The sequence below is a fragment of the Dipodomys merriami genome, unplaced genomic scaffold, assembly GCF_024711535.1.
Source record: "Dipodomys merriami isolate MVZ:Mamm:240054 unplaced genomic scaffold, mDipMer1.0.p SCAF_22, whole genome shotgun sequence".
Taxonomy (NCBI): Eukaryota; Metazoa; Chordata; class Mammalia; order Rodentia; family Heteromyidae; genus Dipodomys; species Dipodomys merriami.
The window spans coordinates 17,727,513-17,831,389 of NW_027203604.1; the positions used below are offsets into that span (position 1 = coordinate 17,727,513).

A 103,877-nucleotide genomic window follows, 5' to 3' on the forward strand; every position below is an offset into this window, starting at 1 on the left:
CTTTCCTGCCCAGGCTGGCTTTGAACCAAGATCCTCAGATCTCAGCCTCCTGAGTAGCTAGGATTATAGGCGAGAGCCACCGGCACCTGGCTTGTAACAGCAGATTTTAAAACCTGTCACAGAGAATTAGCCTATTGAAGGGCCATGAAATCATTTGGCCCTTGGCAGAAGAAAAAAGGTTCTCTCGTGGAATGCTGAAGTATGTTGTGTGTGTGTGTGTGTGTGTGTGTGTGTGTTTGTAGTCCTAGGTATAAATTCAAGACTTGTACTTAGGGCTGGGAAGGTAGCTCAGTGGTAGAGCGCTTGCCTTGCATGCCTGAGGCCCTGGGTTCGATTCCTCAGCACCACATAAGCAAAATGAAAAAAAAAAGCCGGAAGTGGCGCTATGGCTCAAGTGGTAGAACGCTAGCCTTGAGCTGAAGAGCTGAGGGACAGCTCCCAGGCCCAGAGTTCAGGCCCCACGACCGGACCCAAAAAAAAAAAAAAAAAAAAAGACTTGTACTTACTAGCAGGTATTCTACAACTTGAGCCCTCACCTTGGCCTTCGATACTTTATTTTTTTAAGTCTGAGACTGAGACTAGAATTCATTACCTGATGCTTTCACTCATTAGCTAGCGCACTACCAACTGAGCCATGCCCAACCTCTTATTTTTTAACTCAATTTTTTTCAATATTTTCTTCTTTGCTTTGCTTTTCAGATAGGGCCTCCTATTTTTGCCTAGACCAGCCTCATATTGTGATCCTTCTACCTAGGGCCTCCCATGTAGCTAGTACAGATTTGCACCATCACATTAGATTGTTATTTTGTTGTTGGTGGTAGAGGTCGTAGGGCTTGAACTCAGGGCCTGGGCACTGCCCCTGAGCTTTTTCACTCTACTACTTTGAGACATAGCACTACTTCAGGCTTTCTGGTGGTTAATTAGACATAAGAATGTCAAGGATGGGCTGGAAGGTGGCTCAGTGGTAGAGCCCTTGCCTTGCATGCTTGAGGCCCTGGGTTCGATTCCTCAGCACCACATAAGCAGAAGAAAAAAAAGCCGGAAGTGGAGCTGTGGCTTAAGTGGTAGAGCGCTACCCTTGGGCTGAAGAGCTGAGGGACAGCGCCTAGGCCCAGAGCTCAGACCCCACTACCGGCAAAAAAAAAAAAAAAAAAAAAAAAAAAAAAATCTCAAGGAGTTTCTTACCTAAACCAGCTTTGAACTGAGATCCTCAGATATCAGCATCCTGAGTAGCTAGGATTACAGGTAGGAGTCACCAGTGTCTTGAAATGGGGTCTTGTGCCTGGGCTGGCCTCTACAACTCTTCTGATCTCTACCTCCTGAATAGCTAAGATGACAGATATAAGCCACCATATTTCTGACCACAATTTTTATTTTAATTTGTACACCACCCTATTCCCCAAAAAATATATCTTTGGAGTTAGATTTGTAGGAAGTTGTTATTCTCTGGAACATAAATCATGATACTTTCTTTCTTTCTTTTTTTTTTTTTTTTGATCTGTTGTGGGGCCTGAACTCTGGGCCTGGGCGCTGTCCCTCAGCTCTTTAGCTCAAGGCTAGCGCTCTACTACTTGAGCCACAGCGCCACTTCCGGCTTTTTTCTTTTTGCTTATGTGGTGCTGAGGAATCGAACCCAGGGCCTCAGGCATGCAAGGCAAGTGCTCTACCACGGAGCCACCTTCCCAGCCCTCATGATCCTTTCTTTACTTCTTTCTTTTAGGGGGAGGAGTAGGATGATGGTACTAGGACTTGAACTCAGGGCATGGGCACCACCCCTTAGCTTTTTGTTGTTGTTGTACAAGGCTGAGGCTCTTCTACTTGAGCCACAGCTCCACTTCCTATTTCTTTTGAATCAAGATTTCACTTAATTGCTCAGACTGGTCTCCAAATCCTGGGCTCAAATTGTGCTTCTACCTTAACCTTCCAAGTAGCTGGGATTACAAGTGTGAACCTGGCTTCTTTAAGTGATTATTAGTTGAATGTCTGCTTTCTAAATGAGGAAACAGTGTTCTCTGAGATGAAGTTCCATGTACACAGTCACACTTGCCAGACCTCGCCTGTCAAGCCCCCGTTGTGGTTTCATTCCCAGCCAAGAGGGTGTGTTAAAGTTAATCCAGACTTGACAGGCTGGATTCTCCAGCATCTATAGCCAAACCCTATGAACACAGCAGAAGTCCCATAAATACTTTGTCTAGTTGAGATATAATCAGAACATATCAGAGAACAAACAGTTCACAGGCTTAAGACCAACTGCAGCTCACGGATGGCAGGATTGTTAGAGGAGCTCCAGGGAGGTAGGGCTCTCACTATGAAAAGGCAACGAGAGCTTTGTGATCATGTCTATAATCCTAACTACTCAGAAGCAGATATCTGAGGATTGTGGTTCAAAGCCAGCCAGGGCAGAAAAGTCTGTGAGACTCTTATGTCCAATTAAAACACCAAAAAGGGGGATGAGAAGGTGGCTCAATTGTAGAGTGCTTGCCTTGCATGCATGAGGCACCACATAAACAGAAAAAGCCAGAAGTGGTTCTGTGGCTCAAGTGGTAGAGCACTAGCCTTGAGCTGAAGAGCTGAGGGACAGCATCCAGGCCCAGAGTTCAAGGCCAACAACTGACAAAAAACAAAACCAAACAAACAAAAAGCCCAGCACCGGTGGCTCACGCCTGTAATCCTAGCTACTCAGGAGGCTGAGACCTGAGGATCAAGGTTCAAAGCCAGTCCAGGCAGTAAAGTCCATGAGACTTTCTCCAATAAACTACCAGAGAACTGGAAGTGGCGCTGTGGCTCAAGTGGTAGAGCGCTAGTCTTGAGCTGAAGAGCTGAGGGACAGTGCCCAGGCCCAGAGTTCAAGGCCCTTCCCCCCACCGACAGAAAAAAACCTGGAAGTAGAACTGTGGCTCAAATGGTAGAACACTGGCCTTGAGTGGATAAAGCCAAACAAGGAAGTGGAGCTGTGGCTTAAGAGGTTTAACACCTGCCCTGAATAAAAGAGGCCAGTCTTGAGTTCAAGTCCCAGTACCAGCTCAAAAGACAGACAGAGAGGGGCTGGGAAGGTGGCTCAGTGGTAGAGCGCTTGCCTTGCATGCATGAGGCCCTGGGTTTGATTCCTCAGCACCACATAAACAAAAAGAAAAAAGCTGGAAGTGGCGCTGTGGCTCAAGTGGTAGAGCACTAGCCTTGAGCTGAAGAGCTGAGGGACAGCGCCCAGGCCCAGAGTTCAGGCCCTACAACCGGACCCCCCCACAAAAAAAAAGACGGAGAAGGAAGGGAGGGAGGGAGAAAGGGAGGGAGGAAGGAAGGAAGAGCCAACGAAAAGTGTGGGGGCCCTGATATCAAGTCTCAGTACTGGCACATGTGCACACACACACACACACACACACACACACACACACACACACACACACACACACACACACACACAAGGCAGTAAGGTTGCTGCTTGTCATGAACACACTGAACTTGAGTGCAAAAGAAGTTATAAGTTGGGAGGAAGCCCCTGGGTATGCAGTTGAGCCCAAAATATGTCATCAGATGCAAAGTGCCTTCCATATACACGATTTCTATAAAGTCTGATGAAATACCCTCACCCTTACCAACCAACGTTCCTCTCCTCTTCTCTGGCTTCCCTCTTCTCCATCCCAACTCTGCTATCATACTGTGTAACTTCTTTCCAACTCCCAGCCTCTCAGTCCTTCTACCTACTAGTGGGTGGCTGTGTGCGCGCGCACACACTTGAACTCATGGCCTCACACTCTTGCTGGGCTTTTTCACTCAAGGCTGGCACTCTACCACTTGAGCCACACCTCCACTTCCAGCTTTTTGCTAATTAGTTGCAGATGAGAGTCTTGGATTTGTTTGCCTGTCTGGCTTTGAACTCAGATCTCAGCCTCTCAATTAGGATTACAGGCATAAGCCACCAGTACTCTATCTACTCAATCCATATGTTTAATAAGATTTTTCATCCATCACATGTTTAGTAACCTATAGTATGTTTTATTATGGGAAAAGCAGTAGGCCAGGTAGGCAACTTGCTTCCCCTCTTGAAGCTTACATTCAAAGGAATATTGTTAGGAACTGAAGCTGAGCTGTAAGACTAAGTCTCACCCACAACTCCTCATCTGACCCTTGTTTTCCATATCAACCAGGTGAAGTATATTGTTTTGCTTTTGGTCTTTGTCAGTTGTGGAGCTTGAACTTGGGGCTTAGGTGCTGTCCTTGAGCTCTTGCTCAAGTCTAGCGCTCTTACCACTTTGAGACACAGCTCCACTTCCAGTTTTTGAGTGGTTAATTGGAGATAAGAATCTCATAGGGACTTGTCCACCAGGTTTGTCTTTGAACTGCGATCCTCAGATCTGTTTCCTGAGTAGCTAAGATTATAGGCATGAGCCACTATGTCTGGCAAGTGTGTGTGTGTGTGTGTGTGTGTGTGTGTGTGTGTGTGTGTGTGTAACCATGTATATTATATATAATATATCATCATCATCATCATCATCATCATGAATTTGAGGCAGCTACCTCCTCTAGCCTGTCCCACCTGTAATAAGTCAGGAGCTACATGTGTGGGCAAGCTAATCTGTAAAAACAAAAATAGGTCCAAGAAACCACATGTTTACTCTTGAGATTTGCAGAACTGAAAAAGTCCTCCTGGGTAGCTTAGGCCCACTCACAGTGCAAAGACGAACACTGGAAACACCCAGAGCCACCTACACAAACCACTCCTAGATCAGCTTCCCTAAAAGATAGGACTTTGTGACCAGAGTTTTCCAGCTTCTCAAACAGCCCACTTATCTCAGGACTTAGCTGGCCTATCACATGGTTAGTAGCTGAACTTTGGTCCAGCAATAGTGTCGAGAAGTGGTTCTGTATAATAAAGGAAACCAAAGTAGGGTAAGGAGGAAAAACCAAAGCCTGTGCTGTTTTAGATAAAGTGATCATAAAAGGCCTCTCTGAGGCAGTGACATTAGCACTGGCTTGAATGAAGAGGTTAGGAATCTCCTTTGTGTAGGAGAGTTGGGTATGGCTGCACACACTTGCAATCCCAGCAATCAGGAGGCTGAGGTAGGAGGATCATGAGTTTGAGAACAGTCTGGACTATGCAGTAAGACCCTGTCTAAACAACTCCTCCCCCCCCCACACTTCTGAGTAATATTCCTGACAGAGAAAGAAGGAAATGTAAAAACTCTGAGAATTAGCCTGGCGCCGGTGGCTCATGCCTGCAATCCTAGCTACTCAGGAGGCTGAGATCTGAGGATGGTGATTCAAAGCCAGCCCGGACAGAAAGTCCATGGAGACTCTTATCTCCAATAAACCACTAGAAAACCGGAAGTGGCTCTGTGGCTCAAGTGGTGGAGCGCTCACCTGGAGCTGAAGAGTGCAGCTGAAGAGTGCAGCTGAAGAGTGCTGAAGAGTGGGACAGCGCCCAAGCCCAGAGTTCAAGCCCCATTACCGACAAAAAAACAAAAACAAAAACAACTCTGAGAATGAGCTTGATGTATTTGAAGGAGAAGCAGCACAGGTAGTAGAGAGGAGGAGGAGAGTAGTAATCCTAATAGATAAAACCAGAATTATAAAAATTTAAGGTGAGTCTGCCAGGGAAATGTCTCTTAGAGGGTTTGGAGTATATTTTATGCCCAAGAACACACCAATTCCTAGGCAAGATAAGACCAGGCCTGACAGTTCAACAGTGTCACCCAGGGTGCTGCTGTAGGGCGATGAGGAAGAGCCATTGTGGAAACCAACATAGGGAAGAGAAGATAGAGGCTCAGGCCAGGATGGGAGAAAACCAAAATACAATAATTTTCTCAATCAATATTAAGCATCAAGCCCAATGCCACGGGCTCACACCTGTTATCCTAGCTACTCAGGAGGAGGCTGAGATGTGAGATCTCAGTTTGAAGCAAGCTCAGGCAGACCCTTATCTCCAATTAGCCAGCAAAAGACCAGAAGTGGCTCAGGTGGTAGAGCATCAGACTTGAGCAAATAAAGCTCAGGAAAAGCCTCCAGACCCCAAGTCAAGCCCAGGACTGGGACGGACGGACACACACACACACACACACACACACACACACACACACACACACACACACACACACACTATAAGCATTGAGGTGTTTTACTCAAGATTTAACAAACATATTTTACCTTTAAGACTTAGAAACTATATTTTGCCATTAAGATGAAGTGTTAGCAAGTGTGCTTTTGGACAATGTCATCCCTCCCTCCCCCCAGTTTTTCCTTCCCATCCCACCCACAGATTGTATAGTTCATTCTCAACATAGTATCTACAGAGTACCATGGCTACATGTGTTCACCCTTTGTCCCTCCATTTCTGTGCTTCCCCTTTTACCCCCTCCCCCAAAAAAAGGAACAATAAAGAAAAACCTCGTTTCCATTGGAATTTGTTTCGATAAATATATTTTGTATGATCAGAGGCACATAGACATTGCGCCTTTGTGTTCCTCTCCTCTGGTCTCACTGTGTGTGAAAGCCTGGAGTCCTGTGTAATTTATCACATCCCTGTGTTTTGTGAGTTTCGCTCCTCCATTCCTAGCGGACGAATCTTGTCGCCCTCTGGAAGTGTCAGAGCCCCAGGCATGAGCCCCGCCATTTGTAGCCCTGTGACAGCAGTCCCCCCTTTAGAGGCTTTATCTATAAAGCTCAAATCTTACCAGAATTGTTTCACAGTCTGCACAAAAGGGAGGGGAGGGAAGGTTTCTAACGCGCACGCGCAGAAGGTGACAGCGTGGGCGGGACCAGTGAGCGTACGTACGCGCGCAAGAGCCCTAGCCCGGCCGAAGTGAGCATGCGCGCATAGCTTCACCTTCTTACGTGCGCCTGCGCGGGCTGGCGCCGGGGGTTTGCCGGCCAAGTCTGGACGGCACTCGGGGGCTGTAGGCTGCAAGTGGTGCGCGCGCCGGTGTTTAAGGCCGTGCGCGGCGGGGGCACCATGCCGGGGATGGTGCTCTTCGGCCGTCGCTGGGCCATCGCCAGCGACGACTTGGTCTTCCCTGGGTCCTTCGAGCTGTTCCTGAGAGTGCTGTGGTAAGCGGTAAGGGGTGGTGGCGCGCGGTCCCCACAGACGGCGATGACAAAAGTCACCAAGTTCCTTAAGGGCGCGCCCACCCTCGTCCCGGGTCGTCGCCCCCATTTCTTCACGGGTTGGCAGCCGGAGCTCAGGGGTGGGGAGGTCGTGCCCTGCTTGCCTCGGCCGCCGGGGCGCTCGCGCTGCAGCGCGCGAGCTCAGCCCGGGATGCGGCGCGGAGCCCTGGCACGGGAGCGCCCGCGCGTCATCGCCGTCCGAAAGCCATGGCCTCGAGCTCTCCTCCGTCCTTTCTGCCATCTGCATCGTGCCGTCGCTGCTCAGGGGAGAACGGCATAATGGTTATTGTTATTTTTTTTTCTTTCAAAGACCAAGTTGGGCAATGATATTCTTGAGCCAGTGAGGGCTGTATTTCACGTGCAATCGGTGGAGAGGATGGATGAGGGTGTGGCAAAGATTATATTTCAAAAAAAAAGAGAGAGAGAAAGTATTCCCCCAGGGAGAGGAATAAAAAAAAAAAATGTTCTCAGCTGCTTCCCAGGAATGTTGCACTTTGCAAAGCCAGATTTCTCTGAGATCATTTCCCCATTACCATTTCTGACACACACACACACACACACACACACACACACACACACACACACACACACACACACACACACACACACACACACACACACACACACACACACGGAAGTTATCGGGAAGTTATGGGGCTGGGAAGGTGGCTCAGTGGTAAAGTGCTTGTCTTGCATGCATGAGGCCTTGGGTTCGATTCCTCAGCACCACATAAGCAGAAAAAGCCAGAAGTGGTGCTGTGGCTCAAGTGGTAGAGCGCTAGCCTTGAGCTGAAGAGCTGAGGGACAGCGCCCAGGCCTACAGTTCAAGCCCAACGACCGACCAAAAAAAAAAGTTATTGCTGGGACTGGGAATGTGGCTTAGTGGTAGAAAGCTTGCCTAGCATATACACATAAAAGGCTGGGGCTGGGGCTGGGGCTCCAATGGTGGGGTGCTAGCCTTGAGCAAAAGAAGCTCAGGAACAGTGCCCAAGACCTGAGTTCAAGCTCCAGAACAGGCCAAAAAAAAAAGTTATCCCTGGGAACTGCTGGGTCATGTCTGTAATCCTAGCTACTGCCAGCTCTGGCAGGAAAGTTTGTGAAATTCTTGCCTCCAGTTAATCCCCAAAAAACTGAAAATGGGGCTGTGGCTCAAGTACTAGGCACCAAAAATAAATAAATAAATAAAAATCCAATTCTGTTTTTCTTTTTTTTTTTTCTTTGAAATGCTGGAGATTGAACCCTAGAACTTGGTGCCTGCTGGCAGCAAGTGCTCTTCCACCAAGCTAAAACTTTGGTATCTCTGTTTCACTATTTTTTGGTGCTGGTAATAAGGCTGAACTCAGGGCGTCATGTGCTCTTACTGGGCTCACTGGCATGAGCACTTGATTTTTGGGCTTTTTGTTGCTCATGGCTGGTACTTTACCTCTTGAGCCATGTCTCCAGCCTGGCTGTTTGCTGGTTAATTGGAGTTGGAATCTTTCTGACTTTTCTGTCTGGGCTGGCTTTGAACCATGATCCTCTAGGTCTCACCCTGCTGAGTAACTAGGATTACAAGTGTGAGCCACCAGGCCTGGCCCAATTCCACTTTTTATAGGGTCAGGGCTTGAGTCTGTAATAGGACATACCTTCCAACTGGTATTTTGTCTTCTGACAAAATACTTTCAAAGTAGATTGGGGCTATTTTTTTACTGATATTCAATGGTGCCTTCCATCATTGGGTATTGAATTAATTGTAAAATGTAGTTGGGAAGGAAGAAAAACTCCATTAGAGTTTATCAGTGTATACCATGCAATATATTTGCATAATTCTCTTCCACACTCTTGGTTTTTAGTTACATGCAGCAGATTACCACGTGTTTATCAGTTTATTATTAATCCACATATGTAAAACTTTTCTTGTTAATAGTTCAACAGACATATAGCTTGTTGATTTCTTACTTTGTTTTTCTGACCCATGGTGGGCTATTTTCCAGCAGTTTTCCTTATATTTGCTTGCTTACAGCTTTAAGTGATTTAGGAGACATGGAATAAGAAAAATGGAAAGTAAAAAAAAAAAAAAACTCATAGAAGAATAGGAAAGCCAAGCTGGTGCCAGTGGCTCATGGTTCATCCTAGCCATTCAGGAAGCAAAGATCTAGAGTATTGGTCTTCAAAGCTAGTCCAGCTAGAAAAGTCTAGGCGACTCCATCTCCAGTCTGTGCTGGCGGCTCACTCCTGTAATCCTAGCTACTCAGGAGGCTGAGCTCTGGGGATTGCGGTTCAAAGCCAGACTGAGCGGGAAAGTCTATGAGATTCTATCTCCAATTAACCATCCGAAAAACAGAGGTAGTGCTGTGGCTCAAGTGGTAAATACTCACCTTGAGCTGAAGAGCTGAGGGACAGTGCCCAGGCCAGAGTTCAAGCCCTACGACCTAAAAAAAAAAAATAAAATAAAATAAAGGAAAGCTATACTTTTTAGTTGATTTACTAAATTTTTCTTTCTTCCTTTCTCTTTCCTTTCTTTTTTTCTTTCTCTCCTTCTTTCCTTCCTTCCTTCCTTTCTTCCTTTCTTCCTTTCTTTTCTTCCTTTTTTCTTTCCTTCTTTCTTTTCCTTCTTTTCTTCTTTCCTTTTTGTGCCAGTCTTGGGGCTTGAACTCTGAGCCTTAGGCATTGATGCTGAGCTTTTTTTGGGGGGTGGGGGTGGGGGGTGGGGTCTGGTCGTGGTGCCTGAACTCTGGGCCTGGGCGCTGTCCCTCAGCTCTTCAGCTCAAGGCTAGCGCTCTACCACTTGAGCCACAGCGCCACTTCCAGCTTTTTTCTTTTTGCTTATGTAGTGCTGAGGAATCGAACCCAGGGCCTCATGCATGCAAGGCAAGCGCTCTACTACTGAGCCACCTTCCCAGCCCCCACCCTGAGCTTTTATGCTCAAGGCCAGTGCCCTATCACACAGCTCTACTTCTAGTTTTTTGGAGGTTAATTCAAGGTAAGACTTCCAAGGACTTTCCTGCCTAGGTTGGCTTTGAACCAGTATCCTTAGATCTCAACCTCCTGCACAGATAGAATTATCTGCATGAGATACTGGCACCTGGCTACTAGATATTTTTACTAATGGGAATTTTATTTCACAGCGACCCTTAACCTTGGCTTGGGAAATATTTACTGCGTTGATTTATGTTTTGCAATTCTACTTCCTGGCTTCCCTTTCTGAGCCTGCCTGTTTTCCACAGGTGGATTGGTAGCCTGACTTTGTATCTCCTGCACCGAAGGAAGCTGGGCTGTGCTGGTGGGGTCCTGCTTAGTACCTACCTGATTGTTCTCCTCCTTCTCCTGGCCATCATTATTGGTGTGGTGTCGGCCATCGTGTATGTCAGCATGAAAGGTAATGCCTCGCGGAGCGAGACTTTTTTTTTTTTGTCTTTTGTGGGACTTGAACTCTGGGACTGGGCGCTGTCCCTCAGCTCTTTGGCTCAAGGTGAGTGCCCTACCACTTGAGCCACAGGAGTACCCTACCACTTGAGCCACAGGACCACTTCCAGTTTTATGGTGGTTTATTGGAGATAAGAGTTTTGTGGGGGCTGGGAAGGTGGCTCAGTGGTAGAGCGCTTGCCTTGCATGCATGAGGCCCTGGGTTCGATTCCTCAGCACCACATAAATAAAAAGAAAAAAGCCGGAAGTGGCACTGTGGCTCAAGTGGTAGAGTGCTAGCCTTGAGCTGAAGAGCTGAGGGACAGCGCCCAGGCCCAGAGTTCAGGCCCCATGACCGGACCCCTCCCCCCCCCAAAAAAAAAAAGAGTGTGGACTTTCTTGCCCGGGCTGGCTTTGAACCATGATCCTCAGATCTCAGCCTCCTGAGTAGCTAGGATTACAGGGTGAGCCACTGGCACTAGGATTATAGGTGTGAGTCACTGGTGCTCACAATCTGAAAGACAGTTTATTTACCACATCCCATCACCTGGCTCATTAGTTCTTTTTGTATCTAGAGAGCTAGCTAGCATCATTTTAGACTTTTTTTTTAAATCCCAAGAGAAATACTGTGTACACATTAGCAATCACTCCTTACCCCCTCCTCCACTCCTCCCCTCCCCTGACCTAGTGTATCCACCCCCTCAACCTTCTGTGTCTCTCTAGACCTGGACATTCTACACACCATACAAATCCAGCTACCCAATAGGTGGCCTTTGCTATGGTTCTTTTTTTTTTTTTTTGTCGCTTGTGGGCCTTGAACTCTGGGCCTGAGCACTGTCCCTCAGCTCTTCAGCTCAAGGCTAGTGCTCTACCACTTGAGCTACAATGCCACTTCCGGTTTTCTGGTGGTTTATTGGAGAGAAGAGTCTCACGGATTTTCCTGCCCGGGCTGGCTTTGAACCGTGATCCTCAGATCTCAGCCTCCTGAATAGCTAGGATTACAGGCGTGAGCTACCAGCGCCCGGCTTTATGGTGTGGTTCTTAAACTTAGCTTCAGGTGTTTCAAGTTCATCTACGATATATATTGGAGGCTCATGTTCTATAGGAAGCTGCATTTCTTGTCATCCTCACTACTCAGGGGGCTGGGATCTGGAGGATTGAAGTTCAAGGCCAGTCCAGGAAGATAGTCTTCTAGATTCTTTTCTTTTTTTGGGGGGGGGGTCCGGTCATGGGGCCTAAACTCTGGGCCTGGGCGCTGTCCCTCAGCTCTTCAGCTCAAGGATAGCACTCTACCACTTGAGCCACAGTGCCACTTCCGGCTTTTTTCTTTTTGCTTATGTGGTGCTGAGGAATCGAACCCAGGGCCTCGAGCATGTAAGGCAAACGCTCTACCACTGAGCCACCTTCCCAGCCCCAGTCTTCTAGATTCTTATTTCCAATTCACCAGCAAAATGCTGAAAGTGGAGGTGTGGCTCAAGTGGTAGAGTGCCAGCCATGAATAAAAAAAGTAAAAGAGGGGGTGGGAAGGTGGCTCAGTGGTAGAGTGCTTGCCTTGCATACATGAGGCCCTCCCTGGGTTCGATTCCTCAGCACCACATAAGCAAAAAGAAAAAAGCCAGAAGTGGCGCTGTGGCTCAAGTGGTAGAGCGCTAGCCTTGAGCTGAAGAGCTGAGGGACAGCGCCCAGGCCCAGAGTTCAGGCCCCACGACCGGACCCAATAAAAAAAAAAAAAGTAAAAGAGTGGAGCATAAGGCCCAGATTCAAGCAGTACCACCACCACCCTTTCCCCCACCCCAAAATACTGATTGGACAGAATACTGCATCTTACCCATTCATCAGTCAGTGAACAGTTGGATTATTTCTTTTGGGCTATTATTTTTGCTTAAAAGTTGGTTTTGTTTTTCTTCCCCATCAGTCATTTGGCTTGAACTCAGGGCTTGGGTGCTGTCTGAGCTTTTTTGCTCAAGGCTAGTGCTCTACCATTTTGAGTCACAGCTCCACTTCTGGTTTTCAAGTAATTAATTGGAGATCAGAGTCTCATGGGAAGTGGAGCTGTGGCTCCAAGAATGCTAGCCTTGAGTGAAAAAGCTCAGGGACAGTGCCCAGGACCTGAGTTCAAGCCCCATGACTGATTTAAAAAAAAAAAGTCTCATGGACTTTTCTGCCCAGGCTGAACTGCAATCTTCAATCTTCAGATCTCAGCCTTCTGAGTAACTAGAATGACAGGTAGGAGTCACCAGTGCCCCACTGCTTCTAGTTTCTGTTTTTGTTTTCCTTTTCCGGTTTTGTTTGATTTTGTGCTGTTTGTTTTGCAGTACTAAGATCTACTAAATGAACCACCAGGTTTGTTGTTGTTTTCAAAATAGAGTCTCATTAAATTTTTGCTGAGCTGCCTGGAACTGTGAATCTACTCCACATCCTGAGTAGCTTGGATTATTTAGGTGTGAGCCAACAACACTTGTGGTGTAGCCCAGGTGGTTTTCACCATTCTCCTGTCTCATCTCCCACTTCAGGACCGGGATCATAGCAGTATGCCAACCTGCATTACATGTAGTTTTTCTTTTTGGTCCAGTCGTGGGGCCTGAACTCTGGGCCTGGGCGTTGTCCCTCAGCTCTTCAGCTCAAGGCTAGTGCTCTACCACTTGAGCCACAGCGCCACTTCCGGCTTTTTTGCTTTTGGCTTATGTGGTGCTGAGGAATCAAACCCAGGGCCTCATGCATGCAAGGCAAGCGCTCTACCACTGAGCCACCTTCCCAGCCCTACATGTAGTTTTTCTACATTGCACTCTTTTCTCAGAGAATGTCTCCAAAAATGTAACAGACTTTCCCTGTTTGACTGCTCTTACTCATAGGACCACTCTGATGACTAATAAAGTGTTACAGAATAAAAATCCATCTGTCACAGGCCTGGCTGTGTGATAGGCCATCCTTATTGTGTGTTTCACCCAAAATCAGGTCAGGCTGCTGGAAAATTGCTTATCAGATTGTTAGTGAAAGGAAGAACTGGAGGGGTGGCCCGTGCAAAGAATGATAGAATTAAAATCTTTTGTTAACTTTAATTTTTATTCTTTTGCTTGTCCTGGCCTCAGATTCACAGTCCTGCATAGCTAGGATCGCAGGCATGTAACAGTACACCCAGCTAGAATCAAGGTCTTGACCATTTGGAATAATGATCTGAAACAGATGTTAGGTAATCCGTTGGCAGAAATATAGAAATGGGAGCTGTTAGTGGCAAAGTATTTCACAAGAAAGACTTCCTGATTTTGGACTTTGATGTGTCACCTGTACTTACTTCCTGTAGCAATATATAGAAATCAGAACTATGCTATTTTTTTTTTTGCCAGTCCTGGGACTTGAACTCAGGGCCTGGGCACTGTCCTTGAGCTGCTTTTGCTCAAGGCTAGTACTCTACCACTTGAGCCATAGTGTTACTTCTGGCTTTTTCTGTGTATGTGGTACTGAGGAATTGAATCCAGGGCTTCGTGCATGCTAGGCAAGCACTCTACCACTAAGCCACATTCTATCCCATGCTATTTTTTTTTTTCTGGGTCCAGTCGTGGGGCCTGAACTCTGGGCCTGGGCGCTGTCCCTCAGCTCTTCAGCTCAAGGCTAGCGCTCTACCACTTGAGCCACAGCGCCACTTCCAGCTTTTTTCTTTTTGCTTATGTGGTGCTGAGGAATCAAACCCAGGGCCAGCCTCATGCATGCAGTGCAAGTGCTCTACCACTGAGCCACCTTCCCAGCCCTCCCCTGCTATTTTTAATGGCAGTATCATGATTTTGAACTCAGTGTCTTGTGCACACTGGGCTTGCTTGCCCAAGACTGACACTTTAGCACTTGTGCCACACCTCCAGCCCAGCTTTTTGCTGGTTATTTTGGAAACAGACTCGAGGATTTTTTGGCTCAGGTTAGCTTTATTTTTTTATTTTAATTTTATTGTGCAAAGGTACAGTTATATACATAAGGTAGCGAGTGCATATCTTGTCATTGTTAGCTGTTCCCTCATTTTTCTCCCACTTTCCCTCCCCCTCACTGCTCCCTCCCCCCAAGGTATAGAGTTCATTTCCAAGATGTTGTCTTGTAAGTGAGGTTAGCTTTGAACCATGATCTCATTCTCCTAAGTAGCTAGGATTACAGGGCATGAGCCACTAGCATATGGCTGAGCTCTGTATTTCAATATACCTCTAAATCAAGAGGGAGGTAGGGTCTGGATTGAAAAAAAGTTCCAGTTTTGTGGGTTCTGTTGATCCCCAGAACTGGATTGTCATTGGTGTTACATATGGAAGAAAAGGAAGAAACTAAATGTGCAGAATGGGGCTCAGCAGTGTAAATGTATTATTTTTTTTTTCCTGCTGCACTAGGGATTGAAGTCAGGACCTTGGACCTGCTAGGCAGGTACTTTACTACATAAGCCATGCCCCAAGGCTTTTCATTTGCAGAATTTCCTTCCTTCCTTCCTTCGTTCCTTCCTTCCTTCCTTCGTTCTGTTTATTCGTTCCTTCCTTCCTTTCTAATTTTCTTTCTTTTTTTCTTTCCAGTCCTGGGCCTTGAACTCAGGGCCTGGGCTCTGTCCCTGAGCTTCTTTTGCTCAAGGCTAGCACTCTATCATTTGAGCCACAGCACCACTTCCGGCTTTATTTCTTTTTATGTGGTACTGAGAAATCTAACCCAGGGCTTCGTGCATGCTAGCCAAGCACTCTACCACCAAGCCACATTCCCAGCCCTCTTTTTTGTTTTGTTTTGTCAGTTGTGGGGCTTGAACTCGGCCTGGTCACTGTCCTTGAGCTCTTTAGCTCAAGGCAAGCATTCTACCACTTGAGCCACAACGCCAATTCATTTTCTGGTGTTTAACTGGAGACAAGTATCTCACAGACTTTCCTGCCCGGGCTGGTTTTGAACTGAGATCCTCAGATCTCAGCCTCCTGAGTAGCTAGGATTACAGGTGTGAGCCACTGGTGCCCGTCTCAGGTGTATATTTCTGAAAGAGAAAGTATTTAGGCTAGTGTTGCTTCAGATATAATATTTTTCTGATTAATTGGCCTTTCAGCGCCAGACCCATTTGTTTTGGACCCCTGTTTGCTTTTATTTTTTTTGACGGTCCTGGGGGTTGAACTCTGGGCCTGGGCTCCATCCCTGAGCTTCTTTTGCTAAAGGCCAGTACTCTACCACTTGAGCCACAGCGCTACTTCCGGCTTTTTCAGAGTAGTTTAGTGGAGATAAGAGTATCCTGGGGACTTTCCTGCCCTGGTTGCCTTTAAGCTATTGATCCTTAGATCTTGGGCTCCTGTATAGCTAAGATTACAGGCATGAGCCACCTGTGCCTGGCTAACCCCTGTGTTTATAACTAAGAGATTCAGCTTTGAAATTTTGAAGTATAAACTCTTTCCCCTGAAGTGTTCAAATGTTGGCTTTCTTTCAGCGGGTGGTGGTGCTGTGTCATGGTGCGCGTTCCTGTGCTAGGTACTCATAGTTGCCATCTGCAGGTCTTGCCCAGTGGCAAGGCCTTCTTATCCCACTTTTACCATACGCAGCCTGGTCCCCCATGTCACAGCCACCAGCTAGTGTCAGCTCGGAAATGGTCCTTGCCTGGGGGGAGAGGAGTGGGAATTGGTCATGAGTGGTACAGGACCCTATGTCGGTCAGTGTAACTCAAGAGAGTTTCTGGAGCTGGGTGCCAGTGGCTCATGCCTGCAATCCTAGCTACTCAGGACGCTGAGATCTGAGGATCACCGTTCAAAGCCAGTCCGGGTAGGAAAGTCCGTGAGCCTTCTATCTCCAATTAGCCACCAGAAAACTGGAAGTGGCGCTGTGGCTCAAGTGGTAGAGCACTTGCCTTGAGCTGAAGAGCTCAGGGACAGTGCCCAGGCCCAGAGTCCAAGCCTCCCCCCCCCACCCCCCCCAACAAAATGTGTGTGTGTGAGGGGGGGGATGGAGAGAGAGAGAGAATCTGGAAGCTTCTGGGGAGGTGCTTCTCCTTGCTCCTCAAAGATGTAGCAGCCATGTTACATTTCACTTCTGGATGAGGCTGTGTCTCCAATCACAGCCCATGCTGAGCACACACACCAAGGAGGACCGAGGCTCCTCCTGCCTCTGTATGTCCACTCTCTGAGCTCTGCAGGTCCTTCCTGTTTCCAGTTTGCTTTGGATTTTTGGTTACTTGTGTTAGAGCTATACCCAGTGAACTGAAAAATGATAGTTTACTAGGAGCATGATAGCATATGCCTGTAACCCCAGCACTTGGAAAATAGGGAAGAGGATTTGAGAATTCAAGGCAAACCTGGGCTATATCATGAGACCATATCTTAAAAGACAAACAAAAATGTTAATATAGTTGGAAATTTGTTACTGATAATTAGCAGCATATGCTTTATTAAGAGTTGTATTACAGGAACCAAGTGTAGTGGCTTATACTTGTAATTCTAGCTACTCAGGAGGCTAAGATTGACAAAGGATAGTGGTTTGATGCTAGAACATTTGAAAGTCTCCATCTCAACCAGTAAAAACAGGATGAGTGTAGTAGAATATGCCTGTGATCCCAGCAACCCAGGAAGCATCAATAGGATTGCTGTCCCAACAAAAAACGAGACTCTATCCAAAACATGACCAGAGCAAAAAGGGCTGGTAGTGTGGTTCAAGTTTTCTTGCCTGCCTAGCCAGACCAAGGCCTTGAGTTCAAACCCTAGCACCTCCAAAAAATTAAAGGTAAACAAATAAAATGGAGGCTGGGCATGGTGGCTCACCCCTGTAATCCCAGTTACTGGAGAGGTAGAAATTGAGAGGATTGATGTTGAAGGCCGGTGATAAGTTAGTGAGCCACCTCTTGCTTCTATATTTGTAATAACAAATAAGCCAGGCAAGTATTGTAGTGCACAGCTGAAATTCCAGCTATGCAAGCAGCATAGTTAAGAAGTCAGGCCTGAAAAAAAAAGCATAAAATCCTATCTGAAAGATGAATAAAGCAAAAGCCTGGGGGGTGTGGCCTAAGTAGTAGAGCGGCCTGCCTGGCAAGTGTAAAGCCCTGGGTTCAAACTCTAGTACCACCAAAAGAAGTATCACATAAATTTCAGTGAAGAATGTAGAACATTTAAAAAAAGGACAAATGGAGCCAGGCGCTGGTGGCTCACACCTGTAATCCTAGCTACTCAGGAGGTTGAGATTTGAGGTTTGTGGTTGGAAGTCAGCCCTGGTAAATCAGTTGTCTCTTTGTGAGCAACCATAGGCTGTGTTCACAGTTTCCGTAAATAAAAGATAGAAAAGAACTGAATTCCTGTCTAAGGGTCACTGGAGAGATAAATGATTTCATTCTAACCATAGTCTGTGCATCTGCAGAGGAAGGGGAAGTGTCTTCTGGGTTTGGATTTAAGGCTGAGCCCAGGGCCCTTTCCTAGTGTCCAGTGCAGAGCCAGGCAGGCACTGGTAGGCCTCTGACATTAAAGCAGTTTGCATAGCAGCTTAAAAAAAAAAAAGGGGGGGGAGGCTGGGAAGGTGGCCCAGTGATAGAGTGCTTGCCTTGCATGCATGAGGCCCTGGGTTCAATTCCTCAGCACCACATAAGCAAAAAGCCGGAAGTGGCGCTGTGGCTCAAGTGGTAGAGCACTAGCCTTGAGCTGAAGAGCTGAGTGACAGTGCCCAGGCCCAGAGTTCAGGCCCCACAACCGGACCCAAAAAAAAAAAGTCTAGGTATCAGTAGCTTATACCTGTAATCCTAGTTACTCAAGAGGCTGAGATCTGAGAATTATGGTTCAAAGCCAGCCTGGGCAGGAGAGCATGAGACTTTTTTTATTTTTATTTTTTATTATTTTTGTCAATCAAGGGTGGTCAAGGGTGGTTGAACTCAGGGCCTGGGTGCTGTCCCTGAGCTTCTTTGTACTCATGGCTAGCTCTCTACCACTGAGCCACGTACCACTTCTAGTTTCTAGTATCTGGAGAAAGGTCTCATGGACTTTCCTGCCTGGGCTGGCTTTGAACCACGATCCTCAGATCTCAGCCTCCTGAGTAGCTAGGATACAGGCATGAGCTACTGGCACCTAACTATCATGAGAATCTTATCTCTAATTAAACACCAAAAAGCCAGAAGTGGAGCTGGTGGCTCAAGTTGTAGAGGTCTTGAGCAAAGAAGCTCAGGGACAGCATTCCAGCCCTGAGTTCAAACCCTAGGATTAGTGCGTGCACACACACACACACACACACACACACACACACACACACACACACACACACACTTGGGAGAGGACATGGGAACTGCACACTTGCATGTCTCATACATTGTGGGTGTGGTTTTGCACTGTTCTGCACCCCTGAGCGGTGGCTTATTTTCTGTGCTTCAGGAACCATCTGCAACCCTGGCCCTCGGAAGTCTATGTCTAAGCTGCTTTACATCCGCCTGGCACTTTTCCTGCCGGAGATGGTGTGGGCTTCCCTGGGGGCCGCCTGGGTGGCACAGGGTATCCAGTGCGACCGGACGGTTGTGAATGGCATCATTGCCACTGTCATTGTCAGGTGAGAGTTCACATCTCTCTTCAATTCTTCCTGTCACAAATGCTCTGGGGATGTGGGTGGGGAGTATTGTGGAGGGACTCCACAGCTGGACAATCCCAGGATTCCCCACAATGGCTAGGAAACTTGAAGACTCTTGTATTTTTGTTTTTTTGTTTTTGTTTTTGTCGGTCGTGGGCCCTGAACTCTAGGCCTGGACGCTGGCCCTCAGCTCAAGGCTAGCGCTCTACCACTTGAGCCACAGTGCCACTTCCAGCTTTTTTCCGCTTATGTGGTGCTGAGGAATTAAACCTAGAGCCTCAAGCCGGGCGCTGGTGGCTCACGCCTGTAATCCTACCTACTAAGGAGGCTGAGATCTGAGGATCGTGGTTCAAAGCCAGCCCGGGCAGGAGAGACTGTGAGACTCCTATCTCCAAAAAAAACCACCAGAAAACCGGAAGTGGCGCTGTAGCTCAAGTGGTAGAGCGCTTGCCTTGAGCTGAAGAGCTGAGGGACAGCGCCCAGGCCCAGAGTTCAAGCCCCACGACCCACAAAAAAAATAAATAAATAAAATAAAATAAATAAACCTAGAGCCTCATAGGCAAGCACTCTACCACTGAGCCGCTTTCCCAGCCCTAGACTCTTGTTTTTGGAGGAGAAATTATTCCTCTTCCTTTAGGCATTTGTTGATATATCTTATCAGTTCTGGTTTTCTGGTTTTTTGTTTTGTTGGGTTTTTTTGTCTGTTTGTTTTTTGTTTTTGGTCCTTCGTGGGGCCTGAACTCTGGGCCTGGGCGCTGTCCCTCAGCTCTTCAGCTCAAGGCAAGCACTCTACCACTTGAGCTACAGCGCCACTTCCGGTTTTCTAGTGGTTTATTGGAGATAGGAGTCTCACAGTCTCTCCTGCCCAGGCTGGCTTTGAACCGAGATCCTCAGATCTCAGCCTCCTGAGTAGCTAGGATTACAGGCGTGAGCCACCAGCACCCGGCTTTGTTTTTGTTTTTTGTTTTTTGGCCAGCCCTGGGGCTTGAACTCAGGGCTTGGGCACTGCCCCTGAGCTCCTTTTGCTCAAGGCTAGCATTCTAGTACTTGAGCCAGAGCACCACTTCTGGCTTTTTCTGTCTATGTGGTATAAGGAATCGTACCCAAGGCTTCATGCAAGCAAGGCAAGCACTCTATCACTAAGCCACATTTCCCACCCTTTTTTTGTGGGCAGGTACTGAGACTTAAACTCAGGACCTGGCGCTCTTGCTTGGCCTTTTTGCTGTAGGCTGGCATTCTACCACTTGAGCCACAGCTCCACTTCTGGCTTTTTGGTGGCTTGTTGGCTTTTTGGTGGACTTTTTGGTGGGCTTGCTTTGAACCACATCTTGATATCTCAGCCTCCTGAGTAGCTAGGACCATTACAGGCATGAGCCAATAGCACCTGGCTAAATTTTTCTTTTCCCTTTACTTTTTGTGCTGGTATTGGGCTTGAACTCAGGGTCTTGCATTCCCATTTGCCACAGCGCCAGTTCCAGCTTTTTTTTTCCTTTTGCTTATGGGGTGCTGAGGAATTGAACCCAGGGCCTCATGCATGCAAGGCAAGCGCTCTACCACTGAGCCACCTTCCCAGCCCCATCTTTCTCTCTTTGGTGTGTGTGTGTGTGTGTGTGTGTGTGTGTGTGTGTGTGTGTGTGTGTGTGTGTGTGTGTGTGTGTGTGTGTGTGTGTGTGTGTGTGTGTGTGTGTGTGTGTGTGTGTGTGTGTGTGTGTGTGTGTGTGTGTGTGTGTCTCAGTGTGTCAGTTGTGGGGCTTGAACTCTGGGCCTTGATGCGTCCCTGAGTTCTTCAGCTCAAGGCTAGTGCTCTACCACTTGAGCTACAGCACCACTTCTGGTTTTTGAGTGGTTAAATGGAGGGTCTCACAAGGACTTTCCTGCCCAGGCTGGCTTTGAACCACGATCCTTAGATCTCAGCCTCCTGAGTAGCTAGAATTATAGGATTGAGCCACGGGAGCCCAGCTCATTTCCTCATTTCTGAAGCACTAACAAAGCAGAATCAAAAGCTGAAGGTGGAGAGAGGAGAGAGTGTTAGGAATGGCCTGAGGGAAAGATATTCTAGTACCTTGTTTGTATCTGCTACACTTAAGAGTCTCAGAGATGACCTAGTTCTTAGTGCTGTCCACTTAAGTTACCAAGAAGGAAACAGTCTGGTGCTGGTGAGCCCCTGGCCTGGAAAAAAGGGAAATCTAGGAGCAGTGAACTCCCACAGTGTGCAAATTCTTCTTTTTTTTTGGTTAGTTGCAGGACTTGAACTCAGGACCTGGACTGTCTCTGAGCTCTTTCACTCAAGGCTAGTGCTTTACCACTTTTGAGCCACAGCTCTACTTCTGGTTTTCTGGTGGTTCATTGGAGATAAGAGTCTCAAGGAAGGGCTGGGAAGGTGGCTCAGTGGTGGAGTGCTTGCCTTGCATGCATGAGGCCCTGGGTTCGATTCCTCAGTACCACATAAGCAAAAAAGAAGAAAGCCGGAACTGGCGCTGTGGCTCAAGTGGTAGAGCGCTAGCCTTGAGCTGAAGAGCTGAGGGACAGCGCCCAGGCCCAGAGTTCAGGCCCCACGACTGGACCCCCCCCAAAAAAAGAGTCTCATGGAAGCCACCCCTGTGCTGGTGGCTCATACCTATCATCCTAGCTACTCAGGAGGCTGAGATCTGAGGATCAGGGTTCAAAATCCTGGGCAGGAAAGGTCACCAGACAGCTCCAAGATTTCCCTGGGTGGTCTTTGCTTTTAGCAGTGGCATTCTGGGAGGGCAGTGTCTTCCAGGAGCTGGGACTAAAGGGGCTTTATCTCTGGAGATGGAGCTCACAATCACCATGCCTTTGCCACTGTCTGGTTTGCAGTTGGGTTATCATCGCTGCCACCGTGGTCACCATTGTCATCGTCTTTGACCCCCTGGGGGGAAACATGGCTCCATATTCCTCCTCTGGACCTGACCACCTGGATAGCAATGACTCAAGCCAGTTCTTCAATGGCCTCAAGACCGCAGCCAAGAGCGTGTGGGAGACGAGGATCAAGTTCATGTGCTGTTGCGTTGGCAAAGACGACCACACTCGAGTGGCGTTTTCGAGTACGGCAGAGCTTTTCTCAACCTACTTTTCAGTAAGCCGAGGGAGCCCAGTGTGGTCTTGTTCTTCTGTTTGAGTATGTGCCTCCCATGGAAATTCCACACCCTACACTGGGGGCAGGGGCAGGGGCTGGGCACTCTGGAAAGTTGGCTGAGTGCAGGGCTGCATTTTGTAGACCCTCTCACGTGCATTCTTTCTCCATCTCCTTTTCAGTAATCTGTGAAGTTTGTCTCATTCTAGTTTTCCCTTCCCTTGCTTTCTCCCTCCCTTCCCTCTCTTCCTTCCTTCCTTCCTTCCTTCCTTCTTTCCTTCCTTCCTTCCTTCCTTCCTTCCTTCCTTCCTTCCTTCCTTCCTTCCTTCCTTCTTTCCTTCCTTCCTTCCTTCCTTCCTTCTTTCCTTCCTTCCTTCCTTCCTTTCTTTCTTTTGGTCAGTCCTGGGGCTTGAACTCAGGGCCTAGGCACTGTCCCTGAGCCTCTTTTGCTCAAGGCTAGCACTCTGCACTGGAGCCAGAGCACCACTTCTGTTTTTTTCTGTTTATGTGGTACTGAGGAATTGGACCCAGGGCTTCATGCATACTAGGCAAGCATTCTACCACTAAACCACATTCCCAGCCCCCTTTTGTATTTTTTTTAATGTTGGTACTGTGGAATTGAACTCCTGGCCCCACACTCTGTCTTGGCTTTATGACTCGAGGCTAGTGCTCTACTAGAAGTAGAGCCACAGCTCTACTTCCAACTTGGATCAAACCCAGGACATTGCAATTGTTAGGCAAGTGCTTTGCCACTGAGCTACATCCTAGCCCTGTCTAATTCCAACTTTTCTTTTTTTTTTTTGCCAGTCATGGGGCCTGAACTCTGGGCCTGGGCGCTGTCTCTCAGCTCTTCAGCTCAAGGCTAGTGCTCTACCACTGGAGCCACAGCGCCACTTCCGGCTTTTTCTGTTTATGTGGTGCTGAGGAATCGAACCCAGGGCCTCATGCTTACAAGGCATGCACTCTACCGCTGAGCCACCTTCCTAGCCCAAATTCCAACTTTTCTTTAGTGGTTAATTGAAATAAGAGTCTCACAGACTTTTCTGCCCGGGCTGGCTTTGAAACACAATCCTAAGATCCCAGCCCCCTGAGTAGAATGACATTTGTTGGTTTGTTTTGGTTTTGGTTGTGGTCGAACTCTGGGCCTGGGCACTGTGCCTCAGCTCTTCAGCTCAAGGCAAGCACTCTACCACTTGAGCCACAGCACTACTTCCTCATCACAATGTTGTGTTGATAAACCACCGTAATCCCAGCCACACAAGAATCCGAACTTGGGGGATCAAAGTTGGAGGCTGACTCTGAGCAAACACGTGAGACCCTATCTGAAAAATCACTAGGAGAAAAAAAAAAGCATTGAGGTCATGCCTCAAGTGGTAGAGTGTCTTCCTAGCATGTGTGAGGCCCTGAGTTCAAACCCCAGTCCTAAAAACAAAAGGAATCCTGCCAAGAAAATGCTTTTTAAAACACCTGTGTATACAGCCAGGTGCCTGTAATCCTAGCTACTCAGGAGGCTGAGATCTGAGGATCAAGGTTCAAAGCCAGCCCAGGCAGGAAAGTCTGTGAGACGCTTATCTCCAGTTAACTACCAGAAAACCGAAAGTGGCACTGTGGCTCAAGTGGTAGAGCACTCGCCTTGAGGTGAAGAGCTGAGGGATAGTGCCCAGTCCCAGAGTTCAAGCCCCATGTCCAACAAAAAAACCACCTGTGTATGCAGTATATATAAACATGTCTGTGTGTTGGTATGTGAACACTATGTGAAACAGAGTTTCGTGCTCTTCCCGGTCACTTCCTGCTGGGTGGCGTGACTGACTGACACTGTGGATCCCACCCAGGACACAGACCTGGTACCCAGCGACATCGCAGCAGGCCTTGCTCTTCTCCATCAGCAGCAGGATAACATTAGCAGCCTCCAGGAGCCGCAGGAAGAGATTGGCCCCACCCCAGCGCTCTCCCAGGTAACTGCTGTGGGATTGGCCTATTCTTACCATTTAGACTCTGCATCGATGTGCAAGAAATACTCAGCTCAAGCTAGGCATGGAGGTGCAAATCTGTAATTCCAACTTCCAGGAGGCTGAAGCTACAGGGTGAAATGTTCAAGGCCAGCCTGGTCTACATAGACCAATGAGCCAAGCCAGGCACTGGTGGCTCACGCCTGTCATCCTAGCTACTCAGAAGGCTGAGATCTGAGGATCGCAGTTTGAAGACAGCCTGAGTAGGAAAGTATGTGAGACTTTTAATCTTGTTAGCCACCAAAATGTCAGTTGTGGCTCAAGTGGTAGAATGCTAGCCTTGAGCAAAAGAAGCTCAGAGACAGCACCTGGGCCCTGCATTTAAGCACCAGACTGGCAAAAACAAAAGAAAATAAATAAAAGAGATAGCAAAGGGCTGGGAAGGTGGCTCAGTGGTAGAGCGCTTGCCTTGCATGCATGAGGCCCTGGGTTCGATTCCTCAGTACCACATAAGCAGAAAAAGCCAGAAGTGGCACTGTGGCTCAAGTGGTAGAGTGCTAGCCTTGAGCTAAAGAGCTGAGGGACAGTGCCCAGGACCAGAGTTCAGGCCCCACGACTAACCAAAAAAAAAAAAAAAACAACAACAAAAACTAGCCAATAACAATTTTGGTAGCTGTTGTGCTGGAATCCAGTTTGTTGCTTCTACTTGCATCTGTTGCTTCTACTATCATCTGTTTGGTGAGGCAGCTAGTGGGAACCCGTTTGGGCAGCTCACTGGCCATGGTGTTGCTAAACTTTCTGTTTTAGGAAGTCCATTGCTAGATTCTATATATCAGAGAAAGTCCTAGGATGGGACCCGAGTCTTCCTGGGTGTGTTGTCTTCCTTTTCTTGGTGTGGGGAGCAGGAATAGTTCAGCTTTGCTTTGATGATCATTTTTCTGTCATAGATTTATATGCTTTTGAAAGAGAAAAGAATATAGGGTGCAGTGATTCATACCTGTAATTCTGCCTACTCAGGAAGCTCAAAATGGGAGGCTCATGGTCCAAGGCCAACCAGGGGAAAAACTTCAAAAGATCTCATCTCAAGCAAAAAAAAAAAAAAAAAAGCTGGATATGCTAAGAGCTGTTGGCTTATAGCTACTCAGAAGGCTGAGAGTTAATGATCATGATTTGCTGCCAGCCTAGGCAGCAAAGTCCAGGAGAAGACTCTTCTTCTTTTCTTTCTTCCTTTCTTCCTTTCTTTCTTTCTTTTTTTTTTTATTGTGAAAATACTGTACAGAGGGGTTACAATTACATGGGCAAGATAGTGAGTACATTTTTTATCAAGCATTGTAGCCTCCTCCTTTGTTTACCCTTCCCATCCCTTCCCAGCCTCCACCTGCCCCCCCACCCAATCCTCCCCACCCCCCCACCAAAGTTGTAAAGTTCATTTTCAACATGACAACTTGTACTTCTCATTGTTGCAACAGGTCCACCTGTATCCTTATTTAAACGACTTGTTTTTCCCCTTCCCCTCCACAAATTATACCGACATCAAATACAGTGAAAGCAGGGGTTATACTGTGGGGGAAGGATTCTTTCTTTCTTTCCTTTCTTTCCTTTCTTTCTTTCTTTCTTTCTTTCTTTCTTTCTTTCTTTCTTTCTTTCTTTCTTTCCTTTCTTTCTTTCTTTCCTTTCTTTCCTTTCTTTCTTTTCTTTCTTTCTTTCTTTTCTTTCTTTCTTTTCTTTCTTTTTCTTTCTTTTCTTTCTTTCTTTCTTTCTTTCTTTCTTTCTTTCTTTCTTTCTTTCTTTCTTTCTTTCTTTCTTTCTTTCTTCAGTTGTGGGACTTGAACTCTAGGCCTGTCCCTCAGCTCTTCAGCTCAATGCTAGTGCTCTACCACTTGAGCTACAGTGCCACTTCTGTTTTTTGAGTGGTTAAATAGAGACAAGAGTCTCACAGGGACTTTCCTGCCCAGGCCAGCTTTGAACCACGATCCTCAGATCTCAGCCTCCTGAGTAGGTAGGATTATAGGCATGAGCCACCAGCGCCTGGCTCCATGAGACTCTTATCTCCAATGAATCAGGAAAAATCAGAAATGGAGCTTTGGCTCAATTGGCAGAGTGCCAGTCTTGATCACTAAAGCCAAGCAAAAACACAAGGCTCTTGAGTACAGCTCCAGTCTGGCATGCCTTCCATCCCAGGTATGTCAGAAGCATAAATAGTAGGATCTAAGTCCAGGTGGACTAGGGCAAGAAGCAAGACCTTATTTGAAAAATAAGGAAATAAGAAAGGGTTAGAGATGAGGCTCAAGCAATGAAAGCACCTGCCTAGCAAGCTGGAGGCCCGGAGTTGTTCAACTGAACTGCAGTTTCCTAATAACAAAGTGAAAAAGAAAACATTGCATCTAACACTCCACGTGTTTCTCTGTCCCTGGCTAAAGCAGCCAGGTCCTGGCAGTTCTGGTGTTCATGCAGGCTGGAATTGAAGGCCAGTTTTGCCTGTAGAAGTTCCCTGAGCATTCTAGCCAGTATGGAAGGAGCAGGAAAAGTCAGAAATGAGCGAGTTCAGGTTAAAGATGTTAGAGTATTCGGGCTGGGAAGGTGGCTCAGTGGTAGAGCGCATGCCTTGCATTCATGAGGCCCTGGGTTCGATTCCTCAGCACCACATAAGCAAAAAGAAAAAAGCCAGAAGTGGCACTGTGGCTCAAGTGGTAGAGCACTAGCCTTCAGCTGAAGAGCTGAGGGACAGCGCCCAGGCCAAGAGTTCAGGCCCCACGACCAGACCCCCTCCCACCCCCCCACCCGCAAAAAAAAAAAGATGTTAGAGTATTCATCCCCCTCTGTCAGGAGTGGTTCTTACACAGAAAGTGTTTCCCCCTCTCTTCCAGGAAGCAGATTTGGATGCAGAGCTTGAAAACTGCCATCACTATATGCGGTTTGCAGCTGCTGCCTATGGCTGGCCCCTCTACATCTACCGAAACCCGTTCACAGGGCTCTGCACAATTGGCGGAGACTGGTAGGTTGGCGTGGGATGAGGCCCATGGGAATACATTTGTCTTGCAAAAAGAAAAAGTTAGGCTCTGATGCATACGCCTTAATCCTAGCTACAGAAGAGGCAGACACTTTGAGGATCGTGGATTGAAGCCAGCCTAAACAAAACTGTACTTCAGCAGGACACTGGTAGCACATGCCTGTAATCCTATAACTACTCAAGAGGCTCATTTCTGAGAATTGAGATTTGAAGCCAGCCTGGGCAGGAAAATTCATAAGACTTTTTTTTGCCCCTATTGGTCATGGGGGATGAAGTCTGGGCCCGGGTGCTGTCCCTTAGTTCTTCAGCTCAAGGCTAGTACCCTACCACTTGAGCCACACTGCTACTTCCAGTTTTTTTCTGCTTATGTGGTGCTGAGGAATCGAACCAGTGCCTCATGCATGCAAGGCAAGCACTCTACCACTGAGCCACCTTCCCAGCCCTCATAAGACATTTCCATTTAGCAAACAAAAATCCACAAATGGAGCTGTGGCTTAAGTGGAAGAGCACCAGTGTATATGTGTGTATATGGGGAGCCATTTTTCTTCTTTTCTTTTGTCATGGACTTTCTTTCCTTGCTGAGAAGGTGCAATCCTCAGATCTCAGTCTGAGTAGCTGGGATTGCAGGCATGTGCACCAGCACCCATAAACAATATTTAAGGGCCACTGTGTGTTGGCTGGACTGCCGGGAAATGACCTGTGCTGCCAGCTGTATGGTGGGGAACACACAGAGAGTGGGCGGAGGTTTGCGTGTCACTCTGTGGCCATCTTTTTTTAGTTACAGAAGCAGAACGGCAGAGTACGACTTGGTTGGAGGAGATCAGCTCAACTGCCATTTTGGTTCCATCCTGCAGACTACAGGGCTGCAGTACCGAGACTTCATTCATGTCAGCTTCCACGACAAGGTGTGGCGCTGGAAAGTGTCTCTGTGCTGGTTTGGGGTCCTGGGGTCCTTTGAGATCCCCATGGGAGTTTGGGGTTACGTTTTACATAATTTACACTTGGACCCCTAGATCTGTGTACTATTCCAGGGAGCTCACAAACCCCCTTGCCCCTCCCACAGACACACTTAGAGCCCATACAGGCTTGTGGGTCCAGGTTAGACACTCATGTGAGCAGTGAGCTGAATCAGAGCTCAACTTCCTGAGCTCCGTGGGCCTCCCAGTCTGGAGGTGTCACAGGTACTTAGGAGGTCAGATCTTTCAGCTTTGATGGTGAGCCATTTTTCATGCCAAACTCCAAGAGCTGCTGGCCCCATGCAGTGATTCTCAGTCTCACCCAGAGTGCTTATTGTGTGTGTGTGTGTGTGTGTGTGTGTGTGTGTGTGTGTGTGTGTCTGCGCGTGTGTGTGTGTGTGTGTGTGTGTGTGTGTGTGTGTCTGCGCATGTGTGCTGGTCCTGGGGCTTGAACTCACAGCCTGAGTCTGTCCACAGCCCCACTTCTGAATTTTGTTTTGGTAGTTAATTAGAGACAAGAGTCTCAGACTTTCCTGCCCAGGCTGGCTTCCAACTGTGGGCTTCAGATCTCAGCCTCCTGAGATGACAGGCATTAACCACAGTGCCCAGGGTGCTTATTTATTAGTAGTCAATTTGTTAGCATACCCTAGTTGGAGTGAGGGCCCAAGTGGCCATGTTGGGCCTGCTGGATTGGCAGTGAGGCCTAGTCAGCATCTGCACCGCGCTGGTACTTTGAGGCCACGTGGGAAGGATCTGGTGTCAGGAGACAGCTGCTCCAGAAGGCCAGAGGCTGCCCATGGGGCTCTTCAGCATTCCCCAGGCCCTCTCCTGTGACAGCCAGCCAGCCACATCTGGAGTCTACCTGGGAGAGGCAAGAGTATAAGAAAGCAGTTGTTCATATACAAGAGCACATATTCTGGAAGTCTTTTGGGGTTCCCCTTTGGCTGGTGAGGATGAGGAGGAAGAGGCTGGACCCTTGATTTCCTCCTTCCAGGGCCATAGGGATCCAGGTTTTTGTTGTTGGTTTTTTGGGGGGAGGAGGGGTCAGTAACAGTGCTGGGATGGTGGAGTTTGGAGACATGACAGTTGTCTCTTGTCCTGCAGGTGTATGAGCTGCCCTTCCTGGTGGCTCTGGATCACAGGAAGGAGTGTGTCGTGGTGGCCGTGAGGGGGACCATGTCTCTCCAGGTAACTGGGAAGTGGGTAGAAGCAGGAAGTGGGGTGCAGGAGGCTGTGGGTGTGTGGAACCAAGATAGGCATTGTTGGGCAATGGAGAAATCCGGAGGCAGTGAGAGAGGAAGTGAGTCCTGCTTGTGAAACACCCCTTTGTTGGGGCTGCGAGCCCTTCTGCCTGCCAGCCAAAGAGGCTCCAAGAAGGCACTGCTGGAGTCCCCTCCTGGCTCATCCCTGAGGTCCTGGTCCTCACCTGCCCCACCCTTCCTCTAGTCCCCATGTGTCTGGGTACAGTGAGCCCCCTTTTATCCTCCCCCTGACTCCCATTCTGCCTTCCCTAAACCTGAGCTGTCTCCCTGGTCAACTTCCTTCCCTCTTGCTTTCTTCTTGGCCACTCTTCACTCTTGCTTCCTTATTCTTCTCTGCTGACCTAGGAATTCTATGCAACAAGACTCCAAACACACACACGCACACGCGCACACACACGCACACACACCCCTTCTTTTGCTTCTGACCAGTGCAGCCACACCCTCTTCCCATCCCAGATCTTCCCTCCATACCTGCATCTCCTAGAACTGCTGTTTACATTCACCTCACCAGTGACCCCTAGAGGACCCCTGAAGACAGTGCAGTTGGCCTTGTTTGCCCAGCCCAGGGCCTGGCTGTGTCAGGGTTCCTAGCCAAGCAGGCCTCTTCCTGGACCAGTGGAACAAGTTTCTGTCTGAGGCATTCATCCTTGCATTCTGTCCCCGGGTGCTTGGGCCACACCCCTGGCCTGGGCCTGCCATTCCCATGGGATGGGCCGCTGCTCTTCTTTCTGAGCCTGTCTGTCAGGCTGCGCCCAATTCCCTCCAGCTCCAGCCAGCCATCGATTATGGGCCTCTCATAACAGGAATGGTGCTTTATTCAAAACCACAGCACAGCCTGGCATCAGTGGCTCATGCCTGTAATGTTAGCTATACTGGAGACTGAGATCTGAGCAACCCAGTTTGAAGCCAACAGGAAAGCCCATGACATTTATTTCCAGTTTACCACCAAAAAGCTAGAAGTGAAGCTGTGGCTTCAGTGGTAGAGCACCAGCCTTGTACAGAAAAAAAAATAAATAAGGGATAGTGCCCGGGTGCTGAGTTCAAGTTCTAGTACTAGCATATGCACGTGCACACACACACATACACACACAACTTTTGGCCTCCAGGGTCAGTGGGGGAAGGCAGAGATGTGTGTCCCATATGCCACCATTGATCCTTGCCTTACTCCAGGTTGGTATCATAGGGTCCCTTCTCAGCAGTCTGCCCTGGAAACTGCCAACCCACTGTCTCAGAGGAAGCCGCCTTGACAGCGGGACCCCCTTGGTCTCAGCCACGGGTTGACCCTTCTGTCAATGGCTTCTTCACAGGACATCCTTACCGATCTGTCTGCAGAGAGTGAGACCCTCGACCTGGGAGTGGACCTGCAGGACTGTGTGGCCCACAAGGTAAACAGGTGGTGGGGAATTCTCCACTAGGGGAGGAAGAGCTATCGATTTCCCAAGCATTGTGTACTACGTGGGGTCCCCATGTCGCCAGGGAGCCTTCCATGTCTCATACCTCCCAACGCTGAAGTCTAAAAAGCCATACATTTGCTAAGTTATTCATCGTGAACTTTTTTCTTTTTTGTCTATCGTGGGGCTTAATCTCTGGGCCTGGGCACCGTCCCTCAGCTCTTCAGCTCAAGGCTAGCGCTCTACCACTTGAGCCACAGCACCACTTCCGGTGTTCTGGTGGGTAATTAGAGATAAGAGTCTCATAGACTTTCCTGCCTGGGCTGGCTTTCAACCTCAATCCTCAGGTCTCAGCCTCCTGAGTAGCTAGGATTACAGGTATGAGCCACTGGTGCCTGGCACTTTTTTCTTTTTAGTACTGAGGCTTGAACCCAGGGCCTCATGTTTAGGTAGTTTCTCTACCACTTGAGCCTCGAGTGCCTACAGCCCTTGTTTTTCACTGTCTTGATAATACTCGCTTAATTTCCATTTCCATTCTTCAATGACCAGTGGATTACAGAGCAGAAGAGGTTTTGTCTGTTTGTTTTACCTGCACTAGGGCTTGAACTCAGGGCCTGGGCGTTTGTCCCTGAGCTTTTATCACTCAAGGCTGGTGCTCTACCACTTGAGCCATAGCTCTCCTCCCAGCTTTTTGGTGCTTAATTGAAGGTGAAAGTCTCATGGACTTTCCTTCCCAGGCTGACTGATCTGAGATCCTCAAATTTCAGCCTTCTGAGCAACAAGGATTATAGGCCTGAGCCACTGACACAGTGAGGAGAAGTTTTTAAACATTTAGCCTAGGCACCAGTGGCTCACACCTGTAATCCTATAACTACTCAGGTAGCTGAGATCTGAAGATCGAGGTTCAAAGCCAGCCCAGGCAGGAAAGTCCATAAGACTCTTATCTCCAATTACCCACCAGAACACCGGAAGTGGTGCTGTGGCTCAAGTGGTAGAGCACTGGCCTTGAGCTGAAGAGCTGAGGGATGGTGCCCAGGCCCAGAGGTTAAGCCCCATGACAGACAAAAAAGAAAAAAGTTTACGATGAATAACTTAGCAAATTATCCAACAGAAAACTGGAAGTGGTACGGTGGCTTAAGTGTTAGAGCACTAGCCTTGAGCTGAAGAGCTCAGGGACAGTGCCCAGGCCCAGAGTTCCGCAGGCCTAGCTCTCCTGGCAAGAAAGCAGAGGCTTCGCTCTGCCTTTATACGTTTGCCACATAAGACCCTGCCTGGTAATTGCATCTGTGGTTTGGGAGAGGAACTCAAGTATTTTTTCATCATCAGGGCTATCTCTCCTCCATGGGAACTACTTGCTTTGCAAGGATCCTGTTCCTGTAATAGAGCTATATTTGCTCAGAGATTTTCATTTTTATTTTGGGAAACAAATCCCAAACCTGCTTTTTCTAAAACTCACTTTGCCTGGATTGTTTTTTTGTATTTTGTTTTTCCTTTGCCTGGATAGTGGATGCCAGCTTTACTGTTTATTTAGAAGTGAGCGTTTTAGTCTATTTAAGGGCCAGGTATGTTGGTACCTATAATCCCAGCCATTTGGGAGAGAGATGGTGCTGGTGGCTCACACTTGTGTTCCTAGAACATAGGAGGCTGAGGATTGTAGTTTGAAGCCAACCCAGGCAGAAAAGTCCATGAGCCTCCTATCTCAACCACAAAAAAGCTGCAAATGGAGTCGTGGCTCAAGAAGTGGAACTCTAGCCTTGAGCACAAGAGCTCACGGACAGCCCACAGGCCCAGAGTTCAAGCCCCAAGAATGGCAAAAGAAAAAAGAAGCTGGGTGCCATTGGTTCATGCTTGTAATCCTAGCTACTTAGGAAGCTGAGATCTGAGGATTGAGGTTCAAAGCCAGCCTGGGCAGAAAAGTCTGTGACTTTTATCTCCAATTAACCACCAGAAAACTGGAAGTGGCGCTGTGGCTAAAAGTGGTAGAGCACTAGCCTTGAGCTGAAGAACTCAGGAGTAGCATCCAGGCCTCTGGAATTCAAGCCATAAGACAGACCCCCCTCCTCCCCCAAAGAGAGAGAGAGAGAGAGAGAGAGAGAGAGAGAGAGAGAGAGAGAGCGCTCCTGCTTGGAAAGTACAAGAGTCTGAATCCAACTCCTAGGGAACCCCCAGAGAGGTTGCCACAGAGGTTGGCTAGCACCTGCTGGCCATCAGCATTGCTACCAGGGGCCAGGGACATACAGCAGGGGACAGTGAGGCTGTTGATGTGACTGTGCACACAGTGACCACAGTGACCACCCCCCCACCCTGTGTTTTGTGTTGTAGGGGATTTCGCAGGCTGCCAAGTACATTTACAGACGGCTTGTCCACGATGGGATTCTGAGCCAGGCATTCAGCGTTGCTCCTGTGAGATGAGACTTCTTATTCTCTTCTCCTGTTTCATTTGTCATTCATTCCTCGTAGCCTTTCTCTCAGTATGGCCTTTGTCCTCTAGGAATACCGGCTGGTCGTCGTGGGGCACAGCCTGGGGGCAGGGGCTGCTGCCCTACTGGCCATCATGCTGAGGGGTTCCTATCCCCAAGTCCAGGCCTATGCCTTCTCACCACCCAGGGGGCTACTGAGGTAAGATTCCCCAAGCCTCCTGTGGTAATAGCCTGTTCACAGCCAACATGGCAGCTTACCTGCATTGTGTAGTTCTACTCCACTCCTACCTCCAGGAAGAAGGGATTGGGAAGTGCTGTTTAGTTGAAGAAAGATTGTGGGGCTGGGAGACTGGTAGCTCACGCCTGTAATCCTGTCTTCCCCAGAAGCTGAGATCTGAGGATGGTGGTTTGAAGCCAGCCTGGGCAGGAAAGTCCATGAGACTTTTTTGTCCTGGTCATAGAGCCTGAATTCTGGGCCTGGGTGCCATCCCTTAGCTCTTCAGCTCAAGGATAGTGTCCTTCCACTTGAGCTACAGCACCACTTCTGGATTTTCTGCTTATGTGGTGCTGAGGAATCAAACCCAGGGCCTCATGCATGCAAGGCAAGCACTCTACCACTCAGCCACCTTCCCAGCCTCCCATGAGACTCTTAGCACCAATAAACCACCAAAAAAGCTGGAGTGGTAGAGTGCTAGCCTTGAGCAAATAAATAAATAAATAAATAAGCTCAGCAACAGCACAAAGACTTTATTTTGTAGAGTTTCACAGCAGAACTACTGAGCAGAAGATAGAGAATGTTCACCAATACCGCCCCTCATATACATTCCCACACACACATATGCATGCATGCCTAGCCTCCACCCCCACCAATTCCCCTAACTAGAAGCGGGCATTTGTGGTCACCAATAGATATACGTCACTATTTGGGTTTGGAGTGCTGTAAAATGACTTTATGAGTTTAAAAGCATATTTGTCTTTATTCACTCGCTGTACTGACCAGATGGTTCTGTGTAACTTTGTCTTGATCATAAATAAGTGTGTACCATAATGTCAATGAATGAAAGAGTGACACTGTGTCTCAAAGTGGTAGAGCACTAGCCTTGAGCAAAAGAGCTCAGGGACAGTGCCCAGAACCTGAGTTCAAGCCCTACGACGACTGACAAAAAAGAAAAAAGAAACCACAAATGAAAGATGGGGGGTCGGGGTCGGGTGGGGAGGGACTATATCCATCACAGAAAACATGGGAAATACAGAAAAGCAAAGAGGTCCAAAATCTTAGGTGGTGCTAGGATTTGAAACCAGGGCCTAGTGCATGCTAGTCAAGGGCTCCACTACTGAGCCACATTCCTAGTCCCCAAAAACTTTCAGCTTCTTTAGAAACACCCAAACAGAAAACTTAAAGAAGAGCAGAGAATAAGCTGGGCCTGATAGCTCACACCTATAATCCTAGCTACTCAGGAGACTGAGATCTGATTCATGGTTCAAAGCCAGCCTGGACAGGAAAATCCATGAGACTCTTATTTCCATTTAACCACCAGAAAACTAGAAGTGGCATTGTAACTCAAGGTGGTAAAGCACTAGCCTTGCCAAAATTGCTCAGGGGACAGTACCGAGACCAAAAGAAAAAAAAAAAAAGGCAAGAAAAGGAGAGTATGGGGGCTGGAAAGGTGGCTCAGTGGTAGAGTGCTTGCCTTGCATGCATGAGGCCCTGGGTTTGATTCCTCAGCCCCACATAAGCAGAAAAAGCCAGAAGTGGCGCTGTGGCTCAAGTGGTCGAGCTCTAGCCTTGAGCTGAAGAGCTGAGGGACAGCACCAAGGCCCAGAGTTCAGGCCCCACAACCGACCAAGAAAAAATAAAAATAAATAAATAAAAGCATTGGGCTAAGAAAAAATAAAGAAAGAAAAGGAGAGTATGGCTAAGGCTACATGTCCCTTTGTTTTGTTTTTTGTTTCTGTCGGTCATGGGGCTTGAACTCTGGGCTTGGGTGCTGTCCTTGCGCTCTTCAGCTCAAGGTGAGTGCTCTACCGCTTGAGCCACAGCGCCACTTCCTGTCCCTTTAGTCTCAACTGCTCAGGAGGCCGAGATAGGAGAATCACTTGAGCATAGGAATTTGAAACCAGCCTGGGCAACACAGATCTGTCTTAACACAGAAAAACTATACATACCATGAGAACTTTCTGTTTTAATCAGCTTTGACATTATCTACATATGTATCACTCATTTTTCTGTGTGTGGCCGGACCAAGCTCTTCCCTTTCTGCCTGCTTATATTGTTTGCCGGTGCACTAGGCCGATCCCACCAGGAGGGGTTGCTGCATTGAAGGCACAGTGCAAGTACTCCATCATTCAGTGCTGGGGTATTTTCTCTGTTGAATGGGTGAGGGCTTCCACCGTGCCTGATCAGTGAGTTGCCCATCTCCCCTCTACTGGAGTCTCCCCCGTGACCACAGAACCAGACTAACTTAGCTTCTCTTGTTTGACATTTCAGTAAGTCCCTCTATGAATACTCCCAGGACTTCATTGTGTCACTCATCCTAGGAAAGGATGTGATCCCCAGGTTGGTGTGTGGGATGATTGGTGGTCTGGGGTTGGGGAGGGTTGTTTTGGTTTTTTTTTTTTTTGGTTGATCGTGGGGCTTGAACTCTGGGCCTAGGTGCTGTCCCCTCAGCTGTTGGCTTAAGGTGAGCGCTTTACCACTTGAGCCACAGCACCGCTTCCAGTTTTCTGGTGGTTACTTTCCTGCCAGGGTTGGCTTTGAACTACAATCCTCAGATCTCAGCCTCCTGACTAGCTAGAATTACAGGTGTGAGCTACCGACGCCTGGCTTTGGGGAGGGTTTTTGAAAGAAAACGCCAAGCTGGGTGCCTGTAATCCTAGCTATTCAGGAAGCTGAAATTTGAAGCCTGTGGTTCAAAACCAGCCCAGGCAGGAAAGTCTCTTGATTTAGCTACTAAAAAGCTAGAAGGGGAGCTGTGGCTCAAGTGATAGAGCACTAGCTGTCAACAAGAAATTTCAGGGACCAGCATAAAACAAAACCCCACCAAGTTCTGTGCCTCAGTGTCTGATCTTTTGCTAAACAGGCTTAGTGTGTCCAACATGGAAGATTTGAAGAAGAGAATCTTGCGAGTGATTGCTCACTGTAATAAGCCGAAGGTAATGTGGGTGCTGGGATTGAGGGGGTCTACGGGAATTGGGGGGGAGCAGCCTCTGGGGCCTAGTGCATGTTATGCTATTGTTTGACATTCTCCTTCTGAACAGATTTGTGTCTAGGACTATGTGCTGCCTAAGGTAGAAAATGGCTACCTCAGACACAATACATATAATTAGGAAAAGGAAGGAACCAGCCCTGTGTGCTGAAATGCCTTGCCTTCCAACATACTTCATCCTGCCTTGGGACAGACAATATTCTGGTGCTCTTGGCTATATATTGTTCTCAGGTGTAGAAATGAGGTCCTAGGTTCAATTCCTCAGCACCACATAAGCAAAAAGAAAAAAGCCGGAAGTGGCGCTGTGGCTCAAGTGGTAGAGCGCTAGCCTTGAGCTGAAGAGCTGAGGGACAGCGCCCAGGCCCAGAGTTCAGGCCCCACGACCAGACCCAAACAAAAAAAAAGGAAATAAGGCCACCAAATACTGAGTTTAAGAGATTTATATGCTGGGCTCACACCTATAATCCTTACTATTCTGGAGGCTGGGTTTTAGAGGATAGTAGTTGGAGGTCACTCTGGACAGAAGTCACCAAGATTTTTTTTTTTTTTTTTTTTGGGTCCGGTCGTGGGGCCTGAACTCTGGGCCTGGGCGCTGTCCCTCAGCTCTTCAGCTCAAGGCTCTACCACTTGAGCCACAGCGCCACTTCCGGCTTTTTTTCTTTTTGCTTATGTGGTGCTGAGGAATCAAAGCCGGGGCCTCAGGCATGCAAGGCAAGCGCTCTACCACTGAGCCACCTTCCCAGCCTGAGAAGTCACCAAAACTTTTATCTCCAAAATAACCAGCAAATAACTGGGCTGGAGTTGTGATAGAAGGCCAACCAAGCAAGTACAACATACTGATTTCAAGCCTTCAGTAGCAAAAACAAAAAACACCAAAGGATATAAGAATATTTACTCTGTGAATATTACAGTTGTTAAAATGATGATAGAAATGTGACTGAGTATTCGTGCTATTTGAATATGTGCAAGGCCCTGGGTTCAATGTCCAGCACCCTCATCTTCTTCCTCTCCCCAAAAAAGAAAAAAGAAACTAGTATCTTTTTTTTTTTTTTTGGGTCCGGTCATGGGCCTGAACTCTGAGCCTGGGCGCTAACTCCTCAGCTCTTCAGCTCAAGGCCAGCGCTCTACCACTTGAGCCACAGCGCCACTTCCGGCTTTTATTTTTGCTTGTGGGTGCTGAGGAATCGAACCCAGGGCCTCAAGCATGCAAGGCAAGCGCTTTACCACTTAGCCACCTTCCCAGTCCGAAACTAGTATCTAATATGCTTAAGGTAAAGCTCATTTGCAAAATTGCCTGAAAAGAATTAAGGATCATTTGTCTGGGCTGAAAATGTAATTTGGCCATGCAGTGCTTGCCTACATGGCCATGGCTCTGGGATTAAGCCCTAGCACTGCCAAAGTGGGGGAAGAGGTTTAAATAGGGTTTCATAGCTCAAGAACCCCACAGGATGCCTTACGGTGCTGCACCTAGCACTCAGCATGAGGCAGAGACGCCACATTCTGTCCTGTGGTCCCACCCGCAGTACAAGATCCTGCTGCACGGCTGCTGGTACGAGCTGTTTGGAGGGAGCACTTCTAATTGTGCAACCGAGCTGGATGGGGGAACCCAGGGTGCACTGACACAGCCCCTTCTGGGGGAGCAGAGTCTGTTGACGCGCTCTTCCCCAGCCTACAGCTTCTCCAGCGACTCCCCCCTGGACTCTTCCCCCAAGTACCCACCTCTGTACCCTCCTGGCAGGATCATCCACCTGGAGGAAGAGGGTGCCACAGGGAGGTGAGTGTCCCTTGTCTCTAGGGCTAGCCTGTGTGTGTGTGTGTGTGTGTGTGTGTGACACAGAGGCTCCAGGTTGACGTTTTGCTAGCCAGCCTGTTGTTTTGTTTTTGTCTGAAGGTTTGGCTGCTGTTCTGCAGCTCAGTACAGGGCGAGGTGGGCCCATGAATCAGCATTCGGCAAAATTCTCATCGGCCCCAAGATGCTGACGGACCACATGCCCGACATCCTGATGAAGGCCCTGGCCAGCGTGGTGGCTGACAGGGGAGTCTGCCTCTCCTGTCCCAGCCAAGGCGGCTCAGATGCAGACATGGTGTGACCAGGCCTGTGGCACAGGGCTAACTCCCGCACCTGTTCTCAGGCTGACTTAAGGTGTGAGGAACTTCTGTGAGGCCATCAGCAGGACTTCAGGGCTTTCAAATGACCGAGCAACGTATAGGAACTAAGTTTTCATAGTATTAACAGGCTCAGGAGTTGGGAGTGCACAGGCAGCTCCTGAGCCCGCACCATGCAGGAAGCCCTCCCACCCCCTTGGTCCATCTGGGAACTGCCTTAGAAGCGGGGGGAATCCAACGGCGTTTGAAGACCCTCGGTGGATCTGTTGCCTCTCCCCTCAGGGTGTTGTCCTCAATCTATTTGGACAAGTCTGAACTTGGATGAAAGATGTGCACTATTTTTTTAACCGGGTCCTCCCGATTGGGGGTGTGAAGGGCAGCCCTGAGCTCCAGCCTGGAATGAAGAATGGAGGCAAGGAGAGCTCAGCTCTGCCCCCTCCCCACCCCCCCACCCCCCCCAGGCAGGAGATGATCCTATGAGAGCTGATCACCTCATCCTCATGCATTATTCTGGGCTGGAGGCCTGTCTGGCTCAGGGGCAGCTATAGACTTAATAAAGCACTTGCCCATCATTACATCTATCCAGTGTTCCCAGCAGGCCCACTGGGTAGTTTCTACATTCATGTTTGAAGTAGGATCTGTCTACTATAAACAAAAATGAAATATCTACGTTTTCCTGGTGTTCTGGCTACAGACAGCACAAGTACTGGATTCACCCACCAAAAGTCCAATGACAAAGATGTCTCTTAGAAGCTTAGACTTGTCTATAAGAATGGGGAAAGGATGAGCAGTAGCATGTCAGGGAGACGCAGGAATGAGTCCCACAGGGGTGAGGGTGGAACGAGGTAAGATTGCCGAGGCTGTGAGTGGAGCTGAGGAAAGGGGAAGGCCTCCCTGGCTCCTCCCATTGAGCTCCAGGACCTCTGGGGCCTCAGCCCAAACAGCTTTGAGAAACCTTCAAAGGGAAACCATGTGGTATCACATGCCTATAGTCCGGAGACTCAGGAGGCAGAAGCGGATGGAATGTTCTGGTTAGCCTGAATTACATGGTAAGATCATCTCCAACAACAAAACCCAAAATAAACCTTAAAAGACTTAAAAACCTGTAGGAGGCTCTTTTCAAAGCTCTGTTGGAATGCTCACAGCAGAATGCTACAAGGATCCCTCCAGTTCCTGCGCTTCCAGGGACGCGGGGGGGGGGGGGGGTTGGGGGGGCTGTGCACCTGCATCACCAAGACCACCCCCCAGTGTGTAGTGTGTTCCACCTCCGACCAGAGCACAAGATTGACAGTGACAAGTGACCAGAAGCTCCAAGTGATCCCATTGCCGTGAGGACAGAGATGCAACCGACCCCAGGAGGCGAAGAACTGAAACCATGAGATCAGAGCAAGCATCACAGAAGTCAGAAAGTGGAGACAATGCACTTCCAGATGGAAGGACCACAGATAACTGGACATCAACTTGATGACATGGAAGTTTATGAAGGAAGGAGCAGTCAGCAAACCCTGATATCTTGGAAATTGCTAAGCAAGACAGTGGAAGAACTAGCTTCAGAAATCTGAAGCAAGATTGGAGGATTCTGGCTCAAGGCCAGTCAAGGTACAATTAAAGGCCTCCATCTCAAACCAGCTGGGTATTAGTAGAGCATACCTGTAATCTCAGCCAGCAGATGTGTAGGCACTAGGATGGTTGTGGTCTGAAGCTACACCCAGCAAAAAAGTACAAGTCCCTCTAATCAGTAAACTCAAGCAAAAATGGCTTAGGACATGGCTCAAGTAGCAGAACCCTTGCTGAGCCCCTAAGTTCAAACCCTAGTACCACTACAAAGAAATCTGAAAGGATTACCAACCTGGAAATTTAGACCCCACCTAAGAGTAGAATGGCTCTTGTCAAAGATCCCAGAACTCAAAAATACTTCCATTACACTTTACAGAAGGCTACTCATTGGGAAAAATAAAATATGGGAATCTGTATGCAAGAAACAGAAGGTTAACATACAAGAAAGATGTGGTCATGTGACTGAGACGTAGGAAGATCAAAACATACCTTTTAAGATTCATTCATTTATTTATTTAGTCAGTCATGGGGCCTGAGCTCTGGTTCTGGGCGCTGTCCCTCAGCTCTTCAGCTCAAGGCTGGCGCTCTACTACTTGAGCCACAGTACCAATTCTGGCTTTTTCTGCTTATGTGATGCTGAGGAATTGAACCCAGGGCCTCACGCATACAAGCACTCTACCACTGAGCCAACTTCCCAGCCCCCTCAAGACTTAAAGCAAGGCACTGGTGACTCACGCTTGTAATCCTAGCAACTCAGGAGGCTGAGATCCAAGGATCATAGTTCAAAGCCAGCCCAGGCAGGAAAGTGTGAGACTCGTATCTCCAAAAACTTATTCAGAAAAAACGAAGTGGTGCTGTGGCTCAAATGGTAGAGCACTCGCCTTGAACACAAAGGCTTAAAGGACAGTGCCCAAGCCAAGTTCAAGCCCCAGCACCGGCCAAAAAAAAAAAATTTAGATAAGCTGAAGGTTCAGCTCACTAAAAGCACACAGAAAACTAAGCAAGTTATCCCAAAGGAAACCAGAAGTAAAAGGAAGGAATGGTTATTACGGAGTAGTTTGCACAGTGACCAAATCAGTGCTGAGATTCCACTGCAGCCTCCCTCCTAGAAGGCTGGATTGGAAGGAATCAAATGAAAAGCTTGTGGTTTATTACATGAGTGGAGATAATAAAAAATGACAACCAACTGCCAAGTGTTGCCTCTGTGGAGGGCAGGGGAAGACTGCTCCTTCTGGACCAAACGCAAAAATCTTGTTTTAGACTAGGGCATGGCCCAACTGGTAGAGCTCAATTCCCAGTACCATCAAAAAAGGCAACTTTATCACTTTCTTACTTGCCTTTGGTAAAAATTAAGTCTTAAAAATATAAGGAACCTTGGGGTTGGGAAGGTGGCTCAGTGGTAGAGCGCTTGCCTTGCATGCCAGTGGCCCTGGGTTCGATTCCTCAGCACCACATAAGCAAAAAGAAAAAAAAAGCCGGAAGTGGCGCTGTGGCTCAAGTGGTAGAGCACCAGCCTTGAGCTGAAGAGCTGAGGGACAGCGCCCAGGCCCAGAGTTCAGGCCCCATGACCGGACCCAAAAAAAAATATAAGGAACCTCAAGGGAAACCGAGTCTAACATGATCTTTGTTTGTTTGGTTTTTTTTTTTTTTTGGGTCCGGTCGTGGAGCCTGAACTCTGGGCCTGGGCGCTGTCCCTCAGCTCTTCAGCTCAAGGCTAGCGCTCTACCACTTGAGCCACAGCGCCACGTCCGGCTTTTTTCTTTTTGCTTATGTGGTGCTGAGGAATCGAACCCAGGGCCTCTGGCATGCAAGGCAAGTGCTCTACCACTGAGCCACCTTCCCAGCCCCTAACATGATCTTTAGAGAGTAAAAGTTCAGGCTCCGGAAAGGATGTTAAGGTATAGTTTGTGCAGCCTCTGCCCTGCCAGGACTCCTGGAGTTCAGGTAGGTCTAAGGTGTGCATGCAGACTCACAGGTACACACGCATGAACGCGTGTGTGTGCCCCAGCACGAGCATCTCCCCGTGAGCATCTCAACCAGTCAGCAGGCCTAAACACGAGTCCCTCAGTCCCCACTGTGCCGAGGTTGAGCCCTCCTAACTGTACCCAATGGCCTCTCCCACCCCTCCTGAGTTAAAGCAATTATCAACCCAGATTTAAAGTGAAACACACACACCAGAAGCTTATTCATCAAATTCTTAAAAAAAAAAAAAAAAAAAAAAACCCTCAAGTATCACCAGCATTATGATTCAATGATTTATTAAGTCATACATGCAAAACATACTGCTAACTGCATTAGCAAAAGATCAATGTAAAAACACTCCACAATTCTGCAACTGTCAATTAAAAAATTTTTTTTGTTCTAGTGGTTGAAAGGTCCAACATTGTGCTCCTGCTGGCGAGTTAAGGTGTACAGAACTAGTCAGGACTAGTGGGTTACACAACTCAGACCCCGGGGAACACGGTGGGCGGAGCGCGGCAGGAAGTGTCCGCGTGGGGAGGGAGGGCCGGGATTAGTCACATGACAGTGCTGGCAATCTGGCAAGACAGTGAGTGATGTTAAGGTTCATAGTTTAAGAATATCTAAAATATTTTAAAAACTGTAAAGCTGCAACACATGATTTTTACACCTAAGTTACTAGAAAACTAAGGAAAGCACTTATTAGCTTTGAGTAAAGTAATGTGAAAACAGGAGTGCACTTTTGCTAATCTACGAAGGAAAAAAACTTCTAATGCATTATTTGAAAGATTTTATAGTACAAGTAGGAAGCATATTGCTCATTAAGAAGGGGATCTATAAGAAAAGCACTTCCTAAGTTAGCAAGGAGGGAATGACGAGTTCAAAGGTGAGTGCAATGCCCCATAGGGGAGGGACGGCAGGTAGGATAAAGGAAACGTTTAAGACGAGACACTGGCAACGCTGACCTTCATCGTCTACTGTATCGGACAGAAATGAACCGTTAAAAACCTTTTCCTGTGACACTTCTTCAGCTGAATTACTCGTATACAATGTAGTGTAAATGAATCTCCACTTCAGACTTTGTCAAATACTGTCTTCATCCTGCCATCACGTCGTGTGTCACCACTCTACCCAGTGCACTCACAACTAGAACAGAACGCGTCATTAGAGGAAAACACCACGAGTCCTGTTCCGGTTCACCACAGAAGTGAGGCAACTGATTTTTTTTAACTCACTACAGAATCAAAAAGACTGCTCTAAAGAGCTGAGTGTCACACTGGCTCCTCCATGAGGACGTACAGTACAAGGTTAGGATGTGTTAATGGCAACATGGCGCGGAGGAGGTGCAGCGGCTCGCTGTTTGCCAGGCGTGGGCCTACTGGGAGAGCCAGGTGCCTCTGGCAGCAGGTCTCCTCAGGGCCCGGCCAGGCCTTTTGACAGTTTAGTGCTTAGTGTTCTCAGCACAACACGACTTAGTTCAGAAGGTATTTTGGCAACTCTTAATCTGAGCAAAAGTAGGGGCTTTTGAAAATAAGGCTTTTAGAAGGTTTGTCATTTTAGGGCTAAATTTTAATAGAATGTGAGTTTGAACTCTTTACATTTAAAAGAAAACCTAAAAATTACTGATTGGTTCAAAACGGTTTTATGGAAAATTAATCTGTAACAAAAACTTGGCATTGAGTGCGAAGGCTCCACTGTTTTTGAGCAAAGCGTACAAAGGGTCCCAGGGGCAGGAGCAAGAGGAGCACGGCCGTTTACAAGAGCAGGCATTTTCTCTTCCGTTTCTTGACGGGGGGTGGGCAGAGAACCGCACGGATAGCTTCGTCAAACACTGTCTTGAGGCCTCTCTGGGTAAGAGCCGAGCACTCCAGGTATTTTACAGCACCTGTGGGGAAATGCCATCACACGGTTGATACTACCCGACTCTTCTGGTCCCAATGGCACAAATGGCAGGCAGCAAGCCCCAGCCCTGGCACCTTCTGCACAAGCAGCATGGCACAGCCAACCCAACTCTGCTTCTGCCTCCCCAAGGCTAACACAGAGGCCACAGGGCCCCCCCAAAACCAGTCCAGCCCTGAGTAGAAAGGAGGTGCTACTGCACCATAGAACAATACACGTGATAAATGCAGTATTTCCTACATTCCCAAAGGTCACAGGTTCAATCCCCACCACACCAAAAGTAACAACAAAACCCAACTAGGTGGGATTGTTCATACCAATCTCCTTAGCCATGGCTAACCCCTGCGGGTAGGTGATGGGCGTCAGCTTCTTCTCCTTCAGCTTCTCAATCGTGTCTTTATCATCCCTAAGGTCGAGTTTTGTTCCCACTAGGATGATGGGGGTGTTGGGACAGTGGTGTCGCACTTCTGGATACCACTAGAGAGGTTAGGGAAAGAACGAGGCTGTAACATCTCCCTCTGGTAAAGACTTCAATCACCTCCACTCTACCACCAGGTTGCAGCCCCCAGCCCACATGCACGTCCCACCTCCTACACAGCAAGACAGACCTCCAAGATGAAGGATGTGAAGAACAGGCTCCCAGGTCACAGGAGGAAAGAAGGGGTGAATGAGAGAGTACCCCAAAAGGAAAGTCACTTTGTTGTGGGGAAAACAAGTCCCAACTCTTATTAGGAGATGTCAGAAAATTCATCATCTCTCAGGGATGTGACCTGTGCACCTGCTACCACACCGGGGTCTCTCACTTGTTTCCCCTAGGGTGGGAAAAGGCACTGGAGTCGAAAACAATCAGATAGCCGGGCATCAGTGGCTCACAGCTGTAATCCTAGCTACTCAGGAGGCTGAGAGCTGAGGACCCTGGTTCAAAGCCAGCCCAGGCAGGAAACTCCGTGAGACTCTTATCTCCAATAAACCACTCAAAAATCCAGAAGTGGAGCTGTAGCAAGTGGTAGAGTGCTCACCTTGAGCTGAAGAGCTGAGGGATAGCACCCAGGCCCAGAGTTCAAGCCCCATGACCGACAAAAAAAAAAAAAAGAAAGAAAGAAAGAAAGAAAATAATCGGACAACTCCAAATTGTTGGTGAGGAACACCTGTCCTCCACACGGCACACAGCTCTATCAGTCCACAGCCGCTGTACAGAAGGAAAAAAGCTACTAAAACCAAGTTAAATAATAAACTTACTAGCAGTAAACAGCATCTCATTTTTAAAAATATTTATTTCCGACACTATGTAGCAACATACCCTTTAAACCCCCACTTACCTTTGCACGGACATTTTCAAATGATGCAGGACTCACAAGGGAAAAGCAAATTAAGAATACATCCTGTAACAAGGAAACACAGAATCATTCAGAAAATGATCTGAGCGTGGAGAATACACTTCTAACTGCTGACAGGCCACGTGCCTGTTGCCACCCTCAGCCCTCCAGCCTGCCAGGATCAGCGCGCTTGGGGCAGTCGGTGACTTGTCGGAAGGGGAAGCAGAGGAAGCTGTCTGAGGCTGGGGAGGCACCAACCAGCTCCCACTCAGCCTCCTTCCTTCCATCATGCTCAGTTTGCAGCCAGAAATCCAATTATCTGTTAGGAGCACGCAAAAGTGGTACTCTGTAAAACCGTGGTCTCCCAGCTTCCCCAAAGCAGATCCAATTTAAAAGCCCTACTAAGCTCCTTTATAGGTTAAGTTCAACATGTTTAGATTTAGATTTTCACTAGCTCCGAATAAATGCTTGTTAGTCATTGGCACAAAGTGGGGACTCAACTGGTTTGCTACCTAGGCCCTTCCCTCTCTCCCCCGGGGAGCTTAGGGTGTGGAAGGGACGCCATCCCGATGATGACAAGTGCCAACCCACCCTGGCACTGTTGCCACTCCTCAAACATAGCCAGGCCTCTGAGCTGGCCTGCAGGCAGCTATTTCTGAAATAGTTACAGAGGAAAAGCATACAGACTACACATTTGGAGAGAATTTTTAGCTACACGAGTTTTTCTTCCCATCTGTTAAAAGTAAAAAATCTTTTCCTGTATTAAAAAATGCCCAACAGTGTCTAAACTGCTAAGCTTATAAAACACATCCTCAGACAGAGGTAAGTACGCTACTTTGTGAAATGCACACAACTCCCAACCTAGTGCTTTAAACCATGCAACTGGTATCTTGTATCTGAAAAGGAAACGTCCCACACAACAGCTTTTTATAAATGACATTGTTTAAATGTTGGTGCATGCACAAGCTTGACCAAGAATCACCACAGCATCCAAGTTGATTCCAACCCCTCGGAAGCACAGCTGGGTTAGCTCACCAGCACCGCCCCGCTGCCCCAGACAGCCCACCACACAGGACACCGCAGCAGAGAGAAGGCCTGGCAGTAAGGTTAGTCTGCCCCAGCTCAGCGCACGGCCACCCCCATGTTCTCCGCACCACACGAGCGGGGCCTCCACTAGTCCCTCCTGTCACCTGGAAGGAGGGAGCAGCAGTTTGGAACCTGCTTTAATCAAGCTGGTAGGTAAACTATTACGCTCCAACAAAAGCTCATTTCATCAAGCAAAACCCCTCCTTGAGTGAGTTAGATATAAAACACTCAAGGAAGCTAAGGCTTAGTAAGGATCCCTCGGGAAACTAAGTGAAATGAGAGAACAGATAAAGCTTGAGGCTGAAGTCGATTGAAAGTGTTACATACGGCAATCGGCTTGTCTTTGCCCCTGGAGGAAATATCCTTACCATACGTGTCTCCAACCTAGTAATGCATGAGAACTTTAAGGTCAGTACAAACTGAGGAAGATGGTAAAAGATGTCATTCATTCCTTATCAAAACCCCAAACCCTGTAATGACATAAAACATCTTCAATGTCAAACTCCACCAATCCAATGGTGAAAGGGCACATCCCCCTGCGCAGTTTACCAATAGTTAAATCAGGCAAACACTACGCGTGCAACAGCAGTGCCCTGCGCACTGAGGCAGTGCTGGCCAGATCATTAATACATTCCACAGAGATGGCGATGTGCCCCACGTGCTGCTGCTGGCATCACAGTAACAGGCACACCTTCAAAGTGCTCCTTACAAACAAGAAAGGCCAAACACTTCAAGAACCAGAAAGGTGTCTGTTTGTGACACTTCTACAAGACAGAGGGCCCTTCCTGAGAGTTAGGAAGTCCATACTACATGAATATTACAGTCTCTTATGCAGAAGCTCTTCCTGTCTTCCCCCTGGTTCTGGGACTGTGGGGTGAACAATGTTGCTCAAACTTAGGACCTTTGGTCCCTTTGAAGATTTGGTGAGACTACCCCTAGTGACAAGGTTAAGAAGTGATCACACCGGATGCCGGTGGCTCATGCCTGTAATCCTAGCTACTCAGGAGGCTGAAATCTGAGGATCTCGCGTCAAAGCCAGCCCGGGCAGGAAAGTCCATGAGACTCTTATCTCCAATTAACCAAGTGGTAGAGCACTCTCTCCTTGAGCTGAAGAGCTCAGGGACAGCGCCCAGGCCAAGTTCAAGCCGCACAGCTGACCAAAAAAAGAAAGAAAGAAAAGGAAAAAAGTGATCACATTTTCATCTTTTATCCCAATACTTCCTATTATTTCTTTGTTCCAATGAAAATCAACAGAGGAGCTGGCACAAGTGGTTCATGCCTGTAATCCTAGCTATTCAGGAGACTCAGATGTAAGGATCCAGGTTTCAAGTCAGCCAAGGCAGGAGAGACTTTTAGCTCCACTTAACCTCCAAAAAGCCAGAAGTGGAGCTGTGGCTCCAGTGATAGAGCACCAGCCTTGAGTGACAAAGGCTAAGGGAGAGAGAGCCCCAGCCTTGAGTTCAAGCCCTAGTATCAGCACAAAGAAAGGGGGAGGGGCGGCTGTGAAGGTGGCTCAGTGGTACAGTGCTTGCCTTGCATGCATGAAACCCTGGGTTTGATTCCTCAGCACCACATAAACAGAAAAAAAGCCAGAAGTGGTGCTGTGGTTCAAGTGGTAAAGGGCTAGCCTTGAACTGAAGAGCTGAGGGACAGCGCCCAGGCCCAGAGTTCAAGCCTCATAACCGACAGAAAAAAAAAAGGGAAGCACAAACAGAAGTCTAAATTAGCCTGGGCATAATTGAGCCCTTATCTTAAAAATAATGCAAAAAGAGTCTGGAAAAGTGACTGAAGTGGGTGCCTGCTTAGCAAGAAGCAAGCCCTGGTTCAGTCTCCAGCATCATCAATAAACTAATAAATACCAACACAGAACTCTTAGGAAAATGGCAGAGGAGAAATTGAGTTAACTTCATCTCACTCAAGCTTCTCTGATTTATAATTCAAAGAGAAGATTTGTTTCTTTTACTATCAGGGTTTGATCTGTGGCTATTTTAAAGACCCGTCCTCCCAAGGGCTTGATATAGGGCGGGTCTTCACTGTGACACAAACTCAGTGGGACCATTCTCAAACAGTAACCTGTAGCCACATTTGTGGTGCCGCCTTAGTGCTGAGAACATTGTTCTGGATGAGAAGCTGTGTACCATGGGAGCCTCCTGTTCTACACATGCACTACACCATCTGTGTGTTCCTTCCTTCTTCCCTTTCTTCCTCTGCTCTAAATAAAGCTTTCCTAAAACATATCTACTGCCTATGCTTATTTTCTTCCATCAAGTCCTCTGACTGGGCTTTCCTGACACAGATGCTCCCAAGGCTATGCTGGTCAACCTTGGCTACGGCTGCGCTTGTCACAATGCACTCCCCTGGTGCCCGTCTCCCATCCAGGGTCTCTCACTTTCCTGTCTCATGTGCCTCTCTTCACTAGCCCTTCCTTCCTGTGGACTCAAGCATTACTTTCCTCAGGCCTCCTCACCATTTCTAACGTTATCAGTTTTCAATGACTTTATGACACTCCCTTCTCATTGGTCAAAAAGAATAGTCAGGGCTGGGAAGGTGGCTCAGTGGTAGAGTGCTTGCCTTGCATGCATGAGGCCCTAGATTCGAGTCCTCAGCACCACATAAGCAGAAAAAGCCAGCAGTGGTGCTGTGGCTCAAATGGTACAGCTCTCGCCTTGAGCTGACAAAAAAAAAAAAAAGAACAAAAAAGTATAGTCAGAGGGACTGAGGACATGGCTCAAGTGGCAAGCTCAAGAGTGCAGCCAGATGTTTGTTGCACCCAATATTTAGTTAGGGAAGTCAATCACAGGAAAAAATACTGTACAAGTCCTCTGATAAGAAGTATCTAGATTTGTTTCTTTTGTATGTTCTTCCCCCGCAGTATAACCTGTTTTCACTGTATTTAATTCCGGTGCCCTGCACCTTGTATATACGTTTTTCTAATTTGGGGAGGGGAAGGGAAATAACAGTATGCTGAAATAAGAATACAGGTTGGCCCATTGTAACAATGAGATGTACAAGACACTGTTGAAAACGAACTTTACAGCTTGGGGCGGGAGAGAAGTTGGGGAGGTGTGGAGGGAAGGGATGGTAGGGGGAAAACAAAGGAGAGGGTAACAGTGCTCTGTAGGAAGTGTACTCATCACCTTACTCATGTAACTGCAACCCCTTTGCGCAGTATCTTTACAACAAAAAATATATATTAAAAAAGAAGTATCTAAAAGTATTTTTTTAAACAAAGGAGGGTAACAATGTTCCACAAGAAACATACTCATTACCTTACTCATGTAACTGTAACTCCTCTGTACAGCATCTTTACAATAAAACAAAATTTTAAAAAAGAAAAAAAAAAAAAAAAAGAGTGCAGCCAGAGCAATTCTATCTGCTCCCAGCCCTCAACTGGTCAGCTGGCCATCTACAAAATGAGCTACTTTACTACTAGTAGACTGGGCAAAGGTCCAGATGACTGAAACCTGAACTCCAAACTCAGAGTAGTTCATTTCATTTATTCTCATCCAAACCTTTTTGCACCTAGACTTTATTTTCAAGCTTAGTTTTTGTTTTGGGGATTGTGTGTCTGTGTTGGTACAGAGGCCTAGGCACTTACAGGCCTAGACACTGTCTCTGATCTTTTTTTTAACCCAAGGCTAGTGCTCTATCACTTGAGCCACAGCTCGAGTTCCAGCTTTCTTTCTTTTTTTTTTTTTTGGTCTGGTTGTAGGGCCTGAACTCTGGGCCTGAGCGCTGTCCCTCAGCTCTTCAGCTCAAGGCTAGAGCTCTACCACTTGAGCCACAACGCCACTTCCGGCTTTTTTCATTTTGCTTATGTGGTGCTGAGGAATCAAACCCAGGGCCTCAGGCATGCAAGGCAAGCGCTCTACCACTGAGCCATCTTCCCAGCCCCCAGTTCCAGCTTTCTTGGTGCTTAATTGGAGATGAGTCACAGGAACTTTCCTGCCAGGGCTGGCTTTGAACTGTGATCTGCAGATCTCTGCCTCCTGAGGAGCTCAGATTATAGGTGTGAGCCACTAAGCACCCAGCATTTTACTTTATTTTGATATAGGTATCCTATGTATAGGGAAAAGGATCAGGATATACACCCATAGTGAAGAAAATGCAAAACTAAAAATGGGTGCACATGTGTTAACAGCGAGGGACTGACAATAAAGCAGCTCAGGAAAAAGAAAAGCAATTCCTGATTTCTGGAACCTAGCCTGGTGCCTACTGTGTCACCATGGCCAGAGCATCACCACCAGACAAGGCCCCCACGTGACCATGCTCAAGAGGGCCAAAAGAAAATGAAAAGTAAAAGAGTATTTCATTGTCTTGTGTAACCCAAGGTCACTACGTAAACTACAAAATCCCCATGCACACTTCAGCCAGTGTGGACAACCAGGTAACAGTTAACAGCCTCTGTCTGGCTTTGCTTCCCTACCCTCCAGATAAGACTTCTTACACCACACAATCAACACAACTCTTTTTTTTTTTATTGTAAAGATACTATACAGAGGGTTACAGTTACATGAGTGAGGTAATGAGTACACTTCCTCTTGAACATTGTTACCCCCTCCATTGTTTTCCCCCTACCATCCCCTAACACAACTCTGCTTCCTGATGGCACTCATCCAGAGAAAACCCATCTTATTTTGAGCCCTGTGCCCTACAATCACACAGCACAGACCCCAGGGTTCTCTTTCTTGGCAAGGAGCAACAAACCCAAATCTATTTAACTACAGATGTACTCCTAGTGACCTCAGGCTGCTTCTAGTAGCCAACTTAAAAAAAGCTGAAGCCTCCTGAAAATCTGAATGTATCCAACCGTCTAGCCCAATTCAATATTTATGAACCTTGAAATCAGTACACAAGGAAGATGAAAAACACTTACACAACACTCTAGGATTCTGGCTGACCCTTCACAGAGACCCAGCACTCCAGCAGGAGACTGAACCCTGAGGGGAAGCGCACAGTACAGGCCTTGTGCCATTAATGACATGCTGTCCTTGAACAGGACTCTGACCTACCTTGATTTTCAGCAGTCAACCAAACTTACCTTCTAAAGAGAAAATGAACACAACATTTTGGAGGATAGAAAAGCCTTCTGCATTATCTGACTTAAAAAATAAAACCTGGGCTGGGAAGGTGGCTCAGTGGTAGAGCGCTTGCCTTGCATGCTTGAGGCCCTGGGGTTTGATTCCTCAGCACCACATAAGCAGGGAAAAAAAGCTGGAAGTGGCGCTGTGGGCTCAAATGGTAGAGTGCTAGCCTTGAGCTGAAGAGCTGAGGGACAGCGCCCAGGCCCAGAGTTCAGGCCCCACAACTGGAGATAGATAGATAGACAGATAGATAGATAGATAGATAGACAGACAGACAGACCGACAGACAGACAGACAGATAGATAGATAGATAGACCCTCCAGGGCTGGGAAGGTGGCTCAGTGGTAGAGTTCTTGCCTTGCATGCATGCGGCCCTGGATTCCATTCCCAATACCACATAAGCAGAAATAGCCAGAAGTGGTGCTGTGGTTGCTGTGGCTCAAGTGGTAGAGTGCTAGCCTTGAGCTGAAGAGTTGAGAGACAGTGCCCAAGCTCAGAGTTCAGGCCCCCACGACCAACTAAATAAATAAATACAAAAATAAATAATAAGCCAGGCGCCAGTGGCTCATGCCTGTAATCCTAGTTACTCAGGAGACTGAGATCTCAGGATTGCCATTCAAAACCAGCCCAGGCAGTTAAGTCCGTGAGAATCTTATCTCCAATAGACCACTAGAAAACTGAAAGTGGCGTTGTGGCTCAAGCGGTAGAATACACACCTTGAGCTAAAGAACTGAGAGATAGCGCCCAAGCCCAGAGTTCAAGCCCTAGGACAGACCAAAAGATAAACAAACAAACAAACAAATAAATAAATAATAAAACCCTCCAAGGCAATTTCAATGGGAAATGACTAACTGCTTGCTACCTTTTGGAGAAGTAGAAATTAATCACTTAAACTGATTTTACCTAGTTACATAGAATGACCCTGTGACACAGAACTGCTACCATCAGGAATCATACTTTCTACCTGGCCCTTTAGGAATGAGGCTAATCAGTTTTATAAACAGCCCAAACAAAGAGCTCAAATTACAGACCACAGTCCATTCAGCACAAAGTTTATGGGTTTCCCTGATGTCGACTCTGTGGTGGCCTTCCAACTAAGGCACCCACAAATAACCCACAGGTGAAAAAAGATGCAGACACAACATGTACTTGGCAGACCCACTCCTGTTGGTAGAATGGTGTGGCCCAAAGGAATGAGATCTTCCAGGCCCTGGTCTTTGAGCATTTGGGGCCAGCCCTTTAGTTGCCAAAATACTTATCTCTGAAGAGTCCAGACAGATACGTTTTTAACTGCCAGCTGGGAGTTCTCTCTCCTCCACTTACCCTCCAATTCTGGCACTTGGTATATTACCATAATCAGTTATAGATCTGTCTATTGGCTACTTGGAAGCAAGTAGTATTACTCCTTTCTTGTTCCTCAGCTGTTTTTTACAGGAAACAAGTTCACTACCACACACAGAAAGGACATTAAATTAAAGCTGTATGGAGACAACACCAACTTTGACTTCTGGCCTCACACACTATAGCTCTAGCCAATCTAAGAACAGTCCAACATACTATCAGAGCTCCTCTGCACAAAGTGGGACTGCTGCCAAGTCACCTTAGACTAGCTGAGTGATGACTCCCTTAGAGAAAAAGGCCTCACCCTACCAAGCACTTCTTGAGTCACAGAGTAAGGTAGCTCTGATTTCTCAGAAGTGATGCCACACCCTTCTAGGAACACCCAAGACTGGAGACTCCTATTGTATCAACCACTGTTTTTTTTGTTTGTTTTTTGGTCTGTCCTGGGGCCTGAACTCTGGGCCTGGGCACTGTCTCTTAGTTCTTCAGCTCAAGGCTAGCGCTCTACCATTTAAGCCACAGCACAACTTTCGGCCTTTTCTGCTTATGTGGTGCTGAGGAATGGAACCCAGGACCTCATGCATGCAAGGTAAACACTCTACCACTGAGCCACCTTCCCAGCCCCCAATCACTGCTTTTATTTTATTTTTTTGGGTCCAGTCATGGGGCCCGAACTCTGGGCCTGGGCGCTGTCCCTCAGCTCTTCAGCTCAAGGCTAGCGCTCTACCACTTGAGCCACAGTGCCACTTCCGGCTTTTTTCTTTTTGTTTATGTGGTGCTGGGGAATCGAACCCAGGGCCTCAGGCATGCAAGGCAAGCACTCTACCACTGAGCCACCTTCCCAGCCCCCAACCACTGCTTTTAAATCCACTTAAAATTGAACTATTCAAGCCGGGCGCTGGTGGCTCATGCCTGTAATCCTAGCTACTCAGGAGGCTGAGATCTGAGGATCGCGGTTCAAAGCCAGCCTGGGCAGGAAAGACCGTAAGACTCCTATCTCCAATAAACCATTAGAAAACTGGAAGTGGTGCTGTAGCTCAAGTGGTAGAGTGCTCGCCTTGAGCTGAAGAGCTGAGAGACAGCGCCCAGGCCCAGAGTTCAAGCCCTACAACTGACAAAAATAAAACAAAACAAAAAAAATTGAACTATTCAGTGCCCATTGAGGAGAGAAGAGTTTCCCAAGATATTGACACAATTTTAGACACTTGGAGATTATGGGCAATTTTTTTTTTTTTTTTTTTTTTGGTTGGTCATGGGGTTGAACTCTGGGCCTGGGTGCTATCCCTCAGCTCTTCTTCAGCTCAAGGATAGTGCTCTACCTTTTTTTTTTTGGTCGGTCATGGGGCTTGAACTCTGGGCCTGGGCGCTGTCCCTCAGCTCTTCAGCTCAAGGTGAGCGCTCTACCACTTGAGCTTCAGCGCCACTTCCGGTTTTCTGGTGGTTTATTGGAGATAGGAGTCTCACAGTCTCTCCTGCCCAGGCTGGCTTTGAACCGCGATCCTCAGATCTCAGCCTCCTGAGTAGCTAGGATTACAGGTGTGAGCTACCAACACCCGGCCAGCGCTCTACCTCTTGAGCCACAGTGCCACTTCCGTTTTCTGAGTGGTTAATTGAAGGTAAAAGTCTCAGAGACTTTCCTGCCCAGGCTGGCTTTGAACCAACCATGATCCTCAGATCTCAGCCTCCTGAGTAGCTAGGATTATAGGTGGGAGCCACTGACACACAGCTATGGGCAGATCTTTAATAAACAGTTAATTTTTAACTATAGATTAGCTGAAAAACCTAATAAACAGTTAATTTTTAACTATAGATTAACTGAAAAACCACTCAACTCAAACCTCCCATGGCGTATAGTTTTGTTTATTTAGCACTGTTTACCGAAGTTCAAGTAAAGGATAACAAGCAAAGCTCTTCAAGGCAGACTACACTAGGCAACACTTCCAGCAGGAAATAAAGGCATGTCTAAAAATTTGGATTGATAAGCAGAAGTTCATTTTTTTAAAAATTTTAAAAGGGCTGGATATGTGGCTCAAGTAAAATGGCTGTTTAGCAACCTCAAGGCCCTGAGTGTTCAAAACCTTCTATGATTTAAAAAAAAAAAAAGAAAACAAGAATTAAGTATTAGAATATCAGCTCTCAGTAACAAGAGTACACTATGTGCCAAGGAGCTCTGTGTGTTGCATGTATTAACTCATTTTATCCTAGGAGCAAACAGGAAAAGACCAGAGACACGAAAAACTACCATAAAAATCACACAGGTAGAAGTGTGAGGGCAGGATCTTGGTCTGCTGCCCCTCATGCAGATTTAAGTCTAGCTTCAGTCAGTCAGTTATTCTGTCTTTAAATTTGTTTTGTTTTTGGTCATGGGGCTTGAACTCTAGGCCTGGGCACTGTCCTTCAGCTCAAAGCTAGCGCTCTACCACTTGAGCACCACTTCCTACAATTGTTTTTAAACACCATTTTCTTTGGATTGACCACGATGGGGCCTCATGCATGCTAGGAAATGCCCTATTACTTAGTCACATCCTGGTTCTAAAATGTAAATGAAGAGGGGCTGGGAAGGTGGCTCAGTGGCAGAGGGCTTGCTTTGCATGCATGAAGCCCTGGGTTCGATGCCTCAGCACCACATAAGCAGAAGCAGAAAAGGTTGGAAGTGGTGCTGTGGCTCAAGTGGTAGAGCGCTAGCCTTGAGCTGAAGAGCTGAAGGACAATGCCCAGGCCAAGTTCAGGCCCCACGACTGACAATAAAATAAAACAAAATAAATAAAATGAATGAAGAGTGGGGCCAGGCAGCTGTGACTCATTAAGTCCTAGCTACTCAGAAGGCTGAGATCTGAGACTTCAGATTCAATGCCAGCTTGGGCAGACAAATCTGAGAGATTCTTATCTCCAATTAAGCAGCAAAAACCAGAAATGGACACACAGCAAATGGCAGAACACCAGCAAAAAAGCTAAGCAGGCCCTGATTCTGTAGCATGAACTTCTCTCAAAGCAAACCCTCTTCAAACTGTCCCCCCGAGTTCAGTTCAAGCCCCAGAATCTACATACACAGGCCTCTACCCCCACCCCCCCAAAAAAGGACTGGTTTTCAAAAAGAAAAATCAGACAGCAATTGTTTCTATATTTGTCCTAAAACTAAATAAAAGATGTAAAATGCAGAGGCCAAGTAACTGTAAAAAGGTAAAAATCTGGCTTTTATCTATAGAGGTATTTCCTTCTGACCTTACTTTATTTTTTTCTACTTAACAAACCCAAATCAAGGTAATGTAAGGAAATCTGTAGATGTGCATTAACGAGACATTCATGAACTGCAAACTATGAGACACATCAAAAATCTGTTGTGATCCTTACTGTTTGCGGATATGAGAGGGGACGTAATCTGTCATAATCTTCTTGTCCAGCTGTATCCCATAAGCCCAGATTCACTGGCTTTCCATCTACCATAACATTGGCAGAATAGTTGTCAAAGCTGTAGAATGACATGAAAATGGTTAGTCACAGATAAGGGACCAAAGCTACTGTTCCTATGGACAAAACCAAACTGGAGTGAGAAAGGTGGCATTTTTTTACAGTAAAATGTTAAACTGAAGTTCAAAGACAAATGAGAGGGAACTAATATATTTTATTTATAAGAATTTCCATCAGTATAAAAATGTTTCAGTATGAAAATAAGCAAGAGATTTTGATAGACAATTCATAGGAAACAACAAATAGTAACATTTAAGAATTTCACCTAACTAATGATCAGAAATGCAAATGATGGGCTGGGAAGGTGGCTCAGTGGTAGAGTGCTTGCCTTGCATGCTCGAGTCCCTGGGTTCGATTCCTCAGCATTACATAAGCAAAAAGAAAAAAAAGCCGGAAGTGGCGCTGTGGCTCAAGTGGTAGAGTGCTAGCCTTGAGCTGAAGAGCTGAGGGACAGCACCCAGGCCCAGAGAGTTCAGGCCCCACAAACGGACCCCCCCCCCCAAAAAAAAGAAATGCAAATGATAAGGTTACTTTTTTTACCCACACTAACCACACTATGTGTCAAGGAATGGCTTTGCTTACCATCTGCAACATGCATTCCTTATCCAAAATACCGGGAACAAGAAGTGTTTCAAATATATACACTATCTGCAGATCATTTTGTACATTATTTCTAATCATTTTGTGCATGAAACAGTTTCATGATATGGGATTTTCTCCCCTGTGGCAGGTGTCATGTCAGCATTCAAGTTTGATTGTCAAATACTTTGAATCATAAATGCCACCTACACCTACCAAAATTTACAATTCCCATTCTCTTTGTACTTGGTATAATTCTACTTCTAACAATTTTCCAGGTATATGCAAAGCCATGCACAATTATGCTTTAACACAAGCACTGCCTGTGATGCCAAAAGAAAAAAGATAAACAAGATCCAAGTGACAATCAGTTCCTTAAAATCATGATTTAAGTTCTGCCTACACATGTAGATGTTTTTTCCACAATATGAAAAAACTACATTAAATTGGCTACTCCCTCCCTCCACCCCAAGATTGGGACTCAAATTCAATATGAGACTTTCACTCACTGGCTGGCACTCTACCATCTGAGCCATGCCCCCAAGACCATGGCTAAATATTTTTTTAAAGCACAAAATGCCTTACAACTAAGATCCAATCATTGTTTAAGAGGAATGATAAATAGTAGCAGATCATATAAAGATTAAGGGCTTTATAGTAAAACATATGGTCAAACGAATTGAAAGGACACCCCATAGCCAGGTTAATTTTCCAATCTAATTGAAGATACTTACACAGTAGGGATGTACTCTCCAGGAAATGCATTGGTGGTGTAACTGATCAGCAGACAAGTTTTACCTACAGCTCTAAAAGGAGAGAAAGAAAAAGCTGCTTAGGCAACACAAAGCAATTCTAGATTACATTAGTCCTGATTTTCATTGGAAAAATCCAGAACTATACATACCATATCCTAGGAATAATCAATTTCCACAAGCTTTAACACTACACACCCATTTTATTCTAAAACCCAAATTAATCAACCTAGAATTTTTCAGAATGGTAGATTCAAGAGCTATCTGACTTCACTGAAGTACATGGGTGGCATTAGCAACAAAGTCAAAGAGTAAGTACAAACTGAAGAGGAACATTTCTGGGTAAACAAATGCATTAGTGGTACTCGATACTATGTAGAAAATGAACTATACAGGGCTAACAAGGTGGCTCAGTGGTAGAATGCTTGCCTTGCATGCATGAGGTTCTGTGTTCGATTCCTTATCACCACATAAACAGAACCACATAAACATAAACGGTGGTACTGTGGCTTAAGTGGTAGAGCACTAGCGTTGAGCTGATAGGGCCCAGGCCCAGAGTTCAAGCCCCATAACTAATAAAAAAAAAAAAAAAAAGAAAAAAAAAAGAAAAAACTATACAACTTGTGAGTGAGGATGGGAGCAAAAAAAAAAAAAACTGGTAGAGCCGGGCACCGGTGGCTCACACCTGTAATCCTAGCTACTCAGCAGGCTGAGATCTGAGGATCGAGGTTCAAAGCCAGCCTGAGCAGGAAAGTCCATGAGATTTATCTCCAATAAACCACTCAGAAAACTAGAAGTGGCGCTGTGGCTCAAGTGGTAGAGCACTAGCCTTGAGCTGAAGAGCTGAGGGACAGTGTTCAGGCCCACCCAGAGTTCAAGCCCCATGACGGACCAAAAAAAAAAAAAAACTAGTAGAGAGGGAAGAAAGGGGTGCCATTGTCCAAAACGAAATGTACTCATTATCCAACTTATGAAACTGTAACCCCTCTACAATGCCTTTATAACAGTAAAAATGAAAATTTTTAAAAAGAGTCCAGGCACTGATGGCTTATGCCTGTAATCCTAGCTACTCAGAAGGCTAAGGTCTGAGGATCTCATTTCAAAAGCCCAGGAAAGTCCATGAGACTCTTTATCACCAATTAACCAGAAAACCGAAAGTGGTGCTATGGTTCAAAGTGGTAGAGCATTAGCCTTGAGCAAAAGAGCTCAGAACCAGCATCCAGGTCCTGAGTTCAAACCCCACAACTGAGCCCCGACCACCCCCCCCCAAAAGAGGACCATTTCCAAATTTAGTCTCTTCTCCGAAAATGTATAGGAGCCTTTCATTTAAGAATGGCAGTTCTATCTTCAAAATGTGGTAAAATATAGCTTGCCTCTGCAACTTCCACTACTTGGGTGGTTCTCAAGTAGTAACTTCCCATGCTGCCTCTAAGCCACATAGCTCAAACCCTGTCACCTTCCGGAAAGCCCTCCCCTCTCCTCTTGACAATCAGTAATGATTGCTCTCCTAACAAGAGTGCTCCATGGATCAACCACCACTCACAACTCCTCTCACACCAATTCATCTGTACTGAGCATCTGCTTTTAAAGCAGGAGCTCTACAATACATTCTAAACATACTAATTCATAGCACAGGGGTAATGAGGGCAGACTGTACTGCTAGGAGATTAATCCACCATGGGAGTTCAAAGTATCCTCCACATGGAAAATTTTCAAAAAAATATTCCTAAAACTTAAGATGGTTGGCCGGGCGTCGGTGGCTCACGCCTGTAATCCTAGCTCCTCAGGAGGCTGAGAGCTGAGGATTGAGGTTCAAAGCCAGCCTGGGCAGCAAAGTCCGTGAGACTCTTATCTCCAATAAACCACTAGAAAACTGGAAGTAGCGCTCTAGCTCTAGCAGTAGAGCGCTCGCCTTGAGCTAAAGAGCTGAGCAATAGTGCCCAAGCCCAGAGTTCAAGACCCACGACCAACAAAAATAATAATAAGATGGTTGTGTCACTTGTAAGAGTGCCTATACTAGATTGGAGGTGTAGCTCTGTAACTCAACACTTGCCTACTATGAATAAAGCCAGTCCAGCACCACAGCAGAAACCAAAACCAGTCTCCATACTGTACAAATTCACCGGTCAACTTCAAAAACTTCTTCTGAGTCCCCAGCATCCTGAGGGCTCATTTCACCAAATGCTCTCTATAATGAGCCCAACTCCCTGCTGTCTTTGGTTGATTTACCACTGTCAAAATCGTTGATCACTCAACAACTGTTAGGTTAACATTCATCACCAAAACAGCAACGTGCTCTTGTATTTTCACCCACACCCTTAAAACTTTGAGAAACTGTGTCAAGAAGGGCTGGGTACAGGCTCATTCAGTCTTGCCAATACTTGTTTTATTCATAACATTATGAAGGACTTAACAGAAGTTGGAACTCCCACCCAAGGCCTCACAGTCAAGTATTACCTCACCATTACCAGGAGGGAACTTCCAATTCCCAAAGGTTTTCTAAACAGAAATGACTCACTGAACATACATTTTATGAAAGGCTTAGAATGTCAAAATAAAACCTGTATGAGCAAGAGCTTAGGATTTAGTCAGAAGCCTGGATCTAGGACCCAAAGTCAAGGCCAATTCTTTAATTAGCTTTGGTAACTTATCAGTTGGTTTCTACAACCTTATATGCTTCAGCTTTCTCAGCCATAAAATGGAGCAAAAAGTACAAAGTCCTTTATGGTGACCATTAATTCAATTTCAATGTGTACCACATGTGTGCTACGCCAGGAAGTATACTAGCTGCTGAAAATACTGAGATGAACAAGACTTTGTGGAGTTTAATTATTACATAAAATTATAGGTGTGATAAGTGTTACTGAAGATGTTCTTGCAATGTATCACAAAAGACCTAAGCTGGTGTTGGGGGTTGTGGAAGGAAGTGGCAATGTATGAAGGAGTCAGGAGAGTAGGAGGAACAAAAACAACAGCACAGCACATGGGGAGACCCACAGCTCAAAGAAGCCCAGGATACCATAAGCAGCAAGACTTACAGAGGCAGTGAGTGGCAGCAAAAAATCTGAAGAGACTGTCATCTCTTCCTTAAGAGTATATGGGATTGGTTCTACTTGGGAAGTCACAAAAGACTTCAACTTGTCAGGAATACACTAGATTTTAGAAGTGGCCTCTGAAGCCGGGCGCTGGTGGCTCACGCCTGTAATCCTAGCTACTCAGGAGGCTGAGATCTGAGGATGGCGGTTCAAAGCCAGCCAGGGCAGGAAAGTCCATAAAACTCTTATCGCCAATAAAACACTCAGAAAACCAGAAGTGGCGCTGTGGCTCAAGTGGTAGAGCGCTTGCCTTGAGCTGAAGAGCTGAGGGACAGCGCCCAAGCCGAGTTCAAGCCCATGACCAACCAAAAAAAAAAGAAGAAGAAGAAAACACAAAGTGGCCTCTGAATGCACTGTGGAGGACAACGAGGGAACTGCTATTGTGTTCTAGAAATTACCCATTGTGCTCACAAGGACAGTTTCATGAGCTCCTTAGACATGAGGCCAAACAAGCATGGCCTGGCAATGGGCCGGATGAGGTAGCTGAGAATGGGAGTGGAGGCTAAGGCCATGACAAGTGAACTCTTTTCCAAAATGAGGTTGTGTGAAAACATGAACAATTCTTGCTACATAATGTCAACTGTAACCATGTAAACATTTTTAATGTTTGAAATATATCTTTTAGGATCCATTACAAAGTCATTGCTATAAAAAATAACTTTAAAATGTTTGTATTTCCTTTTCTCCATTAATACTCGGCTGAGACATCTTGTGAAAAGCTTAAATGCAGAATTATTCAAGGTGCTGGTGCAATCCTGATTTATAGGTAGCAATGTTCTACCTTTCATTAAAATTTTGCTTAACTTGGCTGGGGATGTAGCATAGTGGCAGAGTGCTTGCCTAGCATGCATGAAGTGGTACTGTGGCTCAAGTGGCAGAGTGCTAGCCTTGAGCAAAAAGAAGTTCAGGGACAGTGTCCAGGTCCTGAGTTCAGGACCCAGGACTTGGGGTGGGGGGGAGTTCCTAGACTTTAAAAAATGGATTAATGAGCTCATGCTTATAATCCTAGCTACTCAGGAGGCTAAAAGGCCTGAGGATCACAATTTGAAGCCAGCACAGGCAGGAAAAGTCTGAGAGACAATTATTTCCAATAAACTACCAAAATGCTGCAAAATGGAGCTGCTGCTCAAATGGTAGAGCACTAGCCTTAAGCCAAACAAACAAACAAAGCCCTCAAGGACAGTTCTCAGGCCCTGAGTTCAAACATCAGCACTTGCGCACACACACGCATACACACACACACACTCTCTCACACACACAGACATACACACAAATTAATGAAAATAGAAGGGTTATTTTCCTTCCATTAGTGTAATTTATTCACTCTTTGTAAACATACATTAATCAACTATAAAGGCAAGTCAACATCTATACTAAGCCAAGTAACATGAAGGCTGCCCATGTGGAGGATAGAAGCCAGATTCAGTCAGAACTATTACTGATGCTGCTGCAGAATTCCTGCACGTTACTTACTCTTTGCTTTGGAATTCCGAATTACATATATTTAACTGCTCAGTCAAACCTCTTTTTTTAACACTTGAAAAATATTTTACTTCTAGAAAATAGCAAGAGTCTACTGGAAGACAGCCTGTATCAGGGTGTCAGTTCTACAATGGATTTCCCCTCATTTATGACATGACAATTTCTTTAACCTATCAGGCTTCCCCTGCTCTGGATTGTAGAAATACCAAGGCTAGAGAAAAGAAATTATCTTATGTTTTTCACTTTTCCACTGAGAGGGAACAACTTTAGCATTACTTCCTATACAAACCAATTTGGGGTAGGCATACTGGGTGTGAATTCAGAGCCTTGCACTTGTTAGGCAACGACTGTCTATACCACTTGAGCTACACCCTCAGACCCTTTTGCTTTTAGATTATTTTTCAAACAGAGTTGTTTTTTAGAAAAGGGGAGTGGGGACCTAAGAAGTCTAAAGACCTTTTTACAAAAAGTAAAAAGCCTTTTAAGATAAATTGATATGGGGCTGGGAACGTGGCTCAGTGGTAGAGCGCTTGCCTTGTATGCATGAGGCCCTGGGTTCGATTCCTCAGCACCACATAAGCAAAAAAAAAAAAAAAAAGCCGGAAGTGGCACTGGGGCTCAAGTGGTAGAGCGCTAGCTTTGAGCTGAAGAGCTGAGGGACAGCGCCCAGGCCCAGAGTTCAGGCCCCATGACCAGAACCCCCCCCAAAAAAAAGCCAGACTCTTCCAATGACAACCATAAATCAAAAGCATGAAATGTTGTCTAAAAGTATATAGATCGGGGCTGAGAAGGTGGCTCAGTGGTAGAGCGCTTGTCTTGCATGCCTGAGGCCAGGTTTGATTCCTCAGCACCACATAAGCAAAAGAAAAAAGCCAGAAGTGGCGCTGTAGCTCAAGTGGTAGCACACTAGCCTTGAGCTGAAGAGCTGAGGGACAGCGCCCAGGCCCAGAGTTCAGGCCCCACGACTGGACCCAAAATATATATAAGTATATAGATCTTTTGTGGGGGGTGGGGGTGGGGAAGTGGGTCATGGGGCTTGAACTCTGGACCTAGGCACTGTCCCTCAACTCTTCAGTTCAAGGTAAGCACTCTACAACTTGAGCCACAGCACCATGTACAGTTTACTGGTGGTTTATTAGAGATAAGTCTCACAGACTTTCCCGCCTGGGCTGGCTTTGAACTGTGATCCTCAGATTTCAGCCTCCTGAGTAGTTAGGATTACAGGTTTGAGCCACTGGCACCCGTCAAGTATATAGATCTTAAAGGCAAGTTAGGAGATGCCTGGCACTAGTGGCTTCCACCTGTAATCTTAGCTATGCAGGAGGCTGAGAGGTCAGAGGATCATGGTTCAAAGCTAGCCAGAGCAGGAAAGTCCATGAGACTTTTATGACGCTTATTTCCAATTAACCAGCAAAAAGCTAGAAGTAGAGGTGTCACTCAAGTGGTAGAACACTAGCCTTGAACAAAAAAGCTGAGAGACAGTGCCCAGGACCTGAGTTCAAACCCTAGATTGGCACCAATATGCGTGTGCATGTGCACATGTGCAATTTATACTGACAAACCAAAGAAATTCAACAGTAGGCCTTAAATACATTACTTATACAGTATATTACAAAAAACTAACAATAGTAATTTAGAATTATAAAAATACAAGTTAAATCTGAACTTCTAAAGTTCCACTACAGCACAGCACAACATCTATACAGAAATTAACTTTGATAATCATTAGAGGTTTCAAAACATTAATATTCTGCACCAACTTTCTTAAACATTAAAGGCTAAAGACACTACATATAGTAGAACTGAAGTCAGATACAAGCTTTCTTCTAGACTTACTATTTTTGGGGGGGGGAGTGCTGGGGGGGGTCGGTCATGGGGCCTGGGCACCGTCCCTCAGCTCTTCAGCTCAAGGCTAGCGCTCTCTCTACCACTTGAGCCACAGCGCCACTTCTGGCTTTTTCTGCTTATGTGGTGCTGAGGAATCAAACCCAGGGCCTCATACATGCAAGACAAGCACTCTACCACTGAGCCACCTACCCAGCTAGACCATTATTTTTGTTTAGAGTTCACAAAAAGAATTCATATCTAACTGCATTCTACCCTTTTCTCCCTCCAAATAAACCCTATTATAGGAAATAATGTATTAATGTAAAGAGACTGAAAACTTGATTATATAGTCTAAGTGGTAGGTATATGGGTACTGACTCACAATTCTTTCAAGTTTACTATGCCTGGATTTTTTTCATATTAAGATTTTAGTGAAAAAAAAAGATTTTTTGGGGGGGAGGGTGAGTAGTTGTGGAGGTGGGAGGGAAGGGATGGTAGGGGGAAAAACAAAGGAGGAGGCAACAATGTTCAACAGGAAATGTAATCATTACCTTGCTCATGTAAGGGTAACCCCTCTGTAGAACATTTTTACAATAAAAAATGCACAAAGAAAGATTTTTTTTTCCTGATGTCAATGTGCTAATAACTGTACTGTAACAGGATTCCTGCTAAGGCAACTTGCTAAGTTACCTGGTGAGGAAGAAATGAAAGCAGAAAGTACTTAAACATCAAGTGACTAATACAGGAGAGAACATTATAAAACATGAACTGAGGACTTCTAAAAATGATTTCCCAGTACTCATCCATTTAACCCAATCCCAAACTTCTACTGAGACTGTCATTCAAAATGCTTGTTTACTGTGGTGTTAGGGATCAAACTCAAGACCTTAAGAATGCAAAGCAAGCATTCCATCATCCTGAGCATCATCTTGAACTTTTTTTTCCTCAAGGCTAGCACTCTACCACTTTGAGCCACAGCTCCACTTCAGGCTTTTTGGTAGTTAATTTGAGATAAGTGTTTCACAGACTTTTCTGCCTGGGGCTCCTTTGAACTATAACCCTCAGATTTAACCTCTTGAGTAAGTTAGGACTACAGACATGAGCCATAGGCATCCAGCTTAGTATTTTTTTTAAAATATTATGTATAATTTTACCATCTGAGTTAAATTTAAATTTGGAAACCAGTCAGTGCAGAATTCAAGTATATTTCTCACAGGTAAAAAATAAGAACCCCATGACTGACACACACACACACACACACACACACACACACACACACACACACACACACACACACACTTCATGAAGAGCACATCTCACTGTTCTGTGGAAGTAAATGTATATTTCTATAAGGATGATGTCACAGGAGATGTTTATCAGGCTCAACTGAAAAACTCCTGGACAGTACTATCTAAGTTAGACACAGTTGGGGCTGGGAAAGTGGCTCAGTGGTAGAGTGCTTGTGTTGCCCTGGGTTTGATTCCTTAGCACCACATAAGCAGAAAAAGCCGGAAGTTGCACTGTGGCAAGCATTCTACCACTAAGTCACCTTCTCAGTCCAATATAGCTTACTTTATTGAAAACAAAATTTTGGTATGAATAAGTACATATCTATGCTTTTTTGATTAAATTCACCACACATTGTCCCTTACATTATCACAGCTCACCCATTAGTAAAAGTACATTTCAGCTGGACGTTGGTGGCTCATGCCTATAATCCCAGCTACTCATGAGACTGAGGATCTCGGTTCAAAGCCAGCCCTGGCAGGAAAGTCCATGAGACTCTAATCTCCAATTATAACTCCCAGAAAACTGGAAGTAGTGCTGTGGCTCAAAGTGGCAGAGCACTAACATTGAGTGAAAAGCTCAGACACCATGCCCAGGCCCTGAGTTCAAGCTCCACAACTTGGGGGGGGGGGAAACGTGGGGTACATTTCACCTCTATCACTTAACCCTTCTCAATATAAATGTCAAATACTGAAAGACATACAATACTATTAAAACAGACTGATACTAAGAAAACTGAAAAACAGAAAGCCAAAAACAGTTTTTGGTATTTTTTTTTTGTTTGGTCATGGGGCTTGATCTCTGGGCCTGTGCCCTGTCCCTCAGCTCTTCAGCTCAAGGCAAGTGCTCTACTTCAGCCATGCACCACTTCCAGTTTTATGGTTTATTGGAGATAAGAGTCTCACAGACTTTCTCCTGGGCTGGCTTTGAACCATGACCTTCAGATCTCAGCCTCCTAAGTAGCTAGGATTACTGGCATGAGCCACCGGCGCCTGGCTTCCAAAACCAGTTTTTATGGCTTAGTGGTAGAGTACTTGCCTAGCATGCATGAAGCCCTGGGTTCAATTCCTCAGTACCACATAAACAGAAAATGCCGGAAGAGGTGCTGCGGCTCAAGTGGTAGAGTGCTAGCCGTGAGCAAAAGAAGCTAGGGACAATGTCTAGGTCCTGAGTTCAAGCCCCAGGACTGCCCCCCCACAAAAAAAAAGCTTTTAGGGGCTGGGAAGATGGCTCAGTGGTAGAGCACTTGCCTTGCATGCATGAGGCCCTGGGTTCGATTCCCCAGCACCACATAAGAAAAAAAAAAGCCGGAAGTGGCGCTATAGCTCAAGTGGTAGAGCGCTGCTAGCCTTGAGCTGAAGAGCTGAGGGACAGTGCCCATGCCCAGAGTTCAGGCCCCATGACCGGACCCCCCAAAAAAACAAAACAAAAAAAAAAAGCTTTTATGTCCAATGCTTTTGCCTACTGCCCATAGTAATGGCAGCAATAATAATCACAAGTAAAGCACTTGCCTAGCATATAGCAGCCATGGGTTCAATCTTCAGAACTAAATAAAATGATAACTAGCACTCTGCAAGGGGCTTCTTAATAGTCACCACTTGTTGCGCCTTGTTTAATTTCCTCTTGTTTAACCGCTCTCTCCAAGATGAGTGGTATGTTCAGGTTACCCCAGAAGTTAAATCTCAGTGGGGTAGAGATCTAGATCCCACAGTAGGTACACAAAAAGTACTTGACTACACAAGAAAACCTAAACAAAGAGGCCCTGGATTCCATCACTAGCACCCAGAAAAATAAAATACAAATTTAGCAGTTCATGATCTGCCATTGTTAAGTATACTAAATAAACTACATGTATCTATTGTGCTTACTGAATTAGTCTTAGGAGTTTTCAATTGTATACTATAACTTAGTATGAAATGAGCAACAATTTAATTTTTTAAAGTATAGTACTTCATTTTCCAAGCAAGTAAGTTAGAAACATTCCTAAAGCAAGGAATGAGTCTTCATTTAACAATGTGAAATGATAAAAAAAAAAGTTACTGAAATTAGCCCGTTGATTTACCTATCTCATCAACTACCTGACCTCCTCCCATGACCAAAGTAAAGCTTTATCTTTTAAAAAGCTAAAAAAGGAAGCCTAGACCTAGTCCTAAGTAAAGGAAACTTTAGAATTTTCAGCTACACTCATGGAGCCATGTTTGTAATCCTTCGAATTTGAGACAAATCCTATGAACTGGCAGCTTACCTTGCCAAAAAAAAGAAAAAAAAATCAGTCTGTCCATCTTGCTTCTGAACTATTTATGGAAACAATTCTAATGTCTAATGTGGAACCACGTAAATAAATAGAAAATCTACAACGCATTTAGAAGCATAAAGAAATCAGTCCCAATGACAAGTCTGGAGAGGACAGTCACCCAAAGTTAAGTGATTCCAAAACTCTTCCTTCCCTGACTCAAATTGAAAATGTACAGGCAGTCTTGAGTCTAAAGAAACCGAGAATTAATTCTCCCAGCTTCCTGGGTAACACTAATCTACACACACACAACGCTCAGACACACAATTTTGCTCAGATTACACTAAGATTCTTGTTCCTATGGGAGGAAAAAAAAAACAGCATAAGACAAGTCTTGTTTTCCTGCAGAACCAGTAACCACCACGAACAGTAACGAAAAGAAATGCCTTGAGTCAAATGCAGCCAATTCTGCTACATCCAAACCTAATGTATCAAGCAAAGGCTAATTCGGTTTTTGTTAAACACACCAAGTTCAAAGAAAAGAACATTCTCCATCACATCCATCTTACAGCTAACACTTTTAGAACTTTCGCCAGGCAACGTGCGAAAAACGATCATTTAAAAGACCCTAAAAGTAGCGAAGTACACAAGTAGAAACAATTTTGGTCACACCTAAGTTTCGGAGTCCCCACACACACACACAAAGTGGCCCTTGCAAGCATGCATCGAATGGAATCGACTCGGCCGCCCTAACCCGTCCCAGTTCTCGGGAACTCCGGAGGTTAATGCACAAACCAAAAAAAATACATATATATATTTATATATATGGAGAGAGAGAGAGAGAGAGAGAGAGAGAGAGAGAGAGAGAGAGAAATAATGGCGGGGGGAGGACTGAGACACGCAAAAACCGCCAAGCCCGCTACATCTAGTTGCTTTCGAGGGCGGTGTCCAGCCCGGGAAGAAAGCGAAGAGGGTGGAGTTCACTTTTCCCTCCGGCCGCTCAGGAGGCCCTCCTCCCCCACCAAAAAGCCGGAACCAGGCCCGCACCACCGGCCTGGGAGCGTGGTGAGGCCCGCGCCCCCTCGAGGAAAGCCGGCCCGCGGGTCTACGAGAGCCCGCGGCGTCTCTGGCCTAGGTAGGCCCGAGTCCCTCCCGCCTCCGTCCCGACCCGGCCCGACCCCCGCCCGCCCCCGGCCTGGCCGGGCCGCGCACTGGCTCTCACTCACCCGTCTCCCACCACCACACACTTGATGGCCTGCATCGGGGCCGCTCGCTGGGCCGCAGCGGCGGCGGCCGGGTAAGAAAAGATGGAATCGGCAGGCAGGCAGGCGCGCGGCTGTGGGCGGCGGAGCGCGAGGTGCCGGGGCCGCTGTCCACGCCGACTAGCCCTCGGTGGACTGGAAGCCGAAGCCTCACAGCAGCCACCACCCAAAGCTGAGGAAAACTGCAGAGAAACAGGAAATGGCCGCTCCACTCACATCCGGCCTCCCCTCCCCTCCCCCCTGCGTCGGCGCCGCCGCTCCCAGGCTCGGGGCGGGGCTTGTCTCGCCCGCTCCTGCGCGCCCGCGCGCGCGCGTCCTGGCTGATTCTGCTGGGCCCCGGGCACGCGCTGCGGCGCGCTCCGGGAGCGCGCCAGGCTTCGGCCGCGGGACGAGGAGGTTGCCATATTTGCGCGCTGGAGCGGGCCGGGCGCGGCCCGGGTTTGGATTCCAGAAGCCGCACTTGGGATCTATTGCCATCTACCAAGAACGTTGTTCCCTCTTTTTTTTTTTGTCTTTTTCTGTTTTTATTACTATCAGTTTGATGTGATAGCGACAGTTTATGCCCTGACGTCGAGTCTTCCTAGAAACTGTGATTTTAGAACTAAAACTATAAGGGAGAACTAAAGTATAACTATATATTAATATTAAGAGTATGGAAAAAATTGGGGCTGGGAAGGTGGCTCAGTGGTAGAGCGCTTGCCTTGCATGCATGAGGCCCTGGGTTCGATTCCTCGGCACCATATAAGCAAAAAGAAAAAAGCCAGAAGTAGCACTGTGGCTCAGGTGGTGAAGAGCTGAGGGACAGCTCCCAGGCCCAGAGCTCAGGCCCCACGACCGACAAAAGAAAAAAAAGTAAAAAGAAAAATGAAAAAAAAGAGAAAAAAAAGGAGAAAGAGCTAATGAGAAGACTAAAGGGCTGGAGCCCCTGAATTCAAATTGTAGGGGCCATCAAAAAAGAAAAGGGGCCGGGCGCCGGTGGCTCACACCTGTATCTGAGGATCACGGTTCAAATCTGAGGATCACGGTTCAAAGCCAGCCCGGTAGAAAAGTCCTGAGACTCTTATCTCCAATAAACCACTAGAAAACTGGAAGTGGCGCTGTGGCTCAAGCTGTAGAGCACTCACCTTGAGCTGAAAAGCGCAGAGTTCAAAGCAAGGAACTTGCAGGGTATCTTCCCAGAGTACAGGAGTATACTTACTTAGGGGAAGTGCCCGACCAGCCCCCACCCCAGCAGGTTTAACATCCTTAAGAAACTCCAAACAATGCGAACAAATATGCTCCTACCAACTTCCAGAGAGAAAACACAAGTGGAGGAAATAGGAAATAGAATGGCTTTCTTTGGGTTAAGTGACAATGTCATCAAAATTCTACCCAGAGCCAAAACTATTGATCAAGTAGGCGAGTAAAATAACAAGAACATTTTCAGACAAATTAAGTGCTCAAGAAGTTGTACCTCCCACTTACATGTCCCAGGAAACTACTGGGACATATGTTCCTCCAGCAGGAACAAGTAAACCAAAGAAGCTATGAGAGGCAGAATCTAGGGCTCAAACAGAGAAGACAGGAACAGGGTCCTCCACCCCAGATGGTGGTGATGTAGGACCAGGCCACACTGGAAATTTTGTGGGCTTCAACCCACACAGGCTCTGTGTCCAGGGCTACTTCTTTTTGTTGACCACCAGCTCTGCTCCACCAACAGAGGGGGAAGGGACAACACAGAGAAAATAAGGGTAAGACAACAGAGAATTGTGATCTCTATTTTATGGGCACTAGCCTAAATTGGGAATGTGCAACAGACTGGTAGCTCAAACCTTAATCCTAGCTACTTAAAAAGCGTACATAGAGGATCCAAGTTTGAAGTCAGCCTAGGCAAAAAGGTTAATGAGACTTCCTTTACCCAACCTCTACATCTCAACCAACAGAGAGAAAATTGTGGTGTATATCTGTAATCCCAGCTACTCAAAAGGCATAGGTCAGCTAGACACTGGTGGCTCATGCCAGAATTCCTACCTAGGCAGGAGCCTGAGATCTAAAGATCCCAGTTCAAATCCAGCCAGAGCAAGAAAGTTCGTGAGACTCTTGCCTCTAATTAACTACCAGAAAACTAGAAGTGGCTCTTTGGCTCAAAGTGATAGAATGTTAGGTTTGTGAAAAAGCTCAGGGACAGCCCCCATTCCCTGAGTTCAAGCTTCATGACTGACAAAAAGAAAAAAAAAAGCCATAGGTAAGAGGATTGTGGTCAGAGGTTAGTCTGAATAAAAAGCCCAAGAACCTATCTGAAAAGTAACTAAAATGAAGACAAGCACTGTAATTCTAGATACTCAGGAAGCTGAAATCTGAGGATCACAGTTTGAAGCCAGCTCAGGCAGAAAAGTTCATGAGACTCATCTCCAACTAACCAGCAGAAAGCAGAAAATGGAGCTATAGAAAACAAAACAAAACAACAACAACAACAAAAGCCCAAACCACAAAAAACTTCATGAAGCTGGGAGCCTGTGGCTCATGCCTGTAATCCTAGCTACTCAGGAGGCTGAGATCTGAAGATCACAGTTCAAAGCCAGCCCAATAGGAAAACCCATGAGACACTTATCTCCAATTAACTACCAGGAAACTGGAAATGGCTCTGTGGCTCAAGTGGTAGAGTGCTTGCCTTGAGCTGAAGAACTCAGGGACAGCACCCAGGACCAGAGTTCAAGCCCCAGGACCAACAAGAAAAAAAAAGAAAAGGTCATATTCTCATATGTTCCCATAATGTCTGTCTTCCTGTGTGTTTGTAACTGATTTTAATATTACTACATAATGTAATGGGATTATTTAAAAATCCAGTTCTTACTATATTTTCCATTCTGGCCTCAAACTCCTGGGCTCAAGTGATTCTCTTGCCTGAGCCCCCTGTGTAGCTGATATTACAGGTGTATTCCACTAAGCCCTGCTACAATCCAGCTGGTTATTTCTAGTGCCACAGGTGACTACTGCAAGATGGATAGAGGTAGAAATGCTGATAAGAGAGAAAGACATATATACATATATATATATGCATGCACACATATATATATGCATGCACATATATATATAAGAGAGAGAGAGAGAGAGAGAGAGAGAGAGAAATGAGTTATGTTCACAGAAACAAGGGAAAATCTAAAGAAAAATTGAGTAACTAGGACTCGGGAAGATTAGGGACCCTCAAAGATCCAGTCTGGGTGAGAATGAGTTCACTTGCCTCAGGGTCCCTGACACACCTCTCCCCCCTCCAATTTGGTTTCCATTCCTGATGAAGGGGGCCAGGGAATCTTGTTTGTTTGGTCTGATCCCCTGCCTACCCATTGGGGAAGAGAGAAAACTCAGTGACTCATAGACACACACACACACACACACACACACACACACACACACACACGCACGCATGCACGCATACACACATACACACTCGCACGCACACAAAATGGGGTAGAGGAAGTCCTTTCAGAGATGGGAAGTTGTGGCTGGGCAAACCAAACCAAAAGAGAGCTCTTCAATCCCAAGGATTAACTTCAGTGCAAATGACAGAGCCCCAAAGAAACAATGGCTTCAACAAGATCCAAATTTGTTTCTCTTGGGTTAAAACTCAGAGGTAAGAAATTCAAGCTGCTAATAGGGTGCCTGTGGCTCACGCCTGTAATCCTAGCTACTCAGGAGGCTGAGATCTGGGGATCACAGTTCAAAGCCAGCCTGGGCAGGAAAAGTCCATGAGACTCTTATCTCTAATAAACCATTCAGAAAACCAGAAGTGGCGCTGTGGCTCAAGTGGTAGCACACTACCCTTGAGCTGAAGAGCTGAGGGACAGCACCCAGGCCCAGAGTTCAAGCCCCACAACTGACAAAAGGAAAAAAGAAAAAGAAATTCAAGCTGCTAGCTGGGCGCTAGTGGCTCATTCCTGTAATCCTAGCTATTTAGGAAGCTGAGATATGAGGATCGTGGTTCAAAGCCAGCCTGGGCAAGAAAGTCCATGAGATTTTTTTTTTGGGGGGGTAGGTCATGGGGCTTGAACTCTGGGCCTGGGTGCTGTCCCCAAGCTCTTCAAGGCAAGTGCTCTACCGCTTGAGCCACAGTGCCATTTCCGGTTTTCTAAGTAGTTTATTGGAGGTTAGAGTCTCACACACTTTCCTGCCTGGGCTGGTTTTGAACCACAATCCTCAGATCTCAGTCTCCTGAGTAGCTAGGATTACAGGTGTGAGCCACCAGCACCTGGCTTCCATGAGACTCCTATCTCCCATAAACCACCAGAAAACTGGAAGTGGCATGGTGGCTCAAATGGTAAAGCACGGGCCTTGAGCTGAAGAGCTGAGGGACAGTGCCCAGGCCCAGAGTTCAAGCCCCACAACCAACAAAGGAAAAAAGAAACAAATTCAAGCTGCTACCTGGTTCCTCTCCAAGATTCTCAGGACCCAGCTCCTTCCTTTTGAGTCAGTAGAGGGTTTAGTTCAGCTATATATGTCCCATGGAGAAATAGAGAGGAAAGTGGCCAAGAGAGTGGACTAAGTGTCTCTTCAACTTCTTAGATCTCATTGGCCACATATGTGGTCTCATGACCATACTGAGCTGCAGGGCAGTCTGGGAAATGCCTCCCCTCATGAATTTTATTACCCTAAAAGGAATGCCCAAACAACAGTAAGTCAAAGAACAATTCCTTCCATATCCTCTATGCACCATTTGGCTACATGTCTCTTTTCAAACATTGAATTTTTTTCATGCTTTATTAATATTCCATATTAATTGTATAAAATGATGGATTTCCTTGTGGCTCTTTCTGGTGTTAGCCCTGGGGCTTGAACTCAGGCTGGGCTGGGGTGCAGTCTCTTAGGTGTTTGTTTGTTTGTTTGTTTTGGTCGGTTGTGGGGCTTGAACTCTGGGCTTGAGCACTATCTATGCACTCTTCAGCTCAAGGTGAGCGCTATACCGCTTGAGCCACAGCACCACTTCTGGTTTTAAACCGGTTTATTGGAGACAAGAGTCTCACGGACTTTCCTGCCCTGGCTGGCTTTGAACTGACATCCTCAGATCTCAGCCTCCTGAGTAGCTAGGATTATAGGAGTGAGCCACCGGCGCCTGGCTTTCTTAGGTGTTTTTTTGTTTGTTTATTTGTCAGTCATGGGGTCTAAACTCTGGGCCTAGGCGCTGTCCCTCAGCTCTTCAGCTCAAGGCTATCCCTCTACCACTTGAACCACAGCACCACTTCTGGCTTTTTCTGCTTATGTGGTGCTGAGGAATTGAACCTAGGGTCTCATGCTTGCAAGGCAAGCACTCTACTACTGAACTACCTTCCCAGCCCATTTTGTTTGTTTTTGCTGAGGAGTAGCTAATTCTACTACTTGAACCACAGTTCCATTTCTGGCTTTTTGGGGGTGCTTAATTGGAGATAATAGTTTCACAGACTTTCCTGCCCTGGCTGGCTTTGAACTGCAATCCTCACATCTTGGCCTCCTGAGTAGCTAAGATTACAGGAGTGAGCCATCAGTGCATAGCTCAAAGTAGTTTTGATCTCCATGTCTCTGATGGTCAAGGATATTAGACACTTTTTATGCATTTATTGGCCATTTGCTCTTCTTTTGACCTCTTGTCAACTTAGTAACCCCTCCAAGCACATATCTTTAAGCCTTACTTCATCTTCAAATAAAGACAAGGAAAATATCATAATTCAGTCTGACATGATATTATCTTGAGTAAGACCGAGTACAAAACTTCCAGTATTGCTCAGAAGTTCAAATTCAGTTTCCTCTGGGCCTCAAGGTGAACTCTGACCTGTGAACCTCTGTAAGAATGAAACGCAGCTATAGACTTCCAAGGTACAATGGTACAGACTGAAGGGCTGAGATCGAATGTGACTGGAACCCAGGGCTTCTCTCCCTTTCCTTAGCTTTTTTTTTTTTTTTTTGTCAGCCATGGGTCTTGAACTCAGGGCCTGAGTGCTGTCTCTGAGATTTTTCACTCAAGGCTAGTACTCTACCACTTGAAACCACAGGGACACTTTCAGTTTTCAAGTGGCTAATTGGAGATGAGTCCCACAGACTTTCCTGGCCAAGGCTGGCTTTGATCCTGAGATCTTCAGATCTCAGCTTCCTGAGTAGCTAGGATTATAGGCATGAGCCATCAGTGCCCAGCTTCTCTTCAGCTTTTTTGGTGGTAAGGCAGACACTCTTTTTTTTTTTTTGGGCCTGGGTGCTGTCCCTCAGCTCTTCAGCTCAAGGCAAGCACTCTACCACTTGATCTACAGCACCACTTGCAGTTTTCTGGTTGTTTATTGGAGATAAGAGACTCAGACTTTTCTGCCTGGGCTAGCTTCGAATCACAATCCTCAGATCTCAGCCTCCTCAGTAGCTAGGATTACAGGCGTGAGCCACCAGCGCCCGGCCACACACTATTGTTTTTTGTTGGTCATAGGACTTGAACTCAGGGCCTGGGAGATGTCCCTGAACTTTTTCACTCAAGGCTAGTGCTTACCACTTTGAACCGCAGACCACTTCTGGTTTTCTGGTAGTTAATAGGAGGTAAGAGTCTCATGGCTGATGCCGGTGGCTCACACCTGTAATCTTAGCTACTCAGGAGGCTGAGATCTGAAGATCTTGGTTCAAAGCCAGCCTGGGCAGGAAAGTCCGAGAGACCCTTATCTCCAATAAACCACTAGAAAACCAGAAGTGGCACTGTGGCTCAAGTGGTAGAGCACTCTCTCCTTGAGCTGAAGAGCGCAAGGACAGTGCCCAAGCCCAGAATTCAAGCCCCACAACTGACAAAAAAAAAAAAAAAGTCTCATGGACTTTCCTGCCTGGATTGGTTTTGAACCACGATCCTCTGAGTAGCTAGGATTACAGGCATGAGCCACCCTTGTCTAGCTGATGCCTCAGATTTTATTGGCTTTCTGATGTATGCCCTTTGACCTCTCATGTGTAATTACAACAGGCTTCTGACCTAATTGAATTTAATTTCAGGTTAAATTTGTGGGCCACTTTATATATTAATTGGTTAAAATGCTTTTTTGTACTTAGCAACATAGAAATGAGTAACTAGAAGATAGGTGACAAGGCTCACAACTATTATTTAGCTACTTATTTAGGAGGCTGAGATTATGAGGATCATGAGGCTAGAGGCCATCCTAGGTTAAAAAAAAAGTTCAAAAAAAAATAAAAAAAAGAAATGTAAAAAAAAAAAAAGTTCATGAGCCCTCTTCTCAACTAATAGCTCTGTTTGATGTCTTCTGACTGGTATCCTGGTTACCAGAGAAAGCCTGAAATAGGAGTAGGGAGAGGCCCAGATGCGCTTTCACACAGAAGTCGAGAATCTAATCTCAACAATAACCAGCACAAATGGACTGAAAGTATGGCTCATGGATAAAGTGCCTGCCTAGCAAGCACAAGGCCCTAGGTTCAATCCCTAGGAGGACGTGTGTGTGTATGTGTGTGTGTGTGTGTGTGTGTGTATGTATTTCACAATGCCATAGCCCATCTGCTCTTTCAATGTCATTTAAATAACCAATATTGGCAATTCTCAATTCTCACTCGGGAAAAATCTTGACAGGCCTGGGCTGGGAAGGTGGCTCAGTGGTAGAGTGCTTGCCTTGCATGCATGAGGCCCTGGGTTTGATTCCTCAGCACCACATAAGCAGAAAAAACAAAAGCGGAAGTGGTGCTGTGGCTCAAGTGGTAGAGTGCTAGCCTTGAGCTGAAGAGCTGAGGGACAGCGCCCAGGCCCAGAGTTCAGACCCCATGATCGGACCCCAGAAAAAAAAAATCTTGACAGGCTTGAGAGTGATTTTGGCACATTGCCAAACTGATTTTATGTCTCCTAGCAAATTTCGTCTTGAAGACATTAGCCTTGAAAATCTCAAGCTATTTTCCCCAATACTGCATCAGATGGCTTCATTTTGCTGGGTTTGAAAGGAATAGCTTGAAAAACAATGATAATTTAGCACATGTGTTGTATTCTGCAGTGCTCAAGATAGCAACCAATGTGCAATGAAAAAGGAAAAAAAATAGCTTACTAAAAAAAAAAGGAAGTAAGCTTTTTAATGGCAAGCATAAATGTGGCAAAACACAATGCTACAAGAATAAAAGAAATTAGGGACTGGGAAGGTGGCTCAGTGGTAGAGTGCTTGCCTTGCATGCATGAGGTCCTGGGTTCAATTCCTCAGCATCACATAAGCAAAAAGGAAAAAGCCAGAAGTGGCATTGTGGCTCAAGTGGTAGAGCACTAGCCTTGAGCTGAAGAGCTGAGGGACAGCACCCAGGCCTAGAGTTCAGGCCCCACAACCGGACACCCCCCCAAAAAAAATTAAATAAAATAAAGGAAATTAAAAGTTTCTAAAAAAATTCTTTGAAAAAGTTTTTTTTTTTTTTAACAGTTGTGTGGCCTGAACTCTGGGCCTAGACGCTGTCCCTCAGGTCTTCAGCTGAAGGCTAGTGATCTACAACTTGAGCCACAGTGCCACTTTTGGCTTTTTCTGCTTATGTGGTGCTGAGGAATCAAACCCAGGGCTTCATGAATGCAAGGCAAGCACTCTACCACTGAACCACCTTCCCAGCCCCTGATATTTTTTTTTTTTTGGTCCAGTCGTTGGGCCTGAACTCTGGGCCTGGGCGCTGTCCCTCAGCTCTTCAGCTCAAGGCTAGTGCTCTACCACTTGAGCCACAGTGCCATTTCCGGCTTTTTTTCTTTTTGCTTATGTGGTGCTGAGGAATTGAACCCAGGGCCTCAGGCATGCAAGGCAAGCGCTCTACCACTGAGCCACCTTCCCAGCCCCTGAAAATATTTTTTTTATGGTAGTCCTGGAGTTTGAACTCAGGCCCTCTAGGTTTGTTTGGCTGATATTCTACCACTTGAACCATATTTCTAGCCTAGTTGTTTGCTGATTATTTTCAAGATGGAGTATTACAAGCTTTTCTGTCTAGGGTAGCTTCAAACCATCATCTTCCAGATTAGCTAAAATTACAAGTGTGAACCACCAGTACTAGGCTAAAAGGTATGATTCTTGGGCTGTGTCTGGGGATATAGCTTAGTGGTAGAGCACCTCCTCAGTTTGGGTTTGATCCTTAGGGTTACAAAAAACAATTAACTATGTTTCTTTCAGTAGACATTTAAAGAAAATGGTAACATTTAATAATGCTAATACTAGAAACATTCTTTATGGTTTATCTTCTTCTTTGAAATATAGAGGAACATATATATATAGAGAGAGATAGACAGACAGACAGATAGATATGTTTTCTTTGGTCAGTCATGGGACTTGAACACTGGGCCTGGGCGCTGTTCAGCTGTTCAGCTCAAGGCAAGTGCTCTGCCACTTGAGGCACAGAGCCACTTCTGGTTTTCTGGTGGTTAATTGGAGATGAGACTCTGGTTTTCTGGTGGTTAATTGGAGATGAGTCTCACGGACTGGCTTTGAACTGTGATCCTCAGATCTCAGCCTCCTGAATAGCTAGGATTACAGGCATGAGCCACCAGTGTCTGGTTAGATGATTTTCTTTTTTTTGTTGGTCGAGGGGCCTGAACTCTGGTTCTGGACGCTGTCTTTCAGCTCTTCAGCTGTAGACTAGTACTCACCACTTGAGCCTCAGTCCCACCTCCAGCTTTCTTCTGCTTATGTGGTGCTGAGGAATCGAACCCAGGGCCTCATGCATGCAAGGCAAGCACTGAGGCTCTACCACTGAGCCACCTTCCCAGCCCCTAGATGAATATTTTTGTGTGTGTATGTGGGTCCTGGAGTTTGAATTCCAGGCCTGGACATGGTCCCTGAGCTTTTTTGCTCAAGGCTGGTACTCTGCCATGTGAGCCACAGCTCCACTTCTGACTTTTTCTTGTGTGTGTGATTGGACATAAGAGTCTTACAGACTTTTCTGTTTAGGCTGGCTTCAATCCACGATCCTTAGTTCTGAGCCTCTTGAGTAGCAAGGACTACAGGGTGAGCCAGAGGTGCCTGGTTGCACATGAAATATTTTGTGTGTATCTATAAAAAAGATATGTATCTTCATTGCATGGCAGATATTTATAGTAAAAAGCTAAATGTTTAAGTAACACTGTAAAAACCCACTATCAAACCAAGCTGTGGAAGTGGAGTTGTGGTTCAAAGTAGAGCATTATCCTTGAGGAAATGAGTTTGGATACAGCACCCAGGCCCTGAGTTCAAGCCCCATACACACACACACAAAGGCATACATACACGGAGGTTTACACTTAAATAATTAAAATGAACATTAATAACTTCAAAAATCAACATATTTAATTTGATACTGAACCAATCTACATAGACTCGACTAGCTGTTGATACACACACAAACACACACACACACCAAAAAAAGAAAAAAAGCCTCTTGGGCTACTTTTCTTTTAATCGTGGTAAATAACACGTAACATAAAATTTAGGACTTTTCCATTGTCCGAGATTTACCTTCTTCCTGTGTTTCTTTTCAGACTCTCCACTAGGAGGCAGCCGAAGAGAACACATCAACCTCGGTACCTCGCGCCTCGATTCCGGACGCATGCGCGCCTCACCTGCAAGAAGAGGGCAGGACCGAGGGAGGCGTGGGCGGGGCCTCACGCTGCGCATGCGCGGAGGGTTTTGTGACGTCAGGCAGCGCGGTCGGCCCGGGATCTCTGGCCCGCCGCTCGTCGAGGCGCTGCCGGAAGGAAGCGTGACGCGCGGATTCGGTTCCCCGGCGGCCCGCAAGCCCGCCGGCCTCGGCGCCTTCCTCCCTCGCTCCCGGAGCCCGGCCCAGCGTCCGGGACGGAGGCCTGGGGCGACGCGGCGCGGAGAGCGAGGGAGGGAGGGAGCGAGGGAGGGCTGACGGGCCGGCGGGCGGGCGGGCCACGGGAGCGCCGGTTCCTATATGGCGGCGGCTCTGTCGGGCCTGGCTGTCCGGCTGTCGCGCTCGGCCGCCGCCCGCTCCTATGGGGTCTTCTGCAAGGGGCTGACCCGCACGCTGCTCATCTTCTTCGACCTGGCTTGGCGACTGCGCATCAACTTCCCCTACCTGTACATCGTGGCTTCCATGATGCTCAACGTGCGCCTGCAGGTGAGCGAGCCGCGCCCTCCTGGACCGCGAACCCCAGCACCCCAGTTCCTGCCCGCCCCCCACTCTCCCCTCTCAAAGAATGGCCTAGCGCGGCCCTCAACCGGGGAATCCACACCCCTGGCCCACATTGGAAAATGAGTGTGTGCTAAGTAAGCATCGTGCATCTTTCTCATTGCAACCCTACTGGAGAAAAACAGCAAACACCTCCTCGAGGTGGGGTTAGTCCGCCTTCTGTGAAAGGATTCCGGCCCCACGACCCTGAGTGGCGGGGAATGGGCGGGGGGGGGGGCAAGGTCGGAGGAAGGATGCTAACTAAGGGGCTTAAAAAGATCCCGAAGAAGAAATTTTATTGTTTTGGGACATGAAAATGACAGGTTGTCGAGATACAGGGGTGGGATTGTGGCTGGATTTTTGGGTTCCTAAACATTTAAGAAGGCCTTTTTTTTTTTTTTAAACTACTCCTTTGGTATTTTCCTTGAGTCTTTGAATACATCAGAGATTAATGGTGCTTTGAGCAAGGCATCTAATATATTTCTGGTCAAGGGTAGAAGTGATGAGGGGTGGGGATGAAAGTGAGAGAAAGTGAGTTGGAGGAAGCAGAGACAGATGGTTTCTGAGCCTCCCCCCCAAAAAAAAACACCAAAAAAAACTCCAATAAAGATGTGAAACAGTAGCCCGTATTCTCCAGTACCTCCCCAGGACCACTTTTGCTGTATACACGACTGACATTTCTCCATCTCTTGAATTACAAATCTTTCCCTCGTGGAAGGGGAAGTTGTGTATTTGGAAACTCTTTCTCAAAGAAAGATGGCCAGATACAGAGCCATTTTTGGATCTTGTGTACAGATCTGGGAGTGTCACAAGCTCTGTGATAGAGGAGGACTTGTCCTTGGGGAGCTTACAGTCAGTCTGACGTACTTATTTTGTTCCCTGGTGTGTGGAATGAGCCAGGCTCATCCATAGCACCTGATTTTCCCTCCAGATTTGATCATGTTAGAGTGTAATTGACCCTGAAACCCTGAGTGAGCATCTTCACGTTTTTATTCTCTGGCCCATGTGAGAGTATATCATATGAAGCCATCTGTTAGAATTGAGGTGAGAAGAACTGGGTTATTTTATTTTGGTATTCTTGGGGTTTGAACTGAGGGCCTCATGTTTGGTTGGATTGTTTGGTTGGCTAATGCCCTACCACTTGAGTACTGTCTTTTGCTGGTTATTTTGGAGAAAAAGTCTCAGATTTTTCTGCCAAGGCTGGCCTCAAACTACAATCCTCCTGGTCTCAGCCCCCAGAGTAGTTAGGGTTACAAATGTAAGCCATTGGCACTCTAGAGAACTAGTCTGTTTTAAAGTCTAAAATTGAGCTGTTTTGTGTGAGCAAGGGCTGTGGCATCCTTAAGTTATATTAAGCCACAGGAGTAGAAAACTTAAATCTTTGCAGCAGGTGGTATAAATGAGTAAAGGCTGTTGGATATAGGGCCTGAGGTGAACCAGAAAACCTGCACTCTAGCAGGCTGGAACACTGGAAACATGGGTCCAGTATTTGCCAGATGAAGGGATCTCCAAGGGAGATTTTTAGATATCAAATTAATTCAAACTTAGAAATGTTTGCTTGCAAAACCAAGTTTCTGCAGGCTTTACTTGATCCTCAACCTCCCACTTTGGAACCTTATATAATTTATACTCTTCATAAAATCATTTGAAGAAACCAAGCGAGGTAGCTCATGCCTGTTATTATGATAGCTATTCAGGAGGTTGGGATTTGAGGCTAAAAGTTTGAGAGACATCTTCTCAATCAATAACTGGGGGTGGTGGTGCACATCTGTCATCCTAGCTATAATAAGCATAATACAGTAGGAGTATGGTTTAGATGTGGGCCTGGACAAAAAGACCCTTCTCTCAAAATAACCAGTGCAAAAAAGGGCTAGATATGTGACTCGGAAAGTAGAAATCCTGCCTACTAAGTGCAAGTCCCTGAGTTCAAACCCCAGTAAACAAATGTGTGCACACACAGACTGAGAAATTATCTACTACATGATGCTTTTATTGTACTAGAAAACCTTTCCACATATTCACTTTCCTATTTATGACTACCTTTTTAGCTAAGCCATTATAACCACTGCCTGGACTATTTTAAACACATTTGTTAGGTTATATTGTTGCTTTTAAAGTTAGGGTCTCATTATGTAGCCATGCTGATCCTCCTGCCTCAGTACTGCCTGATGGTTAATTACAGGCATGCCCTACCATGCTGGGCTATAAGTCACAGATTATTCCATTCTTTTTTTTTTTTTTTTTGGATCCAGTCGTGGGGCCTGAACTCTGGGCCTGGGCGCTGTCCCTCAGCTCTTCAGCTCAAGGCTAGCGCTCTACCACTTGAGCCACAGTGCCACTTCTGGCTTTTTTCCTTTTGCTTTTGTGGTGCTGAGGAATCGAACCCAGGGCCTCCAAGCACTCTACCACTGAGCCACCTTCCCAGCCCAAGATCATTCCATTCTTAACTCATGACCCCTTTCACATGGAATGCATTTCACTCTGCAGATCTGCCTCCCATCCTTCTGTCATTTTTTCACCTGGCTTGCTCCTTGCTTACTTGGCCGGCTCAGGGTTTCCTGCCCTCTGCTTGTATCTAGCACTTTTCTGCCCTTGGACATTTGCACAGGCTATTCTTTCCATTTTGAATGTTATTCCCAGGCGCTTTGAATGCATATACTTTACACATTTGCATTCTTCCTTCAAGGAGGACTTTTGTGGTCATGTATCTCCATGATCCTGTACCTGCTTTCTCCACTACAGGAGAGCTGGAGGCTTGTTTGTGGTATTCAGAGGCTCCATTTCCAGGGTGATGCTCAGGGTTTCCACATGGCTCATTTGTTGGACACTGAGATCATCTTGAAAGGGTTTTTGATCCAAGTTTCATAATGCAGAGTATGCATGTAATGATTATTGGAGGAGGGAAGCTAGATCAATAGAGTGATATGGGCCTTTGGAATGCAGACATATCAATCTTAAAAGCCCATAATCGGTGACTTACTTGATGGACTAGATATCAGAGCTTTGACACTGTGGAAACTGAATGGGAGCTTTTAGGTCAGGGGCAAAGGGGCACAGGTGGAGGGTGGCTCAGAGATAAGCCCATCACCAGGTATCTTAGGCAGGGGCTCTGTTAAGAGCTCTGACAGGTACCGGGCACCGGTGGCTCATGCCTGTAATCCTGGCTACTCAGGAAGCTGAGATCTCAGGACCAAGGTTCAAAGCCACCCCGGGCAGGAAAGTCTGTGAGACTCTTATCTCCAATAAACCACTAGAAAGCTGGAAGTGGCGCTGTGGCTCAAGTGGTAGAGCGCTCGCCCTGAGCTAAAGAGTTGAGGGATAGTGCCCAAGTCCAGAGTTCAAGCCCCACAACTGACAAAAAAAAAAAAAAAAAAAAAAAAGCTCTGCCAGGGTTTTAGGCTTGATCTTGGGCATGACTGAGTGCAATAGGCAACCTTTTCACATCCCTGAGGGTGATGGAGTGTCTAAGAACACCCATAATACTACCATCTGCTTCTGTCAGTTCTGTGGGTTTTAGAGAGTGTGTTCATTTATGAAGCAGCACTAGCTTACCTGGAATGAGATTTCTTATCCTGGCCTCTGGTCGGGGGAGTGCAGTAGGACAGAAGCTGAGTGCCCTGCCCCTTCTTTAGGGGGGAAGGTACATTTCCTCATGTTTACTTAGGTCCCCTAGATGTCTTCTTTGTAGGACAGTGAGGCATTTTAAGGAGACTATTAGCTCTTTAGTATAAAGGTAATTGATCAGGAAAGTAGATGCGAAAAAAGAATTGTAGACTGAGAAAGGTTATGGTTTTAAGGTACTGTTTGCAAGCCAGGCATTGTGGCATACAACACACCTGTAATCCTGGCTACTCAGGACTGAGGCAGGAGGAGCACTTGAGCCCAGGAGTTGGAGACCAGCTGGCATTACAAGACCCTGTCTGAAAAGGAAGAAAGGAAGGAAGGCAAATGAAAAAGGTTCTGTGGCAAGTCTTAATAATCTCTGGAGTTGTTACTATTGCATTTATTCATGTGAAATATGAAGTACAGACAGTAAAAGATTCTATACTAAACAGTAAATATAAAGCAAGATTTTTAAAAAAATAGTAAAAAAAAAAGCCATGCCTACAATTTTTCAGGTTATATACCTTAATCTTTGTTTACTTGGATTCATGGACTTCATGGACTTTCTGGCTTGGCACCATGATCCTCAAATCTTAGGCTCTTGAGAAGCTCGGATTGTAGGCATGAGCCATCAGTGTCCAGCATCAATTAATTTTTTTATATATTTTTTTTTTAATGGGGTCAAATGAGTTTTTCAGATTTTGGGTCTTATCAGTAGAAAGGCTTTCCCACTTCAAGAAGGTGAGAAATTTTCCTATATCCTGGCATTGTTGCTCATTTATTTGTTTGTTCATTCAGTGCCAGCTCTGGAGCTTGAACTCTGGGCCTGGCTGCTATCCCTGAATTTATTTTGCTCAAGACTAGTGTTCTACCACTTGAACCACAGCTCTACTTCCAGCTTTTTCTGTTTATGTAGTACCGAGGAATCAAGCCTAGGGCTTCATGCATGCTAAGCAAACCCTCTACCACTAAGCCACATTCCTAGCCCCACCTTTTACTTTTTTGTTGTTGTTGGTCATGGGTCTTGAACTCTGGGCTTGGGCACTATCCCTCAGCTCTTCAGCTCAAGGTGAGTGCTCTACCGCTTGAGTCATAGTGCCACTTCTGGTTTTCTGAGTGGTTTATTGGAGATAAGAATCTCACAGAGTTTCTTGCCCAGGCTGGCTTTGAACCATGATCCTCAGATCTCAGCCTCCTTAGTAGCTAGGATTACAGGCCTGAGTCACCGGTGCCCAGCTACCTTTTACTTTTGTTTGTTTGTTTTTTGGTCCGATCATGGGGCCTGAACTCTGGGCCTGGACGCTGTCCCTCCGCTCTTCAGCTCAAGGCTAGCGCTCTACCACTTGAGCCACAGCACCACTTCTGATTTTTTTCTTTTTTGCTTATGTGGTGCTGAGGAATCGAACCCAGGGCCTCAGGCATGCAAGGCAAGCGCTCTACCACTGAGCCACCTTCCCAGCCCATACCTTTTACTTTTAAATACAATGCATTCAATGTTTTTCTTGGTATGTGATGGGCAATATTGGGGGGACATTGACCTTTCTGCAAGCACTACCAAGTGAGCTTTGCACGTGTAGCATTTCTGTGCTTTACATTGGCCCAGTAGAAAGATGGCTTTGTTTTGTCTGCTTGTTATTCTGTGCTGATGCCAGCAGCCACAATAGCCTGGGTTAGGGTAGAGAGAATTTGCTGATTGAATCTGTAGCAGAAGTGTTTTTAGAGTAGAATTTTCAGTCAAAGATAATAACCATTTGTTATTTTCTAAAGTTGTCATCTTGCTGTTCCAGGGGCCTTGATGAGCTCCATCCTCTCATTCTTTCTTTTTTTTTTGGGGGGGGGGTTTGGTCGTGGGGCCTGAACTCTGGGCCTGGGCGCTGTCCCTCAGCTCTTCAGCTCAAGGCTAATGCTCTACCACTTGAGCCACAGCGCCACTTCCAGCTTTTTTCTTTATGTGGTGCTGAGGAATCGAACCCAGGGCCTCATGCATGCAAGGCAAGCGCTCTACCACTGAGCCACCTTCCCAGCCCCATCCTCTCCTTCTTTAGCCCACTCTAGCCTGGGTGTGGCCTCTGCCACTCCCTGAAATGCACTGCCTGTCAGTTTGGATGTCTCTCAGCAGCCTTTCATCCTTCCCTGAAGTAGTCTTGGTACTGACAACAGGAGCTACTAGGGATGTTGCATTCTCACAGAGCACCAGGAGGAAGTGTGGCTTTCTGTGAGGATAGGGGGATTGCATGACTTCTACTTGAGCATGCCTTCTTTTGTGTGTGCTAGCACTGGGGTTTGAACTCAGAGCCTGGGTTCAAGGGTTCATGCTCAAGGCTGGTGCTTAACTACTTGAACCACAGCTCCACTTCTGGCTCCACTTCTGTTGGTTAATCAGAAATAAGGACTTTTCTGCCTGGACTGGCTTCAAAACTGCAATCCTCATCATTCAGGTGACTGGGGTAGGGTGATTGCTATAGAGCCAACACAGCTGTTTTGTTTTGTTGATGGTACTGCCATTTGACCTTAGAGCCTCAGACTAGGTAGGCAGGTACTCTATCACTTAAGCTACACTCACACTTTTTTTTGTTGCTCATGGGGCTTGAACTCTGGGCCTGGGCGCTGTCCTCATCTTCAGCTCAAGGCTAGTACTCTACCTCTTGTTTTGGGGGTTGTTTTTGTTTTTTTTGGGTCCGCTCGTGGGGCCTGAACTCTGGGCCTGGGCGCTGTCCCCCAGCTCTTCAGCTCAAGGCTAGCACTCTAGCACTTGAGCCACAGTGCCACTTCTGGCTTTTTTTTTTTCTGCTTATGTGGTGCTGAGGAATCGAACCCAGGGCCTCATGCATGCAAGGCAAGCGCTCTACCACTGAGCCACCTTCCCAGTCCCGTGCTCTACCTCTTGAGCCACAGCGCCACTTCAGTTTTCTGGTGGTTTATTGTAGATAAGAGTCTCAAGAGTTCAGCGCTGGTGGCTCATCCCTGTAATCCTAGCTACTCAGGATGCTGAGATCTGAGGATCACGGTTCAAAGCCAGTCCGGCCAGGAAAGTCCATGGTAGAGCACTCGCCTTGAGCTGAAGAGCTGAGAGACAGTGCCTAGGCTCAGAGTTCAAGCCTCATGACAACTAACAACAAAAAAGTCTCAAGAACTCTCCTGCCCTGCCAGGCTTTGCACCACGATCCTCAGATCTCAGCCTCCTGAGTAGCTAGGATTACAGGTGTGAGCCAGTGGTGCCCGGCCAGACTTTTTTTTTAGGTTATTTTTCTGGTAGTGTCTTATATTTAGGCCCACCGCTGACCTTGGCTCAGGATCCTCCTACTTAACAGTCTCTGCATAGCTGAGACCTAGTCTGCATGACCATGGCTGGCTTGTTTTTGACTGTGGAGGGGGTGGAGTCTTACTATCTTTTTGGTTGGTCTAGCCTCAAACTATGATCTTCTCAATTATCATCTGCTGATGAAGCTGAGATTACAGACGTGAGACACAAAGTACAACCACAACTGGTATTTAGGATAGTTATGATTCTGGGGGATCAGTAGCAGAAACTACAGATGGGGGCGGGGCACCAGTTGCTCATGCCTGTAATCCTAGCTACTCAGGAGGCTGAGATCTGAGGATCTCAGTTCAAAGCCAGCCCGGACAGGAAAGTCTGAGAGACTCTTATCTCCAATAAACCACTAGAAAACCGGAAGTGGCACTATGGCTCAAGCGGTAGAGCACTCTCTTTGAGCTGAAGAGCGCAGGGACAGCACCCAAGCCCAGAGTTCAAGCCCCACAACCAACCAAAAAAAAAAAGAAACCACAGATGGGATGGGATTGTGTTTCTGTTCTGACTCACCTGATTTAGAAATGTTGGAGTCGGGCTGGGAAGGTGGCTCAGTGGTAGAGCGCTTGCCTTGCATGCCTGAGGCCCTGATTTCGATTCCTCAGCACCACATAAGCAAAAAGAAAAAAGCCAGAGTGGCACTGTGGCTCAAGTGGTAGAGCGCTAGCCTTGAGCTGAAGAGCTGAGGGACAGCACCCAAGCCCATAGTTCAGGCCCCACGACCGGACCCCCCACCCCAAAAGAAAAAAAAAAAGAAATGTTGGAGTCATTTTATTTATCATCCTCTTAGCTGTGTAGAAATTTATTGGCTTGTTCTAGCCACTTCCAGCCTGATTATCTTAGGTGCAATGTTACTGTAAAGATACCAGGTGAGGCCTAAGCTGTTTCCCATTGGGGTCATCTCCCATCAGCACATGGTGTCCTGCTCAAGGCCCATTGTTGCCTGGCTCCTTTCAGTCTCCTTTGGGACTAGCCTTGCTTGCTTACTTTGGGAATACTGGGACAGGATATTTTTAGTTTAGAAAACAGTGGTAGTCTGAGCTGTCAGGTGCTGAAGGCCATTAATAGCCTGGGTTAGGGAAGGCCAGGAGACAGTATCCAAGAGGGCAGCAGCTGCTTAATTAGGTCAGGCCTGTTGTCATCGAGCAGGTTGTCACTTCCTACAGGCCAGGGATTTCTGTAGAAGACATACCTGGGCAGTCTTGCATCTGTATACATCACCCCCTCTTGTCCCTGTGGTTCCATTTCTAGTCTTTATCATCTCTCTGTAGATATGGGGAACATAGACCAGGAATTTACTTCCACTGTGGTCCCTTATTTTTCCCTTGGATTTTACAATGGCCTCCTCTCACTGTGGTGGTCTCAGTTTTGGTAATCAAGTTTGTTTGCCAGGTTGTAGACTTAACTAGGGGGTGGGACAAGGCCTGTCACATTATATAACATGTATTATCATATACACAGAAGAAAATTATATTTGTGCTTACACATACACTGTGCAAACAAACTCACATTTGCATGCATTTTCTGGCTCTCAGCATTTAGGTAATACATCTAACAGTCCAATATGAAAGGGGTTACTTGAGGGCTTTGAACAAACATGTTCTAAGGACCATTGAGGTATTTTTGTCATGAGAATTAAGTAGTGAAGTTACTTATTAGTGAAGTTACTAAGGAGCTGAAATGTGATAAGGGAAGGGTTTGTTCTGTCATGATTAAGAACATGATGACTTGTCATTAAAAAAAATGAGTGTTGAGCCGGGCACCGGTGGCTCACGCTTGTAATCCTAGCTACTCAGGAGGCTGAGATCTGAGGATCACGGTTCAAAGCCAGCCCAGGCAGGAAAAATCCGTGAGACTCTTATTTCCAATAAACCACTAGAAAACTGGATGGCATTGTGACTCAAGCGGTAGAGCTCTCGCTTTGAGCTGAATTGCTGAGGGACAGTGTCCAAGCCCAGAGTTCAAGCCCCAAGACCAATCAAAAAAAAGTCAGTGGTTACTGTAATGGCTCCTTTTTGAAGTATTTTGAGACAGTTCTGGAAACACTATCTTTCTGAACAGGAAATACAAAGTCCTTGAACAAGGACATATAAAGTACTTAGAAACTTTCTTGAGAGTTGTCCCATATTAAATGACCTGTTTTTCTTAAGAATTAAAAAACTAATAATATGTATTAAAAATATACTTAGTAATGCTTTCATTTCAAGAGTGTTCGTTTCTGGTGCATTCCATCAGTAAAACAGTGTCATGTTTGCAATGATGTGCTCTGGAAAGTTAATTTGAGAGAAGTTAATGAGGTTTGGCTTGATGAACTTTAAAAGTGTCTGTTTTGAAATGTAGTTGGAGGGGCTGGGAAGGTGGCTCAGTGGTAGAGCTCTTGCTTGCATGCCTGAGGCTCTGGGTTCAATTCCTCAGCACCACATAAGCAAAAAGAAAAAAGCCGGAAGTGGCGCTGTGGCTCAAGTGGTAGAGCACTAGCCTTGAGCTGAAGAGCTGAGGGACAGTGCCCAGGCCCAGAGTTCAGGCCCCACGACCAGACCCCCCCGCCAAAAAAAGAAAGAAATGTAGTTGGAGACCAGACTTGTAGTAATTACACCTTACATTTCTATATTGCTTTGTGCTATTCACATATATTCTTTTCAAAAAATGTTTGAGGCAGTTTCTCTATGTGGCCTGGACTGGCCTCAAATTCATAATCTTTTTGCCTCCACCTCCCATATGCTGGGCTTAGAGTATGCAGCACCACACCTAGCTCCAAATATGTTCTACCAGTAGATTTTGATCTTAAATTCTATTAGTAAAAATTTGGCACATGCCCCCAAAGTATCTGTATTCATAAACTAGTTTTTAAAATTTTTTTAAGTAGTTATGCAAAGAAGTTACAATTCCATAAGTCATGTTATGAATACAATGTTTATTGGCCAGTGTCACACCTTCTTCAATAAATTAAATATTTTGCTCATCAAAATATGGCATGAGACTGGGCACTGGTAGCTTATAACTATAGACCTAGCTACTCAGGAGGCTGAGGTCTGAGGGTTGCGGTTCAAAGCCAGCCAAGCCGGACTAGAAACTGTGAGACTCTTATCTCCAATTAATCATAGAAAAAGCGCTAAGTGGCACTGTGGCTCAAGTGGTAGAGCACTAGCCTTGAGCAAAAAGGAGATCAGAGGCAGGGTTCTAGAGCTCTAAGACTGCCCCCCCCCCCCCACACACACACACAAGGAGCTGTGTGGTAGCTCAAATCGTAATTCTAGATACTTGGTCTGGAGGGTTGTGGTTCAGGGCCATCTCAGGCAGAAAAGTGTGTGAGACTCCATCTCATCCAATGGCTGGTTGAGGAAGCATGATAGCTGGGTACAGTGGCACCTGCCTATCATCCTTAGGAACATAGGAAAGCACAAGGAGGATCACTGCCTACACTGGCTTTGGGCATGAAGTGAGACTCTGCCTCAAATATAACCAATACAAGCCTGGCACCAGTGGCTCATGCTTGTAATCCTAGCTACTCAAGGGCTGAAATCTGAGGTTTGTTTGCGGTTTGAAGCAAGCCTGGGCAGGAAAGTCCATGAGACTTTTATCTCCAATAGACAAAGCCATAAACAGAGCTGTGGCTCAAGTAGTGAAGCCATAGCCTTGAACAAAATTGCTCAGGGACAGCACCTAGGCCTAGAGTTTAAGCCCCAGACCTGGCAAAAACAAAAACAAAACAAAAAGTGATTGGAGGTGTGGCTCAAGCGTTAGGCCCCAAGTTCAATCCCCAGTACTGCAAACAATGGGAAGCAATGTATCTCAGTGGTAGAGCATGATCTTAAGCCTGCATGAAACCCCAGGTATCAGACCCAGCACCAAAAGGGGGTCACAGTGGAGATCATATAAAGCACAACAAATTTAGAGGAAGAAAGAGACAAGGGCGTTCTTATATTTTCTGCCATACTTGAGTATGGGTCAGCCCTGTGAAGGCCTGCTGGACTGGAAGGTAGTGACAGGAGTTTTGAGAACTTCCGGTAGCTGTTTGTACCAGAAGCACACTGAGCACTCTTCACCCTCGGTTGGCTACTTCCTGGGGGTGCTTCCCTCCTTTGTTGTGCTACTCCCTCTCTACTCTGGTTCCTGCTGTTCCTGCCTGCTTCACCTGCTTCCCACCTTCCCTCCTTCCCTCTTGCCATGGTACCAGGGTCTAGACTTTTCTGCCACTCAGGACAGCCACTGCTTGCCCATTTCTCCAGAATCATTCTGTCCCGATCAGAATCCTCCTGTTTTCAGTCAGTGACACCATCACCACTCCTTCCTGGTGTCATACTCCATTTCTCTATCCCTTCCCGCACGTTGGAAGAGCCTCAGAAGAGCCTCCTAGTGGCCCTTCTAGTAAATGCTGCTTTCCGGGCTGTCACATGGTGTCTGGATAATTAATTCACTCTTTCCTTGCTGAAGAGTCTTCCCTGTCCCCTACCGCCCCCTGCAGTTCAGGCTCTTGGCCACATGCCACACCTCTCCTGTGGTCCTGTCCTGTGGTCCTACCTTTGCTTTCAGCTGCAGCCTCCTAGCAAGTTCTCTTTTCTGTCCAGTGCTCTTAAAAGTACAGAGGAGATTCATGGAGCCTCTTAGGTCTCCCAAGTTCCCTAAGAGACCAACTCAAAGAAAGGCAGCATCTTATCTGTGGCTTCTCCATGCTTGCAGCTAGCCATCTTGCCCAAGCTGTGCTTGCTTCTTAGCTCCAAATGGCATGCATCTGTTGTGCTGCTGCTCTCCTCTTCCTCTTCTTCCTCCTCCTCCTCCCCCTCTTCCTCCTCTTCCTCCTCCTCCTCTTCCTCCTCTTCCTCCTCCTCCTCCCCCTCTTCCTCCCCCTCTTCCTCCTCTTCCTCCTCCTTTTGTCATGGTGCTTGAACTCAGAGCTTGGGTACTGTTGTGTTGCTTCTTAAATTTCTTTATTTTCTAGGCAGTGCCTTTTGTCTTCTCTCAGGGCAGATGAGGCATCCCCCCTTCACCCACTGCCAACTCATGTACCCACATTTCCATCTCTTCTTTCTGGTTGCATTTTTTATTTCTGTTTCTTAAGCTAGTCTCTTGGAGAAATTATTGCATACAATTCATGCTTGTATCTTCCATCTGTTCATTTGGAGGGGTGATATACTTGTTCCTTAAATGAAAACAGCACTGTGAAAGGTCTTGTATAGTTCATCAGTTACTGAGGAAAAGTGAAGGAACTAGGGGGTCAGCAGAAAGGGGGTCAACAAAGGGCTTGCTTGTAGTCCCAGCTACTTGTAGCTCAGATAGGAAGATCACTTGAATGCAGGAGTTCAGCCAGCCTTTGCAACATAAGGAACCTTGTCTCAAAAGCAAAAGCAAGCCAGGTGCTGGTGGCTTACACCTGTAATACTAGCTATGTAGGAGGCTGAGATCTGAGGATTGCATTTCGAAGCCAGCCCAGGCAGAAAAGTCCCTGTGAGACTCTTATCCCCAATAAACTACTCAAAAAAAGCTGGAAGTGGTGCTGTGGCTCAAGTCATAGATCTCTAGCCTTGAGCACAAAGAGGCTTAGGGACAGCACCCAGGCCCTGAGTTCAAGCCCCAGGATGGGGGGGCGGGGCGGGGAAATGCCAAGGTGAGTTTAAAAACAGATACAAAATTATACACTATCAACAGGGTAGAGGTCTAATTTACTTCTGTCCACAAGATACAATGAATTTGCACTTCTTTGGACAGGAATTCACTTACCTTACCCTTGGAGTTTTATACAACTTAACATAAAGTAGCTCAGAGACAAGGAAGGATACAGGCCTTGAATTTAGGATCCTCCTGCTGTACCCTCCTGAATGCTGTAGTTACAGGTAGGTGCCACAGCACTTGGCTTCTAGCCCACCTTGGTTATTTTTAAGTGTTTTCAGGGAACACAGCAGTCTGTGGTTGTAGGTTACAGTCCTCACTGGGCAGGCTGTCATCATGTTCCCTGTCACAGCGTAGGGATCATTGGAACTTGTGTGTTAGAGTGCAGTGTTCACTGGGTGCCTGAAGGTACTCTGAAGACATTCTGTCTTCACCTCAGAAATTTAATTTGATTATCTTTTCCAGGTTCATATTGAGATCCACTGAAACCCCCTTCCCCCGACTCTCAGGCGCCCCCTCCCCAGGCTCATTGCATCAGAGAAAACAAACATGAACGATGGAAAAGGGACCCTGGACACCTGCCTGGCAGAAGCCCAGTGGCTGGGAGGGGATGACTCGGACACACTGTGGTGTAGCCTTAACAATCGGACACAGAAGGGGAGCCCCTGCTCTGCATATGTGGGGGTAAAGCCGCCAAGGGTTTATGGCAGTGGAAATTTCCAGGATGAGGCAACAGACATGAAGTGTGGTTGGAGCCAGGCTGGCCTCTTGCTTCACTGGGGCAGCAAAGTGTCCCTGGGTCCGAAGGAGCCAATAAGAAGAAGTTCAGCCCCAGCTGCTCTGATCCAGGCCATGGGGCTTTGTGATGCCCCTGCCGCCGCTGCTGCCACTATTCCTGCAGAAGAACAGTTTGCTAGGGAAGCTCTCAGGTGGAACTGGGCAAAAAGATGGCCTGGAGCCCCCAACAGTCACAGAGGATCGCACCGCAAGGGAGAGCCCTGGTTATCAGGAAGGCCCTCCATGTGCAAAGCTGGAGGTTTTAAAGGGGAACCACGAAGTGCTTTCTCCAGTGGCCTGGGCCTACCTGTCACCTTGTCTCAGCTGTCTGCAAGGCCACCTGCCCAGCCTGAAGGTCTCCCTGAGGGTGAAACCAGATGTGCTTCTTCTGTTTCCAAAGTGAACAACTGGGTACAAGAAAATTCTTCCAAGTGGCAAAAATACATCAAGTGGTCTGCAGACAGCATTGGGGATATTGACACTGCAGTTTTCAAATTAGCAAATCCCTTATGCCATAGTTAAGGTACAGTCAGAACAGTAAAAATGCCAGATTAATTTTAAACATTGTCTTCAAATGAATTCTTTTGCATTCAGTCTGGATAATGTACGCTGCTGCCTCATGTGACCAGACAAAGCAGGTTGGCAAGTTTACCCTTGCTCCAAGCCATTCATGCAGGAAGAGGATTTGGAACATGTTTTAAATTGTGCTTGACAGACATTCAGACTTGGGGAACTCTTTCAGGAGAGGATTACTCTATCTGGTAGCCTGTCTGATGCTAGCATGAAGTACCATGGATTTCTGGATCTCCAATGTCCACCCTGGAGGCTTCAGTCCCAAGCTCCATCCGTTGTTACTTCATCTTGTCCCTGATCATCTGATGGGAGTGGAAATGTGCCACATTGGCCCCTCTGCTCTGCTGAAGACTTGCTGAGTCCATAGCAAACTGTGCATTTTGGAAAATTATTTTGATCTGCAGCAAAATTTGATTTCCTTTGTCATACCCTATCCCTTCCAGCTTGACAGTTTGAACAGAGGCCTGATGATGAAAGTTGCAATATTAAATTTAGCATAATCCTCTCAAATTAGGAACCTGAGCAGTGTTACCCTAAGTAAAAATGGAGCTTGAAATACTTTGCTGGTGTTCAGATAGAGGCAAATGAAATGTTTTCCTTAAGGAAGTCCCCAGTTTCTAGGAATTGGGTCTTCTACACTGAGACTTTTCTTAACTAATACCCTCTTTTGTTTATTGATAACTTTAATAAAGGTCATTTAAGAGTGTAAGTTTTTAAGGACTCCCAAACCGAGACTTAAAACAGCCCTTTTGGGGACAAGTGACTGCATATGTCAATTTATATTGTGTGCTCAATTATGATGTGTGCTATCTTGATGTTTTGGGAAAATGGAGATGACACAGTCTGTTCTTTAGCCTAATAAATATGTCCTATTTTCTGTGTGTACTCTGGGTTTGCCTTGTCTTTTTTTCACACTGTTGTCTTTCTGATACTTACACATCGTGTGTGTGTGTGTGTGTGTGTGTGTGTGTGTGTGTGTGTGTGTGTGTGTGTGTGTGTGTGTGTGTGTGTGTGTGTGTGTGTGTGTGTGTGTGTGTGTGTGTGTGTGTGTGTGTGTGTGTGTGTGTTAGAGTTTAAACTCAGGGCCTTGCATTGTTCCTTAGCTTACGGCTGGTATACTACCCTTTAAGCCACATCTCCACTTCCAGCTTTTTCCTGGTTACTTGGAAGTCAGATTTTCTGGTCCACTTCCAGCTTTTTCCTGGTTACTTGGAAGTCAGATTTTCTGGGCTGGCTTCAAGTTTGGATCCTCCATATCTCAGCCTCCTGAGTAGCTAGAATCAGAGGCATGAGCCACTAGTACCCAACTTACTTAAACATCAGCTAATTAGGTAAAGTAGGATGCTGATAGCAAATATGAGAAGCAAGCAGAGATTGAACACTGAAGGTGGATTGGAACCCTGCTTCTATCTTCCCAGGTATGTTGTGATTCTTGGGGGAGGAGGGGAAGCTTTTCTAATGGAGTCCTTATAAGCCTGTATCATCTCCTCTCCATTAAGCCATTGCAGTCCTGGTGAGTGGATTTCTTTTCAGACTTCCTTTTCTTGTCTTTTTTTTTTGATGTTGGTCCTAGGGCTTGTATTCAGGGCCTGACACATTTTTTTTCCTTGTCTGTCATGGGGCTTGAACTTTGGGCTTGGGAGCTGTCCCTGCGCTCTTCAGCTCAAGGCGAGCACTCTACCGCTTGAGCCACAGCACCACTTACTGCTTTCTAGTGGTTTATTGGAGATAAGAATCTCACAGACTTTCCTGCACGGGCTGGCTTTGAGCCGCAATCCTCAGATCTCAGCCTCCTGAGTAGCTAGGATTACAGGCATGAGCTACCAGTGCTCAGCTTGATCTCAGCCTCTTGAGTAGCTAGGAGTACAGGTATGAGCCACCAGAACCCAGCCCTCCCCCACTTTTTTTAAAGCTAAGTTTACTTTTTTGGGATGGAACTTTCCATGACTTGTATTTCTTTTGTAAATTAGAAACATACAGATATCTAGCCAATTGCCAGTGAAAAGTACAGAATTCCCTATTTAACATAAAAAAATTAAATTTAGGGGCTGGAAAGTTGGCTCAGTGGTAGAGTGCTTGCCTTGCATCCCTGAGGCCCTGGGTTCGATTCCTCAGCACCAATAAGCAAAAAGAAAAAAGACAGAAGTGGCGCTGTGGCTCAAGTGGTATAGCGCTAGCCTTGAGCTGAAGAGCTGAGGGACAGCACCCAGGCCCAGAGTTCAGGCCCCACGACTGGACCCCCCCAAAAAAAACCAAAAAATTAAGTTTAGAGGGAGAAAATGAGGGAGGGAGTAACAAGTTAGACAAGAAATGTATTCACTACCTTATGTAACTAACCCCTCAGTACATCACCTTGAAAATTAAAAAATGGGGGCTGGGAAGGTGGCTCAGTGGTAGAGTGCTTGCCTTGCATGCTTGAGGCCCTGGGTTTGATTCCTCAGCACCACATAAGCAAAAAGAAAGCCAGAAGTGGCTCTGTGGCTCAAGTTGTAGAGTGCTATCCTTGAGCTGAAGAGCTGAGGGACAGTGCCCAGGCCCAGAGTTCAGGCCCCACAACCGGACCAAAAAAAAAAAAAAGAAAATTTAAAAATGAACCAAAAAAAAAATTGAAGGCTAGGCACTAATGGCTCCTATAATCCTAGTTACACAGGAGGCAGAGATCTGGAGGACTGCATTTTGAGGTCAGTTTAAAAAAAAAAATGTGAGCTGGGCACCAGAGGCTCATGCCTGTAATCCTAGCTACTCAGGAGATTGAGATCTGAGGATCTCAGTTCAAAGCCAGCCTGGGCAGGAAAGTGAGAGACTCTTATCTCCAATAAACCACTAGAAAACCAGAAGTGGCGCTATGGCTCAAGCAGTAGAGCGCTTGTCTTGAGCTGAAGAGTGCAGGGACAGTGCCCAAGCCCAGAGTTCAAGCTCTACGACCAACAAAAAAAATGGCTGGGTGCTGGTGGCTCACATCGGTAATCCTATCTACTCAAGAGGTAGTTCTGAGGATCTTACCTCCAATAAACTATCAAAAAAAAAGCTAGAAGTGGCACTGTGGCTCAAGTGGTAGGGTGCTAGCCTTGAGCACAAAGGCTCAGGTACAGTTCCCAACCCACCAAGTTTAAGCCCTAGGACTGAAAAAAATCATGAAACCTCATCTCAACCAATATTGGGGGCGTGGCATGCATCTATCATCACAGCTGTTTGGGAGGCTGAGATTAAGAGGATGATGGTTCCAGACCAGCCTGGGCAAAAAGTTTCACAAGCTCTCTATCTCAACAGAAATAGCTGTGTATTGTGATGCATGTCTCAGCTACTTGGGAAGCATAAATAGAATTAAAGTCTAGGCTACCTGGGCATAAACAATGAGCCTTATTTGAGAAATAAAGCAAAGGGACTGGTAGTATGGCTCCAGTGACACAGCATCTACCTAGCCAGTATGAGACCTTGAGTTCCAACTTCAGTTTTCCTTTCCCCCCAGAAAATGCGTATCTTAAGATTATATATTCTTCCAAAAAAAAAAAAGGGTGGGGGGGGGGCTGGGAAGGTGGCTCAGTGGTAGAGCGCTTGCCTTGCATGCCTGAGGCCCTGGGTTCAATTCCTCAGCACAACATAAGCAAAAAGAAAAAAGCCGGAAGTGGTGCTGTGGCTCAAGTGGTAGAGCGCTAGCCTTGAGCTGAAGAGCTGAGGGACAGTGCCCAGGCCCAGAGTTCAGGCCTCACGACTGAACCCCCCCCCCCCCAAAAAAAAAAAAAGATTATATGTTCTTCTACCCTGACTGAATTCTCTTAAGAGTTAAACAGCAAAACCATTCTAAATTTAGAAACAAAGCATAGCAGAAAATCTTGGACTTGTTATTCACATTTGGACACCATTTCCTTTTTTTTTTTTTTTTTAAACATTGGAATAAATGATGAAATCTTGAAGTCATTACAAAGTTGTAAGTCTATGGAATATAAAATGTAAATTAAGATTGCTCATATATGAATGATGGCTTTATAAAAAGGATGTAAGATGTGTTACAAAGGTTAATTTAAACCCCTGTGAATTCTAAAATTCAGATTGATTGTCTTTTTTTTTCTTTTGTCTTTAACAATGTTTACTTCCAGCTTGCTCTGCTTGATTGAGCTGGTGCTCTACCACTTAAGCCACACCTCTACTCTAGCATTTTGCTGGTTATTTTGGGGGATAGTCTTGTGTACTTCTCTGCCAAGGCTGGATCTTAGCAGAAAAGATGCTCTGGATCTCAGCCTGAGTAGCTAGGATTACAGGCATAAGCCACTGGTGCCTGGCCATTTGTATAATTTGGCACAAAATGAGGAATGGGCTATATAATCCTGTATATTTTTTCATTGATAATTTAAGTTCTTTTAAAATATTTGGAGTGGAAAAAAAAATATTTGGAGTGGGACAAATAAGGAATTCCCTAAATAGGATTAATTAATTTCTACATTTGACAGAACTGAGGTTTGAACTTAGGGCCTTATGTTTGCTAGGCAGACACTCTACCACTTGAGCTACATCTTCAGCCTTGTTATCTCTCTCTTCCCCTTCCCTTCTCTCCCCTCTCTTTTTCTTTACCAGTCCCGGGGCTTGAACTCAGGGCCTGGGTACTATCCCTGAGATTCTTTTGCTCAAGACTAGCACTCTACCACTTACGCCACATTGCCACTTGTGGATTTTTCTGTTTATATGGTACTGAAGAATTGAACCTAGAGCTTCATGCATGCTAGGCAGGCACTCTACCACTAAGCCACATTCCCAGCCCTTTGCTTTATTTTTCAGGTAGTCTCATGTCTTTGCTGAGGCAGCTTCAGACAAAGTTCCTCAGACCTATGGCCTCTGGGCATAGCTGAGATGAGAAGCACATTACTGCCACAGCTGGCTTATTGGTTGATAGGGTCCTGTGAACTTTTTCCTAGGTTGGTCTGAAATTGTGATCTCCACCTTCTTCCTGGACAGTATGAGCACAGAGCTGGACACTGCTTTTTTGGGGTTGGTAAGTGGTGGAGGTATAGAAACTCCAAGTAGTATATATACTTTAAAAACTTGACACTGGACACTTAAGTCTAGTTTGTGGTAATACAAACTTGGTTCCCCTTTGCTTGTAGATGGAATCTTTGGGCTGAAGGCATGGCTCAAGTGGTAGAAAAAAGCCATGAATGAAAATCCACATCTCAAGAGCCCAAGACCTAGAGTTCAACCGAGCACTGGCACACATTAAGGTGTAGCTAGAGGTGTAGCTCAAATGGCTAGAATGCCTGCCTAGTAATAGATGCTTAAATTGATCTGACCAGTTGAGTTCATCACAAAAAAAAATTTTTTATGTCGGTCGTGGGGCTTGAACTCGGCCTGGGCGTTGTCCCTCAGCTCTTCAGCTCAAGGCTAGTGCTCTACCACTTTTAGCCACAGTGCCACTTCCAGTTTTCTGGTGGTTAATTGGAGATAAGAGTCCCAAAGTCTTTCTTGCCCTAGCTGGCTTTAAACTGGGATCCTCAGATCTCAGCCTCCTGAGTAGTTAGGATTACAGGCCTGAGCCATCAGCGCCTGGCCTGTGTCTATTCGTGTGTGTGTGTGTGTGTGTGTGTGTGTGTGTGTGTGTGTGTGTGTGTGTGTGTGTGTGTGTGTGTGTGTGTGTGTGTGTGTGTGTGTGTGTGTGTGTTTCACACTGGCCTGTGTCTATTCGTGTGTGTGTGTGTGTGTGTGTGTGTGTGTGTGTGTGTGTGTGTGTGTGTGTGTGTGTGTGTGTGTGTTTCACATCTCCTGAGAGCTGTGTATTTGTACAATGAATGTGGGATTAAAGGTGCTTGCTTAAGAAAGGAGAACTTCTTAGGACCAGCTCTTTTCCTTATTTTTATTTATTTTTTCCAGTCCTGGGGCTTGAACTCTGGGCCTGAGTTGGGTGTTTTTTTTTTGGGTCTGGTCGTGGGGCCTGAACTCTAGGCCTGCGCGCTGTCCCTCAGCTCTTCAGCTCAAGGCTAGCACTCTACCACTTGAGCCACTGGGCCACTTCTGGTTTTTTTTTTTTGCTTATGTGGTGCTGAGGAATGGAACCCAGGGCCTCATGCATGCAAGGCAAGCGCTCTACCACTGAGCCACCTTCCCAGCCCCATGGGCCTAAGTTTTGTCCCTGAGCTCTTCAGCTCAAGGTGAGCACTCTACCTCTTGAGCCACAGCACCACTTCCAGTTTTCTCATGGTTTATTGGAGATAAGAGACTCACGGTCTTTCCTACCCGGGCTGGCTTTGAACCGTGATCCTCAGATCTCAGCCTCCTGAGTAGCTAGGATTACAGGTCTGAGCCACCGGCGCCCGGCCTCTTTTTTTTTTTTTTTTAATTTTGAAAATACCATACAGAGGGGTTACAATTACATGAGCAAGGTAATGAGTACATTTCTTTCTTTTTCTTTTTCTTTTTTTTTGATCCGGTCATGGGCCTGAACTCTGGGCCTGGGTGCTGTCCCTTAGCTCTTCAGCTCAAGGCTAGCACTCTACCACTTGAGTCACAGCAACACTTCCAGCTTTTTTTTTTTTTTTTTTCTGCTTATGTGGTATTGAGGAATTGAACCCAGGGCCTCATGCATGCAAGGCAAGTGCTCTACCACTAGCCACCTTCCCAGCCCCATGAGTACATTTCTTATCAAGCATTGTTGCCTCCTCCTTTGTTTCCCCTTACCATCACTTCCCATTCCCCCCCCCCCCGTCCCCTCCTCCCAAAGTTGTAAAGTTCATTTTTCTACATAACGTCTTGTATATCTCATTGTTGCAATGGGTCCACCTGTATCCCTATTTGCTTTTTACCTTCCCCTCCACAAATTATACCAACATCAAATACAGTGAAAACGGGTTATACCGTGGGGGAGGGACATACAAAGCAACAAAGAAATACCTTATAAATATGTTAGAAACAATAACAAGCAAGAAAAAAACATTTGAGTCCTTTCAACTTTTTAAATTGTTTAATCATAAAGGTGATCTACAGAGGGGTTGCAGTTATATAAGTTAGGTAACAAGTACATTTCTTTTTGGACATTGTTACCCCCTACCCTTGCTCATTTATTTATTTTTAGAGGGTTTTTCTGTGTAGCCAAGGCTGGCTTCAAACTAGTGATCCTCTCGCCTGTTTCTTGAGTGCTCAGATTATAAGTGTGCACTGCCACACATGGCTCAAATTACATTGCAGTGAAAAATTCTCACCTCCATTCTGTAAAAGTGAGGTGATGGATGCCTCAGGAGAACATGGCTAGTGGCAGGATGGGATATATATTTTGTCATGGGGATTGAATTCTGGGCCTCATTATCCCTCAGCTCTTCAGGTCAAGGCTAGCGCTCTACCACGTGAACCACAGCGCCACTTCCAGGATGGGATATTCTAAGTGAATCTGAGTCATGCATGTCAAAGCAAGACCCCTGCATCTGTACCCACGAGGCTTGCTTTTGCCACTAGAGGGAGCCACATGTCCACTAGTGTGCCTCTTTACCAAGGCCTCAGTTTTTCTGGTTAATACAGATCCTTAAGAAAAAATAGGTGTAAAAATGTTGGACTTAATTCACTTTGATGTGGCTTGTGAACTTCAGTGGGTGTGCCTCATTCAATACCTGTATATGGTATGTTGAGCAAAAGAGGTACTAAAATATTTTAATCTGTAGTACTGAAAATGAAGCAATTCTCATACGTGGTAGGCAAGCACTGTACCATTCAGCTACATCTCTACCCCTTTATATTATATGTATATATATTTTTTTAATTTTTAAATTTTTTATGTTTTTGTTTTTGTTAGTCATGGAGCCTGAACTCTGGGCCTGGGTGCTGTCCCTCAGCTCTTCAGCTCAAGGCTAGCACCCTACCACTTGAGCCACAGCACCACTTCCAACTTTTTCTGCTTATGTGGTACTGAGGAATCGAACCCAGGGCCTCATGCATGCAAGGCAAGCGCTCTATCACTGAGCCACCTTCCCAGCCCTTATATTTTATATATTATTACCATTTTTTATTATTTTCAGACCTAGAGATCCAACCCTGAGCCTTGCCACTATTACCTTGCACAAAAACATTCTATTAAAAGATTGGGATGCCGGGCGCTGGTGGCTCACGCCTGTAATCCTAGCTACTCAGGAGGCTGAGATCTGAGGATCGCAGTTCAAAGCCAGCCCGAGCAGGAGAGACCGTGAGACTCCTATCTCCAATAAACCACCAGAAAACCGGAAGTGGCGCTGTAGCTCAAGTGGTAGAGCGCTCGCCTTGAGCTGAAGAGCAGAGGGACAACACCCAGGCCCAGAGTTCAAGCCCCACGACTGACAAAAAAAAAAAAAAAAAAAAGATTGGGAATGCCCAGTGCCAGTGGCTCACACCTGTAATCCTAGCTACTAAGGAGGATGAGCTCTGAAGATCGTGATTCAAAGCCAGCCTGGGTAAGAAAGTCCATGAAACTCCTCAATTAACCACCAGAAAACTAAAAGTGTCACTGAAGCTCAAGTGGTAGAGTACTTCCCCTTGAGCTGAAGAGCTCATGGACAGCACCCAGGCCCAGAGTACAAGACCCATGACAAACAAACAAAAAAAAGCTAGGTGCTGGTGGTTCAGGACTGTAATTCTAGCTACTCAGGAGGCTAAGATCTGAGGATTGCAATTCAAAGCCAACCTAGGAGATACATCTCCAATGAACCACCAGAAAACTGGAAGTGGAGGTGTGGCTCAAAGTGATAGAGCACTAGCCTTGAACAAAAAAGCTCAGGGACAGCCCCCAGGCCTGAGTTCAAGCCCCAGGAACAAAAAAAAACAAAACAAACAAAAAAAACCAAGATTGGGAACTGCTGCTTGAGAGGCAGAGATTGATTGGGGACCAGCATGGGTGAAAGCGGAAGATTCTACCTGAAACAAACCAAAGGCCGGGTACAGGTGCTTGTGCCTATAATTCTAGCTACTCAGGAGGCAGAGATCTGATGATCATTGTTTGTAGCCAGCCCAGGCAGACAAGCCCTTGAGACTCTGATCTTCAATTCACCACCACCAAAAAATATCAGAAGTCGAGCTGTGGCTCAAGTGGTAGAGGGCTAGTCTTGAGCAAAAAAGTTCAGGGACAGTGCCCAGGCCCCAAGCTCAGGTACCAAGACCAATCCAAAGAAACAAACAAACAAAAAAACCCAACAGAGTAAAAAGGACTGGAGGTCTCAAGTGATAGAGCACTTGCCTAGTATGTGGGAGGCTACATGCAGAACCCTAGTTTTGAGTAGGGGTGGAGAAGAGGTTGGGAACTGCCATTGTTTTATCAGATCAATGAATTATTGCCCTTCCTGGTCATTGTTGTAAAAAAAAATGCATCAGGAAAAAATTAAATGATATATTGGAAAAATAGAGCATATATAAATAGCTTGCTTCCTACTTAATATCTTAGAGATATTTTGAGTACTACTTAGGACTTGTTGAAGTGAGGCAATTTGTCAGAATAAACACCAGGTTTCTTCCTTTGTAAAATGTTTCTACTTTAGTCTGTGGGAGGAAAATCACCAGGCTAATACTCCCTAAGTTCTGTTTGGGTCTGATGTGTAATTTTCAAGGCTCCTTCAATATATTTTACAATATCACAAAGCTTGGTTTATGCTTATAGAACTGATAGCTTGGGCTAGGGACAAGACTCAAATGATAGAATGCCTGCCTAGCAAGTTCAGATTATGGTACAAGAAAAACAATCTCAGACTTATACTATAAAACTTGTATATCTTAAAAAGATTAAGTCAAAATCTTCCTGTGTAGCCCAGGATGACCTGAACTTGTGATCTTTGTATCTCAGCTTTTTGAGGACTGGAATCCATAAGCATGCCTGGCTCTTTTTAAAAAATTCAAGGGGCTGGGAAGGTGGCTCAGTGGTAGAGCACTTGCCTTGCATGCAGGAAGCCCTGGGTTCGATTCTTCAGCACCACATAAGCAAAAAGAAAAAAGCTGGAAGTGGCGCTGTGGCTCAAGCGCTATTGCCCTAGCCTTGAGCTGAAGAGCTGAGGGACAGTGACCAGGCCCAGAGTTCAGACCCCACGACCGGACCCCCCCAAAAAAAATTCAGTTGTATATATTTATGGAATACAGTATAATAAATCAATACATGTATATAACATATAATGATCAAATCAGTATAGTTGGCATTTCTAGTTAAAGATTACAAGTCTGTTTCTATTAACATATTATAGCTATACATGTTTATGGGGGATGGTATAAAGTTTCAATATGTGTGTATGCTAGTGTAGTGATCAAAACAGGGTAATTCACATTTCTATTTTTTTGTTACTGAATCAGTGGAGACTTAGAAATCCTTGG

At 46.3% G+C, this 103,877-nt stretch overlaps 3 protein-coding genes across 4 annotated transcripts; 2 read left to right on the forward strand and 1 right to left on the reverse strand.

Annotated features, from left to right (window-relative positions):
• The first annotated feature begins 6,858 nt into the window (after positions 1 to 6,858).
• Positions 6,859 to 39,060, forward strand: Daglb (diacylglycerol lipase beta). Its single transcript, XM_070033503.1, has 15 exons — positions 6,859 to 7,041; positions 10,305 to 10,456; positions 18,810 to 18,981; positions 21,838 to 22,096; positions 23,926 to 24,048; positions 26,910 to 27,037; positions 27,831 to 27,957; positions 29,113 to 29,196; positions 30,578 to 30,655; positions 32,984 to 33,064; positions 33,153 to 33,280; positions 35,570 to 35,638; positions 36,162 to 36,234; positions 37,811 to 38,061; positions 38,179 to 39,060. The coding sequence occupies exons 1-15, from the start codon at positions 6,947 to 6,949 to the stop codon at positions 38,375 to 38,377; spliced, it is 2,019 nt and encodes a 672-aa protein (XP_069889604.1). The 5' UTR covers positions 6,859 to 6,946; the 3' UTR covers positions 38,378 to 39,060.
• Positions 39,061 to 42,191: 3,131 nt separating this feature from the next.
• On the reverse strand, positions 42,192 to 68,825 carry Rac1 (Rac family small GTPase 1). Of its 2 annotated transcripts, XM_070033504.1 has the most exons (7): positions 68,585 to 68,825; positions 57,417 to 57,488; positions 55,987 to 56,104; positions 46,538 to 46,594; positions 45,128 to 45,190; positions 44,126 to 44,285; positions 42,192 to 43,794 (listed from the first exon to the last, which is right to left on the reverse strand). In XM_070033504.1, exons 1-7 carry the CDS (start codon positions 68,617 to 68,619, stop codon positions 43,664 to 43,666), a joined length of 636 nt encoding a protein of 211 aa, XP_069889605.1. In that variant the 5' UTR covers positions 68,620 to 68,825; the 3' UTR covers positions 42,192 to 43,663. The 2 variants fall into 2 exon arrangements, with proteins under 2 accessions (XP_069889605.1, XP_069889606.1); XM_070033505.1 differs by lacking the exon at positions 46,538 to 46,594 and having other exon boundaries at positions 68,585 to 68,820.
• Positions 68,826 to 79,211: 10,386 nt separating this feature from the next.
• On the forward strand, positions 79,212 to 94,466 carry Smim10l3 (small integral membrane protein 10 like 3). Its single transcript, XM_070033506.1, has 2 exons — positions 79,212 to 79,660; positions 92,697 to 94,466. Exons 1-2 carry the CDS (start codon positions 79,475 to 79,477, stop codon positions 92,715 to 92,717), a joined length of 207 nt encoding a protein of 68 aa, XP_069889607.1. The 5' UTR covers positions 79,212 to 79,474; the 3' UTR covers positions 92,718 to 94,466.
• Positions 94,467 to 103,877: the final 9,411 nt, after the last annotated feature.

Bases quoted from the DNA above. Each gene is read 5' to 3' on its own strand.
- Rac1 (XM_070033504.1), bottom strand. From the start codon at position 68,619: ATGCAGGCCATCAAGTGTGTGGTGGTGGGAGACGG. The intron at 56,105-57,416 runs GTAAGTATCTTC...GTCATTCTACAG, and splicing joins GGAGAGTACATCCCTACTGT to CTTTGACAACTATTCTGCCA. The intron at 44,286-45,127 runs GTAAGTGGGGGT...TAACCTCTCTAG, and splicing joins TTGAAAATGTCCGTGCAAAG to TGGTATCCAGAAGTGCGACA.
- Smim10l3 (XM_070033506.1), top strand. From the start codon at position 79,475: ATGGCGGCGGCTCTGTCGGGCCTGGCTGTCCGGCTGTCGCGCTCGGCC. The intron at 79,661-92,696 runs GTGAGCGAGCCG...TATCTTTTCCAG, and splicing joins TGCTCAACGTGCGCCTGCAG to GTTCATATTGAGATCCACTG.
- Daglb (XM_070033503.1), top strand. From the start codon at position 6,947: ATGCCGGGGATGGTGCTCTTCGGCCGTCGCTGGGCCATCGCCAGCGAC. The intron at 29,197-30,577 runs GTAACTGGGAAG...GCTTCTTCACAG, and splicing joins GGGGGACCATGTCTCTCCAG to GACATCCTTACCGATCTGTC. The intron at 38,062-38,178 runs GTGAGTGTCCCT...TTTTGTCTGAAG, and splicing joins GAAGAGGGTGCCACAGGGAG to GTTTGGCTGCTGTTCTGCAG.